The sequence below is a fragment of the Saccopteryx leptura genome, chromosome 2 (genome assembly GCF_036850995.1).
Source record: "Saccopteryx leptura isolate mSacLep1 chromosome 2, mSacLep1_pri_phased_curated, whole genome shotgun sequence".
Taxonomy (NCBI): domain Eukaryota; kingdom Metazoa; phylum Chordata; class Mammalia; order Chiroptera; family Emballonuridae; genus Saccopteryx; species Saccopteryx leptura.
The window spans coordinates 382,368,404-382,496,247 of record NC_089504.1 but is presented as its reverse complement, the minus strand read 5'-3'; the positions used below and the strand labels follow the sequence as shown (position 1 = coordinate 382,496,247).

Below are 127,844 nucleotides of genomic sequence, written 5' to 3'. Positions count from 1 at the left end.
TTCCTCTGAAGCCCAGGCAGTGCTTGTACTTCTTCCTTCCCAAAGTTTCCACTACTTCCACTAGAAAACATTTCAGTTCTGTGAGCATGAGGAGCTGGCCGACTTTATAGGCAATAAAATGTGAGTTTTCTGAGACTGAACCAACTACCCAGGGAGGAGGGGGGCACTAGTGCAAGGCCACAGGAAGGGACCCGTGATGAGCACGTAAAGATGGCACCAAAAAGCCAATCCTGATTTAAAGAAATGATTTTTTTTAATTGCCTTTGAAAGTCATTGCTGCACACACACATCCCACATAGCAGTGGTTTTCAAGTTTTCAAATATTTTTATCTTAGGTGCCCTTTTTTTTTCATGAAATAAGTAAAAGTTCACCTGCTCTGAGTAAGCAAGCGTGGGGCAGTGAGCAGCCCCGCCTGTCTCCTTCCACAGAATACCATAATGCTTCTGCCTTAGAAGAACCAAAAGATGATCGTAGAAACCATAAAAGAGCAATTGAAGGAACACCAGCTGCAGGTGACTGTTAACTCCTCCATGGTGGACCTAAGGAGGGGGTGTCAGCAGCAGTATGGAGGTCACCAACAAGAGGGCCTTGAGATGGATTAAGTAAAGTTATCCTTCTGGGGTTTTTTGTTGTTTGGGGTTTTTTTTTTTTTTTAATTGATCTCAGAGAGGAAGGAAGAGAGAGAGAGACATAGAGACAGGAACATCAATCTGTTCCCATATGTGCCCTGATCGGGGATCGAACCCACAACCTCGGCATGTCGAGACGATGCTCCAACCAACTGAGCAACCCAGCCAGGCTTTCTGGGGGTTTTGTTTGTTTTTTCTGTTTTTGTTTTTTTATATTAGAGAGAAAGAGAGAGAGAAAAACATTGATTTGTTCTACCTATTCATTCATTAGTTGATTCCTGTATGTGTCCTGACCATCAAACCTGCAACTTTGGTGTATCAGGATGATGTTCTATCCAACTGAGCTAGCTACCTGGTCAGGGCTCAATCATTCTTTTTTAATTGATTGATCTTAGAGAGAGGAGAGAAAGGCAGAGGGTAGGAGGAGTTGGAAGCATCAACTTTTCATAAGCACCTTGACCAGTCAAGTCCAGGGTTTTAAATCAGCAATGTCAACATTACAGGTCGACTCCTTTATCCACTGCGCCACCACAGGTCAGGCAATAAAATTTTTTTAATTTCTTTTTAAAAATAAGGTAAAGCAGCCTGACCTGTGGTGGTGCAGTGGATAAATGATCGACCTGGAACGCTGAGGTTGCCGGTTCAAAACCCTGGGCTTGCCTGGTCAAGGCACATGTGAGTGAGAGTTGATGCTTCCTGTCCCCCCCCCCTTCTCTCTCTCTCTCTCTTCTCTAAAATGAATAAATAAATAAAAATAATTAAAAAATAAAATAAGATAAAGCAGCCTCCATGCCCAGCATTAGGGAATGGAATGTTCTAGCAAACTTGTAAGTCAGCACAGCAATGACAGTTTTAAGTGTCTTAGTGTTACCTCCTCCAGGCTTCAATCCTTCAACACGCAAATCCCAGCCCAGTCTTCTAAATCAGGCAGCTTTCTGTCCACTCCTCTGAAGTGACGTTGCCCCTTCTCTTGTCCCCCTGCCAGAAAATTCCTAGAAAGTACACTGTGTGGCTTGCTCATTTTTGTATTCCCGCCACCTACCTTGGGCTCCAGTACAAGGAAAGGCTCTATTAAAGCCTGATGCACAATATGTGGGCCATGGACGCCCTGTGTCACCATCACCCTGTGCCCATTAACAATGCGTCATCTGTCGTGTAAGACGGTAAATTTTATGAAATGTATATTTTGTCACAATAATTAAAATACAGCCTGGCCTTTGGTGGTGCAGTGAATAGAGTGTCAACCTGGATTGCTGATGTTGCCATTTCGAAATCCTGGGCCTGCCTGGTCTAGGCACATAGGATAATCAATCAATGAACAACTAAAATGAAACATCTATGAGTTGATACTTCTCGTTCCCACCCCCTTCTCTGTAAAATCAATACATAATTTTTTTTAAGTGAGAGGAAGGAGGATAGACAGATTCCTATATGTACCCCAACTGGGATCCGTGCAACAACCCCTCTCTAGGGCCAATGCTTGAATCAACCGAGCTATCCTCAGTGCCTGATAGCGACAGTGTCTTAGGCCAATGCTTGGACCAACCAAGCTATCCTCAGTGCCTGTGGCCGATGCTCAAACCAGTCGAGCCACTTGCTGTAGGAGGGGAAGAAAGAAAGAAGGGGGAGAGGAAAGAGGGGAGAAGCAGATGATTGCTTCTCATGTGTGCTCTGACCGAGGATCAAACCTGGGACTTCTGCACATCAAGCCAACTATCTACTGAGCCAACTAGCCAGGGCCAATAAGTAAAATCTTTTAAAAAAAAAAGCAAGCCTGACCAGGCGGTGGCGCAGTGGATAGAGCGTCGGACTGGGATGCGGAGGGCCCAGGTTCGAGACCCCGAGGTCACCAGCTTGAGCCCAAGGTCGCTGCATTAAGCAAGGGGTTACTCGGTCTGCTGAAGTCCCATGGTCAGGGCACATATGAGAAAGCAATCAATGAACAACTAAAGTGCCACACAAAAAAACTGATGATTGATGCTTCTCATCTCTCTCCGTTCCTGTCTGTCTATCCCTATCTACTATCCCTCTCTCTGACTCTCTCTCTGTCTCTGTAAAAAATAAAATAAACACCAAAAAAAAAAAAAGTAAAATCTCAGGCCCCACCTCAGACATACTGCATTTCAATATCAGCATTTTATTTATTTATTTATTTATTTATTTATTTATTTATTTTTAAATTATTTTTATTCATTTTAGAGAAGAGAGAGAGAGAACGGGGAGAGGAGCAGGAAGCATCAACTCCCATATGTGCCTTGACCGGGTAAGCCCAGGGTTTTGAACTGGCGACCTCAGCATTCCAGGTCGACATTTGATCCACTGTGCCACCACAGGTCAGGCGCATTTATTTTATTTTATTTTTTAATTTATTCATTTTTAGAGAGGAGAGAGAGAGAGACAGAGAGAAAGAGAGAGGAGAGACAGAGAGAAGGGGAGAGGAGCTGGAAGCATCAACTCCCATATGTGCCTTGATCAGGCAAGCCCAGGGTTTCGAACCGGCAACCTCAGTATTTCCAGGTAGACGCTTTATCCACTGCGCCACCACAGGTCAGGCACATTTATTTTATTTTTAAAAGATTTTATTTATTGCCTGACCTGTGGTGGCGCAGTGGGATAAAGCGTCGACCTGGAACACTGAGGTTGCCAGTTCGAAACCTTGGGCTTGCCTGGTCAAGGCACATATGGGAGTTGATGCTTCCTGCTCCTCCCCCTTCTCTCTCTCTGTCTCTCTCTCTCACTCCTCTCTCTCTAAAAAATCAATAAATAAATAAATAAATAAAAAGATTTTATTTATTGATTTGGGGAGAGAGATGGGTGGGGGGAGGAGCAGGAAGCACCAACTCATACTTGCTTCTCCTAGGTGCTCAGGGTTTCAAACCAACATCAGTGCTCTAGGTCAAGGCTTTATCCACTGTGCCACCATAGGTCAGACTCAATATCTACATTTTAATAAGATGCCAGATGATTTGTTTAAATTTTGAGCAATCTTGCACATTGATATACAATTACTCTTAAAAATATAAATTCCCGGCCCTGGTCGGTTGGCTCAGCGATAGAGCGTCGGCCTAGCGTGCGGAGGACCCGGGTTCGATTCCCAGCCAGGGCACACAGGAGAAGCACCCATTTGCTTCTCCACCCCTCCGCCGCGCTTTCCTCTCTGTCTCTCTCTTCCCCTCCCGCAGCCAAGGCTCCATTGGAGCAAAGATGGCCCGGGCACTGGGCATGGCTCTGTGGCCTCTGCCTCAGGCGCTAGAGTGGCTCTGGTTGCAACATGGCGACGCCCAGGAAGCGCAGAGCATCGCCCCCTGGTGGGCAGACATCGCCCCATGGTGGGCGTGCCGGGTGGATCCCGCTCGGGCGCATGCGGGAGTCCGTCTGACTGTCTCTCCCTGTTTCCAGCTTCAGAAAAATGAAAAAAAAAAAAAAATATATATATATATATATATATATAAATTCCCATCATTAGTTACCATTTCTAATTAGAACATTTTATTTTTCTCTTTAATTTTTTTTTTCTCTTGGAATTCTTCATTTGTAGGAAGAAGGGAGAACTCCCAGTGCAGCTGCCAAGGACAGCATGATGCCATGGCAACTGCTTCCATCAGTAACTTAATTTTATCTCTGCTTTTACATCTTTCTCTCTTTAATCCTGAACCTGGAAATGTTTTAATTTAGAAAGAACCGAAAATGGCTTGCGGTTGCTATGCCCACAGTAACTGCACACTTCCTAATGGGCTTTACTGTCATAAAGGAAACTATCAGCAAATCAGAATTGTAGTCTTTAGGGGGCAACCAAGTGCCTTCTTCCCCCGACTTGGCCAAGGAGAGCCCCAAGCCCAAGGGTGAGGCTCCCTGTCTGCTGCATGGCAACCTGCCGGCCTGCGCTTAGGTCCCATTTAAGCAGGCTGAATGGCCTGACCAACCTGAGGGTTTTAGGAAGAATATGAGGACAGAAGCAGACTGGCAGACCCTTTAGGGAAATTGCTTTAGGTGACAACTAAAACCCAGTTGTATTAGCTTGCTAGGCTGCCATAACAAAGTACCACAGGCTGAGTAGCTTCACAGACTTTTTTTCTTCACAGTTTTACAGGCTGTATGTCCGAGATCAAGGTATCAGCAGGTTTGATTTTTTTCTGAGGCCCCTCTCCTTGGCTTGCAACAGCCATTTCTCCCTCTGTTCTCACGTGGTCATCTTGCTGTGCATCTTTTCTTATAAGGACATTAGTCAGACTGGATTAGGATGCACCCTAACAGACTCATTGTAATTTAATCATATCTTTAAAGACCCTCACCACCACCCCATCTCAGACCTGGCTGGTAGCTCAGTTAGTTAGAGCATCACCCTGATAACTAAAGTTATAGGTTCAATCCCTGGTCAGGGCAACTACAAGAACCAACCAATGAATGCATGAATGAGTGGAATAACAAATTTACACCTCCCCCTCAAGAAAAAAAGTATCTGGCCTTTGCCCTCTGCCCTGGGAGGCAATCTGTAAACCCTGATAGGAATGTCTATTTGCTGGGGTCCTGGGTCCTTTCGGATAATCTAACAATGTGGTTTAAAGTGGAGACTCCACACCAGATACTATCAGAGTGGGGCTGAGTACAAGAAAGACCAAACAGAAGATGCAGGGTGGACATTTTGAGTCATGCCCACAGGGGAGAGAGTACTGGAGACTAAGATTGCACTCAGTCAGTCTTGCCTGTGTGATGGAGCCCAGGTAAAAACTCTGAACCCCCAGGCTCTGAGCTCCCTGCTTGACTGAGCTCTGGTTGTGTCATCACTCATCAGTGCCAGGAGCGGATTACTGAAAGCTCCACATTTGGCACTTTCCTAGACCTTTGATTGTGTGCTTTCCCCATGGCTGATTTTAGTCTATCCTTTCTTTTTGTGAACTATAACCGTGAGTATAACAGCCTTCTGTGCGTCTTTCTATGAAGTCACTGAACCTAGAGTTATAATGAGGAGCCCCAAACCTTCAGTTGGTGTCAGAAGTGAGGGTGGGGCTGTGTGGATGGTTCCCTCTAAACGTCTAACTGCTTGCAGGGACAGAAGGAGGGAATGAGAGATGGAGAAGTGAAGTCATGTGGAACCATTGGAAGTGTTGGCGGCGAAACAGCACCAGAATGTTATCAATGATCAGACCTTGGTTCAGCAACCATTAGTGAGTTTCCCTAATTCAGAGCCAAGAGTCAAATATAAGCAAAAGTTTATTTAGAAAGACACAGAGGGGTCCTAGTTAGGTAGCTCGGTTGGAAAATTCTCCCCATGCACCAAGGTTGTGGGTTCAATCCCTAGTCAGGGCACAGACAGGAAGCAACCAGTGAGTGCACAACTAGGCAAAACAATGGATCGATGTCTCTCTCTTCCTCTCTCTCTCTCTCTCTCTCCAATTAATAAATAAAATTTAAAATTACAAGAAAAAATTCATCCTGACCAGGTGGTGGCACAGTGGATAGAGCATCAGACTGGGAGTCAGGGGACCCAGGTTCAAAACCCCGAGGTCGCCAGCTTGAGCACAGGCTCATCTGGTTTGAGCAAGGCTCACCAGCTTGAACCCAAGGTTGCTGGCTTGATTGAGCAGGGGTCACTCGCTCTTCTGGAGCCCCCCAGTCAAGGCACATATGAGAAAGCAATCAATGAACAACAGGGAATTGGTGCTTCGTATTTCTCTCCCTTCCTATCTGTCCTTATCTGTCCTTCTCTCTGTCTCTGTCACACAAAAAAAGAAAGAAAAAAATTCAGAGAGGTAGAAGTAAGCCATGGAAGAAGAGAATCAGCTGGGCTGTGTGGACTCAGGAAACAAGTCACTGAGGGAAAAGAAGGGCCTATGGAGTTTAAGAGAAAGAAAGAAGTCTCCTTAGGGAAGGACAGGGGGAAAGGCTCAGGTGCATCAAGAGAGAGAAAGAGGATGCACTGAGGCCCTTGTTTTGAGGGTTTTTATCTGGTGGTATCAGGGGAGGATCTTAGCTTTCCACGTGTGACCTTTCAGGGGCAGGGATCATTAGTCTTCACAGCTGGGCCTGATGTCAGTCATGGCATTGCCCCACCTGGCCTTGCTGCTTTTCTGGGCCAGAGCTGAACACAGCTGAGGCCTAGATGTTATCTCGAGGGCTTAATACTTAAAGGAGTGGTCACGCAAAGGCTTGTATAGGAGTCATAGGGGTCTAAACAGCGTGGCTAACAACGTACTAGAAAGTGAAAGGTCAAGGGAGGGTCTGAACTGCATGACCAGCAATATGAAGGGTAAGGGGTCAAAACTGCATGACCAGCAATATGCCCAGGGAGGAAAGGTCACCCTGGGGACAAGGTCTTCGTTTTCCCAGTTTGCCCATTGCTAGGTGCCCCAGGCTTTCTGCCTTGGGTTATTCCATACCTGGCCTGTCATTCCTACTCCTACCTAACTGCCTACTACAGAGAGACTCTGGTTTTTAGTCTGAGTGAACTAAAAAGCTCCTAGAGCAGGGGTCGGGAACCTATGGCTTGCGAGCCAGATGTGGCTCTTTTGATGGCTGCATCTGGCTCGCAGACAAATCTTTAATAAAAAAAAAATAATGTTTAAAATATAAAACATTCTCATGTATTACAATCCATTCATTTCCTACTACTCATGTTCATGGTTGCGGGAGGCTGGAGCCAATCACAGCTGTCCTCCGGGACAACAACAAATTTTTATTGGATAATGCATAACGTACACGAGTCATTGTGAGGTCAGGAAGTAAACTTCCCTCTTTTTAACCAAGTAGTCAGCTAGCTAATTGCAGAAACCCTTTTGATGAAGAAGATGGCTAAAAGAAAAAAAGATGAGGAGTATCGTACTTTTCAGCAGGAATGGACAGAGGAATTTGCCTTTGTGGAGAGAGCAGGTTCTGCAGTGTGTTTAATATGCAATGATAAAGGCCCTGGCCGGTTGGCTCAGTGGTAGAGCATCAGCCTGGCATGCAGAGGTCCTGGGTTCGATTCCCGGCCAGGGCACACAGGAGAAGCACCCATCTGCTTCTCCACCCCTCGCCCTCTCCTTCCTCTCTGTCTCTCTCTTCCCCTCCCGCAGCCAAGGCTCCATTGGAGCAAAGATGGCCCGGGTGCTGGGGATGGCTCTGTGGCCTCTGCCTCAGGCGCTAGAGTGGCTCTGGTCGCAGCATAGCTACGCCCAGGATGGGCAGAGCATTGCCCCCTGGTGGGCAGAGCATCGCCCCCTGGTGGGCGTGCCGGGTGGATCCCGGTTGGGCGCATGCGGGAGTCTGTCTGACTGTCTCTCCCCGTTTCCAGCTTCAGAAAGAAAGAAAAAAAAATATGCAATGATAAAATTGCATCGATGAAACGGTCAAATATAAAGCGGCACTTTGACACATGCCATACTACATTTGCATTGAAATATCCAGCGGCGACAGCAGGAAGAAAGTATATCAAGAGCTACTGTGCAGAGTGCAAGCTAGTCAGCAGCAACTCCGTGTTTGGACCCAACAAGGTGACTGGAATTCAGCTAAGCTTTGCTGGTGCTTTAGCAATTGTGAGAAACGGAAAGCCATTCACAGATGGGGAGTATGCCAAAACATTCATGCTTGATGTTGCCAATGAACTTTTTGATGACTTTTTAGATAAAGACAAGATAATCAAACGAATAAAAGACATGCCTCTGTTGGCAAGAACTGTTCAAAATCGTACCGTCATGATGGCAAATTGAATTGAGGCAACACAAGTGAAGGACATAAATGCGGCACCATTTTTTTCTCTCCCTTTGGATGAGTCAACAGACGTAAGCCATTTATCCCAGTTCAGTGTGATTGCAAGGTACGCTGTCAGTGACACACTATGTGAGTAAAGTCTTGCTGTTTTGCCTATGAAAGAGACAACAAGAGGGGAGTATTTATTCAAGTATTTCGCTGAGTTCGCTAAAAAAAAAAAATCTACCAGTGGATAAACTTATTTCGGTGTGTACTGATGGTGCTCCGTGCATGGTGGGGAAAAAACAGGATTCATAGTGCTTCTTCATGAACATGAAGAGACCCATCCTAAGTTTTCACTGCATCCTACATCAGGAGGCGCTTTGTGCTCAGATGTGTGGCGAGCAGCTTGGTGAAGTGATGTCGCTGGTCATTCGGGTGGTCAACTTTATTGTTGCCCGAGCTTTAAATGATCACCAGTTTAAAACACTTGCTGGATGAAGTTGGGAATAATTATCCTGGTCTGCTTCTGCAAGCATTGTGCATTGGTTGTCAAGAGGGAAGGTACTCAGCCGTTTTGCGGCTTGTCTGAGCGAAATCCAGACTTTTCTTGAAATGAAAAACGTCGAGCATCCTGAGTTAACTAACACTGAGTGGCTCCTGAAGTTCTATCTCGTGGACATGACTGAACATATGAACCAGTTCAATGTGAAAATGCAAGGCGTTGGAAATACAGTCTTATCCTTTCAACAAGCAGTGTTTGCATTTGAAAACAAGCTGGAACTCTTCATCGCAGACATTGAAATAGGTCATTTACTACACTATGAAAAACTGGGAGAGTTTAAAGATGCATGCACAGTAAGTGACCCTGCTCAACATCTTGATCTCCAGCAGCTAGCGGGCTTCACATCTAGTCTCCTGCAGTCATTCAAAGCGCGCTTTAGAGAATTTCGTGAGGGCACTCATCTTTTTAAGTTCATCACCCATCCACACGAGTGTGCAGTGAGCAGCACCGACCTGAGTTACTTCCCCGGTGTCTTCGTCAGAGATTTTGAGCTACAAGCTGCTGACCTGAAGGCCTCAGACATGTGGGTGAATAAGTTCAAGTCACTGAATGAAGATTTGGAAAGACTCGCACGACAGCAAGCAGAGTTGGCGAGCAAACACAAGTGGGGAGAAATGAAAAAACTTCAACCTGCGGACCAGCTGATTGTCAAAACTTGGAATGCGCTTCCCGTCACATACCACACACTGCAGCATGTGAGTATTGCTGTACTGACGATGTTTGGCTCTATGTATGCATGTGAGCAGTTGTTCTCACATCTAAAGAACATTAAGACCAACCTACGATCACGTTTAATAGATGGAAGTCTCAACGCCTGCATGAAGTTTAACCTCACCACATATCAAACAGATTACAAAGCCATCAGCAAAACCATGCAGCACCAGAAGTCGCATTAATGGTAAGAAGTACTTTATTCATCATTGGTTAGCCACAGCATAACAACGTTATTAAAAAGAATTCAGAGACTTATTGTACTTTAAAAGTGTTGGTCTTACATAAAATGCACACATTTACTTGTATTTAGTGTTAAATGTATTGTATGGCTCTCACGGAATTACATTTTAAAATATGTGGCGTTCATGGCTCACTCAGCTAAAAAGGTTCCCGATCCCTGTCCTAGAGGCTTTGAGGAGCGACAGATCTGGCTTTTGTGCTAAAAGAATCAATTAGTGAAGAAACAGAGTTATGGAAAAGTTTGCCATTCAGAGAACTTCAGCTATGACGATAATCTAGGGGAGAGATGAGTGGAGCTGGCCACAAGAGTGAGACTGAAGGACTCGCAGGGGGCTCAGCCGTGGGGAGTGACGGAGAGACAGGTGCTGAGGGGGCTCTGAGTCTTCAGCCTGTGCTGGAAGGAGGTAGCACTTTTGCCAAGGTAGCAAAGACTGTAGCTAGATTTAGGGCAATGTAGAGTTGGAGGTGTGTCGGAGACTTCCAGGGGAGGTTCTGAGTGGGCAGTTGGGAGGTGTCAGACTGACTACCGGTGGTAGTCAAAGTCAGGAGCTTGGTGGAAACCACTTATCACAAGAGTGTAGGGGAGAGAAAAAGCCCAAGGAATGAGCCCTCAGGCCTCCAATCTCAGGAGGGTGGAGAGAGATGGTGAAGGAGTGGACAGGGAGAAAGAGTAGAACCAAAAGCAAAGTGAAGACTGTTTCAAGAAAGTGCCCAGCTGTTTGAAATGCTGCTTGGAGCAGCCAGTAAGAGCTGGCTGAGCCCAGACATGGGGTTTGGCACTGTGCAGGTCTAGTGGTGGGGAGGGAAACTGGAGAATGGGGGAGACTGGCTCTATTGCTCCTGAGCAATCTTGCTCTGAACAGTTGCAGGAAGTATGATGACAGCGAAAGGGGGACATGGAGATGACAGCGTGCCTCATTCTCATGGAACCCATTAAAGAAGGGATTGAGGATGCAGGAGAAAGAGGACATTGTGACTGAAGTGACCCTTCAGCATGGACAGGGCTGAACCACATGGCCTAGAGATGCGCAGGGTCTTCTAGAGCAGTGGTCCCTAACCCCCGGGCCGCGGACCGGTACTGGTCCATGGGCCATTTGGTACTGATCTGCAGAGAAAGAATAAATAACTTATGTTATTTCCGTTTTATTTATATTTAAGTATGAACAATGTTTTGTTTTTAAAAAATGACCAGATTCCCTCTGTTACATCCATCTAAGACTCAACTCTTGACGCTTGTCTTGGTCACGTGATACATTTATCCGTCCCACCCTAAAGGCCGGTCTGGGCCTGACCTGTGGTGGCGCAGTGGATAAAGCGTCAACCTGGAAACACTGAGGTTGCTGGTTCAAAACCCTAGCTTGCCTGGTCAAGGCACATATGGGAGTTGATGCTTCCTGCTCCTCCCCCTTCTCTCTCTCTCTCTCCCCCCCTCCTCTCTAAAATGAATAAATAAAACAACAACAAAAAAGCCAGCCTGTGAAAATATTTTCTGAACCGGTCCGTGGCCCAAAAAAGGTTGGGGACCACTGTTCTAGAGGACAGAAGCAACATACATGGGGCGGGACCGGAAGGTTAGTGGTGGAGCAGGAGGCATGCTCTCCCATTGATGTGGATGTTTTCTGTGAAGTAGGACACAGAGCTAGCGGGGGGGGGGGGGGGGGGGGGGGGGGGGGAGGAGGAGGCGTAGGGGGGGGGGAGGAGGCGTAGGATCGTCTTCCAGGAAAGTGGGAACCTGAATGGACATGAGAGGTAGAGCAGGTGTAGGGTTGCCAGGAGAATGGCACTGCCCTAGAAACGGGTCTCCGCAAGAAAAGCCTTTCTCCAGCAACACAGAGTCTCATTTACCCAGAACCGGGGTCTGCTGGGCAAGTATGTGGTATGACGTATTAAAGGAGGAGATGAGTGTATGAGGGAGGACGACCAGCAGGTAGGTGGAGGGGACAGTGAATCGTGTCTCCTAGTGTGGGTAAAGGTGGATGCAATCAGGTCACTAACAGGAGGGAGCCAGAGAGCACAGCAATGTCCTAGAGTGGGCTGCCCAAAACTGAGGTTGTAGAGGGTGGTGATGACAGGGAATGGGTGGCAGACTGAAGGCTGTGGCTGATGGGTGCTTTGTGAAATCAGAGAGTCATTAATAAAAAGAAAATATATAGAAAATGTTAGGGTACTGTACAAAATGAGTATATATTAAATCTTGAAACTTTTCTTATATGTGTAGAGTGAATCATAATGAAGAATATAGTTTTAAACTATTTTTTATTATGATAAAACACAATAATATAGCCTGACCAGGCAGTGGCTCAGTGGATAGAGCATCAGACTGGGATGCAGAGGACCCAGGTATGAAACCTCGAGGGTGCCAGCTTGAACACAGGCTCACCAGCTTGAGCGAGGGGTTGCTGGCTTGAGCGTGGGATCATAGACATGACCCCATGGTTGCTGGCTTGAGCCCAAGGTCACTGGCTTGAGCAAGAGGTCACTCAGTCCGCTGTAGCCCCTTGGTCAAGGCACATATGAGAAAACAATCAATGAACAACTAAGGAGCCGCAACGAAGAATTGATGCTTCTCATCTCTCTTCCTTCCTGTCTGTCTATTCCTATCTGTCCCTCTCTTTGACTCTCTTTGTCTCTGTTAAAACAAAACACAGTAACAGGCCCTGGCCGGTTGGCTCAGTGGTAGAGCATCGGCCTGGCGTGCAGGAGTCCTGGGTTCGATCCTGGCCAGGGCACACAGGAGAAGCGCCCATCTGCTTCTCCACCTCTCCCCCTCTCCTTCCTCTCTGTCTCTCTCTTCCCCTCCTGCAGCCAAGGCTCCACTGGAACAAAGTTTGCCTGGGCGCTGAGGATGGCTCTGTGGCCTCTGCCTCAGGCGCTAGAATGGCTCTCTGATTGTGGCAGAGCGACGCCCCAAGATGGGCAGAGCATTGCCCCCTGGTAGGCATGCCGGGTGGATCCCGGTCGGGCACATGCGGGAGTCTGTCTGACTGCCTCCCCGTTTCCAGCTTCGGAAAAATACAAAAAAAAACACACACAAAACAAAACAAAACAAAACACAGTAACATAAAATTTGCCATTTTAACTTTTTCCTTTTTTTTTTTTTTTAGTGAGACAGAGAGAGGGACAGACAGGAAGGGAGAGAAATGAGAAACATCATTTCTTCATTGTGGCACCTTAGTTATTCATTGTTTTATCACATGTGCTTTGACCAGCCGATGGCGGCTACAGTCAAGCCAATGACCCCTTGCTCAAGCTAGCGACCTTTGGGCTTAAGCCAGTGACTATGGGGTCATGTCTATGATACCACGCTCAAGCCAGTGACCCCACACTCAAGCTGGTGAACCCGCATTCAAGCTAGGAACCTTGGGGCTACAAACCTAGATCCTCAGCATCTCAGGTCAATGCTCTATCCACTGTGCCACCACCTGGTCAGGCCAGTTTAACCATTTTTAAATGTATAATTCAGTAGTGTTAAGTACATGCACATTGTTGTGCAACCATCACCACTATCTATTCCCAAAATTGTCGTTATAACACACAAAAACTTCATACCTGTAAAATGTATCTTTTACTGTGGTCATAGTTAAAAATACTTGAAAGGCACTGTTCAGTTCTCAGCAAGAGGGTTTCTATCTGGGGCTTTTGCAGAGGGCAAGATCCTTGCAGGATAGGGGACTGTGAGCTGACAGGCAGGTTTCTGGAAAGATCATCTACAATTCACATACATACTGCAATCACTTGGATTCTAACAGAAAGCTGTGTCTCCAAGAATGAGGCCAGGAACCATAATGCAAAGAACAATAGTGCGTCCGGTGCTAAAAATTTTTTTTTACTGATTGAGTTTAGACTCACAGCGGTTCTCAACCTGTGGGTCGCAACCGCGGCGGGGGTCGAATGACCAAAACACAGGGGTCGCCTAAAGCCATCGGAAAATACATATTTATTATACAATACATTTTTAAATAAAATATGTATTTCCGATGGCTTTAGGCAACCCCTGTGTTTTGGTCGTTCGACCCCCACAGGTTGAGAACCGCTGGTTTAGAGAGACAAAGAGACAGAAGCATTCATTTGTTTTTCCACTTAGTTGTGCAGTTAGTCATTGGTCACTTCACCTATGTGTTTTGACAGGGATCGAACCTGCAACCTTGGTGTTTTGGGATAGTGGTCTAACCAACAGAGCTAACCAGCCAGGGCCTCGTGTTAAAATTTTCAAAGCATGAAGAGGTCTGCAGAAATGGAGCATAAATAATGTAAGTGTCCAATCACCACACATAGGTATGTACGTAGGTATATGTTAAGTTTAATATTGTGAAGCCACTAAAATATTTTTTAAAAACTGCAATAACAGAAAAATGACCCTTTGTAAAGCAGAATACAAAATTATATAAACTTTAGCTCATATGAGAATTACAGGCCCTGGCCGGTTGGCTCAGCGGTAGAGCGTCAGCCTGGCATGCGGGGGACCCAGGTTCAATTCCCGGCCAGGGCACATAGAAGAAGCGCCCATTTGCTTCTCCACCCCCCCCCTCCTTCCTCTCTGTCTCTCTCTTCCCCTCCCGCAGCCAAGGCTCCATTGGAGCAAAGATGGCCCGGGCGCTGGGGATGGCTCCTTGGCCTCTGCCCCGGGCGCTGGAGTGGCTCTGGTCGCAGCAGTGCGACCCCCCGGAGGGGCAGAGCATCTCCCCCTGGTGGGCAGAGCGTTGTCCCTGGTGGGCGTGCTGGGTGGATCCCGGCCGGGCGCATGCGGGAGTCTGTCTGACTGTCTCTCCCCGTTTCCAGCTTCAGAAAAATACAAAAAAAAAAAAAAAAAAAAAGAGAATTACAAATTATTTTCAACAAAGGACTGGCTGAGAAAAGATATTTGCAATAGCAAAAACAACAAAAAGGCCTGACCAGGCGGTGGTGCAGTGGATAGAGCGTCGGACTGGGATCAGCAAGGACCCAGGTTCGAGACCCCGAGGTCGCCAGCTTGAGCGCGGGTTCATCTGGTGTGAGCAAAAAGCTCACCAGCTTGGACCCAAGGTCGCTGACCCGAGCAAGGGGTTACTCGGTCTGCTGAAGGCCCATGGTCAAGGCACATATGAGAAAGTAATCAATGCAAAACAAAGGTGTTGCAACAAAAAACTGATGATTGATGCTTCTCATCTCTCTTCGTTCCTGTCTGTCCCTGTCTATCCCTCTCTCTGACTCTCGCTCTCTGAAATTAAAAAAAAATAAAAAATAAAATGCCTGACCAGGCGGAGGCGCAGTGGATAGAGCGTCGGACTGGGATGCAGAGGACCCAGGTTCGAGACCCCGAGGTCGCCAGCTTGAGTGCGGGCTCATCTGGTTTGAGGAAAAGCCCACCAGCTTGAACCCAAGATTGCTGGCTCCAGCAAAGGGGTTACTCGGTCTGCTGAAGGCCCGCGTTCAAGGCACATATTAGAAAGCAATCAATGAACAACTAAGGTGTTGCAACACGCAATGAAAAACTAATGATTGATGCTTCTCATCTCCGTTCCTGTCTGTCTGTCCCTGTCTATCGCTCTCTCTGACTCACTCTCTGTCTCTGTAAAAAATAAAAATTTTAAAAAAAGTTAATATTCGAGACAAAGTAATCTTGACAATTCCCAAGAAAAAGGAAACCTATTTAGAAATTGAAAGACACCTGAAGGGATTAACAGTTAAAGAAGAGATGTTAATACATCTGTAAGGTGCATCTTAAAATGATCATGGGGCCCTGGCCTGGTGGGTCAGTGGATAAAGTGTTGTCTTGGCACACAAGAGGTCACTGATTCCATTCTAGGCAGGGCATATATGAGAAGCAACTAGTAAGTTCAACTAAATGGTACAACAAGTTGATGCTTCTCTCTCTCTGCCTCTCTAAGCAATAGAAAAATTGAAAAAAACGATTATGAGTTCCCACTTTGCAGCCAGGTTTGTGGAAGCAGAAAGCTGGAGACATCACTAGGAGAATGGCCAAATTCTGACAAATGTGTAGGAGGCAATATCCAGCTGCTTTCTAAGTAATAAATCAGGTGACACCCAAGGACAGATCATTGCAGTGCATTGCACAAAAGAAACAAGATCTAAGTGATGCTAACATGTATAAAAATGTTATATACATTGTGACTTCAACAGTCTGCTTTCTAAATTACATAATTCTTACAAACCCAATCTGTAGAGACAGGCTATAGGACAAACACAATAATGACATGAGAGGAGTAGAGGAACAAAGTGTGGATTACGAGAGGGGGCGGGCTGCCTGGCGGGCCGAGAGCGCTGTCGGTCGGATTTGGGGGTTCCAGAGCAGAGCTAGATGCCAGGTGCAGATCCAGAGGTCCTAGGGTACAATGTCTTGGAGAGTTCAGAGAGGGTGGTTGGAGTAGAGGAACGCAAGTCAAGGAGGGTCTGGCCAGGAAAACCTCAGCGCCGCGGACGGTCAACCCGCAAGCCCCACCTCGGCCCCGGGAGCTGTGAGCCATCATGTCCACGGCCGACCCACACGGTGCGGAGAGAGTAGGTGACCCACGGGCTCCCGGGAGCGCACGATACCCACAGCGAAAGAAACCTGCGCGGGGAAGAACATAGCCTAGGCCAGCCCGCGCCTGCGCGTGGCACTTCTTGTTAAGCACGCCCCCGACCCCCGCCCTGTACGGCCCCGCCCCTGCGCTCCTCGGCCCTCACAGGCTGGCTCTCAGGCGCGTTCGAGGACGGCCAATGGAAGCGCGGCGCGCCCCCTGGCACGTGCGCCCTGCCCGGCCTGGGCGAGTGCGAGCCAGCCGGGCTCCGGGACACGGAGCGCGCAGGGCGGGGGCGCGCGGGTGGGGCGGGGCGCGGGAGGTGCTGCGCCCTTATTGGCCAGCACCGCGTTCCGAGGCCGTTAACGGCGGCGCGGCGGGGCCGCGGCTCCAAAACAAAGGGCTGGCGGCCCGTGGGGCGGCGGCGGTAGGATGCCTCGCGCCCTGCGGAGGCGCCAACGGCCGCAGCGCATCTCGCCCCGCGCCGGGGCCGCCTGAGAACCGAGCCCGCGCTGACCGAGGCCCGGGCCGGATGGGCTCTGTGGGCTGGGACGCGGACCGCCGAGCGGCCGTGAGTACGGGCAGGCCTGGACACTGTTGCGCGGGCGGCTACTTTGTGGCTACTAAAGGAGCCTGCGGCTGCGGGCGGGGTCGGGAGGCACCTGTTGGGCATCAGGGCGGGTGGGCGGGGCGCGAGCAAGCCGCACCTGTCTATGTTTTCCTTCTGATTTCTTTGATTTGTTGGTATTTCGTTCACTCCGTTTTGGAGCATATTAAAAAGCCTAATCTTTGATTCCCCCCAACCCTCTGCTTTCTTTCCTCCTCCACCACCCCCTGGCTATGAATAAAACAATGTTCAGAAGACATAAACTACATAATAATAAGTGGCCGTTAGGGAGGAAAATGAAGACAAATTTTCCTGCTAGGAATAATTCTGCAAAGGGGGAAACGTTTTCAAGTTGCCCACAGAAAGATCGTGACGAAAATGAATCGTCCTCCGTGTTAGTTCACCACTTGTGGCATTGGGCTCTATTAAAGCAGAGCTTGCAAAAAAGCCTTCGCTTTGGAAACGTGCTAGTCAGGGTCCCCTTCCCCCAGCTCTGCCTGTGATTGACATCTTTGATGTCCAGATTACGTGCTGAGTTTTAGGATGGGAGACTGAATTCAGTTTTCGAAAGATAGTGGCCTTGGAAGACTTCAATTTCCCCACCCCCAAGCCTTTTCTGTTGGGTTGCATTACTTCTTTCTCTTTGTATCCAAAACATACACACCTTAACCTGTGGATTCCTTTGCCAAGATTGTTATTTTTTTTGCACCAACCAGTCCCTCTCCTAAACTATACAAGCCTCAAGACAAGGCTTGCCACCTCGAGGGAACCCTTTCAGGTGCTTCACCTGAGCAAGCTGCTCTTCTCCCATCACCTGTGCGCCCTAGAGCCTCTGCTCTGTTGTAGTGCATGTGACAAATGTTTGTTGAGCCTCTGCATTGTGCCAGGGACTTTGCTTGATCCTAGTGTTGTTGATTTTCATAATCCTGCACTGGTTTCCCCTACCCCTAGCAGTGGGCCCTTGGGTGACAGCAGTGGCACATCTGAAGAATGCTAATACTGAGGCTCCCGTAGACCTTCCTGCTACCACCCCTTCATCTCACAGTGTAAGAGTGTCTTCTATTTGTGGGAACCCCTCAGAGCTAGGACCAGGGCAGACTCCTGTCTTAAAATGCCATGTAGCACAGGGTCTGTCCTTTTTGGACACTTTAAAAAATAAGTGAATGATCTTAATTACTAATCTGAGCAATAGTCTTTCTGATTTTTTAAAAATTGATTTTAGAGAGAAGAAGGGAGAGAGAGAGAAATATAGATTTGTTCCATTTATTTATGCATTCATTGGTTGATTCTTGTATGTGCCCTGACTGGGGATCAAACCCACAACCTTGGTCTATCAGGACGATGCTCTAACCAAAATAGAGCTACTCGACCAGGGCCAGTCTTTCTGCCTTTCAAATGAACTTATTTGGGAATAATCTTAGATTTACATAAAAGTTGCAAAAATAATACAGACAATCCCAGTATGCCCCACACCCAGTGTTACCATCCTACATTGCTATGGTACATTTGCCAAAATTAGCAACTCACATGGGTACATTCCTTTAAGTAAATCCCAGACATTAAGTCTTTCTGTTTCTGAAGCACTAAAATCTGTAAAGCTCTTTATGTTGAAAGCTGTGTTCCTATAATATCTGTCTTCGATTCTGCCAGTCTTCACTAAGTTCCATGAGGACCTTGTGTCAAGGGGCAGGGATGGGAGTGCAGAGGGCAAGGGGCTGTCATGTCAATTTAACTGTTTTTCTTCTTGGAAGACTGATAAAAGAAATATAGTTTAGACTTTAGAGTATGAAGCAGCAGTATAAGTCTGCCTGCTTTAAAACCATTCTCTGATGCTTTTCATTTTAGATTTTGAATTTTTAAAAAGGTAGTTAGATTAGTTCATCAGCAAAACCTCCAGGGAGTGGGAATTTTTATTTTGTGGGGTGGGGTGGTGTGGGGTGGAGGGAGGAACAGGAAGCATCAACTCGGTAGTAGTTGCTTCTTGTATGTGCCTTGACCAGGCAAGCCCAGGGTTTCAAACCAGGAACCTCAGTGTTCCAGGTTGACCCTTCATCCACTGCACCACCACAGGTCAGGCAGGAGTGGGAATTTTGACAAAAGATATCAATGATGGTTGGAGAAAGTTCTTAGTAGCCAAGTCACTGGAGGCCCAAGAGTTCTGAGGAGGGTAATGTGAGCTAGTTTCTGGAAAGAAGTCAAGAGGATGAAATGGACTCAGCGTGCAGGGTAACATTGTGACGAAGACAGGGGCACTGCAGAGAATCTGTCTACTGCTGAGAGTAAAGTAGAAATCCTGGAGCCAACCAACCCACTGCCCCAGAAAGAGACCCCTAGCTTGGCACCTGCTGAGGGAGAACCTGGACCAGGATTCCCTGTGGAGTTTGTGAGGTGTTGAGCCAAGCTTGCTAACTCTGCCATGCTACAACAATACATGGCTTCTTATATGATTCTCTGGACTACCTTGTGAATTGCCTATAACCACCATTTTACAGATGAGTTGGCAGCTTGGCCACCAGATTCCTGGCACCATTTAAATGGAGCCTTCTTTCAGCCTTGTACCCATCCCCCACCATCAGCAGCTTGTCTGTTGCCAAACTTCACCTGCTGGCTCCCTTTTGATGCTGCCTGTCTTCCCAGAGTCAGCACACTCTCCCCTAAGAACTGGCCCCCTTTCCCATTGCTCTTTGCATTTCGGGCTTTTCTCTTCCCTTGTACAACCCAGGGCTTTGAATGTTTGTTTTATTTAGAGTGTGACTAAGTTTCAGATTACCAGCCTTTTTCCTTTTGCTCAGTCCAGTCTTCCAGGTCTAGACCTACCCTCTCAACTGGAAAGAAGGGCACTATTGAGTGTGCATTGTAGTTCCTGCACCTTTCCCCTTCTGGTTAGCTAGGAAGCCAGCAGGCTTTGCTAGAATGTCCCAAGGCCATAATGGGAAACTTTGTTACCAGTGGGACAATTAAAGAAGAATGTATTGAAGGTTCTTCAAAAACAATGGCTCAGTGCAAACTCATTCATCAGTAGTCTGGTGGGAGATGTGGACATAGGACCTGACCATGGGCTGGAGGAGAGCTGAGGATGAGAGCCTGGAGGGCAGAGGCATCCTGGTTGCTGGGCAATGCAGGAACCCAGATCCCTCGGGTTCCCCAGGAAGACGGGGGGTGGTGGAGTGCACAGAGGGCTGTATCTGAGGACAGCCGCATTGGTGGTAGGACTGAAGAAAGGAGTCTTTTCTCCCCTCCTAGTGGATCCAGTGGTCCCCCAAGGCTGAAATGTGGAGAAAAAAGCTTTTCATCCTATAACTCAAGTAGGGAGGAAGTCCGTGTGTCGGAGGGGAAACTGTTACTGCCAAAGGTAAATCGTACCCATGCTGTCCCCTTTATTGTAAATCCTTCCAGGCATTTCCATGGCTGTGTGTACATGTGCTGTGTGTGACTTTGACTTGCTATCAAAGTCAAGTCAGGTCCCTCTGACACACTTGCTATCAAAGTTAAGTTACAAAACAGTGAAAAGGAAAAGGAAGTCACCTTTCTGTCCTTCCTACACCAGCCTGAAGTCCCACTTTGGAACTATTTCTAATTCATGTTTATCAGCATGTTTAGCTAGTCTCTGGGTTAGACTTGAGGTAGCTCCTAATCTTTTTTTTTTTTGTATTTTTCTGAAGCTGGAAACGGGGAGAGACAGTCAGACAGACTCCCGCAGGCGCCCGACCGGGATCCACCCGGCATGCCCACCACGGGCGATGCTCTGCCCACCAGGGGGCGATGCTCTGCCCCTCTGGGGCGTAGCTCTGCCGCCTGAGGCAGAGGCCAAGGAGCCATCCCCAGCGCCCGGGCCATCTTTGCTCCAGTGGAGCCTTGGCTGCGGGAGGGGAAGAGAGAGACAGAGAGGAAGGGGGGGGGGGTGGAGAAGCAAATGGGCGCGTCTCCTATGTGCCCTGGCCGGTAATCGAACCTGGGTCCCCCGCACGCCAGGCCAACGCTCTACCGCTGAGCCAACCGACCAGGGCCATCTTTTTGTTTTTAGAGGCAACATTGTAACAACTGTTACCCAGTTACAGTATATTATACAGGGGCAAGTCAGTCCAGAGGTAGATGCCTGGGATTGACCCTCCCAGGGGTGTGTACTGGGAGCACTGATGGGTGTTACCAAAGGGCTACATCACAACCTGCTCTCAGCATTGGTGTTATCAACTTTCTAAATATCTTTACCAACCTGTAGATATCAGTGAGCCTTTAATTTGCATCGATGAGTAAAGTTCATACCTGTCTTCCTGTTCGCAGGCACTATGGTCCAGGGTATAGACTCTCTGGCTTTGAATCCAGCCCCTCAGCTTACTTTCTCTGCAGCGTTGGCAGATTGCTTAACCTCTCTGGGTCTCAGTTTCCCTGTCTGCAGAGTGGGACTAATAAGAACGCTCTTCTCTCAGGGCTGCTTATTAATTGATTTGATTTCATATTCTTTTAAATAAAATTTTCTCTTTTCAAATTTTGTTTATTTATTTAGACATTAACATTTTATTTTTCTTTTTGATTTGAGAGGGAGGGAGAAGAGTGAAAAGCATCAACTTGTTTCACTTGGTTGTGCACTCAATACATGCCCTGACTGGGGATCGAATCAGCAGCCTTTGTACTTCTGGATGATCCTTTAACCAACTGAGCTATCTGGCCAGGGCTAGAGTCAACTGGTTAGAATGGTGCTGGCCTCAGCTATAAGTCTCTTTGGGGATTCTGCATTTCCTCTTCTCTGATGGACATGAGCTCCTGAGCACGCCACCTGCCTGGAGTTCTGCTTTCTCCATAAACTCTGGCTGGATACTGCAGGCTGTGTGAGCACACTCTGTCGTCTTGAGCTGTGTTTTCTTTTGTCTGTCTACCAGCCCACCGGTGACAGGGAGACCCCAGGTCCCTCTGACACTTGACAGGCTTGTTTTCTTTTTCTTATTCATTTTAGAGAGGGAGGGGGAGGAGTAGGAAGCTCCAACTCCCGTGTGCCTTGACTAGGCAAGCCCAGGGTTTCGAACTGGTGACCTCAGTGTTCCAGGTCAATGCTTTATCCACTGGGCCATCACAGGGCAGGCAGACAGGCACACCCCACCTGCCTTTGAAAAACTGACCATGAGCCCTGATGGGGGCTGTCCAGTGGACGCCTCAGTAAACTGACAGGCATACATGGCATTGAGAAATTCAAAATAAAGAGAAAACCCTTGGCAAGTTGCTACTTTAAAGGTGTTTTTGTCCCATTTAAAGGTTAAAAAATGAGGGGTGTTCACCATTCTAATTATCAATATGACTGATAGTCACTTGTTTAAAAGCCACAAGTACAGTGCAGGCACATTCCTTAGTTCTGCATTTGAGTCACTGGAAGCAGTGTTTTTGCCACTAAAGGGGTCCTAGAACTTGAAAGACCTGAATAACTAGTTGTTGAATAATCCAAGATTCCTGCCTATTGGTCCCTTCATATATGATGCTTTAGAACAGGGGTCCCCAAACTACTGCCAGCGGGCTGCATGCGGCCCCCTGAGGCCATTTATCCGGCCCCCGCCGCACTTCCTGAAGGGGCACCTCTTTCATTGGTGGTCAGTGAGAGAAGAATAGTTTCCATTGAAATACTGGTCAGTTTGTTGATTTAAATTTACTTGTTCTTTATTTTAAATATTGTATTTGTTCCCGTTTTTTTTTACTTTAAAATAAGGTATGTGCAGTGTGCATAGGGATTTGTTCATAGTTTTTTTTTATAGTCTGGCCCTCCAACAGTCTGAGGGACAGTGAACTGGCCCCCTGTGTAAAAAGTTCAGGGACCCCTGCTTTAGAAGGAAGTTCGAGGAAAGGAGAGAAAAGGGTTAAAACAGAAGTTTGTTAATTTAAGACTCCTTTCAATAAAAAGAAAAGCTCAGCTGGAGATACTAAAGCAGACTCAACATGAGTTCAATAAGAAGTGAAGCTAGAACAAGTTCACTCCTTCCTTACTGGTCATTACTAAGTGTGTGTGGGTTTTGAGTGTCTGCATGGTCAGTGTGGAACACGTGGGTGGAGCGTAGAGATGGAGCTGGGGGCAGGGAGGGGGGGCTTCTCCAGCTGGGCTGGTGCAGGTGCTGTCTAGGTTGATTTGTACCTTTGTTACCACCCTGGGGCATGTCAGTATGCTTATCAAAGATGGGAGGATGCCAGGGTTAAAATTCGTGAAGGGTCCTGTAAGCTGGAGCAACAGAGAAAATCGGATAAAATGTAGTGGGGCCTGACCTGTGGTGGCACAGTGGATAAAGCATCGACCTGGAATGCTGAGGTTGCCGGTTCAAAACCCTGGGCCTGCCCGGTCAAGGCATATATGAAAGTTGATGCTTCCTGCTCCTCCCCCCTTTCTTTCTCTCTCTCTCTTCTCTAAAATGAATAAATAAAAATTTAAAAAAAAAAAAAAAGGGAAATGTAGTGGGGCCAGCCCTGGCTGGATGGTTCGGTTGGTTGAGCATTGTTCCAAAGCACAGAGGTTGCGGGTTCAATCCCCCATCAGGGCACATGCAGGAACAGCTCCATGTTCCTTTCTCTTTCTCCATCTCCATTCCTCTCTCCCTAAAATCAATCAGTAAATAAAAGAATTTAAATGTATTGGGGTTAATTAGATAGGGCAGGGTCTCAAAGTCTGGGAAGTTTTAAATGTTATTGCTAAATACTGTTCTTGCTAAATGTTAAAATGTAGCACAGTATTTTGCAGACTAGCTGTAAATAGGACAGCTTGACAGGAATCCATCTTAAATATAGCCAACTACAAAGAAGAAATCAATGTGTAATTGACCAAATAGTATATACAAGTAATGGCTAAGCCTCCTTTCCTTGAGACAGAATTTTGGCTATGAATCCTGTCTCATATACTTGCTGGAGGCAAACTACTACTTTGTGACAACCAAGTCTCTAAACTACCTTGTGACAACCAAGTCTTTTTTTTTTTTGAGAGACAGACATAGGCAGCAAAGGAGAGTGATGAGAAGCATCAATTTGTAGTTGCGTCACTTTAGTTCATTGATCACCTCTAATACATGACCAGAGGGCTCCAGCCAAGCCAATGACCCTTTGCTAGAGCCAGTGACCTTGGGCTCGTGTTGATGATCCCACGCTCAAGTCAGCAACCTTAGGGTTTTGAACCTGGGACCTCAGCATTCCAGGTCGACGCTCTATCCACTGCACCACCACCAGTCAGGCAGGTCTTCTTAAAGATGGGTGGGTGTTTAGCTCCTTAATTTCACCTCTTATTTTTTAAAATACATTCTGTAAGATTTTATATTTCCTTTTGAGTAGTGATAAGTAATTATTTTATTATTGTTCAAAATAATTTCTAATATTCATTAGTCTCAGAACCATGGGTATATAAAAGTACATTTCTTAATATCTAAACATATGAGGATTTTTCTAGTTATATTTTATTGATTTCTACCTTAATTATATTGTTGTCAGAGAATACAATATGACTTCAGTTCTTGGGAATTTGTTGAGACTTGTTGTATGGTTGACTTTTGTAAATGTTTGTGTGCTTTATGTCTTGACTGAATAGCTCAGTTGCTTAGAACATTGTCCGGATACACCAAGCTTGTGGTTTCAGTCCCCAGTCAGGGCAGACCAGAGAATCACGCAGTGAATGCACAGATGAGTGGAACAACAAATTGATGTTTCTCTCTTCCTCCCTCCCTCCCCTCCTCCTTCCTCTCTCTAAAATCAATGAGTTAAAAAATGTGGGTTTTTCATTTTTTTTAGAGAGGGAGGGAGGGAGAGAGAGAGAGAGAGAGAGAGAGAGAGAGAGAGAGAGGAGGGAGGAGCAGGAAGCATCAACTCCCATATATGCCTTGACCAGACAAGTGCAGGGTTTTGAACCGGTGACCTCAGTGTTCCCAGGTCGACGCTTTATCCACTGCGCCACCAGAGGTCAGGCAAAAAAAATATGTTTTTGATAAAAATTAATGTGTGTGTTCTTTTTTTTTTTTTTTGGTATTTTTCCGAAGCTGGAAACGGGGAGGCAGTCAGACTCCCGCATGCACCTGACCGGGATCCATTCGGCATGCCCACCAGGGGGCGATGCTCTGCCCATCTTGGGGTGTCGCTCTGCCGAAATCAGAGCCATTCTAGCGCCTGAGGCAGAGGCCACAGAGCCATCCTCAGCGCCCAGGCAAACTTTGCTCCAGTGGAGCCTTGGCTGCAGGAGAGGAAGAGAGAGACAGAGAGGAAGGAGAGGGGGAGGGGTGGAGAAGCAGATGGGCGCTTCTCCTGTGTGCCCTTGCCGGGAATTGAACCCAGGACTCCACGCCAGGCTGACACTCTACCACTGAGCCAACCGGCCAGGGCCAATGTGTGTGTTCTTTAAACAAGTGTGGATTCTGCAGTTCTTAGATACAGTTTTCCTAATGTCTTTTTGGTACAGTTTCATAACCACATTGTGCAGAGCCTCTATACTCGTTTGTGTTTGTCTGCTCAATCAGTTGCTGAAAAGACATAATAAAATATAAGTGTAAATATATTTATATGACATAGTATGTAAAAATGTACTGTGCATAGATATATGCTATATGTTTACATATATTGAATATTTATATATGAGCAAATATACACTATATAAATATATGAAATATACTTTATAGTATTATAATCAGTAATTTGGTTCTGATTATAGATTTATCTACTTTTCCATGTAGTTCTGCCCATTTTTATTTTATTTTTAGCAGTTTGATCTTAATAATTTATTTTGGAGACAAAGCAGTACAAGGAGCTGGTAGTCCATTGGTTTCTGAATTATATATTTTGGGGCTATGTTATTAGGTAGTAAGATTTACACTTGTATTTATTCCTGTTTTATTATTATGAAGTAACTCATTTATCTGTCTACTAAAGTTTTTCCCTTAAATAACATTTAAGGGAAATAATATATGAATATAGTTTTATTATTTGCATATTACAGGGTGGGTCAAAAATAGGTTTGCAGTTGTTTGTATGGCAAATAATGCAATAATTAATAAATAATCAAGAATAAACTGGCCCTGGCCAGTTGGCTCAGTGGTAGAGCTTTGGCCTGGCACATGGATGTCCAGGGTTCGATTCCTGGTCAGGGCACACAGGAGAAGTGCCCATCTGCTTCTCCACTCTTCCCCCTCTCACTTTTCTCTCTCTCTTCTCCTCTCCTGCAGCCATGGCTCGATTTGAGCTGAGGCTGGATCCATGGCTTCTGCCTTAGGCACTAAAATATGGCTCCAGTTGCAACGGAGCAAGGAACCCAGATGGACAAAGCATCGCCCCCTCGTGGGCTTGCCGGGTGGATCCCAGTCGGGGCACATGTGGGAGTCTATCTCTGCCTCCCCATCCTCTCACTAAAAATAAAAAAAAAAAAGAATATAAACTCTTATTTTATATACTCACAACTGTAAACCTACTTTTGCCCCACACTGTGTATCTTTTTCTCTGCTTTTACTCCTTCAACTTCTTTATTGTGAATCACATAGATACAAGAAATATATGAAACAGATACACTGTTAGCAAATAGTTACAAACCATGCATTTATGTTGCCACCACCCACATTCTAGCCTTGTCTTGTCAACCTTTCTGTTTCTCATGCTTAAGAGGTGTCTCTTGCAAATAGCATCTAGATGAATTTTGTTTTCTGTCCAGTCTGAAACCTTAAACTCTAACATTTGGTCCATTTATATTTCATGTAAGCATCGATATATTTGTGTTAAAATCTTTCTCTTTTCTCTGTGCTTCCTATTCTTCCTATTGTGTTTCTTTTCCTTTCTTGCCTCCCTTTAGATTGACATTTTATCATTCCCTGATATTTCTCTTCATAGGTTTGGAAGTTAAACACTTTTGTTCTTACAGAAGTTTCATCGGAAGTTGTTTCTCTTTAATTTACTAGAATCTAAATTGTGTTTTGGACAAGACAAGGACTGCAGGCCATTTTCATTTGAGTTTTCGCCCTTATTGTCATGAATTATAATTGTATCTTTTTTTTTTTTTTGTATCTTTCCGAAGCTGGAAACGGGGAGAGACAGTCAGACAGACTCCGGCATGCGCCCGGGGATCCACCCAGCATGCCCACCAGGGGGTGACGCTCTGCCCACCAGGGGGCGACGCTCTGCCCACCAGGGGGCGTCGCTCTGTTGCGACCAGAGCCACTCTAGCGCCTGGGGCAGAGGCCAAGGAGCCATCCCCAGCGCCCGGGGCCATCTTTGCTCCAATGGAGCCTCGCTGCGGGAGGGGAAGAGAGAGACAGAGAGGAAGGAGAGGGGGAGGGGTAGAGAAGCAGATGGGTGCTTCTCCTGTGTGCCCTGGCCAGGAATCAAACCCGGGACTTCTGCACGCCAGGCCGACGCTCTACCACTGAGCCAACCGGCCAGGGCCTATAATTGTATCTTTTTAAAACTCTGCAAGGTGTTTTTGTTTGCCTCCATGTGTTTACCATTTTCTGTATTCACACTCCTTTTTTTTAGAATCTAATGTTTAGACTTCATCTAGTGTTGTTTTGTCTCTGCCCAAAGTACATCCTTGAACTTCTTCAGTAATATTTTGTTGGGGTAAAACTTTTTTTTTTTTAAGAGCAAAACCGAGGTCAAATGAAGGGAGGAAAAAACTTTTTTAGTTGTATGAAAATATGATTTCCCAAATCCTTGAAAGAGATTCCCACTGGATATGGAACTCTGGGACAGCAGTTACATTTCAGAACCTTGAAGGTACCTTTCCCTGCTGCCTCTGGGTTTTATTGCTTTCCTGGGAAGTTGTGTTGAAAGGTCATCCCTCCCTTCCAGATACTTAGAAGGCTTTTTTTCTTTTTCTTTGGTTTTCTTTAGTTTTATTATTATGTGGCTTAGTGTGACTTTATTTATTCTATTTGGAATTATTGGACTTTTTAAAAAATTTTTATTTATTTATTTTTTACAGAGACAGGGAGTGAGTCAGAGAGAGGGATAGACAGGGACAGACAGACAGGAACAGAGAGAGATGAGAGGCATCGATCATTAGTTTTCCATTACGCATTGCAACACCTTAATTGTTCATTGATTGCTTTCTCATACGTGCCTTGACCGTGGGCCTTCAGCAGACCCAGTAACCCCTTGCTCGAGCCAGCGACCTTGGGTTCAAGCTGGTGAGCTTTTGCTCAAACCAGATGAACCCGCGCTCAAGCTGGCGACCTCGGGGTCTCAAACTTGGGTCCTCTGCTTCCCAGTCTGACTCTCTATCCACTGCGCCACCGCCAGGTCAGGCTATTGGACTTTTTAAAAGATTTTATTTATTGATTTTTATAGAGAGAGGGGAAGGAAGAAGTATCATGTCATAGTTGCTTCATTTTAGTTGTTCATTGCTTGCTTGTTGTATGTGCCTTCACCGGGCAAGCCCAGGGTTTCGAAACGGCGACCTCAGTGTTCCATGTTGACATGCTGTCCAGTGCGCCAGCACCGGGCAGGATGGACTTAAGTCTGTGGATTGGTGTCTTTCAAATCTGGAAAATCCTTAATCTTTATCTCTTCATATAATGCCTCTGCCCCATTTTCTTCTCACTTTGCTTTATATAAATTTACATGCTTGTCTATGTTTTTGGTGTCAACCAAAAAGTGACTGCCAAGTCCAATGTCATAAAAGTTTTTGCTGTATTTTATTCTGAGAGTTTTACAGTTTTAGTTCTTACATTTAGGTGCTTAATTTTGAGTTGATTTTTATATCTGGTGTAAGACATGTTTTAACTTCATTCTTTTTTTTCCTTTTTTTTTTTTGACAGAGAGAGGGACAAACAGGAAGGGAGAGAGATGAGAAGCATCAGTTCTTCGTGGCAGCTCTTTAGTTGTTCAGTGACTGCTTTCTCATATGTGCCTTGACCGGGGGCTACAGCAGAGTAAGTGACCCTTTGCTCAAGCCAGATGAACCCATGCTCAAGCCAGTGACCTTGGGATTTCAAACTTGGGTCCTCTGCATCCTAATCTGATGCTTTATCCACTGCGCCACTTGCCTGGTCAGGTTAACTTCATTTTTTACACGTGGATGTCCAGTTTTCCCCACACCAATGTTGAAAAGACTGCCCTTCCCCTGTTGAATGATTTTGGCACCCCTGTTGAAAATCATTTAACTATATACAAGGGTTTGTTTCTTGACTGATATGAAATTTGTTCAAGATTAAATAATAGTGGCCCTGGCTCTATAGCTCAGTTGGTTATAGCATCATCCCAAAGCGCAGAGGTTGCTGGTTCAATCCCTGGTCAGGGCACATAAAGGAACACATTGATGTTCCTGTCTCTCTCTCTTCCTTCCTCTCTCATGAAAATCAATTGTATTCATAAAAGTCATAGTGCTTTGACATTTGGTTCAAGATGTATCTAGTGGTACTGTTGGCCTCACTTAGACAGGAACCCTGTTGGCTGCTTTGTTCTTTCCTGTTTCCTGAAGCCACACATAGTATACGATGTATTTGATCAAATGTTTTTCTCAAATTATTTCTATGTAAAAGTAGTTCACCTGCCATTTTCAACTAAATTTAGAATGATTAAACATGATTGGATATTATATTAGTATTCTTTGTATATACAGTTGCTCTGAAAGGACTAGATCTTTAACTTCTAGTCTTGCCCATCAACCATTCTTCAAAATACCTTCATCCTAAACATGCCATATTGATGTGCTCATTCTCTCCTGTTTGTCTGATTTATTGACAGGTTGTGACATTATTCTCTCGTCCCAGCTGTGTGGACAGTGCCACACGCCCTCTGAACGACGACGGCTCTTGCGTGCATATTCCAGTGCTGCTTCTGTCAGAGAGCCCCGCAGAACCGCCGTGCTTCCGGTGCCAGCCCTGAGCTGCGCGAGGGGTGCCCTGCAGAGATGGTGAAGATGACAAAATCCAAAACTTTCCAAGCTTATCTGCCAAACTGTCACCGAACGTACAGCTGTGTCCACTGCAGAGCCCACCTGGCCAATCACGATGAGCTGATCTCCAAGGCAAGTGGCTTGTGCCTAGAAATTGATGAAGTGTTCTTGACAATGATCATCATTCCTAATTAGATGAATCTTGAACCATCACGTGGCTTCCTGGGTTTGCAGTGTCCTAAAAGTCTAGAACCTTCTGGGCAGCACTGATGCAAGTTTTCTGCATGATTAAGTGTGGCTGCCCCACATGGTCATGATCTTGCGTAGCAAGTTGGTTTGGCAGGCTGGGCAGCTAGGGCTCCCTCAGACCAGGAAGAGCAAGATGAGTCAGTTATTTGGCAGAACAGTAAAATTAGAGTGAAACCAGACACATGGAAGGACCAAACTAGGAAATCGATAGAAATAGTTTAATTATTAGGGAATCAAGAATTTTTAAAAACCACTTAGAATGGTCAGGAAGACCAGCATCTATCGTGTGGGCCATGGGATCTTTCAGGAAAAGGCCATTACATGCTGTTGATAAAGAGGTCAACCTAATGACAAAGAATGGGGCTGTTCTTTTCATACCTAGCAGGCTGCTGCAGGTCCTACATAGAGTGCCATCACTTGGGACCATTTAAAACAGTCCAAACATAGTGGATGAGTGAATGTTCCCTGAGGAAGCCGTGACAGGTCCTCTCACACCCACCCTCACAGACCTGCCTTCCTGGGTGACATGAACCTCACGCTCTTTCAAAGACAAAGTCCCATGGGACATTGTGCTCTTTGGGAATCTCCACTTAGGCTTTTTGTTTCACTCAATTAGAAGAACATTTATCTACTTGTGTTTTAAATGGTAATATGAGAGGTTGTGTCATTTCTGTTCATCTAATTTAAAAACTGTTAAACAGGCAGTTTCTGTTCTCTCGTTGCTTCCGTGGCTTCTTTGTCCATTCAGAAGTTTCAGATCAGAAGGTACCTCAGGCACTTGGTCTCTTAGCTATTTGAGCTCAGGACACTGAAGCCCGAGTCAGTGGGAGGCACCACTGGGTCTTGTTCTATAGCGCCTGGGCGGCTCTAGGATGAGGTGGGCCAGAAGGAATGTGAGCCACTTCTTCCAAAGAACCCTAAAGCCCTTAAGCTGTTTTTTTTGTTTTTGTTTTTTTTTTCCCTGTATTTTTCTGAAGCCAGAAACGGGGAGAGACAGTCAGACAGACTCCCGCATGCGCCCGACCGAGATCCACCCGGCACGCCCACCAGGGGGCGATGCTCTGCCCCTCCAGGGCGTCGCTCTGTTGCGACCAGAGCCACTCTAGCGCCTGGGGCAGAGGCCGAGGAGCCATCCCCAGCGCCCGGGCCATCTTTGCTCCAGTGGAGCCTCGGAGCCCGGGCCATCTTTGCTCCAGTGGAGCCTCGGCTGCGGGAGGGGAAGAGAGACACAGAGAGGAAGGAGAGGGGGAAGGGTGGAGAAGCAGATGGGCGCTTCTCCTGTGTGCCCTGGCTGGGAATCAAACCCGGGACTTCTGCACGCCAGGCCGACGCTCTACTACTGAGCCAACCGGCCAGGGCCCTTAAGCTGTTTTTAAATTACGTCAACAGCAGAGGCTTGCCAGGTGGAAACACCATGACATGAAATGATCATTGTAAGATGAAAGGTGCTGAGAACCTAAATTCTTCAAGCATGAAGGCTGCCACAAGGTGTCAGCCTGTGTTTGAGCTGGTGACAAAGTAAACTGCTGCTTCTCCCATCCAGCAGCGATTTCTAGCCTTTTTTTAGCTCATGGAACACATGAGACGATAACAAATTCTGTGGCACACCAAAAAAATCTTTTTTTTCCTATTTGACAAAAAAATAGGTATAATTTTGATTCATTCACACTGGACAGCTGTTGTTGTGTTGGCTGTTGTCATTTCTTTATTTGACCATCTAAGGGAAAAAAGTCAGTGCTGCTGACTAAATAGTCAGGTGTTGCGTGTTTTAGAAATTCCTGTGGCAAGCCATAACGCTGTCCTATGTTGCTATTCCATAACACTTACCACATAGAGCAGAACCCAGTTCACACAAGGTGCTGTCCTTAGGGCTCACCAGCCTCTGGGGCCATCTCTGCACTGACAAGCATCCCCTGGCCCAGGAAAGCCTTGGTGCAGTCAGGTTTAGTTGCTTAGACGGCTCTGTCTAGTTGAACCATACAGTATCTGCAGGCCACATCTGGCAGACCACCTGTTTTTGTAAAATTTTTGTATCATCTATGGCTATTTTGGTGTCACAGCAGAGTAGTCGCAACAGAGGGTATACGGCCCCCAAAGCCTAAATAATGATCTGGCTCAAATTTAGAGCAGTTTTCAGAGGCCCACTACAGTCAAGACTATGGCCTGAGTCTGAACCACAGATCTGATCACATTTTTTTACCCAAACCCTATGTAAAAAATTAGCATTTGCAGAATAGGTGAGAATTAGGAAAATCGGTCTAGAAAATTGAAGGCTAATAAGGATGTGTGAAAAGTCTGTAAGATGATTCTTTGTTAAATTGGACATAAAATAATATTCCTAATTCTAGGAAGCCACTTAAGGGATGACCCCCTTAAATCTGAAAGGTATATATTTAAATCAAAATACTGCTTTTCTCAGGCTTGGTTTTGCTGCAGTAACAAAGACCCCCCCAAATCTCAGGGGCTTAAAAATGAAGGTGTATTTCTTGCCTAGGTGAGATGTTCATCATGTGTTGGCTGGGGCTCTGCTTTCTTTAATTATAAAAGAAACTTGTTTATAATTGTGCACTTAAGGGGGGATATATATGTATAAGATAAAAATGAGAATTACTTTTTTCTCCTTCCTTATCCCAACTCCATTCCTTAGAGTTATCACTTAGTAGTTTGGTATGTAGATTGTCTGGTTGGTTGGTTGGTTTTGTTTGTGTGTGTGTCCATGGGGATACATTTTCACTTTAAATAAAGGTTTCACAACATGTCATTTTACAGCTAGCCTTATTCACTAATAGTATTTTATGGCCGTCTTTCCATGCCCACGCACACCTAGCTGTGCCTGTCTCCCTTTTAATGTCTGCACAAATCCCGGATGTGAAATGAATGTACTTGTCTGCTAACTCGCTAGTGGATATCTGTATCCCACGTCTTTTGTGATTACAGACACTGGAGTGGTGACCATTATTGTCACATTGCCTTATGCACTCAAGCTGATGTGCTCTTTATAGTCAGTTCTTAGAAGTGGGATTGCTGGGCCATTCAGTATGTGACTGTCTCATTTTTGATATTGTCAACCTGTGCCCCTGTCAGCATTCCTCGCAGTTTTTCTAATTTGCACTAGGTGACAGGCACAGAAACCAAGACAATGTTCTTGCTTCGGTTTGTGTTTCACTGATGATTTTCGCAGTCCATCTGTTGTATGTATTTGGTCATTTGAGCCTGGCATCAGGGCAGATGAGCCCCCAGCCAGCATTCCTTCTTGTTCCCAGGAGAGGACGGGTTGTGGGAATTGAGTCTGGGACTGGCCTGATTATGTCAGGGCAGCACTAATACCCATTCTGCCTCCTAAATCATCTTAGATAGAAGGCATAAATATGTGACGAACTATTTTTTAGCTTGTAACACTTTCCTGGGGTGAGCTATCCTCCCCCCTCCCAATAATAGGCCATCTTGGGCTGTGACTTTTTTTTTTATTTCAATGGAAAAGTATAAAAAGGTCCCCTTGTCCCTATATCTGACAGACGTGGCACTTCCTGTGCTAGCAGAGTGAGAACACCTGGGCAGCCCCGCTGGGGCTCTAGGAGGGCCATGATCCCTGGGAAGATGCTAGTCCTTCTCGAGCCCCTGAGTGCAGCCCTTCATACTCTGCACAGTCAGCCTTTCACCTCATGCAGGGTCTGCGACCTAAAGCACAGCTTTTCTACTTTCATTCCAAAATGCAGAACTTAGCATCACTTTTTAAAATTTTTTTCCATTGATTTGAAGGAGAGAAAGGGAGAGATGGGGGGGAGGCATCAACTCGTTCCACTTAGTTCTATTTAGTTGTGCACTCACTGGTTGCTTCTCATACGTGCCCTGACGGGATCACACTGCCACCTCAGTGTGCCAGGATGGCGATCTATCCACCAAACCACCGTCAGGGCCTCACTTCTTTTTATCACAACAAACCTTTTAAAACTTTTTTCTTCTTTGCAGTCTTTTCAGGGAAGTCAGGGACGCGCCTACCTCTTCAATTCTGTGTGAGTATCACTGCCGGGAGCCTGTGGACGTGCCATGCTCTGTGTATCAGTGTCATTGCTCAAAGCTGGAACGTGTAGTGTTCACCGGTGGTCTGGAACTCACCAGTGTCTCCTACGTGAGCTTAAAGGATTCTCTCTAGTCTTGAGAGTTTTGGAAAGCATACGGCTCCTGAGGAATTAGCCTTGCACACGTGCTCTGGTTTTTTTCCATTTTTGATGGGTTTTGAGTTTTGCTACAGCAGAACTGTGGTCACCTGTCCATAGCCTATCCTGTCCTGTACTGGAATTCTCTGGAATTCTTGTGGAGAAATAAAAAGTTGCTCCTTCTCCTAAGAGATGGTGGTGGCAGGGCTGTGGGAGGCCGGGAGATAAGACACGCGGCTGCATCCCTGACAACCAGGCGGCTCAGGCAGCAGCCCCCACCCCGGGGTGGGGGCCAGGGCGGCCTCTCCAGACTGGGGTGGGTGGGGTGCTACTGTCTCTGGCACCTGCTGCCTCCCTCCCTGCAGGGTGAACGTAGGCTGTGGCCCCGCAGAGGAGAGAGTCCTTCTCACTGGCCTGCACGCTGTCGCAGACATCTACTGTGAGAACTGCAAAACCACGCTCGGGTGGAAATATGTGAGTAACCACACTTTCTGACATTTCACAGAACACAGATTTCTCTTAATAAAACATTTACAAATGGAAACAAAATTGCAGTGATGTAAGACCTTCCCCTGGAAGTGTGATCCTATCAAAGAAATTATGTTTTAAAAGAATTTCTTTTGAGCTGATTAAAGATGTGTGGGCACACCTGTACTCGCAGGGCAAAGGTGAGCAGCCGCAGTGACCGGGGTGCATGTGCCCTCGATGGTCCCATGAGACATGTTTTCACTCATCTGGGGAATATTCTCTGGCTGGCCAGGTCCGGGGGCGGGGGGTCACGTGACTTGGCAGTAGTGACCACAGCATACCCTCTGCAGCACTTGGCACCCTGTATGCCTGAACCTCCTCTGCCCACAGGTGCTTCTTACCAGCCCCTCTCCTGGCCCCTGGCAAACATGCCGTCCGCCCCCTCTTCAGCCTTCACCTGTCAGCTTCTCCCCCCTCTTGCCTCAAACTTCCTGCAGGCACAGGTGCCACTGTCCCCACCACGGCTTGGCCTGTCTTTGTTCACTGAGTGTGTGTGGCCATGGGATGTCTCTCCACCATCTTCTGCTTCTCTCTGCTCCCCAGCTTTCTGGCTGATCTCCCTCTGATCTCAACTTGTTTTGACCTTTTGTTAACTCCCAGACTTGGCCCTCTGCCCCAGCTTCTGTCCCAGGCACCCAGTGCCCCCCGCGCCCCCGGCCATCTCGTGCACACCTACCTCCCGACTCCGTGTGTGAGAGCCCATTTGGCATGGCGCCTGCCTTTCTGGGAGTTGTCTGCAGCCATTCTGGTTTTTGTTAGGGTCTCCTGCTCTCCCTCCTGGAATTCTTGATCATTGCTGGTGTCCCATTTCCCCATCAGATCTGAGGGGACAGAGTCCACAGCACGGAGGCAGGCTTGGTGAGGCCTGCACACTGCCCTGGCCCTTCCACCTGCTTGGCCCATTCCATTCCGTCCCTGAACTCCCCCAACAAAGGGCCTTCTCTCCCTCCAGTAGCTTTGCACTGTGCTCAGGGCTCCCAGTGCCATCACCTCCCTTCTCCTTTTTACTTGGGAGTCCCTAGAAGGACATCTTGTTCTTCCTACCTCCAAACTGTCCTGCACATGGTAGGTGCTCAGTAACAAATTTGACTTCATATTTCCCTACAAGTTTAACCGTAACTTGATGGCAGTGTTGAGTAGGCTTGCACTGCCCTCAGTGGACTTGTCACCCGGGACAGACCACTCCCAGCCGTGAGCCTGGTGCAGGGAACATGCGAGGAAACGTGTTGCTATAGACTTATTTCCTCGGCTCAGAGTGTAATGAAGTTGAAAAACAGAACAGTCTATCCTGAATCCTTGTCTGTTTCCACTTTTTTTCAAGGAACATGCCTTTGAGAGCAGTCAGAAATACAAGGAAGGAAAATTTATTATTGAGCTTGCCCACATGATCAAAGACAATGGTTGGGAGTAAAGTGAAGACTTCCTGTTCTCTTTTGAATACTGTTTTATGAAAACGACTGTAATGTAATGGAAACATAGGAGCCTCTGGATGACACTATTTCTTGAACTTGAACCTTGCAAGCCAGCCTCTCTTGGCTGTTCCCGTGGGTAAGGCTCCATCCGGTCTATGTTCTCTTCATGTACGTGGGTTGTTTCTGAAATTTTTCAGTAACCTTTTTCTAATGTCTCAAATTTTAGAGAAAGAATTAACCAACTGGTGATTTACTCGTCTAGTTCATAACTTCTTTAATCTATGCCTTTAAGATAAGTTTGGCTGTACTCTTTCATGCTTGATAGAAACCAAATCGAGTCTCTACAGGCCAGAGGGACAGGGTCTCTTTAGAGAGCAGGTTCACCCCTGTGGTGTAGAATGAAGTTATATAGCCCACTTACTTCCTAATTCACAAAATTACTAATTGGTTCTTTTTCTTGCAAATGAGTTGTAAAGTCATAGTGTTCATTTTGGAATCTTCCAGAAGCAGTCAACAAATCTATACACCAAAGCTGTTTTTTAGCCTTGTTCAAAAACAGGACACCATTGATAACATTTTAGATGAACTATAAATAGAGAAATGAGAAATGTGTCTAATGGAACATCTTGTTTATTTAAGCCAATAGCTTTCTTATCTCGAGGGCAGGTGAACTAGTCATTAGCAAAGACTGTTCCAGGGCCTCAGGCACAGCTCTGCGAAACAGCCTGGCCTGGGAGGCAGGCTCAGAGGTGGGCTTTACATTTGAGTCAGGCAGAGTGGCTGGTCCATGGAGTAACAGTTGCACACACTGGACTGAGTAAATTGGATTTCCTTTTCCACTCTGATGTACTTGAAGAAAAATAATTATTTTTGCATTTTAAAGAGGCCAGAGCTAACAGAATAAACATTCAAACTTGAGATTTGGTAGATTTAGTGTTTCCAGAAAAGGTTAAAGTTGCAAGATGGGTTTAAACTTTGTAAATGAGATGTTTGGTTTGCTAGCAGGTCACCTGCGTTGCCAGCTTCTGTCCCGTGGGTTAACACAGAAGGGACCTGGGCAGTCTCCCTAAGTCTCAATCTGCTTATGCTTCTGCAGGGAGATGACACTACATAGGGGTTTTGGCCAATTTTATAGAGAACGAAGGCCAAAAATTCCCAAGTAAGTTTTGTTTTCCACTGTTCTAACCTGACTCCAGCCAATGGGCCCAGCGTGCCATTCCAGCTGCGTGAGGAGGCCTTCTTTGTGGTCACCATGGCCTGGTCCCCAGCACCTAGGGGCAGGAAGAGCGCCCAGGCAGGCAGTGAGAAGGGAGAAGTGTGTCTGGATGTTTCTCAGCCTGTAAAACGGCTCTGAAGCTGCCTTTAGATGAGGTTAGTCCAATGGCAGCACGCGTGAGCTATGTCCTGACTCCAGCTCCCCTTAGCCCAGAGCCTACGGCCCATGCAGGCCCTGGGCTCCCCTGCCTGGTTGATTCAACTGCATACCTGGAGCACATTGCAGCCCTGGGCACAAGGACATGAGGGCGAGGTAGCACATGGAGGAGCCTCTGATGCATACCTGAACTGTGAAGAGAGGATCCTTGTACAGCTGTGGAAGCCTCTGCACTGGCAGGAGCTCCAGCTGGCTGCTGCTTCCCTGAACTGGTGTCCCCAAAGATCTAGGCTGTCCCAGCACACCCGTGTATCCAAGTTAGCGTTCAGCTGTGCAGCCTTCAGCGGTCACTCCCATAGCACGCGCTGCCATGGTCCAGAACCTGAAGATGCCTCACTTGCACTGGTACATGAGACGGCAGACTGTGGCTCCGCTTCGGTGAACACGTGGAAGCAGCTGAAGGACGTCCTCGAGGAGTGAGTACTGATTATTGAAAATGGCCTAAACTGACGTTCTCCTTCTCGTTTTAGTTCCTATACAACAAGCCTCAGTGCTGCATCTGGAGGCTCCGAGGACCAGGGACATGGGGCGGGGGACCGTGTGACCCCCACTGCGGGGGCCAAGGGCAGTGGCCCCTGCGCACTTCTCCATAAAGTCTTCACTTAAACTGAAGAATCGAAAATTCTTCTGACCAATGTTTGTATATACTAAACTTATATTTAATATGTTCTGGGCAAACTGCTCCTACAATTTGAGCACTTTGGTTTTTGTATCGTCTTTTGTGATGGCGTTGAAACCTTTTTCCTAGTGGTATTATGATTTGTGCCCCCTCCTTTTCTTAATTGATACAAATAATCTTACCACTTTTTGTTGGTCTTCTTCAAAATCTAAGCTCCTTGTGAAACCAAATGAACTGAGCACGAGCTTGGCTTCGGGGAAGAACACCCACAAGACCACACTAGATGTGCTGGAGTATCACACCCTGACTTTTATTTAAGTTATTTAAAATATTTTTTTCCTTGAGAGGGATGGGAGGTGATGCCAGGATTATAAATACATTTAACTTAAAGCTATGCCACAGCCTTTGGCACAGTACATTTGCTTTAGAAATGTGGTTTAGTTTTGTTGCCATTTTATATATACATATATATAGTATTTTTATACCTTAACACTTATTCTTGATGGCATCTGTCAGATATTAGCAAGGATCAGAAATGAGAATTTTTCAAAAGTCCTTTAATTTACCTGATGACCTCACCAGGTACTTAAAAAATCTAAGAGGTTTTAATTTCTGAAAAACTACAATTTAAGCTCCAGAACAACCTACAGAAATGTAAGCCCTCATTTGTCACAGGCTCTGGGCCAGCCTGCTCTCCCATGGTGGAGGCTCTCTGGGGTGGCTCCACAGGACTGCAGCCCAGGCTGGCCAGAAGGGTCACCCCTCAGAGCAGGACCACCACCAAACTGGAGCACACAGCCTCCCTCGGCCTCCCCGTGTCCAGCCCTTGGCCTCATGTCTGTGTGAGGTTTAAAAATAAAGCTTCCATGTTCAGTGTCTCTTTTTCAGTAGCACGTGTCTCAAGTGCTCTGCTTTGATGCCGAGGCGCCCTGGTGCCATTCAGCTCCCACTAGGAGCAGAGGAGTCTGGGCTCTCCTTTCCACAGGCAGTTCTTCTGGTCCTGCACTGCTGTACATGTGTGGCTATGAACGTGGCCCGAGAAAAGCCTGCCCGGGCAGTTACAGGCCTGTGGCTAAGCTGCAATCTCCACCCGCTTCTGAACTACCGAAGGGCCAGGCCTCCTCCCCTGGAAGCCCTTGTGTGCTGTACTCACCACCCAGTTGTCACCCCCACCCTGCCCGCCCTCTCCTGCCATGTGAGACAGTCTCTTGGAGAGAGTGCTGGTGCCAACAGCCTTCCATAGGTGAGTTCTCAGACATCTGTACCTTGGAGGGGTAGCGTTGAGGGGTTGTGAAAATAGGGACCACTGTCTGGCTAAAGGTGCAGAGGTAATAGACAGTCACTCTGCAGGGCACAGGTGCCCTGTTGACAGGGACAGGTTTTCGGTGGGGTGCAGTTCTGGCCCAAAGCAAGACAACAGGCCAGCAGGCTGTGGGCAGCTGACTGGGCATCCGTGTGGTGTGCACAGAGCAGGTGAGAGGCGGGGCTTGGGCCTGCTGGCAGCATCAGAGCTGGAAGAGAGGATCCTAGGTGCCTGCTGGGAGTAAGAGCTGTTGAGACTTCCTGATGGCAGGGCGGTTTCGGGTGAGGCAGGAAAGAAGAAAAGCCAGGGAGTTGTCAGAATTTCAGCCTGATGAGCAGGAGAGGAGTGGTGGCCCGTGCCGACCGGGGACCCTGTACAGGCATTGTGAGGTGAACAGTGACCCTTTTGGGGCCCCAGGGCTAGAGAGGAGAAGGGTCCTGGGAGGAGGCAGCTGTCCCCACACTCCTGCACAGGCACTTCGGGAAAGCTGAGGTAGCAGTGTCAGGGTCAGAAGGGAGGCTGCAGAATGAACAAGACGGGCAAGTAAGGGTAAGGTTTTGAAGACAATCATAAAAAAACAGGATCAGGGAAGGGATCTTTTAAGAAATGCTAGTACAGCTGCTCAAAAGCCCTAAGAGCTGGGGCTGAGGGTAGAGGGGAGGCAGGGACAGGACATGCTGGCTGGCAGGGGCCTCTGCACACTGATCAGGAGCCAGCCGTCTTCCACCACATGTGGTCGGCATCACTATCCTGAGGCGGAGGTGGCCAGTCTTCGGGCACAGAGGCGAGCAGAGGCCCTGGCTGTGACCACCCATGGTCTTGCTGGGCTGGACTCAGCAAACCCAAGCAAGGGGCAACAGAACAGTTTTTTGGAAATATCAAGGTTCTAGTCCAGGGTCCTCACAGGCATCAGGAGCTCCCAAGGTTTGTCAAATACAGACCTCAGCGCCCCAGTCTTTGGGTCAGAAGATCTGGGGACCACAGGGAGTAAACAGTCCTTGAGAAGATAAAGTGGGTGGCGGTGGGAAGAAGGCTGGCATCCGGAGACAACAGCCCTTCTTCCCAGACTCAGACCCAGGGCCTGGAAACAGGGCCAGGACATCTGCGCTGGGTGAGGGACAAGGCCCACGGGCTACCACGGCAGGAAAAGGATCCAGGCACTAGCCAAGAGCTTTATTGAGTCACAGCCCAAAGGGCAGGCTTATGAGGGCAAAAGCCTCAGGGACGTGGACACAAGCCCAGCACTATGTCCCTACCAGAGTCCAGAGCAGTAGGCCTGCTGCTACCATGAGCTGAAGTCCCTGAAACCTTGGCTGGCCTTTTTCTTGGCCACAGGAACAGCTGCACTGGTTGATGGTTCCTCGTCTGCTACACGTTTCCTGGAAAGATAAGAGCCAGACTCCAGCTGCTATGGGGGCCAGGGGTCTGAGATGGGAACCACGTGTCCCCACATCACCCCCAACCCGAGTCTGGTCTTCACTTCAGCCTGCAGTCAGGGCCCCTGCACTGGCTCACTGCTCAATCCCAAGCAGGCTCAGACCTGTGCAATCAGTAAGCAGAGCGCACCATGGAAACACCACTCCCACCCCACTCACGTGGCTGCCGGGTTGATGTACTTGCCCACCCCCTGGCGGTACGTCAGGGGGCCCTGGTTCCCTGGCTTGGGCTGGCTCTTCTTCACTGTGCTCTCTGGGGCTGCTTCTTCCAGCTGGGTCTTCTTCCGCTCCTCAGCAATCTGTGGAGTAGGGCAGTGGCTGGCCCAGAGTCCCTTGGGCTGTCTAGAGCTCCCCCAAGCCCCTCCCTGTGTTGTGGCTGCTCCCTCCTCACCTGAACATCAGCCTCCTCATAGGGGTCCACGAACACTGTGGTGGAGTCAATGCGGATCTCCTCCTACACAGAGGGGAGGACAGTGGGCAGGACTAAAGGCTCCAGAGCAGGGGCCCCCAAACTATGGCCCCCGCCGCACTCCCGGAAGGGGCACCTCTTTCACTGGTGGTCAGTGAGAGGAGCACAGTATGTGGCGGCCCTTCAACGGTCTGAGAGACAGTGAACTGGCCCCCTGTGTAAAAAGTATGGGGACCCCTGCCCCAGAACCTGCCTAGCTGAGACTGAGGAGTGGCCCCTCTGTTTTCCCAGGGCACATACCTTAGGGCGGTCAGTTTTGGGGTCACTCTCCACATTCTCCATTGCTGTCAGTGTGTCAAAGCCCCCAACAACCCTGCAGCAGAGGGACAGGGGGCCTCAACAGGCCTGGTTCAGACATCCCCAAAGGCCAAGTCCCCGTGGCATGCTAGGAAGAGGGGCTGAGGGCAGACCCATGCTGCTGGCCCATGAAGGCCTCACACAGGTGAGGGTACAGCAGACTGCCTGCAGAAAGACCTGCAGGGCCTGGACAGGGCCGTGGGCCAGGAGATGAGGGCCTGAGAGGCCAGTCCAGCAGGCCAACCACCAGTCAGGTCTTATTAGAACAGCACCCGTTGCTTCTACACTGGACCTACTTTTGCGCTGCAATCACAAAGCTAACAGTGTGACAGAGACCGTGAGGCCACAAAGCTGGAGATACCACCTTGGCCTTCACAGGAAAGTCTCCTAACCCCTGGACCAGAGGATGGAGAGAAAAGCAGGAGGTGGCCCAGGCGTGTGGTTCTGGGTCGTCTAAAGGAGAACCTGAGAGTTTGGGCAGGACAGCCACCAGGCAGGGCTGGAGCTGGCCTCCTCTCCTTAGCCAAGGTCCCCTGTCCAACACAGAAGCCCAAAGTCCCTGCTTGTGCACAGCCATGACCTCAGCAAGGACCGTCAAGAGGGCAAAGGTAGGACTGCGCCTAGGGAAAGGCAGTGAGAGGCCCCAGCTGGGGAAGCCCACCCTCGCAGCACCCTCACGCAGCAGCTTCTCTTACCGCCCGAAGATGGTGTGCTTCTTGTCGAGGTAAGCGCAGGAGCGGAAGGTGATGAAGCTGGGGAGGACAGGAGGGTCAGGGAGCACCTGGAACTTCCCCGCCTGGCCCGTCTCAGCCCCACAGCACAGGGCACAAACCAGGACACACACACGTCCTAAGCCTGTTCCAGGAAGCTGCTCAGGTGTGTGCACAGCCCCCATACCCAGCCTGTCCTGGGCAGCCTGTCAACCACAGGGTCACCCAGGGCACTGGGTCCTCTGGCCCCCCAGGAGAAAGCCCAGTGCACAGCCACCAGGAGGGGAAAACTATAAAGTCAAATTAGAAAATAAACACATGCATAGTGAAAAGCCAAATTCTAAGATGGAAAATGTCATATACACATCATCCTTACAAAATATAGATACCACGTCATTCTAATTAGACTCCCAGTAGAATTTTCAAAGCTCTAGATAAAATGATCTTAACAGTTTACATCAAAGACTAAAAACAAAGTAGAGCCAAAAAATAAAGTGAAAATTGTGAGCGTGGGCCTGCCTCCAAAACTTCCTACAGAGAATGTAATCAAATATGTATAACATAGGTGCAGGAATAACATGCAATAGACAGAATAGAGTCCAGAATCTGATCCCAATTTAGACAGAGACATAATGTACGACTGCACAGGAGAGAGGAAAGGAGCCAGGAGCCTCCCCACTTGGCCTCGCAGACACCCCTCCACTGCTACCTGTGCCAGGCTGACCCAGCCGCCCTCTCCCCACACTTGCCCCTGGAGGCCCCTCACCTCCCCCTTTATGTGTCTGGACATGGGGACATTCAGGCCTATACTTCTAGCCCATTCTTTCAGTACCTAAAGTCAGACCCACCAGGAACAAGGTGGGTGTCCCAGGCAGCTGACACAAATGTTCAAAGCAGAATGCTCGGAGCCTTACCAAGTACCCACTTCTATAGATGCACCAGTCAATGACTGCTCAAGCCCGACCTGGATTCCAGCCCCTCCTGCGCCACGCCCCCTCCCTGCCACACCCACATCTTCCTTTGGTGCCCTCTCCAGGAAGCCTTCCTGCATCTTCCAGGAGCTCCTGACACTCCTTCACAGGCACACGCCTCAAGGCCCAGTGCTGCCTGCTGACTTGTTCTACACATAGGTGCATGCACCTGCGTTCAGGCAGGGCTAGTCTGGGCTGTGTCGAGTGTGAGTTCACCTCCCCAAGGGGCGCTGCACACCTTGACTGGATTCAAGTCAAGCACAGCCTTCAGGGCAAGGCTGAAGGGAGCCCCAGACCACCTCTGCAGACCCATCCCGTAGACACCCAGCAACTCACAACTGAGACTTGTTGGTGTTGGGCCCCGAGTTGGCCATGCTGAGGATACCCCGGCCCGTGTGCGAAAGGTTGGGCCGGAACTCATCTTTGAATGGTTTTCCCCAGTACGACTCCCCACCTGGAAGAGAAAGGAGCATGGCTGGCAGCAAGAATGACTAGGTCCTCACTGAGTATGGCCAGCAGGTTGCAGCCCAGCTCCAGAAAGCTATGCTGAGTATCAAGGGGCACAAGGTACTGCTGGGGCTGTGTCTGGGGCAGGGGCACCTTGGAGGGCAGCCCTGGCCCTGAGGGCCCCTTGAAGCCCCTGCGTGTGGCCTGGCCTAAGAACAGAGAGTTAAGAGCCAAGGCCACACGTTGCTTTTGCTTACCCTCTTGGGTGAGGGACAAGGACTAGACCCAGGCCCAAGCAGCTGACAAGCTGAGGGGGCGCTTTGAGAGGCAGTGGAAGGGCAGCCAGACATCTGGGGCAGGGCGCAACCTTCCTCTGGTGTGGGCTCCCCGAAACACCCCTTGGTCCACTGACAAAGATGGAGGCCCTGGAGGCCTGTGGAGGAAGCGACAGGTGGAGGGCTAAGGTGCCCATGAGCACACTCCCACTTCCATCTATCACATCTATAACCATCTCAAAGTGAGAAAACAGGTGGGCCCAAGGCCACACAGCATCCTTGCAGCTGGTCCGATTTCACACCTGGAACTCAGCACAGCCCCACTCACCTACCCCCTCATGGCCCACGGGCAGCCAAAGCTGCCCAGGGACCCCAGCACCAGTACCTACCTGTGCCTGTGCCAGTGGGGTCACCACCTTGGATCTGCAAGAAAAACAAAAGTCAGTGAGCCAGCCATGCCCATGACCCTGAGGCCCTGCTGCAGGTGGCCACTGCCACCTGATGGAAGCAACTCCCCACCTACCAGATGGGCTCAAAGAGAGCTCAGCTCTGCACAAGCGCGGTGTGGCCAAGCTGGGCACTCAGGGCTCCCAAGTACAACAGAAGTCACCTCCGGGATTCCTCTGGCCCCGTGAGGCCAACACTGAACCACATCACTCACCACAAAGTTCCTAATGGATCTGTGGAAAATGGTGCCATCATAATACTGCTTCTTACAGAGCTTGATGAAGTTTTCACAGGTCTTTGGCGTCTGCAAAATAGCCCAGATACTTCTGTGAGGCATAAAGCGCCCAAAGGAGAGTCACAAATGTCACCCAAGTCCTGACCTTGCAGCAGAAGAGGGTCAGCTGCCCTGCCTGATACTGCAGCCGCAGAGCCCGGGAGCGAGGGCTGCAGGGAGACAGCAGCACCTGTGCACGCCCGGCTTGGGCTGACCCGCGGCCCATGGCTGACAGTCCCTTCTGGGGAGGGAATGGGGCGCCCACCCCTTCTGGAGGACAGACTCTTCTACTACAAGCACATCCTAAGTGCAGCTCCCCGTGTAAGACCCTGGAAATGACCGTGGGCAGGGGAGGGGACGGCCAACACCCACCATGTCGCAGTGCAGCTCCAGGTTGAGGTCACCCCTGTTGGTGTGCAGCCGCACGTAGCCCTTCTTCTTCACAAACCGGTAGCGCAGCACGTCCTCATCAATGGCAGCTGCAAGCAGAGGTTCAAACTCGATGCCTTCCCTCAACCCAAACAGAGCCACACCCCACACCAGGCACAAAGGCCTGGACCACTCTGGAGAGAGCCCAAGGGTGGGAGTGAGTGAGGAGGGGTGGGCTGGGGACCTGACAGGCCAAAAACACAAGAGGAAGACGGCTTGGGGACAATGATAATGGTGGCTTTTTTTTTTTTTTTTTTTGTATTTTTCTGAAGCTGGAAACTGGGAGAGACAGTCAGACAGACTCCCGCATGCGCCTGACCGGGATCCACCCGGCACGCCCACCAGGGGGCGACGCTCTGCCCCTCCGGGGCGTCACGCTGTCAAGACCAGAGCCACTCTAGCGCCTGGGGCAGAGGCCAAGGAGCCATTCCCAGTGCCCGGGCCATCTTTGCTCCAGTGGAGCCTCGGCTGCAGGAGGGGAAGAGAGAGACAGAGAGGAAGGAGAGGGGGAGGAGTGGAGAAGCAGATGGGCGCTTCTCCTGCGTGCCCTGGCCGGGAATCAAACCCGGGACTTCTGCACGCCAGGCCGACGCTCTACCACTGAGCCAACCGGCCAGGGCTAATGGTGGCTTTGGTGGAGGGCTAAGGTGCCCATGAGCAGCCTGGGAAGAGGCCAAGGTGGGGACCGCAGCAGGCAGGACAGAGCAGGGAGGGCCTCCTTCCCCTAGCTTAGCACTCACTACAGCCACCCCACCGCAGACACAAACACACCTTCCAAGTGTCTGTCTCTCCACGTTCCCTGAGCTGCTAAGAACCCACAAAGCCCAGAAGTTGAGGACAGGGAAGCAGGGAACCTGCCTCAGCCACTACTGGCAGCACTACTGGGGAGGAAGAAGCGAAGGCAGTTACCTGCTTCATGTGTGGTCTCTGGAACCATGGCTGTGGAGGTGAAGGAGGCGCTAACCTTCCCGGTGGAATAGTGGGCCTGCCGAGAAACCACACAGGCACATCAGCAGCACCCTGGGAGGCTGGTGGACTGGGGACATGGAAGCCAGCTGTCCCCAGTTCTGAGGCCCCTGCTTGGCACCTCTCCTCCAGGTAGGTGTCCCTGGCCACCACCCAAAGACACCACCAGGAACCTCCTGGAGAACAGGATGGCCTAGCTCAAACTGATCTTTCCCCAAGGCCCTAAGGAACGAAGGGCTTCTAGTTTCTTTTCAAAAGTTTTCAGTTTCTAGACCTGGCCAGATAGCTTAACTGGTTAGAGCATCATCCCATACACAGAAGTTGCCAGTTTGATCCCTGGTCAGGGCACATAAAGAAACAGATCATTGTTTCTCTCTCTCTCTCTTCCTCTAAAATAAATAATTATTATTATTTTGCGTTTTCTGAAGTGAGAAGTGGGGAGGCGGAGAGACAGACTCCCGCATGCGCCTGACCAGGATCCACCCGGTTTGCCTACTAGGGGGCGATGCTCTGTTGCAAACTGTGCCATTTGAGCACCTGGGGCGAAGGCCATGGAGCCATCCTCCATGCCTGGCCAACTTACTTCAATGGAGCCTTGGCTGCAGGAGGGGAAGAGAGAGAGAGAAAGGAGAGGGGGAAGGGTGGAGAAGCAGAGGACTTCCACAGGCCGGGCTCTACCACTGAGCCAACCAGCCAGGGCCAATAATTTTTTTTTTAAGTTTTTAGTTTCACCTGACTGGTGGTGGCAAAGTGGATAGAAAGAACATCAACCTAGGACGCTGAGGTCCCACGTTTGAAACCCCGAGGTCACTGGCTTGAGTGCAAGCTCACCAGCTTAAGCAGGGGGTCACTGGCTTGAGCATGGGATCATAGACATGATCCCATAGTCGCTGGCTTGGCTGGAGCCCCCTGGTCAAGGCATGTATAAGAAGCAATCAATGAACAACTAAAGTGATACAACTACGAGTTGATGCTTCTCATCTCTCCCCCTGCCTGTCTGTCTCTCTCTCTAAAAAAGTTTTTAGTTTCTACAATAAACACATTATATATTTAATCAGGAAAACATAAGCCCCAATAAATATTGTTTTCATCTTAGGCAGAAGGAAAAAATAAGAGAAATTTCTCTCCATCAGAAGGAAGTTCTCCAAAATGCTAACAGCTACTGTGTTAAAGTGGTGGAATTATGAACAAACTTTTTTTTCCTTTGTAAATTTTGCTGAACACTCCAAGGAGGGAGCCTCAGAGCCCCACCTCCCCACACCCAGCTTCAGCTCACCGGGCTGAAGGGGCAGCTTTGGGGCCTGAAAGACCAGGGCACAATCTTGCTGCCATCACTGCCACTGGCAACACTTCTTTCCTCCCCTTAGCACCACAGTAGCCCTGAAATGCCCCCACCACCTCTCCCTGGGCACCAAATGACCAGCTCTGCAGGGCAGTGTCCCCATGGGATAGCCCTTCCCACAGACCTGCACGCCCAAGGTCACTGCATCACATGGCACCTCCACAGCCGGCCGGCAGCAGTCCACCCCGTGTGTCTGCTCCAGGCTCCCCAGACTGAGCCAGACCATGATGTAGACCACTCATGTGGTCCTCAGCATACCCAGCTGTCACCCCAACTGCAGCTGTCCTCTGGGCCCCCAAGCACCTTGGCTCTGGGGTCCTAGCTGCTTTCCGTCCAACTGTATCCCAGAACCACTACAAGGCACCATAATGAGGGGGGTGGCCTGAGCTGGCAGCTGCGTGGCCCTCCACCTACTCACAGCATTCAGCTTGTCCACCTTCTTCTTCTCTGGGGCTTTCATGGTGGCCGCCAGGACCTCGTCCCCTTTGAACTCCTTGTAGAGCTCTTGCAGTGTCTCTCGGGTCTCAGTGTTTGTATTTTTCAAATAATATGATGGGTCCTGTTTCGCCTTTTCTTCATCTACAAAACAGCATGGTGGCTCTGAGCAGCTGAGCCCCCAAGAATGTCCCCAGATGTGCAAGATGGAGACAAGAGGCCAGAGCTGGCTGCACCAGCAGAAGTCCTGGACCAAGACATAGGTCAACCCTCCATCAGAGTAACACCTTCGCAGTTGCTGCAAACCCAGGGAGGTGTGTTTAGGGAGTGAGGGAACATCCCAGAAGGGGAGCAGTCTACCCACCAAGGCTTCTGCTGGAGTCAACTTTTGTCTCTGTCCCCAGCCCAGCTGTGGTCCCAAGAGCGTTCAGAAAGAGCTCTGCTCACAGGACCTTGGTAATGACCAGCTGGCTAAACGGTGCCATACCACCCCTCATGGAACCCACCTGCCTGTCTAACCACCCATCCCTGCTATGAGAACAGAGACAATTTCTAAATAGCAAAGACAGGGCCCCATCCTAAGGGCCTAGATAGGAAAGCAGCCTCAAGGGCCTCTGCAACTGAGTCTTGAGTGGGAATGACGAGGTGTCCAGGCCTCTCCTGCATGAGGCTGTGAACACTAAGGCATGAGGGCCTGCTGGCACCCACCACATCAGGCCCCCTATGGGCAGGTCTGCGCCATATAGTCCTGCCAATCAGCACAGAAGCTGTACGTCAGCTCAGGAAATTCCAGACCTGTCTCAGCTTGATTGAGACTCTGGCCTCAGGAAGGTGGAGGCTTTGCCCAGGGAGCACGGACTTATTTCCCCCATCTCCTGGTACCCAGACCACCCTTGGCTCTCCATACCTGGATCTATTATTTTTATGTTATTCTTAACATGAAAGAAGTTGGAGACGTTGAATTTGTCCAAATTGGTGGGGTCCTGCAACAAAAAGAGCACATATAGTGAAGTGAGCTCGGCAGCACAGCCGGGCTCTAGGCTGCAGGCCACACAGTCGCCCCGGGCAGCAAAGGAGAGCTGGGCGGCACGAGGGTTCTGGGCCAGGAAGGGAGAGGTCTGTGGCTGCACAGAGGCCCGGGGGCGCTAGCAGGGGACAGGTGCCAGGGGTGGTGAGAAGGCTCTGCCCCAGGCAGGGCCACGAGCAGGCGTAGGGAGGAGACTGGAACAGTAGCCAGCTGCTCACCAAATCACTAAACTGCATCTGCTTTTCTCTGGCACACAGCAGGCAAGCGTCCCCTGCTGTTAAGCAGCCATAGAACGGACGGTTTTCTCAAGGGAACATGGGCAGATATGGCGTGCCCACCTTCAGCCCTCCCACAGGCCGTCCCGTACTCCCTTCAGCCTGGCTGCCAGACACGGACCGCACAGTGCTTGGGCCCTGGGCACAGAGAGCCCACCCCATTGGAAGGAAAGCATACTAACCTCTCATTAGAATGGGACAAGCCACAGAAGGGACAGTTCTCATCTAAGTCAACCCCGGATTTTCTAAGTCCATTTTTTTTGTTTTTTGTTTGGGGTTTTTTTGGTTTTTGTTTTTTTCTGAAGTTGGAAACGGGGAGGCAGTCAGACAGACTCCGGCATGCACCCGACCGGGATGCGCCCGGCATGCCCATCTGGGGCACCGCTCTGCTGCAACCAGAGCCATTCCAGCGCCTGAGGCAGAGGCCACGAAGCCTCTGCTGCGGGAGGGGAAGAGAGAGACAGAGAGGAAGGAGAGGGGGAGGGGTGGAGAAGCAGATGGGCGCTTCTCCTGTGTGCCGTGGCCGGGAATCGAACCTGGGACTCCTGCATGCCAGGCCGACACTCTACCACTGAGCCAACCGGCCAGGGCCTAAGTCCATGTTTTTAAATAAACTCAGCCAGGGTTCTCTGACAGGGGTACCCAGTGCCCAGTGCTGGGGTACAGAGCACACACACACACCCCATTCTCAATAGGGTGGGGAGAGAGCCAGGCCTGCAAAGAAGCCACTCGGATGCTGACATGGCTCTGGGGCCAGAGATGAGCAGCCCTGACACGGCAAGGACAGGCACCAAAGGCAAGACGTGAGCGCCAGACTGAGGACATGGTATGTGCGAAGGCCCATGTGGCTGAGTGGAAGGAGGCAGGAGGCGGGACACTGCCAGTAGCAGCTGGGAACTGCAACCAGACAGTGGGAAGGAGGAAGCCGCTGCATCTGGTTGGAGAGGGAGGGCTGGCAGAGAGGAGCCATGCCAAGGTTCTCGGGGTGGTCCCTCCTGAAAACAATAGCAGGAAGGGACACCCACCTGAAGGGTGATAATGTCCTGGCGGGAGAAAGGCTCATCAGTCAGGAGGTCTCGGAAGTTCTTGGCCTTGATATTTAGCTGCTCCACTGCCTGCAGCCAGGAGGAAGCCAGCGGTTACAGTGCTGTCCCTGACCCAGACTGGGAGCTCACCTAGACAGCGCCACCATTCCAGCAGTGAGGAAAGGACAGGACTACTGTGTAGCCACCACGGGCTCACAGCAACAGTCCTGCCTCTGAGGGTGAAGTTTGTTGAGCCCCAGAAAGTTGAATTTAGCCCTCTGAGCAAAGGACACTCTCATCTTACAGATCAGCAAACAGGTTCAAGAAGGCCACCCATCTGTACAAGCCCCCCCACATCCATGCACACACAGGCAAGGTGTCACCCCAGGACCCCTAGGGAAGTGCTGGCCACCTGGACCCTGCCGACAGCCAGGGACAGGCATGAAAACAGTTCAGAGAGGACCTCCTGCAACACAGGCCCTGGGCCCTGCACTCTACCCGCTGCTGGCACGCCTAGAGAACTGGTGTGGAAACCAGGGCTCTTCTCCCACACACCTGCCCACCAGCCTGCATCTGCTCCTCCTGGAGACCCTGCCAGGAACTGGGGTGCTCAGGACTCCCCTCAAAGCCCTGGAGCCTGCCTTCAGAGCATAGGTTTCCTTCCAGGGCCAAGAGTCTTCTCTGAAGATGACTGCGGGGAGGACCCACAGGTACAAAGGAACTACCCAGGTTTCAGGTCCAGAGTCACAGCGGTCACAGGAAGGCCCTGCCTGTTCTAGACTGTGCCAATGTCTCAGAATGTTGACCCCAAGGGACAGCTGCACCCAGTGCAATCCCAGAGCCCAGACCAGGGTTCCCAGGAGCACACACCTTAAGAGCCTTATGTGACACAGTTCCCGAGAACCTACCTCGTAGGCATAGACATTGCCAGTGGTCCTGATGGCTACAATATGGGTGTTGTTGGTGAACACGGTAAACAGCACTGGGCAGTGGTACTTCCCTAGGGAGAAGGCATGCACAGAGAGACCAGTCAGAGACAGGGAGGAGACAGAACCCTACATCAGAATGCCCAAAGCGGGGCCAAAGGGACCCCAGCTGCTCAGTCCCCCTCCTCCAAAACCACTAGGAAACTCCTGCTCATCCTGCAAGTCCCAGCCCCTCATGGCCCTACTCAGAGGTGTCTGCTCCATCAGCCCCAGCCCCAACTAACAACAATGCCCTGGCCTCCTCTTCCACATCAGACCTTGCCACATCCCTCACCCTGCCACCTGGGATATTGCAATAACTCCTGCTGCTCCCTGCTCCTACTCCCCCAACTCCTACAGGTAGAGCCTGTTCAAATAAGTCCCGACAAATAAACTGCAAAAGTGGGGAAGGCAGGACACTCAAGAGATTAAGAGACTTGGAGATACTGACCACATGTATTTGTGGTCTTTTTAAAAATCCTAATTTGAGGCCCTGGCCAGTTGGCTCAGCGGTAGAGCGTCGGTCTGGCGTCCGGGAGACCCGGGTTCGATTCCCGGCCAGGGCACATAGGAGAAGTGCCCATTTGCTTCTCCACTCCCCCCCTTCCTCTCTGTCTCTCTCTTCCCCTCCTGCAGCCGAGGCTCCATTGGAGCAAAGATGGCCCGGGCGCTGGGGATGGCTCCTTGGCCTCTGCCCCAGGCGCTAGAGGGGCTCTGGTCTCGGCAGAGCGACGCCCCCTGGTGGGCAGAGCATCGCCCCTGGTGGGTGTGCCGGGTGGATCCCGGTCGGGCGCATGCGGGAGTCTCTCTGACTGTCTCTCCCCGTTTCCAGCTTCAGAAAAATACAAAAAAATAAATAAATAAAAATAAATAAATAAAAATCCTAATTTGAGGCCCTGGCTGGTTGGCTCAGCGGTAGAGCGTCGGCCTGGCGTGCGGGGGACCCGGGTTCGATTCCCAGCCAGGGCACACAGGAGAGGCGCCCATTTGCTTCTGCACCCCCCCCTCCTTCCTCTCTGTCTCTCTCTTCCCCTCCCACAGCCAAGGCTCCATTGGAGCAAAGATGGCCCGGGCGCTGGGGATGGCTCCTTGGCCTCTGTCCCAGGCGCTGGAGTGGCTCTGGTCGCGGCAGAGCGACGCCCCAAAGGGGCAGAGCATCGCCCCCTGGTGAGCAGAGCGTTGCTCCTGGTGGGCGTGCCGGGTGGATCCCGGTCGGGCGCATGCGGGAGTCTGTCTGACTGTTTCTGTCTTTCCAGCTTCAGAAAAATACAAAAAAAAAAAATCCTAATTTGAAAACTATAAAAAAATAATATGACAGCATTCTGGAAATTTCACCACTGGCTAGATAGTTGATGATATTATGGAATTTTCCTGTTAATATTTTAGGTGTTTGTGATTGTTTTTTAAGTCCTTATCTTTTAATGATACACACTGAAATATTTAAATACGAAATGATACACTGTCTGGAATTTGCTTGAAAATCACTGAAGCAGGTGGAGTGGGAGCACAGATAACATCACACAGGCTGTGAATTGATAAGATGGATATGGCTGGTGATGGATATGGGCCAGGAGTCATTGTAGTAATTCTCTCTACTCTCATGTGTCTAAAAATTTCAATTAAAAGTAAAAGCATGCCTGACCAGGCGGTGGTGCAGTGGATAGAGTGTCGGACTGGGATGCCGAGGACCCAGGTTCAAGACCCCGACGTCGCCAACTTGAGTGTGGGCTCATCTGGTTTGAGCAAAAGCTCACCAGCTTGGACCCAAGGTCGCTGGCTCCAGCAAGGAGTTACTCGGTCTGCTGAAGGCCCGTGGTCAAGGCACATATGAGAAAGCAATCAATGAACAACTAAGGTGTCACAATGTGCAACGAAAAACTAATGATTGATGCTTCTCATCTCTCCGTTCCTGTCTGTCTGTCCCTGTCTATCCCTCTCTCTGATTCTCTGTCTCTGTAAAAAAAATAAATAAATAAATAAATAAATAAAAATTAAAAAATTAAAAGTAAAAGCATGCCTGACAAGGCGGTGGCACAGTGGATAGAACGTCAGACTGGGATGTGGAGGACCCAGGTTTGAGACCACAAGATCGCCAGCTTGAGCGTGGGCTCATCTGGCTTGAGCAAAAAGCTCGCCAGCTTGGACCCAAGGTCGCTGGCTCGTGCAAGGGGTTACTCGGTCTGCTGAAGGCCCATGGTCAAGGCACATATGAGAAAGCAATCAATGAACAACTAAGGTGTCACAACGAAAAACTGATGATTGATGCTTCTCATCTCTCTCTGTTCCTGTCTGTCTGTCCCTATCTATCCCTCTCTCTGACTCTCTCTCTGTCCCTGTTTAAAAAAAAAAAAAAAAAAAATCAATTGCTAGGTCAAAGTTGTTAACAGGCAAAAATTAGGACAGATATCATTTCTCCCTTCTGGCTCCCATCTGAGTCCTCCTGTGACCACCCAAGCCCTATAGGACTGCTCTGCACCCTGTCCCCACCTCCCCTCCCAAACCCTCTGACTATAGCCTCTGCTTCCACCCCTTACTCACACTGTTCTAGCAAGAATGAACTCCTAGGTGTGCCCGGACTCACCTCAGGGCCTCTGCACTGACTGTGCCCTCTACCTGGAATGCTCTTCCCACGTCCCCACACAGCTCCCTCCCTCCTTCCCATTAGATTTCCACTCAAACCCTGTCTATGAGCTTCCTACGACCTCGGTCTCCTCACCCTGCTTTATTTTTGTCCCTGACACACTATGGTGATCTGTTTTCCAGGTGATAAAGATCTCCTGTAGGCCCTGGCCGGTTGGCTCAGCGGTAGAGCGTCGGCCTGGCGTGCAGGAGTCCCGGGTTCGATTCCCAGCCAGGGCACACAGGAGAGGCGTCCATTTGCTTCTCCACCCCTTCTCCTCTCCTTCTTCTCTGTCTCTCTTCCCCTCCCACAGGGAGGCTCCATTGGAGCAAAGATGGCCCAGGCGCTGGGGATGGCTCTGTGGCCTCTGCCTCAGGCGCTAGAATGGCTCTGGATTCAACAGAGCGACGCCCCAGAGGGGCAGAGCATCGCCCCCTGGTGGGCATGCCCGGTGGATCCCGGTCGGGCGCATGCGGGAGTCTGTCTGACTGCCTCCCCGTTTCCAGCTTCGGAAAAATGAAAAAAAAAAAGATCTCCTGTATTATAATGTAAGCTCCTTCCATTCCAGGAGAGATCTGCCTGTTCTGCTCTCTGCACATGGCAGGCACTCAGTAATATCTGAATGAACACACTGTGGGCTTCCCCAAATCCACAGATCTCTGAGCAGGGAAACCCACAGCAGTCAGCCTCCAGGGCAGAGCTCCCTGACCCCCAGGGACTGTCCCTGAAGCACTGTGCTTCTGTTTCACCGAGGCCTGTTCATTCATCACTATAAACAAGCATCTACTATGGGCCAGGCTCTGGGGTCAGAGATGAGTGTCAGGCCTCAAGGTGCTTCCGCATCTTCCCCAGTATGCACACACCCAGTGAGCATAGACACCAGCCTTGACCATGGCATCTGCACAGGCCGAGAATCATGCCAGGCCCGCAAAGAACCAAGAGCAAGGTCAGTGCGCTTGGGGGTTGCCTGAGCTAGGGCATCTGGCCAATGAGAGGATGAGAGGGACATACAGGTATATACAGCAGAAGGACCCCCACTGGGAAGTCTTCCTCCCAACTGCTGACCCATGGTGAGGAGAAGCCCAGCCCAAGAGCCACCAGGCACATCTATCAGACCCGTAAATGCACTACCTGACTGCCGGCCCCAGGCCTCTCAGCCTGCACAGCTTCTGCCTCCAGGCACAAGCAGACCAGAGACACAGGGCTCACTTGTGCCCACAAAGGCTACCAGCGGCTCATACAGCCCAACTGCCTTTGTGGGAAGAAATACCCAAACCCAAGGTTTCACCCCTCCACCCTCAGCTTTAAAAAGTACCTGGTCCTTTAAGAAAAAATTATGTTACAGCTCTGAGCAACTAAAAGCAAGTATCCATCCTGATCAGAAAGGAACAACTAGTTCTGCAGAGAATGTGGTAAGAGACTGCGGCCAGGTTCTGCGGGCCAGTCTTTGAATTGGCTGCAAAAGAGATCCCTTACCTTCATTATTCTTTGCAAAGTTCAGCTTGATCAGGGCCCGTCCATCCAGTTTCTGGAAGATGTAAAATTCATAATTAGCGGCTAATATGAAGATGTGCTGCCCTCTAGCCGAATAACAGTGGGTTAGAGCATCATGCAGATACACAAAGGTTACCGGTTTGATGCCTGGCCAGGGCACAAACAGGAACAGGTCAATGTTTCTGTCTACCTCCCTTTCTCTAAAATCAATAAACAAAACCAAAAAATAAGCACTGAGGCTGAGTGACACAGACTGACTGGAAAAGCATTCACAGGAGGAAAGAGCACAGGTGCCGATCTGAGGAATCTGAGGAAACCTAGATAAGTGGACTATAAACAGAATCCCAGCCTGAGCTAGCAAATCAACCCCAAGCACAGGGGTTGACATACAGGCTAGAGGCTAAAAATCTTAGACCAAGGCAGAGGGGGAGGTTTGTTTATATCATTAATTTAAGAGAGGTGAGAGAGAGAGAGAGAAGGAGGGGAGGAACAGGAAGCATCAACTCCCATATGTGCCTTGACCAGGTGAGCCCAGGGTTTTGAACCAGCAACCTCAGCGTTTCTAGGTCGACACTTTATCCACTGCGTCACCACAGGTCAGGCGGTTTGTTTAGACTCTGTGATGTTTAGACAATTTCATGGCAAGCACTGATTATTTCTGAAATAAAAAAACAATGTACTGCCTGACCAGGCAGTGGCACAGTGGATAGAGCATCGGTCTGGGATGCTGAAGACCCAGGTTTGGAATCCCAAGGTCATTGGCTTGAGCACTGGGTTGCTGGCTTGAGGATGGAATCATAGATATGACACCATGGTCGCTGGCTTGAGCCCAAAGGTTGCTGGGTCAAAGCCCAAGGTTGCTTGGCTCTGCTGGAGCCCCGGTCAAGGCACATATGAGAAAGCAATCAATGAACAACAAAGGTGCTGCAATAAAGAACTGATGCTTCTCATCTCTCTTCCTTCCTGTCTGTCCCTCACTTTCTGTCTCTATCACTAAAACAAACAAACAAAAAAATAACGTATTTCTGGCCCTGGCCAGTTGGCTCAGTGGGTAGAATGTTGGCCCAGCATTTGGACGTACTGTGTTCAATCCCCCATCAGGGCACACATGAAAAGAGACCAACGACTTTTCTTCCCCTCCCTCTCTCCCTTCTCTCTCTTTTCCTTTCCAGCAGCCAGTGGCTCCACTGGTTGGAGCATCAACTCTGGACACTAAGGATAGCTTGGTAGATCCAAGTGCATCAGCCTCAGGTGCTAAAAATAGCTCAGTTAATTCAAGCATTGGTCCCAGATGGGGGTTGCCAGGAGGATCCTGGTTAGGGCACATGTGGAAGTCAATCTCCCCTCCTCTACTTTAAGAAAATATATATTTCAAGGAAGACAAGATGGCAACGGAGTAGGTGGACATACCAACATCCACCTCCCAGAACCAAAGTGGATTACAAACTAATTTTAAGAATTATCATCTGGAAAAACCAACTTTGGACTAAACTAAGAGGACTCTTCAACCAAGGAACACTGAAGAAGCCACACCAAGACTGCTTAGTGTATCCCAAGGTTCTCTTTACCATGCCACAGTCGCAGAGCTCTAGGGAAAAGCAACCTGGTCTCATCTCTCCAGGCAGAGAACAGAAGCTCCATCTCCACACATGCTGCAGATGGCTTTTCCAGTCTACCTGAATCATTTACCAGCTAGAAGCAGCGGTCATTGGGACTTGGACATGAGCTGCAAAGTATAGAATTGTGACAAAAATTCCAGTGCCATGTGGACTTTTCCTGGATGTGGACTTTTCCTGGACTCCTGCTCCTTGTGACAGCTCCTAACAGACTGAACTGGGGTTGGGTTGCATTTGCAGGGATTTGGAATGGTGTTGGGGTCAACTTGGACTTGGTGAACATGTTAAAGACACTACTCTTTTATGGATTCTTGCTGTATTGGCCAAGAGTTTGCTTACAGGCTTTAATCACTGTTAAAAAAAAAAATAGAAGACTGGATAAAGAAGATGTGGCACATATACACTGTGGTATACTATTCAGCCATAAGAAATGATGACATCGGATCACTTACAACAAAATGGTGGGATCTTGATAACATTATACAGAGTGAAATAATCAGAAAAAAACAAGAACTGCATGATTCCATACATTGGTGGGACATAAAAACGAGACTAAGAGACATGGACAAGAGTGTGGTGGTTGGGGGGGGGGGGGGAGGGACACAAAGAAAACTAGATAGAAGGTGACGGAGGACAATCTGACTTTGGGTGATGGGTATACAACATAATTGAATGACAAGATAACCTGGACATGTTTTCTTTGAATATATGTACCCTGATTTATTGATGTCACCCCATTAAAATTAATAAAAATTTATTTATAAAAAAAAAATAGCCTGACCAGGCAGTGGCGCAGTGGATAGAGCATCAGACTGGGATGCGGAAGACCTAGGTTTGAGACCCCGAGGTTGCCAGCTTGAGCGTAGGCTCATCTGGTTTGAGCAAAAATTCACCAGCTTGGACCCAAGGTTGCTGGCTCAAGCAAGTGGTTACTCGGTCTGCTGAAGGCCCATGGTCAAGGAACATATGAGAAAGCAATCAGTGAACAACTAAGGTGTCGCAATGCGCAACGAAAAACTAATGATTGATGCTTCTCATCTCTCCGTTCCTGTCTGTCTGTCCCTATCCCTCACTCTGACTCTGTCTCTTAAAAAAAAAAAAAAAATTGGCCCTGGCCGGTTGGCTCAATGGTAGAGCGTCGGCCTGGCGTGCAGGGGTCCCGGGTTCGATCCCCGGCCAGGGCACACAGGAGAGGCGCCCATCTGCTTCTCCACCCCTCCCCCTCTCCTTCCTCTCTATCTCTCTCTTCCCCTCCCGCAGCCGAGGCTCCATTGGAGCAAAGATGGCCCGGGCGCTGGGGATGGCTCCTTGGCCTCTGCCCCAGGCGCTGGAGTGGCTCTGGTCGCGACAGAGTGACGCCCCGGAGGGGCACAGCATCGCCCCCTGGTGGGCAGAGCGTCGCCCCCTGGTGGGCATGCTGGGTGGATCCCGGTCGGGCGCATGCGGGAGTCTGTCTGACTGTCTCTCCCCGTTTCTAGCTTCAGAAAAATATTTTTAAAAAAAATTAAAAATATATATATATATATATTTCTTCAGCTGGGTGAAGTTCACATTCTTCGGTTGTATAACTATTTAAGAAAGATAAAATACTAAAAAGTGGAAGAAAAAAATATATACCCAAACGCTAAGAGCAGTTGTGATGGGTGGCTCTGTTTTAACATTTCTGGGTGTCTGTAGTTTGCCTCTTCTACAGGAAATTTCGTAATAAAACAAACTCCAGACAGTGAGAGAAAAGCAGCAGCCCCGGTGGGAGGCCTTGGCTGGAGGAAGTAGAGGGGACTGTGGAGAGACCCTGGAACCGGAAGGTAACACTGCCCCCTGGGAGCACCTGACTCAGGGCCCCGGTCCCTGTACCGACTGCCACCCAATCGGATGAACCTGGCCCTGCCTCAGCAGGGCCCAAAGGATAAACTTGGTGGGTATCCCAGGGCTGGGTCCCTGAGTCAATCTGCAGCCCTGAGTCTTCTCTCTCCTGCAGTGGCCCCTCCCCTCCACCAGTCCCATACCTGGCTTCTTTCCTTGTTCTTTCACTAAACTACCCCCACACAGCTGGGTAGTGGAGCATTAGACTCCAGGACAGAGGATGGGGTCCTTGCTCTAAGGCTGCTCCCACCAGAGAGCCTGTCTCCTTCAGGTCAGACACCCTGGGTCCACGACAACACAGAGACACCCCCCCACAAACACACACAATATGCTCCTCCTCGGGCCCTGAGAAGTAACATGGGACCAAGCCAACCATGTGTTAGCTGCCATTGGTCACTTTGGACCTGGCAGGTGACCAAGCCAAGAGCAACCCTACATGGCTTGGAGCCACATCGAGCATCTGTGGAGCAAACCCAAGTAACAAAAAGTGGTTCACATGCAACCAAATGACAATGTTCACTGGGGGAAGAGACAGAGGACATGAGGACAGGTGTGGACAAGAAAATACGAGGGAGCTTGAGGACAGAGTGGAGCCTGGAAACCACCATTGACGGAGCAAGTGCAGACCTCCCCAGCAGAGGCGTCCCAGACTCGACACTGGCTGCTCCTCAGAGGCAGACAGGGCCTCGACGCCAGGGAAGGCTACGTACCCTGCAAACAAGCCAATCACACGGGCATGGGCAGCAATAGGAATGCTGTCAGAAGCCCCAGCGGCTCCCAGCAACAGATCTCACAGAAAAACACTGATGGCCACACTTTCAGTGACAAAAGAAGAGAAAGAACACAACAGACATCTGAAAGAAAGGGCTCTCCGTAGGAATGAGCACCCCACCCCGACCATCTGAAATAGAACCAAAGGATGGGTGAGAGGACAGCGTTCACTGGCGTCACTTAACTCCTGCACCTCCTCCCCTACCTCGCCATTGCTGGGGTTGGTCCCATACTTCTTAAGCCAAGGGAGGATGTTCCTGAAGGGAAGAGAACAGAGAGCATCAGTGTGACAGGCAGGCGCAGCACAGTCCAGAAGGCTGCTTCCATGGCACCTGTAAAGGGGCTTTTCTCCGCTCTACCTCTGCTAGCAGGACAGGAGCGCCTTGCCTCAAAGGAAGCGGCGGATGTTTCTGGAAATGTGGTTTCAAAGCACGTTCAGGATTTTTATTGCAGTTATGTATAAACAACACAAACTAGCAAAAATAGATGCACACAAATGTTGACAGATCCATAAAATGAAATACTGGACCACCTCAAAACTCAAACTTGCAGAGAATTCTGAATGATATGGGTGAAAAAGCTCTCATCATGACTAAGAATGGATCTACAATGGATAGAGCATTGGCCCCATGAGTGAGTCCTGGGTTCGATCCTAAGTCAGGGCACACATGAGAAGTGACCATCTGCTTCTCTTCCCCTCCCACTCCCCCTTCTCACTTCCTCTCTCGCAGCCAGTGGCTCCACTGGTTTCAGCATCAGCCCCAGGCACAGAGGGTAGCTCAGCTGGTCTGAGTGTCAGCCCCAGACAGGGGTTGCCGTGTGGATCCCTGTCAGGGCACATGCGAGAGTCTACCTCTACTCCTCTCACTTAAAAAAAGAAAAAGAAAAAAATGAATCTAGAACTATCTTCGTGGTATTATCACAACCATGTTACCACAAGTAAAGTCACAGAAAAAGATGAATATAAATATTGACAGTGATTATCTAAGATAGTGACGATAGTAATTTTTTCCTTTGAAATATTTCCCAGTTTTTCTAAAATAGGTCTGAAACATAAATATATTATATAAGCTGGTTTATGCTGGAACATAAAACTGACCATAATGCTTCAAAGTACAGCACTGGAAGGCCTTGGCCGATTGGCTCAACAGTAGAGCATCAGCCTGGAGTGTGGAAGTCCTGGGTTCAATTCCCAGTCAGGGCACACAGGAGAAGTGCCCATCTGCTTCTCCACCCTTCCCCCTCTCCTTTCTCTCTGTTTCTCTCTTCCCCTCCCGCTGCCGAGGCTCCATTGGAGCAAAGATGGCCCGGGCGCTGGGGATGGCTCCTTGGCCTCTGCCCCAGGTGCTAGAGTGGCTCTGGTCCCGACAGAGCGAAGCCCCGGAGGGGCAGAGCATTGCCCCCTGGTGGGCAGAGCGTCGCCCCCTGGTGGGCGTGCCGGGTGAATCCCGGTCGGGCGCATGCGGGAGTCTGTCTGTCTCTCCCCGTTTCCAGCTTCAGAAAAATACAAAAAAAAAAAAAAAAATCTCATATATTCAGAATCGGAAGCATCTTTGATTATTGGAAATCGAGATCTTTAAGAAGATAGTGATATACAGAAAAGAATTCTGCATGTGACTAATCTAGGGTTAACTTCTAATAATTGGTCAAATGGATTAGTGATACATCTTTATTTTTAAAAAATTCCATTATAGGCCCTGGCTGGTTGGCTCAGTGGTAGAGCGTCGGCTTGGCGTGCAGGAGTCCCAGGTTCAATTCCCGACCAGGGCACACAGGAGAAGCGCCCATCTGCTTCTCCACCCCTCCTCCTCTCCTTCCTCTCTGTCTCTCTCTTCCCCTCCCGCAGCGAAGGCTCCATTGGAGCAAAGTTAGGCCCGGGCGCTGAGGATGGCTCTGTGGCCTCTGCCTCAGGCGCTAGAATGGCTCTGGTTGCAACAGAGCAACGCCTCAGAGGGGCGGAGCATCGCCCCCTGGTGGGCATGCCGGGTGGATCCCGGTTGGGCGCATGTGGGAGTCTGTCATCTGTCTGACTGCCTTCCCGTTTCCAGTTTCGGAAAAATGCAAAAAAATAAAAATAAATAAAAAAATCCATTATAAAGATTTACAACTTTTGTACTCATCTGTACTCGATATGAACTGTTTGACATTTGGTGGCAATGTGAAATCCACATTCTTTTAGGCAGAGTTTGCCAGTGCACACCCAAGGTCAAACAATTCATTATTTTTGTGGTCAAGTATGCTGAATCAAATGGCACTGTAGCATAGTAAACAATAGCTGCAGTTTATAACTGAAAACGTGTCTAGGCTGTTTGTAAAACGAAATAATTGTTTTATTTGCGAAATAACCCCTTCAAGCACATTCTATTAATTAAATAGTTTCGATTGATTGTGATACAGTTTGGATATTTATATGGTATATAATTATATTTTTATTAAAATAATATTGTATATTAAAATTTTTTTGGCCCTGGCCGGTTGGCTCAGCGGTAGAGCGTCGGCCTGGCGTGCGGGGGACCCGGGTTCGATTCCCGACCAGGGCACATAGGGGAAGCGCCCATTTGCTTCTTCACCTCCACCCCCTCCTTCCTCTCTGTCTTTCTCTTCCCCTCCCACAGCCAAGGCTCCATTGGAGCAAGGATGGCCCGGGCGCTGGGGATGGCTCCTTGGCCTCTGCCCCAGGCGCTAGAGTGGCTCTGGTCGCGACAGAGCGACGCCCCCTGGTGGGCAGAGCATCGCCCCCTGGTGGGCAGAGCGTCGCCCCTGGTGGGCGTGCCGGGTAGATCCCGGTCAGGATCTGACTGTCTCTCCCCGTTTCCAGCTTCAGAAAAATACAAAAAAAAAAAAAAAATTCCTTTTTGTATTTTTCTGAAGCTGGAAACGGGGAGGCAGTCAGACAGACTCCCACATGCGCCCGACCGGGATCCACCCGGCACGCCCACCAGGGGGCGATGCTCTGCCCCTCTGGGGTGTTGCTCTGTTGCGACCAGAGCCACTCTAGCGCCTGAGGCAGAGGCCACAGAGCCATCCTCAGTGCCAACTTTGCTCCAATGGAGCCTTGGCTGCGGGAGGGGAAGAGAGAGACAGAGAGGAGGGAGAGGGGGAGGGGTGGAGAAGCAGATGGGCGCTTCTCCTGTGTGCCCTGGCCGGGAATCAAACCTGGGACTCCTGCACGCCAGGCCGATGCTCTACCACTGAGCCAACCGGCCAGGGCCTGTATATTAAAATTTTTTAACTCACATTTATTCATAAACAAATTATATAATAAAATTTTATTTACTTAAAACGATTCATTTTGAAAAAAAAAAAAAAAAACAATTCATTTTGTATTTAACATTTTTAAATTTTAATATTTTATCCGGCCCGTGAAAAAAGTTTTCTTTCTAATCTGGCCCGGGGGCAAAACTGTTGGCTACACCTGACCTAAAACCATAAATCCTCCAGCTGGCCCCACATCCCCTTCCTAAATGTATTACCAATCTTACCCTGTTCGTTAACTCAAAAGTCAAGGGAGAACTCACAGCAAATCAAAGACGACGCCTTCAGGTGTGCAGACCGGGTAGCTGAAGGGCTGCAGAGAGAGACTAAGAAAGGATATGGTCACCTTTGGTCATGCAATGGACTGGCCAGGCCACTCCCTCATGGCTCCTATGACTTCTCCTTTTGCCGTCCTTCCCTCAATCATTCCTTCAACAATTCTGGTGCTTCTCTGCACAGCCTGGGATAGGTGCCAGCACAAAAGTGACGCCCCGATTCCTGCCCCTCAGAAGCTGCCAGCACAAACCAGTAAGTATAAGGCAAGGGTTCCAGAGGTAGTAAGGGGGTTTAGGGACAACTGCAGCCTGGTCTTCTCCACACCCTATGTATACATGTGATCATGTTGAAGCCCAAAAGAGGTCCTGGAGGTGGCCAGGGTGAGGCAGGACCAAAATTCACTCTCTAAAACCTCACATAGCACAGATAGGCAGGCCACACTTTCTTTCTGAAAACTGCCCTTTCCCATCCCAAGAGACCCTGCTTGGGCTCTCAAGGTACGGAATGCCCTGCCTGTGCTTGACCACAGAGTATGCACACAAATCTCCCCACATTTGCTAGGAGACATGTGACAGAAGCAAGACCTGAGGCCCCAGTAGCCCAAGGTAAGTTCTAATACATGTATGTGAGGATAGAGAGGCCTGCAGAGGCCCAGACTGCCACAGGCCCTTTGCCACCTCATGAAGGGTCTCTTTAAGAAATGCAGGCCCTCTAATATCCAAAATATACAAAGAACTCATAAAACTCAACAACAAACAAACAAACAATTCAATAAAAAAATGGGAAGAGGATATGAATAGACACTTCTCCCAGGAAGAAATACAAATGGCCAACAGATATATGAAAAGATGCTCATCTTCTTTAGCTATTAGAGAAATGCAAATCAAAACGGCAATGAGATACCACCTCACACCTGTTCGATTAGCTGTTATTTGCAAGACAGGTAATAGCAAATGTTGGAGAGGCTGTGGAGAAAAAGGAACCCTCATACACTGTTGGTGGGAATGTAAAGTAGTACAACCATTATGGAAGAAAGTATGGTGGTTCCTCAAAAAACTGAAAATAGAACTACCTTATGACCCAGCAATCCCTCTACTGGGTATATATCCCAAAAACTCAGAAACATTGATACGTAAAGACACATGCAGCCCCATGTTTATTGCAGCATTGTTCACAGTGGCCAGGACATGGAAACAACCAAAAAGCCCATCAATAGATGACTGGATAAAGAAGATGTGGCACATATACACTATGGAATACTACTCAGCCATAAGAAATGATGACATCGGAACATTTACAGCAAAATGGTGGGATCTTGATAACATGATACGAAGCGAAATAAGTAAATCAGAAAAAACCAGGAACTGTATTATTCCATACGTAGGTGGGACATAATAGTGAAACTAAGAGACATTGATAAGAGTGTGGTGGTTACGGGGGGGAGGGGGGAATGGGAGAGGGAAAGGGGGAGGGGGAGGGGCACAAAGAAAACAAGATAGAAGGTGACAGAGGACAATCTGACTTTGGGTGGTGGGTATGCAACATAATTGAACGACAAGATAACCTGGACTTGTTATCTTTGAATATATGTATCCTGATTTATTGATGTCACCCCATTAAAAAAATAAAATTATTAAAAAAAAAAAAAAAAAAAAAAAGATAATGACTTGAGGAAGGGTGCAGATATATGTAACATATCCATTAGACTAGTGTCTCTGTGTGCGCATGTTTGTATGTATGCATATGGGGAGAAAAATCTTTGGACTGTTTAGATTTGAATTTGAATTAAATTCTGATTTTAAGAACTTAAAAAAAAAAAAAAAAGAAATGCAGGCCCTGACCTGACCAGTGGTGGCACAGTGAATAGAGCATCAATCTGGGATACTGAGGTCCCAGGTTTGAAATCCCGAGGTCGCTGGCTTGAGCGCAGGCTCATGTGGCTTGGATGCAGGCTCACCAACTTGAGCGTGGGATCATCAACATGATCCCCCGGTGACAGGCTGGAACCCAAATGTTGCTAGCTTGAAGCCCAAGGTTGCTGGCTTGAGCAAAGGGTTACTGGCTCAGCTGCAGCCCCCTGCCCTGGGTCAAGGCACATATGAGAAAGCAATCAATGAACAACTAAGGTGTCGCAACGAAAAACTAATGATTGATACTTCTCATCTCTCTCCGTTCCTGTCTGTCCCTCTGTCTCTCTCTCACACACAAAAAAAGACAATGCACTTGTAAACACAGACACAGAATAAACAGAAATAATCATTAGTTCTTATCATTGTTGAGTCACCTTCTCCCAGTTTAGGGCAGATCTGGTAGGGAAACAGACAGAATCTACATCTGTATCTCCACGGATCAGATTCACTGTCAAATAACAGTATCAGAGAGGGGAAAGATTAAACTCTCAAAACAGCCTGACCTGTGTTGGTGCAGTGGATAAGCATCAACCTGGAACGCTGAGGCTGCCAGTTCAAAACCCCACATATGAGAAGGCACATAAGAGACACCAACTACTATGAGTTGATGCTTCCCACTCCTCCTTCCCATTTCTCTCTCCCTGTCTTCTCTCTCTAAAATCAAGAAATAAAATCTTTAAACTATCAAAACACTTACCTGCAGTGGTCAAACGGCAAACGACGAAAATTTGTTTGTGGGATATCTGTTCAAAATAAAAATGAGACAAAAGTTTATTCTGTAGGCCCTGGCCAGTTGGCTCAATGGTAGAGCATCGGCCTGGCATGCAGAAGTCCCGGGTTCAATTCCCGGCCAGGGCACACAGGAGAGGCACCCATCTGCTTCTCCACCCCTCCCCCTCTCCTTCCTCTCTGTCTCTCGCTTCCCCTCCCACAGCCGAGGCTCCATTGGAGCAAAAGATGGCCCGGGCGCTGGGGATAGTTCCTTGGCCTCTGCCCCAGGCGCTAGAGTGGCTCTGGTCGTGACAGAGCGACGCCCGGATGGGCAGAGCATCGCCCCCTGGTGGGTGTGCCGGGTAGATCCCGGTCGGGCGCATGCGGGAGTCTGTCTGACTGCCTCCCCGTTTCCAGATTCAGAAAAAATACAAAAAAAAAAAAAAAATTATTCTGTAAAAAATGTCATGTACCATATATACCCATGTATAAGACATACATTTTTTTGAAAAATTTGGGGTCTAAAACCTAGTTGTGTCTTATATAGTGGTTGCATATTTTTTACTTGCATTTCCTGCTTTTTTGTGCTTGTTTTTGTGCTCATTGTTGTAAACAGTGATTCGTCATCAGACACAGATGAGGACAAGCTAATGGATGGGAGTTTTGACAGTGATGAGGAGTTGTATAAATTCTATGATGAATAAAACTTGAGTTCAATAACTTTATGTAATACATTTATTTTTCAAGTTCCATGTCCCAAAATAAGGTGTGTCTTATACATGGGGAAATACGGTGTATATTACTATCAACAATTCAATTACATTTAAAAAAAATTTCACATAAAAAAATTAAATAAAAAGTTTATGTTAATTACCTAGTGCAGCAACTGCTTTGGACTAAAAACTTGCAATAAACATTTGATGTACCAAAACAAATGAGGTACATCAGGAAAGAATTTAAGAGAAAAAAGCACATACAGGCAGATACTGTGAGTTCAGTTCCAGAACACCACCTTAAAGCAAATATTGTAATAGAGTAATTGAAACACATTTTTGGGGTCCTGGCCAGGTTGTTCAGTTAGAGCATCATTCCAATATGCCATGGTTGCAAATTCAATCCCCAATCAGAGAACATAAAAGAATCAACCAAGGAAGGCCCTGGCCAGTTGGCTCAGTAGAGCGCTGGCCTGGAGTATGGATGTCCCGGGTTAATTCCCAGTCAGGGCACACAGGAGAAGCAATCATCTGCTTCCCCACGCCTCCCCTTCCTGCCTCTCTCTATCTATCTATTTTTGTGCTCGTTTTTGTGTTCATTGTTGACGACAGTGATTCGTTATCAGACACAGATGAGGACAACCTAATGGATGGGAAGTTTGACAGTGATAAGGAGTTGTATAAATTTTATTCTCTCTTGCCTGACCTGTGGTGGCGCAGTGGATAAAGCATCAATCTGGAAACGCTGAGGTTGCCGATTCAAAACCCTGGGCTTGCCTGGTCAAGGCACATATGGGAGTTGATGCTTCCAGCTCCTCCCTCCCTTCTCTCTCTCTCTCTCTCTCTCTCTCCCCCCTCTCTATAATGAATAAATAAAATCTTTGAAAAAAAAATTTTTTTTTTCTCTCTACACCTCCCCCTCTTGCAGCTCAGGTGGAGCAAGTTGGCCCCAGGGCACTGAGGATGGCTCCATGGCCTCCACCTCAGGTGCTAAGAGCTCGGATGCTGCAACCAAGCAACACCATGTATCCAGATGGGCAGAGCACTGCCCCCTAGTGGGCTTGACTGATGGATTTTGGTCAGGGCGCATGCAGGAGTCTGTCTCACTGCCTCCCCTACTCTCACTGAATAAAAAAAATAAAATAAATAATCAACCAATGAATGCATAAGTGGAACAACAAATCAATGTTTCTGTTTCTTGCTTTCTAAAATTAATAAATTTTAAAAAAATTTTGTGCCCAGTACTTGTAAAAGTTATATTTATACTACACTGTAATCTATTAATAAAAACATGTCTAAAAAATATACTGTACATACCTTAATTAAAAAATACTTTATTGCTAAAATTGCTAACCATCACCTAAGCCTTCAGCAAATCATGATCTTTTTTTTGGTGGAGGGTCCTGCCTTGATGCTGATGGATGCTGACAGATCAGGGTCATGGTAGCTGAAGGCTGGGAAGGCAGTAACAATTTCTTAAAATAAAACAACAATCAAGTGTACCACATCAATTGACTCTTCCTTTCACGAGTAATCTCTCTGTAGCCTGCAATGCTGTTTGACAGCATTTACCCACAGAACTTCTCTCAAAAGTGGAGTCAATTCGCCTGACCAGGCGGTGGCGCAGTGGATAGAGCATTGGACTGGGATGCGGAGGACTCAGATTCAAGACCCGAGGTCACCACTTTGAGCGCGGGCTCATCTGGTTTGAGCAAAAAGCTCACCAGCTTGGACCCAAGGTCGCTGGCTCAAGCAAGGGGTTACTCGGTCTGCTGCAGCCCCATGGTCAAGGCACATATGAGAAAGCAATCAATGAACAACTAAGGTGTTGCAACGAAAAACTGATGATTGATGCTTCTCATCTCTCTCTGTTCCTGTCTGTCCCTGTCTATCCCTCTCTCTGACTCTCTCTGTCCCTGTAAAAAAAAAAAAAAGTGGAGTCAATCCTCTCAAACCCTGCCACTGCTTTATCAGCTAAGTTTATGTAACCTTCTAAATCCTTTGTCATTTCAAAACCACTTTCTTTGTTCATTCATAAGACGCAATTCAGTTACATTTTCAGGCTCTACTTCTAATTCTAGCTCTTTTGCTATCTCCACTACATTTACAGTTACTTCTTCCACTGGTCATGACCCCATTAAAGCCATCCTTGAGGGTTGGAATCAACTTCTTTCAAACACCTGTTAACGCTGACATTTTGACCTCCTCCTATGAATCATGAATGTTTTGGTATCTAGAATGGTGAATCCTTTCCAGAAGGTTTTCTTCAAATTTATTTACTTATTGATAGAGAGGGAGAGAAAGAAACATGATTTGTTGTTCCACCCATCCATGTATTCATTGGTTGCCTGGATTGAACCTGCAACCTTGTGTATTAGGATAATGCTGTAACCAACTGAGCTAACCAGTCTGGGCCTAGAAGGTTTTCAATTTTTAAAAAATTTTTTTTTTATTTATTCATTTTAGAGAGGAGAGAGAGGGAGAGAGAGAGACAGAGAGGAGGGGGGAGGAGCTGGAAGCATCAACTCCCACACGCGCCCTGACCAGGCAAGCCCAGGGTTTCGAACCGGCGACCTCAGCATTTCCAGGTCGACGTCTTATCCACTGTGCCACCACAGGTCAGGCTAGAAGGTTTTCAATTTAATCTGCCCAGGTCCATCAGAGGAAACATTATTTACTGTAACTATACTCCTTATAAAATGTGTTTTTTTTAATTTTTCAATTCATTTGGGACAGAAAGAGAGAGAGTGTGTGGAAGGCAGGGAGAGAGGAAGAGAGAAAGGAGAGAGAGGAAGAGAGAAGGAGAGAGGAAAAGAGAGGGAGGGAGAGAGGGAGAAAGAGAGGAGAGAGGGAAAAAGAAGAGAGAGGGAGAGAGGAGAGAGAGGAAAGACAGGGAGAGAATGAGAGAAAGAGAAAGAAGGAGAGAAGAGAAAGGAGAGGAAAGGAGAGAGAGAAGGAGAGAAGGAGAGAGAGAGAAAAAGAGAGGAAGGGGGAGAGAGAGGAAGGGGGAGAGAGGAAGGGGAGAGAGAGGAAGGGGAGAGAGAGGAAGAGGAGAGAGAGGAAGGGGGAGAGAGAGGAAGGGGGAGAGAGAGGAAGGGGAGAGAGAGAGAAGGGGGAGAGAGAGGAAGGGGAGAGAGAGGAAGGGGAGAGAGAGGAAGGGGGAGAGAGAGGAAGGGGAGAAAGAGAGAAGAAGGGGGAGAGAGAGGAAGGGGAAGAGAGAAAGAGGAAGGGGGAGAGAAAGAGAGAGGAAGGGGGAGAGAGAGGAAGGGGAAGAGGAAGGGGAAGAGGAAGAGGAAGGGGGAGAGAGAGAGAGGAAGGGGGAGAGAGAGGAAGGGGAAGAGGAAGGGGGAGAGAGAAAGAGGAAGGGGAGAGAGAGAGAGAAGAAGGGGGAGAGAGAGAGAGAGGAAGGGGGAGAGAGAGAGAGAAGAAGGGGGAGAGAGAAAGAGGAAGGGGAGAGAGAGAGAGAAGAAGGGGGAGAGAGAGAGAAGAAGGGGGAGAGAGAGAGAAGAAGGGGGAGGGAGAGGAAGGGGGGAGAGGAAGGGGAAGAGAGGAAAGAAGGCGAGGGAGAGAAGAAAGGTGGAGGGAGAGAAAGAAGCATCTACTTGTTCCACTTAGTTGTTCCATTTAATTGTGCACTCATTGGTTGCTTCTCACATGCACCCTGACTAGGAATCAAACCTGCAACCTCAGCAAGTCGGGACAACACTTTATTCACTGAGCCACCTGGCCAGGGCTGAAATGTATTTCTTAAATGAAAAGACTTGAAAATCAGAATTACTCCCTTGATCCATGGGCTACAGAATATTCTGTTAATATGCATTAAAACAATATTAACCCCATTATGCATCTCCACCAGACTTCTTGGGTAACCAGGTGCACTGTGAATGAGTAGTATTTTGAAAGGGGTATTTTTTTTTCCTGAGCAGTAGGTGTCAACAGTGGGCTTTAAACAGCCAGTACTGACCAGGCAGTGGCGCAGTGGATAGAGCGTCGGATTGGGATGCGGAAGACCCAGGTTCAAGACCCGAGGTCGCCGCCAGCTTGAGCGCGGGCTCATCTGGTTTGAGCAAAAGCTCACGAGCTTGGACCCAAGGTCATGGGCTCGAGCAAGGTATTACTCAGTCTGCTGAAGGCCCGCGGTCAAGGCACATATGAGAAAGCAATCAATGAACAACTAAGGTGTCGCAATGCATAACGAAAACTAATGATTGATGCTTCTCATCTCTCCGTTCCTGTCTGTCTGTCCCTATCTATTCCTCTCTCTGACTCTCTCTCTCTGTCTCTGTAAAAAACAAAAAACAAACAAACAAACAAAAAACAGCCAGTACACGCCCTGGCCAGACAGTTTAGTTGGTTAGACCATCATCCCAAAGCACAGGGGTTGCTGGTTTGGTCCCCAGTCAGGGCACATACAGGAACAGATCAATGTTCCTGTTTCTCTCTCTCTCAAATCAATTAAAAATTTTTTTTTAATTTTTTAAAATAAATAGTACACTGTGTTGTAAACAGATATTCCATCATCCATGCTTTGCTGTCCCATTTACAGAACATTAGCAGAGTAGATTTAGCGTAATTCTTAAGGACCTTAGGATTTTGGGACTGGTAAATGAGCCCTGGCTTCAACTTCAAGTCACCAGCTGCATTAGTTCCTAACAACCAAGTCAGCATGTCCTTTGAAGCTTTGAAGCCAGGCACTGTCTTCTCTCCAGCTATGAAAGTCCAGGACAGCATCTTTTTCCAATATAAGGCTCTTTCATCTACATTGAAAATCTTCTGTTTATTGTTGTCACCTTCACTGCTAGATAACTTGCTGCTTCACCTTGTACTTTTATATTACAGAGACAGCGTCTTTCCTTAAACCTCATGAACCAACCTCTGCTGCCTTCAGTTGTTTTTTTTTCTGTAGTGTCCTTATTTCTTTCAGCATTCCAAGTACTGAATAGAGTTAGCCTGTTCTGGACTAGGCTCTGGCTTAAGGGAACGCTGTTGCTGGTTTGATCTTCTAGCTAGACCCCTGAAACTCTCTGTATCAGCAATAAGGTGGTTTTGCTTTCATATCATTTCTGTGTTTACTGGAGTAGCACTTTTAATTTCCTTCAAGAACTTTTTGTTGCATTCACAACTTGGCTAACTGGTTCAAGAGGCCTAGCTTTCAGCCTATCTTGGCTTTCCACGTGCCTTTATCAGTTACTATTTCTAGCTTTTGACTTAAAGTGAGACTCAGACCTGACCTGTGGGGTGCAGTGGATAGAGTGACAACCTGGAATGCTGAGGTCCCTGGTTCAAAACCCCTAGGTCACCAGCTAGACTCAGAGTGTGGGCTCCTCAGCTTGAGTGCAGGCTCTTTGGCTAGAGTGCTAACTCGTCAGCTAAAGCAGTGGTCCCCAACCTTTTTTGGGCCACGGACCAGTTTAACGTCAGAAAATATTTTCACGGACCAGCCTTTAGGGTGGGACGGATAAATGTATCACGTGACTGAGACAAGCGTCAAGAGTGAGTCTTAGACGGATGTAACAGAGGGAATCTGGTCATTTTTTAAAAATAAAACATCGGGCCCTGGCTGGTTGGCTCAGCGGTAGAGCGTCGGCCTGGCATGAGGGGGACCTGGGTTCGATTCCTGGCCAGGGCACATAGGAGAAGCGCCCATTTGCTTCTCCAACCCCCCCCCCTTCCTCTCTGTCTCTCTCTTCCCCTCCCGCAGCTGAGGCTCCATTGGAGCAAAGATGGCCCGGGCGCTGGGGATGGCTCCTTGGCCTCTGCCCCGGGCGCTAGAGTGGCTCTGGTCGCAGCAGAGTGACGCCCTGGAGGGACAGAGCATCGCCCCCTGGTGGGCATGCCGGGTGGATCCCGGTCGGGCGCATGCGGGAGTCTGACTGTCTCTCCCCATTTCCAGCTTCAGAAAAATACAAAAAAAAAACACACACACAAAAAAAAATAAATAAATAAAACATCGTTCAGACTTAAATATAAATAAAACGGAAATAATGTAAGTTATTTATTCATTCTCTGCGGACCAGTACCAAATGGCCCACGGACCAGTACCAAATGGCCCACGGACCAGTACCGGTCCACGGCCCGGGGGTTGGGGACCACTGAACTAAAGCACTGGCTAATCAGCTTGAGCACAGAATCATGGATATGATCCCATGGTCGCTGGCTTGAGCAACGCGTCACTGGCTCAGCTTGAGAACTCTCCTCCAAGCCCCCCAACCTCCATCCTGTCAAGGCACATATGAGAAGCAATCAACGAACAACTAATGTGAAGCAACTATAAGTCGATACTTATCTCTCTCCTCCCTCTCCATCTCTCTCTCAAATCAATTTTTTTAAAAAAGTGAGAGACAGACAGCTCTTCCTTTCACTTGAACACGTAGAGGTAACTGTAGGTTTATTATCTGGCCTAATTTCAATATTCTTGTAGCTCAGAGAATAGGGATAGCCGAGAAGAGGAAGAGACAGGGAAGGGCCAATCAGTGAAGCAGTCAGGACACACACATTTCCTTTTTTTTACAGAGACAGAGAGAGTTAGTGTTAGGGATAGGAACAGACAGACAGGAACGGAGAAAGATGAGAAGCATCAACCATCAGCTTTTCGCTGCGACACCTTAGTCGCTCACTGATTGCTCCCCCATATGTGCCTTGACCATGGGCCCCCAGCAGACCGAGCAACCCCCTGCTCAAGCCAGCGACCCTGGGCCCACGCTGGTGAGCCTTGCTCAAACCAATGAGCCTGCGCTCAAACTGGCGACCTTAGGGTCTCCAACCTGGGTCTTCCACATCCCAGTCCGATGCTCCATCCACTGTGTCACTGCCTGGTCAGGCACACATTTCTTAATTAAGTTTACTGTCTTATAAGGGCATGGTTCATGATGCCCCAAAACAATTACAATAGTAACATCAAAGATCACAAATCACCATAACAAATATAATAAAAAAGTCTGAAATAGTATAAGAATTACTGAAATGTAACACAAAGACACAGAGTTAGCAAGGCAATTGGAAAAAATCACACCCAGACTTGCTCAAAAAACACAATATCTGAGGAAGGAAATTTGACTTGGGATGAACACCCAATACAATATATAGATGATGTATCATAGAACTGTACACCTGAAATCTATTTTCCGTAAATCTACTAATGAATGTCACCCCCAAAAATTCAATTTAAAAAACCTAATATCTGCAAAGCGCAATAAAGCTAAGTGCAATAAAACCAGGTATGTCAGCCTGTATTAACTTGATAAAGAATGTCATTTTAACCTACATTAAAAAACCCCCACAAGATTAAACATTTTCTTGTATTTTTAGTGTACTTCCCCTTTTCTGAATTGTCTGTATCCTCAGCCCATTTATCTACTATAATTTACATGTTCTAGTTAATTGTTCATTTTTACAGGCTCATTGCATAGTGAAGGCATCATGCCTTAATTACACCCCATATATACTGAGAGGAACAAGAATTTCATGCCTTACCTGGTTTCTTGCCACCATAGAAGTGAGTGTATTCCGCACAGGTAATGTACCTGAAGGAGAGAGAGAGAATCTTACTTCTACCCCCTTTGTAAAGGACAGAGTCTCTGGAAGCAATGGATAACTGAATCATTTCAGTCATTCAGCAAATGCTCATTAAACACCTACTATATGATAGGCACATAACAATAAACACAACAGACATGGGGATACACAAACAATTCCGTTTTGCTCTAAGAAAATGAACTGAATTTAACAGGTTTGATGATGAGAAGGAGCTAGCCATGTGAAGAGCTGGGGGAAGAGCTTTCTAGGCAGAAGGGCCAAGCAGGCATATCACATATAAAAGCCATGAGGCAGGAGTAGCTGTGTTCCCAAAGAAGGGTGAAGTCACTGACAAACAGTGTGCACGGGGGCATTCAGCAGCAGATAAAGAAGATAAAGACAGTGGGTCAGATCACGAGGGGTACTGCTGGCCATGTAAGGACTCTGGATTTGCTGTGAGATGGAAAGCTGTTGGGAAAACAGCTGTGTTAGGCTTGCTCGCTTGTACTCTGCCTGATTAGTGTGTGAGCACGTGTCAGTGCCACATGCGTACAGTCTATGTAAGGCTACGTACGGTGCTTGCTCTCAGGGTGGCTGGCAAATTGAGGATTGCGTGCCCACCACCGTGAGGGGCCATTTTTGCTGTTCATTTGCCCTGAGAAGTGGTTTTCCCCTGCCTGTTTGCTCATCTACCATTTGAGACTCTATTAAATGAAAATGGCCCAACACTTTCTAGCTCCACAGTTTCTCTACTGTCTGCTGAAACCAATGTGGACCTGCCTGGTCTCAGCTGCCAGCGTTACAAAAACTGTTGGAGGGTTTGGAGTAAGGCCCAGACATGGTCTAATACAAGTCCTCAAAGCATCACTTTAGCTGCTGCACGTAAAGAAGAAGCAAGAAAGGCAGCAGAAATTCAATCTGGAGATGACTACAAAGGTCCGAGAAGGCGTTGACATAAACTCAGCCTATGTGCGGATTGGTGGCGAGAGAGTGGTCAGTTTCTGGAAAAGCCAGCAGGACTTACTGAAGGACTGGAGGAAAGAATTGCTGAGGGAAAGAGACAACAGGTCTTACTCCCAGACTTCTGACCTCAGCAAAATGAGATAGGACAAATGGGGAAGAAGCAGGCTCAGGCACTGAGAAACAAGGGTCTCGTTTGGGGCATATTAAATTTGAGATGTCTACTGGACCTACAAGTGGCCATGTCAAGCAAGCAGCTACTGCAAGATTAGACCACCTACGGAGAATATAAAGAGAGAAGAAATCTGGGGGATGAGGTCTGGGAGAGGGGGAGAAAGATCCAGCAAGAGACTGAGAAAAGAGAGACCTCTGAAGTAGACTGAAAATAAACAGCATGTAGTGTCCCAACCACCAATGAGGGGGTTCAGAAGGAGAAAGGCGGTCAATTGTGTCATATGCTGTTGAGAAACCCAACAAAATGAGGACTGGGAATTGCCCACTAACTGGGATCCTGACAAGAGTAGTGCTGGGGTAGAAAGCCTTACTGAAGTGGTTTCAAGGGACAACTGAAATCAGCAAGTAGCCACAGCTCTTTCACGTAAGAAACACGGTGGCAGCTGGAGGGGAACAGGGGCAGGGTTGGTTTGTCTAAAATTGGAAGGTTCTAGAGCAAGTGTGTAGGCTCCTGGGCGTGAACCAGCACAATGCGAGAGGCAGGAGGTCCAGAAGAGAGGGGGGCTAATTCAGGAGCAGAGCTCGCGAGCGGGCAGGAGGGCGGTCCAGGGCAAAAGCGAAGTCGAAGGGGCTGCGTCCGAGGAGCGCGCAGGCCGGCGCTAGGCCGCGCCCAGGTGAGGGAACTTAAGGTCTAGTAGAGCAGACGCCTCCAAAGCCGGAATCCCGGGAGATCTCGACGGCTGGGGTAGGGTGACATTACCCAGCCTGGGGAAGGGGAGAAGCGACAATGGAGAAGGGTTCTGGGGATCAGCTCTGAAAGAGCGAAGGAGGGCAAAAAAGAGGGAAGGGGGACAGCGCAAAGTGCGGGACAGGGGGAGACTGAGCCAGAGCGGGGCTCCGTTCCTGGCTGCGGCTCAACTTACATCTTGTCTTTCTGATGCTGTCGCTTCCCCATAGCGGCAGCGGCGAGGGCGACAGGGCTGGTGAGCACGGAAAAACGTCCAACATATAACTAAGACCGCGGCGTCTCGGCAGAACTCCTTAACTACTTCCGGGTCCCGCCCCGGAGGTAGGCGCTGGGCATGCAGGGAACTGTGGTCCCTAGACGCAAGCCAGCGAGTCGATGGGCGAAGCTAGTCCTTGGGCGGAGTTCCCAGTTGGGCTCGTGTTCTTTTGGAGCTGAGCTTCTGCACCTCAGCTCCGAAAGGCCCATATTCTTTGTGGGCCTTCTCCGGAGTGCATCGCCTATCCGCTCAGCCCGACTCAGTGCCATCCCCACACAAACCCTGTTTTGCCCTGAACTCTCAGGTCTTTGAAAAAGTCCGTCTGGAGCCTACAGTCCCACCGGCCTCTTCGCCCCAACTCTGCTTCCCGCAATGACAGATGCCTCCAAAGCGACGTCCACATCCCCTGTGTGCCTGTTCATCTCCCATTCTCTCTACCCATTTGGTCCCCACCGCCTCCAGGACTCTCTCCTGGATGGCCCAAGCCTGAAGGTCCAAAACCCTCACTGATCCCTTCGGTCTCTTCTGACCGACCCTTCACTCGACCAGATCACGTTTGAGTGTCCCAGCCTAAGCTCTAGACCTCCGCCTACACTCAAGCACTAGGCGACCTTGCCCAGGTTCGTGCCTTTAAGTACCACTTGTGCCTGACCAGACTGTGTCGCAGTGGATAGAGCATCGGACTGGGATGCGGATGACCCAGGTTCGAGACCCCAAGGTCGCCAGCTTGAGCACCAGCTCATCTGGCTTGAGCCAAAAAAAAGCTCACCAGCTTGGACCCAGGTCGCTGGCTCAAGCAAGGGGTTACTTGATCTGCTGAAGGCCCGTGGTCAAGGCACATATTAGAAAGTAATCAATGAACAACTAAGGTGTCGCGATGCTTCTCATCTCTCTCTGTCCCTGTCTGTCCCCCCCCCTCTCTCTCTCTCTGTCCTGGTAAAAAAAAAAAAAAGTACCACTTGTAACACTTGATTCCCAACACTAAATTTCCAGTGTTCCGGACTCCTGACCTCTACTTGGATACCCAACGATCTCAAATTTAACATGTTTTCTCAAAGCAGAATTCTCCATCCCTTAGCCCCTATCCCTAATCTCCACTCTCCTCCACTATCCCAGTATCCACCTGGTCACCCAAAGCCAGTTGTCCTTGTCTTTCTCATCTCATCTCATGACTGGGTCCTTCTCATTTCTAGGTTTCGATATAAATGTCACCTCCTCAGAGAGACCTTCCCTACTCACCCACCTACCCCACATATCTCCATATCATCTCCCATAGGGCTTATAATCCTATATTAATCTGATCTATATACTGGTTTACCTACACACACACACACACACACACACACACACACACACACACACGAGGACGGGATATGAGCTCCTTGAGGGAAGGGGACCCAATTGCTTGGTTTATTATGTCCAGTCCCAAGCAAGTTGTATCTGCTAATGTCCAACAGTCCTCAAGCATTTTGTGAGGACTCACATCTCACATGCACGTTTGTCAGTGTGTGAGGTGACAACTAGAGTCACTACCTTTGAAATTCCTTAGGGAGGTGCCAAGGTGGAAACTGATACACCAGCTCATTTCCTGGGGGGGGGGGGAAATCAGTAGATCAGTGTTTCTAATCTTGCACCCAGATAAAGTTTGTGTTTAGAGGTCAGGTGTAGGGGGAAAAGGCTTGTGTTTAGGGGCCAGGTATATGAAAAAAAGGTAGACTTGCAACTCCATGGCGTCAAGTGAGGGACCACAGAGTCACTGCCGGGAAGGACAGCACACTCTCCTCACTCATTTCTCTTTCCACATACACATGGCTGAATTCCCATGTTAGAGTGAAAGCTAGGGGACTTCATAGTAGCACAGACATGACCACCTGTATACAAGCAAGCTTAGGCCTCAGAGCCTTAGGATGGCACTAACAACCTCTTCAGGCTGGAGGAAGCCCATGGGATTGAATAGCCCCTAAGGAGTCTGGCATGAGAAAGGCACTTCCATGAGAATTTTATTCATTCCTCCATCATGGTCTGTAGGGAGGAGGTTAGGGGCTCCTCTTTTGGGGCACAGACTCTGCGTTGCCAGGGTTGTTCTCTGGGTCATCTTTAGGTCTAGGCACAGGCTGGAACTTGAGCAGGACAGGTGGAGTGAAGATGGAGGGCTTCACGAAAGGGAGTGGACGTGTCTCCTCGGTGTTGGGGGAGTCACTACAGGCTGAGGTCCTGTGCAAAAGAGAGCCAAGACATGTCCATGAGGTGGGACACCAGCAGACAGGGCCGTCAGAGGTGCACATGACAAACTCCCCCAGGCTGTAGGATGGCTCTAAGTACATTTATACTTCCAGAAATCTCCTCAAAGGATGTCTGTTCAAGGCTGCTCATTGCAACAGTGTTTTGATTGTGAAAACCTGGAAATATTATAGGTCCATCAGGAACCAAGGCAGCTATGCAGTGGTCTATTCTAGAGCAGTTTAAGGAATAAAGTAGGTCTGTATATCCCAACAAGTAAAAATACCCCAATGGTACAATAATGGAAAAAAAAGCAAATTGCTTAGAAGTACATCATACAATATGATCCTGCTTTGGTTAAAAATTAACCTGTGGCCTGAACGGGCGGTGGCACAGAGGATAGAGCATTGGACTGGGATGTGGAAGAACCCAGGTTCAAGAACCTGAGGTTGCCAGCTTGAGTGTGGACTCATCTGGCTTGAGCAAAAAGCTCACCAGCTTGGACCCAAGGTCGCTAGCTCGAGCAAGGGGTTACTTGGTCTGCTGAAGGCCCGTGGTCAAGGCACATATGAGAAAGCAATCAATGAACAACTAAGGTGTCGCAACAAAAAACTGATGATTGATGCTTCTCATCTCTCTCAGTTCCTGTCTGTCTGTCCATCCCTATCTATCCCTCTCTCTGACTCTCTCTCTGTCCCTATAAAAAATAAAATTAAATTAAAAAATAACCAATTTTGGGAGATGACATCATGAGAGCAAAGCTCACTCAGAAATCAATATTTAGCCCTGGCCATTGGCTCAGTGGTAGAGCGTCGGCCTGGCGTGCAGAAGTCCCGGGTTCGATTCCCGGCCAGGGCACACAGGAGAAGCGCCCATCTGCTTCTCCACCCCTCCCCCTCTCCTTCCTCTCTGTCTCTCTCTTCCCCTCCCACAGCGAGGCTCCATTGGAGCAAAGATGGCCCGGGCGCTGGGGATGGCTCCTTGGCCTCTGCCCCAGGCGCTGGAGTGGCTCTGGTCGCGACGGAGCGATGCCCCGGAGGGGCAGAGCGTCGCCCCCTGGTGGACGTGCCGGGTGGATCCCGGTCGGGCGCATGCGGGAGTCTGTCTGACTGTCTCTCCCCGTTTCCAGCCTCAGAAAAATACAAAAAAAAAAAAAATCAATATTTAACAAGAGCCTAAAATTTGTTCCTATTAGTGAAATATTTCAACAAGCAAGAATGATTGATTAAATGATGTTCCATCCATACAATGGAGTACTTTGCATTTATTATTACTGGTGAATTTAAAGGTCTTTTTAATGACATGGAAAGAAATACCTACGAGCCCTGGCCAATTGGCTCAGCAGTAGAGCGTTGGCCTGGCGTGTTGAAGGCCTGGGTTCGATTCCAGGTCAGGGCACACAGGAGAAGCGGCCATCTGCTTCTCCACCCTTCCCCCTCTCCTTCTCTGTCTCTCTCTTCCCCTCCTGCAGCCGAGGCTCCATTGGAGTAAAGTTGGCCCCGGCACTGAGGACAGCTCCATGGCCTCCACCTCAGGCACTAGAATGGCTCTGGCAGCAACAGAGCAGCGCCCCAGATGGGCAGAGCACTGCCCCCTGGTGGGCATGCCAGGTGCATTCCAGTCAGGTGCATGCAGGAGTCTGTCTGACTGCCTCCCCACTTCTAACTTTGGAAAAATACAAAACAAAACAAAACAAAACAAAAAACTACGAAAGCTGGCTACAAAACTGTCTAGCAGAATCCTGGCTGGTTAGCTCAGTCAGCCAAGACAATTGTCCTGAAAGGACAAGGTTGTGGGTTAGATCCCTGGTCAGGTCACACATGGGAAGCGACTAATGAGTGTACAACTGAGTGGAACAGCAAATGAATGCTTCCCTTTCCCCTCCCCCTTCTCTCCCTTCCTCTTTCTAAGAATCAATCAATAACTAAAAAAATTAACCCTGGCCAGATAGCTTGGTTGGTTGGAGCATTTTCCTGGTGCAAGAAGGTTGCCAGTTCGATTCCTCAGTCAGGACATATACAAGAGCAGTTCAATGTTCCCATCTTTCTCTCTCTGTCTCTCTCAAAACAAAACAAAAACAAAACAACAATAACAACGACACAAAAAAACAACTCTGACTAACAGGATGCTCCTAATATCTCAAAACAAAACAAAAACAAAACAACAATAACAACGACACAAAAAAACAACTCTGACTAACAGGATGCTCCTAATTATGTAACAAGCTACTTTACATATACATACATGTGTATCCACAGGAAAAAGCCTACACCAAAGACAAATATATGGTATCAGCAATTATTTCCAATGGTGGAAATCGGTGATTGGTGGGTTTTATGGGTAGCATTAAATTGTCTATAGTGAATGGAATAGAAAACAGGTAGTCCTGGCCCTGGTCAGTTGGCTCAGTGGTACAGCGTCGGCCTGGTGTGCAGGAGTCCCGGGTTCGATTCCCAGCCAGGGCACACAGGAGAGGCGCCCATCTGCTTCTCCACGCCTCCCCCTCTCCCTCTTCTCTGTCTCTCTCTTCCCCGCCCGCAGCTGAGGCTCCATTGGAGCAAAGTTGGTCCGAGCGCTGAGGATGGCTCTATGGCCTCTGCCTCAGGTTCTAGAATGGCCCTGGTTGCAACAGAGCAACGCCCCAGATGGGCAGAGCATCGCACCCTGGTGGGCATGCCGGGTTGATCCCGGTCGGGCGCATGTGGGAGTCTGTCTGACTGCCTCCCCATTTCCAACTTCAGAAAAATACAAAAAAATACAAAAAATACAAAAAAAGAAAAAGAAAACAGGCAGTCCTTTTGAAAATTGTTTATATCCTTTCCTTTACAATTCTACTTCAGAAAATTAAGCTGAAATTCAGGAATGGCTTAGCATATAAAGAGTTAATCCTGCATGGTGGAGGGAAAGATGTATTCGGGGATACACTAGAATCTATGTAAACACAATAAAATAAAATAAATTTCATGTTAAAAGAAAAAAGTTAATCCCAGCACTAACTATCCTAGGGAAAAACTGGAAGCACCTTGTATATCTCCCAATGGAGATAAGTGTTGGCCCTACACACACTGGATGTTTATTACACAACCAATGAATCTTTCCTTTTTTTTTTTCTTTCTTTCATTTTTCTGAAGCTGGAAACAGGGAGAGACAGTCAGACAGACTCCCGCATGCGCCCGACCGGGATCCACCCGGCACGCCCACCAGGGGCGACGCTCTGCCCATCCTGGGCGTCGCCATGTTGCGACCAGAGCCACTCTAGCGCCTGAGGCAGAGGCCACAGAGCCATCCCCAGCGCCCGGGCCATCTTTGCTCCAATGGAGCCTTGGCTGCGGGAGGGGAAGAGAGAGACAGAGAGGAAAGCGCGGCAGAGGGGTAGAGAAGCAAATGGGCGCTTCTTCTATGTGCCCTGCCCGGGAATCGAACCCGGGTCCTCCGCACGCTAGGCCGACGCTCTACCGCTGAGCCAACCGGCCAGGGCTGAATCTTGTGTTCAAAAGACAGTCAAGAAGTATACAACACACCAGAGCCTTAATATTAAGAGATAAAGGAAAGACCAAAAAAAAAAAAAAAAGACATTGTATAATTGAATCACAACTTTTTAAGAGTATGCCTAGAAAAAGCAAGAAGATATCTTGACAGAAATGCCCTGAGGATGACCCAGTCCTGCTATGTGGCTCCACTATTCTCTGAGAGCCTGATGGTGCTCAATAATGCTTTACTTTTAATTTTTGCTTTGAAACAACATGGCAAAAGTATTTGCTAGAGCCTGACCTGTGGTGGCGCAGTGGATAAAGCGTCGACCTGGAAATGCTGAGGTCGCCGGTTCAAAACCCTGGGCTTGCCTGGTCAAGGCACAGATGGGAGTTGATGCTTCCAGCTCCTCCCCCCTTCTCTCTCTCTCTCTCTCTGTCTCTCCCTCTCCTCTCTAAAATGAATAAATAAAAAATAAAAAAATATATTAAAAAAAAAAAAAAGTATTTGCTAACGGCCCTTCTCTGTAGCCCAGCAATTAGTTACCTTCTTACCTCTCAATCCCATCTCGTTCTGATTGACCATTATGCTCCCACTTAGATATAATTCATGAATCTACATAATCATGTTTATCATTTTCAATACACATGTAAGGTGTTTCCAGTTTTTCCCTTTTCAATTGATGCTGCCATAAACATTTTTATACACAATCACTTTTTTTCTCCCTTAATCATCTTTTTGAGGCCAGTTTTCAGGATTAGAAATACTAGATCAGAGAATTTGAGCACTTCTGTGGCTCCTGATATGTTTTGACCGATTGCTTTTCAAAAGGACTAAGCCTCAAACTTGTGTAATTCAAAGGACACCATCAAGAAAATAAAAAACAACCTGACCGGGCGGTGGCGCTGTGGATGGAGCATCAGACTGGGATGCGGAAGACCCAAGTTCGAGACCCCTGAAGTCACCAGCTTGAAAGCGTAGGCTCATCTGGTTTGAGCAAAGCTCACCAGCTTGGACCCAAGGTCGCTTGCTCGAGCAAGGGGTTACTCGGCCTGCTGTAGTCCCACGGTCAAGGCACATATGAGAAGGCAATTAATGAACAACTAAGGTGTCCAAACGAAAAACTGATGATTGAGGCTTCTTATCTCTCACCGTTCCTGTCTGTCTGTCCCTACCTGTCCATCTCTCTGACTCTCTCTCTGTCTCTGTAAAAAACAAACAACAAAAAAACAAAAAAAAAAAGAAAAGAGCCTGGCCTGTGGTGGCGCAGTAGATAAAGTGTCGGCCTAGAACACTTGAGGTCGTGGGTTCGAAACCCTAGGCTTGCCTGGTCAAGGCACATATGGGAGTTGATGCTTCCTGCCCCTTCTCTCTCTCTCTCTCTCTCTCTCCTCTAAAATGAATAAATAAATAAAAAATAAAAAAAGAAAAGAAAAGAAAAAACAGCCTAACCAGGTGGCGGTGCAGTGGATAGAGCATTGGACTGGGACGCAAAAGACCCAGGCTCAAAACCCTGAGGTCGCTGGCTTGAGTGTGGGATCACCAGCTTGAGAATGGGGTTGCTGGCTTGAGCATGGGGTCACAGACATGACCCCATGGTCACTGGCTTGAGTCAAAAGTTGCTGGCTTGAGCCCAAGGTTGCTGTCTTGAGCCCAAGGACACTGGCTTAAGCAAGGGGTCACTTAGTCTGCCGTAGCCTCCCCAGTCAAGGCACATATGAGAAAGCAATCAATGACCAATTGATGCCGCAATGAAGAATTGATGCTTCTCACCTGACCAGGCGGTGGCGCAGTAGATAGAGCGTCGGACTGGGATGCAGAAGGACCCAGGTTCGAGACCCCGAGGTTGCCAGCTTGAGCGTGGGCTCATCTGGTTTGAGCAAAAAAAGCTCACCAGCTTGAACCCAAGGTTGCTCCCTGGAGCAAGGGGTTACTCTGTTTGTTGAAGGCTCGTGGTCAAGGCACATATGAGAAAGCAATCAATGAACAACTAGGTGTCACAATGAAAAACTAATGATTGATGCTTCTCATCTCTCCCCATTCCTGTCTGTCCCTCTCTCTCTCTCTCCCTCTCTGTCCCTGTAAAAAAAAAAAAAAATTGATGCTTCTCATGTCTCTCCCTTCCGACCTGTCTGTCCCTATCTGTCCCTCTCCCTGTCTCTCTGTCATAAAAAAAAAAGGGGGGGAGAGGCACAAAGAAAACTAGATAGAAGGTGACGGAGGACAATCTGACTTTGGGTGATGGGTATGCAACATAATTGAATGACAAGATAACCTGGACATGTTTTCTTTGAATATATGTACCCTGATTTATTGATGTCACCCCATTAAAATTAATAAAAATTTATTTATTAAAAAAAAAAGGAAAAAAAGAAAGAAAACAAAAGATAGCCTGACCAGGCAATGGCGCAGTGGATAGAGTGTCAGACTCTGGGGATATGGAGGACCCATGTTCAAAACCCCGAGGTTACGGTCATTACCAAGGTTTTTAGAATGCAGTTTCTTATTTGCCATGGACATGACCATAAAACATTTTACCACTGGGTTTTCTTTCTGCTATATTGCTAGCACTCAGCCTATTGGGAACATTTATTTTTATTTTATTTATTCATTTTTAGAGAGGAATGAGAGAGACAGAGAGAGAGGGAGAGAGAGGAGAGAGAGACAGAGAGGGAGGAGCTGGAAGCATCAACTCCCATATGTGCCTTGACCAGGCAAGCCCAGGGTTTCGAACCGGCAGCCTCAGCATTCCAGGTCGACGCTTTATCCACTGCGCCACCACAGGTCAGGCCTATTGGGAACATTTAAAAAAAAACAAACCCAAGGTTGCCTGCTTGAGCTCAGGCTCATCTGGTTTGAGCAAGGCTCACCAGCTTGAGCCCAAGGCCACTGGCTTGAGCAACAGGTCATTCGGTCTGCTGAAGGCCCATGGTCAAGTCACATATGAGAAAGCAATCAATGAACAACTAAGGTACCACAACTATGAGTTGATACTTCTCATCTCTCTCCCTTCCTGTCTGTCTGTCCCTATCTGTCTGTCTCTCTGTCTCTGTCACAAAAAAAGAGAAAGAAAAATTAAAAAAACCCACAGAATGGGAGAAAATATTTGCATATCATATGTCTGATAAAAGTCTTATGTCTACAATATATGTCTTATAACTCAATAATAAAAAGACAACCCAATTGGCCTGACCTGTGGTGGCGCAGTGGGATAAAGTGTCGACCTGGAACACTGAGGTCGCCAGTTCAAAACCCTGGGCTTGCCTGGTCAAGGCACATATGGGAGTTGATGCTTCCTGCTCCTCCCCCTTCTCTCTCTCTCTGTCTCTCTCTCTCTCTCACTCCTCTCTCTCTAAAAAATCAATAAATTAAAAAAAAAAAAAAAAAAAAAAAGACAACCCAATTAAAGTGGTCAAGGGTATGAATAGACATTTCTCCAAAGAAGACACACAAATGACCTAGAAGCACAGGAAAAGATGCTCAACATCATTAGCCATCAGGGAAATGCAAATCAAGACCACAATGAGATAGCTCTTCATACCCACTTGGATGGCTAAAATAAAAAAGGCAAGTGTTGATGAGGATATGGAGCAATTGAATCTCATATACTACTGGTAGAAATGTAAAATTATGCAACTTCTTTGAAAAACAGTTTGGCAGTTCCTTAAAATATTAAACATCAAGTTATCATATGACCCAACAATTCCACCCTTACGAGTATACTCAAGAAAACTGAAAGGTCCTGGCCAGTTGGCTCAGTGGTAAGAGCATTGGCCCGGCATGTGAAAGCCCCAGGTTTGATTACCAGTCAGGGCACACAGGAGAAGTGACCATCTGCTTCTCCACCCTTCCTCCTCTCTTTTCTCTATATCTCTCTGTTCCCCTCCCACAGCCAACACTCCATTGGAGCAAAGTTGGCCTGGACGCTGAGGATGGCTCCATAGCCTCCTCCTCAAGCGGTAGAATGGCTCCATTTGCAATGGAGCAACAACCCAGATGGGCAGAGTATTGCCCTCTCTCTCTTCACAGAGCTTGCCGAGTGAATTGTGGTCGGGAGCATGCAAGAGTCTGTCTCTCTGCTTTCCTGCTTCTCATTTCAGAAAAATACAAAAAAATAAAATAAAATAAAATAAAATAAATATATATATATATATATATATATATGAAAGAAAACTGAAAATGATGACCTCACAAAAACTTATACACAAATGTTCATAACAGCATTGTTCATAATAGCCAAAAAAAAAAAAAAGAAATAACCCTATTGGATAAATAAAATGTAGTATATCCATACAACAAAATATTATTCAACCATAAAAAGAAATTCAACCCACAGAATGTGCAACACCAAGAGTGAACCCTAATGTAAACTATGGACTTTGGATGATTATGAAGTATCAATATAAGTTCATAGTTTGTAACAAATGTGCCACACTGGTGGGGTATGTTACTAGTAGAGGGTACTGTGAGAGGGTTGAGGACAATGTTGGCATTTGGGAACTCTCAGTACTTTTCAGCTCAATTTTACTGTGAACCCTAAATTACTCTAAAAAATAAAATGTATTTTAAAAAACTGTTAAGTAGACCCTGGCCGGTTGGCTCAGCGGTAGAGCGTCGGCCTGGCGTGCGGGGAACCCGGGTTCGATTCCCGGCCAGGGCACATAGGAGAAGCGCCCATTTGCTTCTCCACCCCCTCCCCCTCCTTCCTCTCTGTCTCTCTCTTCCCCTCCCGCAGCCAAGGCTCCATTGGAGCAAAGATGGCCCGGGCGCTAGGGATGGCTCCTTGGCCTCTGCCCCAGGCGCTAGAGGGGCTCTGGTCTCGACAGAGCGATGCCCCAGAGGGGCAGAGCATCGCCCCCTGGTGGGCAGAGCATCGCCCCTGGTGGGCGTGCCGGGTGGATCCCGGTCGGGCGCATGCGGGAGTCTGTCTGACTGTCTCTCCCCGTTTCCAACTTCAGAAAAATACAAAAAACTGTTAAGTAGGCCCCGACCTGTTTGCTAAGTGGTTAGAGCATTGGCCCATGGTATGGATGTTAGGGTTTGATTCCTGGTCAGGGCACATAGGAGAAGGGACCATATGCTTCTCTCATCCTCCTTTTCCTGCTTCTCTTTCTCTTTCCCTACCCGCAGCCCATGGCTTGATTGATTTGAGCATCAGCCTGGGCACTGAGGAAGAGATCATTGGTCAGAGCATCACCCTAGGCACTAAAAATAGCTCAGTTGATTCAAGCATGGGCCCCAGACAGGAGTTGCCAGGTCAATCCCAGTCAGGGTGCATGTGGGAGTCCGTCTCACTATCTCCCTTCCTTTCATTTAAAAAACAAACTAGGCCCTGGCCGGTTGGCTCAGTGGTAGAACGTCGGCCTGGCGTGCAGAAGTCCCGGGTTCGATTCCCGGCCAGGGCACACAGGAGAAGCGCCCATCTGCTTCTCCACCCCTCCCCCTCTCCTTCCTCTCTGTCTCTCTCTCCCCCTCCCGCAGCGAGGCTCCATTGGAGCAAAGATGGCCCAGGCGCTGGGGATGGCTCCTTGGCCTCTACCCCAGCCGCTGGAGTGGCTCTGGTCGCGACAGAGCGACGCCCCAGAGGGGCAGAGCATCGCCCCCTGGTGGGCGTGCTGGGTGGATCCCGGTCGGGCGCATGCGGGAGTCTGTCTGACTGTCTCTCCCCGTTTCCAGCTTCAGAAAAATACAAAAAAAAATTAAAAAATTTAAAAAAACAAAAAAAAAAACAAAAAAAACTAGCCTGACCAGGCGGTAGTGCAGTGGATAGAATGACGGACTGGGATGCAGAGGACCCAAGTTCGGGACCCTGAGGTCACCAGCTTGAGCACGGGCTCATCTGGTTTGAGCAAAGCTCACCAGCTTGGGCCCAAGGTTGCTGGCTTGAGCAAGGGGTTACTCAGTGTGCTGTAGCCCCATAGTCAAGGCACATATGAGAAAGCAATCAATGAACAACTAAAAGTGCCACAACGAAAAACTGATGATTGATGCTTCTCATCTCTCTGCGTTCCTGTCTGTCTGTCCCTATCTATCCCTCTCTCTGACTCTCACTGTCTCTGTAAAAAAACAAAAAACAAAAAACAAAAAACAAAAAAAAAACTAGCCTGACCTCTGGTGGTGCAATGGGATAAAGCATCAACCTGGAATGCTTTTCAGGTTGCTGGTTCGAAACCCTGGGGCTTGCCTGGTCAAGGCACATATGGGAGTTGATGCTTCCTGCTCCTCCCCCTTTCTCTCTCTCTCCCCCCCACCTGTCTCTCCCTTTCCTCTCTAAAAATAGAATAAATAAAGTCTTTTAAAAAAACAACACCTCTTGGCCCTAGCCGGTTGGCTCAGTGGTAGAGCGTCAACCTGGCGTGCAGGAGTCCTGGGTTCGATTCCCGGTCAGGGCACACAGGAGAAGAGCCCATCTGCTTCTCCACCCCTCCCCCTCTCTTTCTTCTCTGTCTCTCTCCCTTCCCCTCCCGCAACCAAGGCTCCATTGGAGCAAAGTTGGCCTGGGTGCTCAGGATGGCTCTGTGGTCTCTGCTTCAGGTGCTAGAATGGCTCTGGTTGCAACAGAGCAACGCTCCAGATGAGCAGAGTATCGCCCCCTGGTGGACGTGCCAGGTGGATCCCAGTTGGGTACATGTGGGAGTCTGTCTGACTGCCTCCCCATTTCCAACTTCAGAAAAATACAAAAAAAAACACAAACCACCTCTTAAAAAAACAACAACTGGTAAGTAATGACTCATGCTCCAACATGAATCAACCTTAAATCATTATGCCAAGTAAAAGAGGCCAGATACTAAAGGCCACATATCTTATGATTCCATTTATTTGAAGTATCCAAAATAAGCAAATCTATATAGACAGAGTATGATAATTAGTGGTTGCCAGGGAATGGAGGAGTGATGGCTAAGGGATTCCTTTCTGGGATGATGAAAATGTGCTGAAATTGATTGTGGTGATGGTTTTATAATTCTGAATATACTAAACACACTGCCTTGTATACTTTAAATTGGTGAATTATATGATACATGAATAATATCTCACTAACGCTATTAAAAAAAAAAAAGACCTTTGGGTCCTGGCAGGTTGGCTCAGTGGTAGAGCTTCAGTCTGGCATGTGGATGTCCAGGATCAATTCCTGGTCAGGGCACACAGGAGAAGTGCCCATCTGCTTCTCCACCCCTCCCCCTCTCACTTCTCTCTCTCTCTCTCTCTCTCTCTCTCTCTCTCTCTCTCTCTCTCTCTCTCCCCTCCTGCAACCATAGTTCAATTAGAGTAAGTTGGCCCCAGGCGCTGAGGATGGCTCCATAGCCTCCGCCTCAGGCACTAAAAAATGGCTCCAGTCGCCTGACCAGGTGGTGGCGCAGTGGACAGAGCGTTGGACTGGGATGCGGAGGACCCAGGTTCGAGACCCTGAGGTTGCCAGCTTGAGTGCGGGCTCATCTGGTTTGAGCAAGGCTCACCAGCTTGAGCCCAAGGTCGCTGGCTCGAGCAAGGGATCACTCGGTCTGCTGTAGCCCCCCAGTCAAGGCACATATGAGAAATCAATCAATGAACAACTAAAGAACTGCAACAAAGAATTGATGTTTCTCATCTCTCTCCCTTCCTGTCTGTCTGTCCCTATCTGTCCCTCTCTCTGACTCCCTCTGTCTCTACCACCAAAAATTAAAAAAAAAGGCTCCGGTTGCAATGGAGTAAGAGCCCCAGATGGGCGGCAGAGCATCACCTCCTAGTGGGCTTTCCGGATGGACCCCAGTCGGGGCACATGAGAGAGTCTGTCCCTGCCTCACTAAAAAAAAAAAAAAAAGGTCATCTGATGCAATGAAACAGCCAGTCTAAATCATATTTTTGGAATAATGCTCAGTGACATAGGAAACAATATCTGTAAGTAAAAACACAGGTGATTTTTAAAAACTTCCTATTTAGTAAATCCATGCTTTGCAAAACACACATGTATGTACAGCATAGGGCTGCCCGCAGTTGATGGAACCATTGCCTTTCTGTTGGCCTCTGGGATGTCTCTGATTTTTCACCATTACAAACACTAGAAGGCGACTTTCCAGCACTTCTGATTACATAAGGGCCCTTCCTGTCAGTGGAAGGCACCATGATAAAGAACATTTGTGCAGCCCTTGGCCACCCCATCACAATCCTCCTGGTCATAGGTGAAGCAGGGGCTGGGCTAGGACAGTATCTGGCCCCCAGGAGGCTCAGAAGTACACTTACCAGGGGAAGCCAGGGCAATGGAGCTTTTGAGCACTGCTTCCAGGCAGGTATGAGAAATGGAAGCCTCCGGGATTGAGGACTAAGGGGGTCAGATCAACCATGTGTCTGCAAGACAGTGCAGAGGGGGATCTTCAGTTCTGGGATTCCCCCTAGGCAGGGCCTCCCAGTCTAGGTGGGCACCACTCTGACAAGGGGACAGGAACCACTGAGCCCAGATTCCTCCCTGGGACAATGAGAATAACCACTCAAGACTGTGGTGACGCCTGACCAGGCGGTGGCGCAGTAGGTAGAGCGTCTGACTGGGATGAGGAAGACCCAGGTTCAAGACCCCGAGGTCGCCAGCTTGAGCGCAGGCTCATCTGGTTTGAGCGAAGCTCATCAGTTTGAGCCCAAGGTCACTGGCTTGAACAAGGGGTTACTTGGTCTGCTGAAGGCCAGTGGTCAAGGCACATATGAGAAAGCAATCAATGAACAACTAAGGTGTCACAATGAAAAACTGGTGATTGATGCCTCTCATCTCTCTCCATTCCTGTCTGTCCCTATCTATCCCTCTCTCTGTCTCTGTAAAAGGAAAAAAAAAAAAAAAAGACTAGTGAGGATTAACTAAGAGATGGAGAGGAAATAACAGTTGAGGCTGGCACAAAGCATGGTCCCCAAAATTCTCCCTTTTCATTTGCCTCAAGCCCAGAACAAATTCCTTTTACCTCTTTGGGTTCGATGACAGGCCAGTCCAATTTAATTTCACTTCAGAATTTGATATTTCCAATTTCTCCATCTGCAGAAAAACAAAGGTAATCTCAGAGCAAGTGTGGGTGCCTCACCATGAAAAAAAAATCACTTATACAAGAACTATGAGAACTTTGTGATTTTCAATCAGTAAATACATCAGGCTCATCCTCTGTGCCCACCTTGAGCTTGGTGCTAGCGGGACAGGGGACAGGATGGGGGCTAGAAGCCAACTGAGGAAGTCCTAACAGAGCCTGGAGGATGAGAGGCTGACTCGAGTGTGCATGTAGGGTAAGTGGTAGTCAGGACAGGCGGGAGGTTAGGAAGGGCACTACAGGAGAATGACATTCCCAGGAAGAGACATGGCTTGGGGGCCTGTGGTTCTCCTCCTGTCCTTTGACAGCCCCAGGATTCTGCCTAGTGCACATGGGGCTGCCTTGCTCAGCTGAGGCCAAGCAGGTAGAGCTCTGTGCCTTCAGCCTCCACCCCAACTCTTCATTCAGAGCAGCCCGCATTTATTGTTTTTCCCATTGCAATTCCATCCAAGACTTTGCCTGCAGTCTTAAAAAGGGCTCTGCTCCTTATAAATAAAGTTCTGAGTCACTGCTATGGTCCTGAAAGAGCTATGGGGGTGGTTCTGAGCAGAGGGGCAGAGGCAGCCCCTCCCACAGCTGTATGGAGGGGGTGATGCACCCACTGACCGACTTGCTAAGCAGCGGAGGAAAGGGGCCAAAGACTCTGGGCATAGTGTAGACAGGTGGTGACGGAGCCATCAAAGAGGCCATGGTGGTGGCAGGTGGTGGCAGCAGGAGTGTTGGTGGCAGGCAAAGGGAAGTTGACTGGTCCCGCAAGAGGATGGATTCTGATTTTTTTACTTTTGGCTTCCTTTTCTTCTTCTTGGCATCTGTGACAATAGGTACCGTGAGTGCCTACCCCTCAGTCAGAACAGGGTAGAGTGGGGGCCAAACACAATGGTGTGGGGTATTCAGTCTCTCCAACAAAGAGGGGAGGCAGGATCCCCCAAAGGGCACCACATAGCAATGCCTAGAACCACCGCTGACCGGTACCAATACCTCATCAACCACATGGAAAGGGTAGTTTTGTCTCTGTCTCCAAGTGGAAGCAAAACTCTAACTCTACACGGCACAAACAGGATCCATGACAAGCATTCTGACTTCAAGGGCAGAATTTCATGGGAAGTGATGAGTGTCACTGCCAAAGAGGGCTAGGCTTGGCCTGAGCAGGTCGGTCTGCTGCCACCACCCCAAACATAATGGAAAGCTCTTGAATCTGCCAGCACTCTTGGGTATCCAAGCCCTGGACAGTGAGCCCACTGACTATACTCAGCCCCAGGTCTGTCCTGGGGGTATGCAGAGGGCTCTTCTATGAGAAAACCCACATGGAGGTGGTCTTGCAGAGTGGGATTCAGGGAGGGAACCCTTGAGGGTAAAATCCATGGGGTCTGCCCCTGTCCTTTCTCCATGTTAGGTCTTCCTCCTGTATTCAATAAGTCCAGCTATTTTTATTGTTCAAAGTTGAAGACCACTAGCAAAAAGGCTGTTAACAAACTCCTCATACAGCCCATCAGAACAGCTCATCTAGAATGACAATAACCAGTGCCAGGGAGTAATGATGTGGAGGCTTAAAAGCCTATACCCCAGAACAACCCAGACCTCAGTTCAAGTCCAGGTTCAATGACTTACTACATGTCCTAGCTTCCCTGGTCCTGTTTCCTCTTCCATAAAATAATGATAAATAACATCCACACTACCTCAGAAGTCTGTAATAGGTACACATCTTGCCATCAGATAAAATGGTGACATGGAGCACTCCCATTCAGCATAATGAAAAAAGAAGACAGCCGATGAGCTGGGTCTTCCAGTGTAATGCAGAAGAAAGTAACCCCACCACCAGCATAGTTTATGACTGAACACAAACACAGCAAAAGAACTGAAACCACCCTGGCTGGCTGGCTCATTGGTAGAGTGTTGGCCCACCATGTGGAAGTCCTGGGTTTAACTTTCAGTCAGGGCATACAGGAGAAGCGACCATCTGCTTCTCCACCTCTCCCCCTCCCCCTCTCTCTCTCATCTCCTCTGGCAGCTATGGCTCAAACAGTTCAAGCAAGTTGGCCCTGGGCACCAAGGATGGCTCCATGGCCTCGCCTCAGGTGCTAAAATAGCTTGGCTGCTGAGCAACGGAGCAGTGGCCACAGGTAGGCAGAGCATCAGCCTGTAGGGGGCTTGCCAGGTGGATCCTGGTTGGGGCACATGCGGGAGTCTATCACTCTGCCTCCCTGCCTCCCGCCTCTCAATAAAAAAATAAAAAAGAACCAAAACCAAATCTAGCCAAGATGGTAGAGCGACTGTCCAAGAAATATAGGCAGGAGACAAACACCACCACTGATAAAGACAACAGATATAAATCCATAAATTGGTTACCACGAAGTGGAGGAACAGAAAGAACCTCCCACCTCAAAGGGGACTTTAGCAGCAGTGGCAACAGATCCTTATTTGCCACCCCTGTGTGGTCACTAATATGACCCCCCCCTTTTTTTTCTGAAGTGAGAAGCAGGGAGGCAGAGAGACAGACTCCAGTATGCACCCCACCAGGATCCACCTGGCATGCCCACCAGGGGGCGATGCTCTGCCCATCTGGGGTGTTGCCCGCTCAACCAGAGCCGTTCTAGTGCCTGAGGTGGAAGCCACGGAGCCATCCTCAGTGCTCGGGCCACCTTGCTCCAATGGAGCTTTGGCTGCAAGAGGGGAAGAGAGAGAAGAGAGAGAAAGGAGAGGGGGAAGGATGGAGAAGTAGATGGGCGCTTCTCCTGTGTGCCCTGAACTGGGAATAGAAGCTGGGACATCCACATGCTGGGCCAATGATCTACCACTGAACCAACTGGCCAGGGCCAACTAATATGGCCCCTTTTCATCTCACTCTCACGAGTGCCCCAATGCGAACACAGATTATATGGTTACTCTAGAGCAGCGTCGGCAAACCGCGGCTCGCAAGCCACATGCCGCTCAATCAGATTGAGGATGTTTTTAGCAAAGGACAGTTTAGGAGTACTCTAATTAAGTTAATAACAATATACCTTATATAGTTTAAGTTTTAAAAATTTGGCTCTCAAAATCAATTTCAATCATTGTACTGTTGGTATTTGGCTCTGTTGACTAATGAGTTTGCTGACCACTGCTCTAGAGAAAAGGAACCTAAGAAACCTAACACTCAAACCAATTAATGTGTGGAGGCCTTCTTGGATCGTGATATGACAGAGCAAGTGTAGAAAAACTTTTGTGGACCTCTAGAAGAGCAGCGATTAGGGAACTATTGTCAATTGTCAGGTCTGACACTGTGATTATGTCAAAACTTTTTTTTAAATTAAGAAGCATTCTAAAGCATTCAGGAATACAATGATATCTAAGATTTCTCTTAAATGTTCCAGAAAAGAATAAGGGGAATAGGGAGTGAAACAAGCATGGCAGAATGGGGGTAGTTACTGAAGTTGGGTGACGGGTGCTTAAGTGTTCACTGTAGTCTTGTTTTGTGTATGTTCATTTTCATAATGAACACTTAAGGGATATAGGATCCTGGGTCAGGTTTGCTGGGTTACTTGGGCCATACAGAGACTGAACCTCACTCTGGGAGTAGAGGTGCACACGTTGGATGCTCCTCTTCAGATGCTCCAGGCGCCGGTGCATCTCCAGAGCGCCCATGCTGTTGCAACAGTTCAGCTCCCCCTGGACTGCACAGAAGAACTTCGCCTGTGACAACAGCCAGAAAGGTAAGGCAGGAGGAAGCTGGACCGGTGAGACTGCCCTCAGCACTCCCCAAACTGGGATGCTTCAGGCTCCCGGAAGACCCAACCCTGCAAATCCAGCTAGGCTCAACAGCACCCCATCCCCAGGGCTCTGCCCTAGAGGGCAAGTGGGGATGGTGACAGCCCTGGACTTGTGATCCCCACCCCAGCCCCCCAGCTCCGCCAGTGGCCCGCACCCAGAGGAAGGAGAGGAGCCCGCGCTGCTCGCACTCGGCCTGCTTGCCCTTGCGCAGCACCCTCTCCGCCAGCAACGGATTGCGGTCAAGGCAGCGGAAGAGCCGGCGCAGCGCGCGGTCCGTGTAAGTCGCCGCTTGCCTCTCGAAGTCCTCCGCTGAGATGCGCTGGCAGAAGGTCACACTCTGGGGGTACTCACTGTCGAACTCGTCCAGAACCTCCATCCAGATGGGGATGCGGGTTGCTTAGGTTGCCTGGGGGCAGAGTGGCCGTCTGGGTGGGGCCACCAAGGGTCCGGGCAAAATGACCCCACCCGCTGTAGGCCAGGGGGAGAGGGGCTGCTCCCGAAGGCTCAGGGTCGGGTCACTGTGGGCGACGGGGGCCCATTGGGTACCCACCCACTCTATTCCCCACAGCCACCGCACAGCCGCCTTGAGCGTTCCACCTATTATCTCATGGGCCGGGTCAATCCCGCGAGATGACTGCACGTGACAATGCTGCAGTTCTGGGCATGCGCTCTGCACCTTCGAACAGACGAAGGTTACTTTGCGGGGCTAGGCCGTAGTCCCACTGGGGTGCTGCAGCTTGATCAGGACTTGGCCCAGCTGTTGCCTAATTAAAAATTTCCTTATAATATTTCATGTGTGTATCTGCCACTTCTTTATCCATTCACCACAGGTGTAAGAGCCACACCCAAGATCATGATCGGCACCAGAACTTAACTTCTTTAAGGCCCTTGGCTGGCCTCCAGCCTGTCCCTGTCCCAGCTGCTCCCACTCCTCATGGTCTGTAGCTTCCACCTCCTTCAGGTAGAGCCCTGCTTCTCCCCCAGACAACTGCCAGAGGACTTGACTCTGCCTCAAGTCCTCTAGCCTCGGACTTCTCACCGTCTTCCTCTCCTTACTCTCCAGCATCAAACCCACCCTGTCCCTGGATGTAGGAGGCAGTTAAACAGATATGAACAGAATAAGAAGACAGGCCAAATACAGACTGTCACCAGGGCAGAAAGTCCCAGGTTCCTAGCAATGGACAATTGTAGAATGGGACCTTGCCCCAGGGTGGCCTTTCCTCTCCTATCATGACTCTGATCATGTGGTTTAGACCACTTGACCTTTCATACTGCTGGTCATGTGGTTCACCCTCCCCTGGCATGTGGCTAGTCAAATGGTAAACTCCCATCAGAGGAGGAACAAGAAGGCCAGAGAATAGCCTGGTAGGACTCCCATACAAGACTTTTGCATGACCACTCCCTTAAGCATTAAGCCCTCAGAACAATGAGGTTCTGACCCACATCAAATAATCTTAGGAGCAAAAATAAAATAACAATATTAGGAACAAAGCTCTGAGTCCGTTGACCACCGAGGCAGAGTTTTGGTCAAACTAGAGAGATAATATCTAGGCCTCAGTTGTGTTTCAGCTTCAGGCCCAAAAAAGCTGCAAAACCAGAAACCATGGCTGACATCAGGACCAGCTGCGATGACTAATGATCCCTGGCACTGGCCAGTAAAGTTGCCAACCACAAGCCTGAGGAGACACACCTGGAAATGATGAATATTCTATTGAGAGTCTTCAGAGACCTCCAGATAAAAGCCCTTAAGATGAATGACCCAGTACACTTGCTTTAGAGAGTAGAACATGCAGGCACCTTTCATCTCTCCTTCTAATAGGTGCATTTTCTTTGCCTTTCTTTCTCCTAAGCTCCAAGAGCACTTCTTTTGCCTCTATAACTTGTTTCCTGAGTTCACGCAGCCCAGCTGGCTCACTTCTTTTACCCCTGTGACTTGAAAGAAGTACCAACACTATTTATTCCACTTAGTTGTTCCATTTAGTTGTTCACTTATTGGTTGCTTCTTGTATGTGCCCTTACTGGGGAGCAAACCTGCAACCTTGGCATGCCAAGAGGATGCTCTATACACTGAGCAATCCGGCCAAGGCCTACCCTTGTGACTTTTTTTTTTTTTTACAGAGACAGAGAGAGTCAGAGAGAGGGATAGACAGGGACAGACAGACAGGAATGGAGAGATGAGAAGCATCAATCATTAGTTTTTTGTTGCACATTGCAACACCTTAATTGTTCATTGATTGCTTTCTCATATGTGCCTTGACTGCGGGCCTTCAGCAGACCGAGTAACCCCTTACTTGAGCCAGCAAGCTTGGGCTCACGCTCAAACCAGATGAGCCCTCGCTCAAGCTGGCAACCTCGGGGTCTCGAACCTGGGTTTTCCGCATCCCAGTCTGATGCTCTATCCACTGTGCCACCACCCGGTCAGGCACGTTTTTTTTTTTTTGGTATTTTTCTGAAGTTGGAAACGGGGAGGCAGTCATACAGATTCCTGCATGCGCCTGACCAGGATCCACCCGGCATGCCCACCAGGGGGCGATGCTCTGCCCATCTGGGGCGTTGCTCTGTTGCAACCAGAGCCATTCTAGCGCCTGAAGCAGAGGCCACAGAGCCATCCTCAGCACCTGGGCCAACTTTGCTCCAATGGAGCCTCGGCTGCGAGAGGGGAAGAGAGAGACAGAGAGGAAGGAGAGGGGGAGGGGTGGAGAAGCTGATGGGCGCTTCTCCTGTGTGCCCTGGCTGGGAATTGAACCCGGGACTCCTGCATGCCAGGCCAACACTCTACCACTGAGCCAACCGGCCAGGGCCCCTTGTGACTTTTTAAATAAACTTTTTTTTTTTTTTTTTTTTACAAAGACAGAGAGAGAGTCAGAGAGAGGGATAGACAGACAGGAACGGAGAGAGATGAAAAGCATTAATCATCAGTTTTTCATTGCACGTTGCAACACCTTAGTTTTCATTGATTGCTTTCTCATATGTGCCTTGACCGCAGGCCTTCAACAGACTGAGTAACCCCTTATTGGACCCAGCGACCTTGGGTTCAAGCTGGTAGGCTTTTTGCTCAAAGCAGATGAGCCCGCGCTCAAGCTGGCGACCTCGGGGTCTCGAACCTGGGTCTTCTGCATCCCAGTCTGACACTCTATCCACTGCGCCACCGCCTGGTCAGGCTAAATAAACTTTTGTTTGTACAATATTTGAGTCTTGGCTCTAAATTCTATCTTAGCCAAATTCAAGGACCAAGGTCTAACATCTGGTGCCAGTTTGCATTTAACACCCTTTCAAACCATTTTGCTGTATCCTCACTGTTGCCTCTTCTCCGGCATCTCTAGCTGCAACTGATAAATTTCAGAAGGTCCTCCTGACTCTATCATACCATCTTGAATGATCTTACCCACTTCTTGGTCCCAGTTCAGAACTGACTTAACAACCCTAACCTATGTCTCAGACTCAGAGTTCCCTTGGGCTCCAGACCCACATCCAGTGTCTGCTGGGAATGCTTCTTGGGCATCTCATACTGAAAACATTCAGATTGGCACACAGTTTTTCTTCCTCTTTCCTACTTGGTCAGTGGCTGACACCACCATCCACCCCAGCCACTAACAAGGAGTGTGCACTCTGGACTGTTTTCTCCCTATCTTCACACCTTCCCCTAACACCCCACCTCAAAATCTGTCTTGAAATCCATGGAGTACACCTGAGAAATCTAATGAGATTTTTCACCTCCTACCACCAAACCACTGGCCCTCTAAGCTTTAGCACTTCCATCATAGAAGGTGGCACTCACTTCCTTCTGCTTTGGAGACAACAAAGGAGGAAGATCTGGCCTGTGTATTTGGCTAGGGGTGCAGGCAGATACACTTAGTTTCAAATATCTATTTTGCTTCCTGTCCCCTCTGGCTTACAAAATGAGACTTTAAAATGGCCCTGGCCGGTTGGCTTAGTGGTAGAGCGTCGGCCTGGCGTGCAGAAGTCCCGGGTTTGATTCCCGGCCAGGGCACACAGGAGAAGCACCCATCTGCTTCTCCACCCCTCCCCCTCTCCTTCCTCTCTGTCTCTCTCTTCCCATCTGGCAGCCGAGGCTCCATTGGAGCAAAGATGGCCTGGGCACTGGGGATGGCTCCTTCGCCTCTGCCCCAGGCGCTAGAGTGGCTCTGGTCGCAAGGAGCCACGCCCGGGAGGGGCAGAGCGTCGCCCCCTAGTGGGCGTGCCGGGTGGATCCCGGTCAGGCGCATGCGGGAGTCTGACTGTCTCTCCCCGTTTCCAGCTTCAGAAAAATACAAAAAAAAAAAAAATGTATTGCCCTGGCCAGATAACTTGGTTGGTTAGAACAGTGGTCCCCAACCTTTTTTGGGCCACAGACCAGTTTTATGTCAGAAAATATTTTCACAGGCCGGCCTTTAGGGTGGGACGGATAAACATATCATGTGACCGAGACAAGCGTCAAGAGTGAGTCTTAGACCGATGTAACAGAGGGAATCTGGTCTTTTTTTTTTTTTTAATTTTTTTATTTTATTTATTCATTTTTAGAGAAGACAGAGAGAGGGAGAGAGAGAGAGAAGGGGGAAGGAGCTGGAAGCATCAACTCTCATATGTGCCTTGACCAGGTAAGCCCAGGGTTTCAAACCGGTGACCTCAGCATTTCCAGGTCGACACTTTATCCACTGCGCCACCACAGGTCAGGCGGGAATCTGGTCTTTTTTGTGTGTGTGTATTTTTCTGAAGTTGGAAACGGGGAGGCAGTCATACAGACTCCTGCATGCACCCGACTGGGATCCACCTGGCATGCCCAACAGGGGGCGATGCTCTGCCCATCTGGGGCATCGCTCTGTTGCAACCAGAGCCATTCTAGCACCTGAGGCAGAGGCCACAGAGCCATCCTCAGTGCCTGAGCCAACTTTGCTCCAATGGAGCCTCGGCTGCGGGAGGGGAAGAGAGAAAGAGAGGAAGGAGAGGGGGAGGGGTGGAGAAGCAGATGGGCGCTTTTCCTGTGTGCCTTGGCCAGGAATCAAACCCGGGACTCCTGCACGCCAGGCTGATGCTCTACCACTGAGCAAACCAGCCAGGGCAATCTGGTCATTTTTTAAAAATAAAACATCGTTCAGACTTAAATATAAATAAAATAGAAATAATGTAAGTTATTTATTCTTTCCCTGCGGACAGGGTACCAAATGGCCCATGAGCCAGTACCAGTCTGCAGCCCGGGGGTTGGGGACCACTGAGTTAGAGCATCGTCCCAAAGCACAGAGGCTGCCAGTTCGATCCCGTCAGGGCACATAGGAACAGATCAAAGTTCCTGTCTCTCTCTCTCTTTAAAAATCCATTAAAAAAATAAATAAATAAATAAATAATATATATATATATATATATATATATATATATATATATATATATATATATATAATGTGCCTTTTTATAAACAGGACAAACATTCTCTGAGGAGTCAAACAGACCCCTGATTAATACTCTGAGCATGTTATACTAATATTACTTCACACTTTATATGTTTATTTGTATTTTTTAAAAAGTGTAATGGGCCCCTCTCTGTACCAGACACTCTCAAGAGATTAAAAAAGACATGGACCTGACCAGGTGATGGCGCAGTGGATAGAGTGTTGGACTGGGATGCAGAGGACCCAGGTTCGAGACCCCGAGGTCGCTAGCTTGAGTGCGGGCTCATCTGGTTTGAGCAAAAGCTCACCAGCTTGGACCCAAGGTCGCTGGCTCGAGAAGGGGTTACTCTGTCTGCTGAGGGCCCGCGGTCAAGGCACATATGAGAAAGCAATCAATGAACAACTAAGGTCTCACAACGAAAAACTGATGATCGATGCTTCTCATCTCTCTCTGTTCCTGTCTGTCTGTACCTGTCTATCCCTCTCTCTGACTCTCTCTCTGTCCCTGTAAAAAAAAAAAAAAAAAAAAGACATGGTTGGCCTGACTGGTGGGGGCACAGTGGATAGAGCATTGGCCTGGTACACTGAAGTCCCAGATTTGAAACCCTGAGATTGCTAGTTTGAGTGCAGGGTCCTGGGCTTGAGTGCTGGCTTGCTAGCTTGAGCATGGGGTCAATGGCTTGAAGCCCAAGGTCACTGGCTTGACTTGTGGCTCCTAGTCAAGGCACATATGAAAAGAAATCAAGGAACAACTAAAGTGATGCAACAAGTTGATGCTTCTCCTCTCTATCCTTGTCTGTCTGTCTCTCTCTTGCAATAAAAAAGAATAATAAAGACATGGTTTCCCTGGCTGAATAGCTTGGTTGGTGAGAGTGTCACCTCGATACACAAAAGTTGCAGGTTCAATCCCCAGTTAGGGCACATACAGGAATGGATCGATGTGTCTGTCTCTTTCTCACTCTCTCTCTAAAATCAATAAATAAATTGGAAAAATAAAAAAGGACGTGGTCCCTGCCTACCCTCAAAGGTTCCCAATCTAATGAGGATAAAGCCACAGGAGAAAATTTCAATCTAAAAGGCTCTGCTGGAGGGACATTGGATGCTGTTAAACCCAGATAAGTCTTTCCCTAGAAGGGAACATTTAAGCAGACCTCTGAGTCCACAAGCCTCAGCCAGCAAGGGCTCCAGCTAGTGGGTACAGAATCTGCACAGGAGTAAGAGTGGCCACCTCCAGCCAAGGTACCTGGAGCTGAGGGGTAGGGTGGATGGGTTTGGGTCTTGGGATGGAGGAACTGCCAAGAGATGAGGCCTAGGAAGCAAGGGAGCATGTGTCATTGACCCTCATCTTCTCCATGGATGCCAGGGCTTCTACCCCCAAGGTGGGGGTGAAACTAGTATCCTGATGTGCTCAGCAAGGATTGAGTGATACTCCCAAACACCCATCTAGAACCTGGGCTTCCTCTTAAGGAGACAGGCTTGAATGACTGTCACTGGGCACATGAAAATTTTGTGCATTGTGTCAGATCCTGATAATGGAGGTGGCCCTGCCAGAATGCCCATGGCCAGGGTCCTTGGCAGTTTAGCTCCAATTCCCCAATTCCTGCTGTGAGTGTGGGCATGCCAGGTACTTCACAGTCTCGCCTGCAGGCTCAGGGCAGCATATCTCCCTGAAAGAAAATAAGATGGTGTAGTTGGTGGGCATCACCTGCAGGCCACCCACCGACCCCAAACAGTGCTCCTCCTGCTGAGAACCCAGGAGAACATTCTCTCCAGAGTCTAGTCCTCCTCAAGTCTTCAAGGAGAACTTGGTCCAGTTCACCTCCACGTGGTCAAGGATGAGCTGGGTCTGAACCAGGCCCAGCTAGACCCTCCATGCAAAGCAGTGGGCCTCTATTTCTCCACAAGACCTTGACCAAACCTGGAGTTCCCAGTCTTACCCATGGTGCTGATATGAAAGATCCTCTTCAAACCAGAGCTTTTCTGAATCCAGGACCTCTGACCCTGAGCCTGTCCAGGCATGACCCACATGGAGAGTTTATGGAACAACCCCCCAGCTCTGCACTCACCTAACCCTCTGACGGAGGATCCAGCCCAGCTCCACACCTGTACCTAACTGCTGGGATGTGGAGTAAGGCAGCAAAATTCTCTTCCCCCAGGAGCTGCTCGTGGTTAGCTGGACCTGACTGATGCCCTTTCATCATTGCACTGCTTCCCAGTGGCCCACAGTAGTGCAACAGGGAAAGAGTGTCAGGCAGGCCTGCCAGCGCCCCGCCTCTCCTGGTGGTGGTCGGTAGGTCGGTTGGTGGGGATCTCAAACCAGGAATGCAGGCTCACTGGGGCGGGGCCTCTGCCTGGGGGAAGGGTGCCCTCTGACCCCAGAGGCCCAGGCCCCGCCAGGATCTCAAGTTTCCATGGAGAACAGAGCCAGCAGGGCAGGGGGGAGGGGAGAACCTACAGGCCCAAGGGGCCCTGCTTGGGGAATAGGTGAAGGTGTGGGGGAAGGGGGGGTCCTCAAGTTTGGTCCCAGATGCTTTGACAATATCATTGCACTGCTTCTCAGAGCACAGTAGTGCAACCTCGTCAGAGCACCTGCGGCCAGCAGGGGGGACCTCCCCCAATACACGAGGGTAGGAAGCTCAATCGTGGGTGGGCAAGTAGGGATGGAAGTCCTGTGCTGAACATCAGAGCCGGGAGGAAGATATCAACGGGGTTGCAGTACGTGGGGTCTTCAGCACCCCAGGGTACCCGGACCTTCCTCAGCACGCTCCAGATAACGGTAGACGAGAGACCCCGTAAACTGAAGGGTAGCACCAAACCAGGAGAGGACGGGGGAGGGGTGTGCACACAAAGAAGAGGGGCTAGTGCTCCGCCGCAGTCCGAAGCCCACTCACGCCCGAGGCGGGAGTAGATACAGACCGACGACCCTGAGTCTTCACTGGCCCACAACTCTGGGAGAAAGGTGGCCCCACTTCGGGACGACGCGCCCCTGCCAGCTCAAGACCCCTTCCCTGGCTCCTGGTCCCTAGTTTGGACTCCACGTTCTGTCCTAACAGACTCGCTGCCCAGCGGCCCAGGGCGACGCAGAGGAAGGGAGTGTTGGGGGGTTCCTGCTCTCTGGGCTCCCCTGCCCGGAGAGGGCACCGGGGGTCCAGGCTGCGCCCTTTCACACAGTCAGGCGGAATAGGTCCGTCCTGCACGCGCCCCCCACGTGGGACTCTGCTACTCACGTCGTGGGACATCCCTTCCGCCCCTGGTTGGGGGCCTGTCGCAGAAGGATGGCAGGAGAGAGGTCCGAGCAGTCGTCCGCCCGCGTCGTCTCTAACCAGGACGACCCCGCACCTCGTGGCGCCCTCTGGCCCACCCGCTCCATCTTTAACCGGCTGACAGTCGGCGGGGCTGGGTCTTCAGCTTCTTAGCATAGAGCGGTGCTCGTTGGCTGGCGCCGGCGCGGGGGGCTTTGCCTCCCGCACACCTATTGGCTGAAACCTGAGCGATTTCAAAATAGCCTCCGGGCCGGGATTGGCGGTGCTGAGGCAGAGTCTCGGGCTCTGCAGTTTTAACAATGAGTTCCACACTTTCTCCCCATTCATAATTTATCAAAAGGAATTTTGCCCGCCTTTTCTCAGCTCCACCGTCCGCGAGCTTTCTAGCTCGGAGGAGAATACTTGTAAATCCGGTGGGGGTCGCCCACTGCGCGGCTGAGCCCACGGAGGAGGGGACTGCGACCCTTGGAAAATATCCCAATCCGCGCGGTCAAACCTGCTTCGTTTTGCGTGCTAATATTGTTCCCTGTACCTCCCAGACAGGAAATTCGGCTGCAACGGGCTTTCTGGCTGGGGTAGCCCCAACCCCACCTTCCCACTACCCCCTCGCATCGCCAGACCTGACCCGAGTGGAATTTGGTGGATGCCACCCGAGTAGGCCTGAGCTGCCGAGATTGGGTCTTGGAGTCCGGGGATCTGTGGTACCGGGAAGAGGGTGTCAGCTTGGGTCCTTGCGTGATTGCGATTCACTTTGTGGATAAGCATTCATTAAGTGCCCACCCTGGGCTGGTGACCTGGAAAGATGTACACCATCCGGCCCTCACATAGCTGCAGTGTGTGTGTGTGTGTGTGTGGGGGGGGAGTGCTTAGGCTATTGTGCATCTGGGCACCCTCCTGTTTTACTCTGTCAACCCAATGGCAGAGAGCAAATGTTTTTGAGGCAGGCAGAGCTAGGTTTGAATCTTTTGAACCTGCTTTATTCGGTTACTGCCAGGAGCCAATGAAAGGCTGTGTAAATCGTTGGCCCAGCATCTGGCACTTAGTGTTCAATAAATGAGAGCTCTGCTGTTGCTGTTTTTTGTTTGTTTGTTTTTTTACAGAAACAAAGAGTGAGTCAGAGAGAGGGATAGACAGGGACAGACAGACAGGAACGGAGAAAGATGAGAAGCATCAATCATTAGTTTTTCGTTGGGACACCTTAGTTGTTCATTGATTGCTTTCTCATATGTGCCTTGACCACGGGCCTTCAGCAGACCGAGTAACCCCTTGCTGGAGCCAGTGACCTTGGGTTCAAGCTGATGGGCTTTTGCTCAAACCAGATGAGCCTGCACTCAAGCTGGCGACCTCGGGGTCTCAAACCTGGGTCCTCTGCATCCCAATCCGACGCTCTATCCACTGCGCCACCGCCTGGTCAGGCGGCTGCTGCTGCTGGGTTTTTTTGTTTGTTTTTTTTGTTTGTATTTTTCTGAAGCTGGAAACAGGGAGAGACAGTCAGACAGACTCCCGCATGCGCCCACCAGGATCCACCCGGAACGCCCACTAGGGGGCAACGCTCTGCCCACCAGGGGGGATGCTCTGCCCCTCCAGGAGGTCGCTCTGTTGTGACCAGAGCCACTCCAGCGCCTGGGGCAGAGGCCAAGGAGCCATCCCCAGCGTCCCAGCCATCTTTGCTCCAATGGAGCCTCACTGCGGGAGGGGAAGAGTGAGACAGAAAGGAAGGAGAGGGGGAGGGGTGGAGAAGCAGATGGGCGCTTCTCCTGTGTGCCCTGGCCGGGAATCGAACCCCGGATTTCTGCACGCCAGGCCGACGCTCTACCACTGAGCCAACCGGCCAGGGCCTGTTTTTATTTTAGGTCTTGTTCTGTACTGTTGGAAGCCATCTTACCTGCTCCCACCTTGGTTTCCCAAAGATCACTGCATGTTGTGTGCACTGTTTGATTCTGCTTTTTTTTTTTTTTTTTTTAAGATTTTACTTATTGATTTTATGGGAGTGGGTAGTTAGCAGTATCAACTCATAGCTGCTTAACTTCAGTTGTTCTTTGCTTGCTTGTTGCTTGTCATATGTGCCTTGACCAGGCAAGTCCAGGATTTTTTTTTTTAATGCTGGTACTTTATTTATTTTTTTAAAGACTTTATTCATTTTAGAAAGGAGAGAGACAGAGAGGAGAAAGGAGCAGGAAGCTTCAACTCCCATAGGTGCCTTGACTGGGCAAGCCCAGGATTTTGAAACCACAACCTCAGTGTTCAAGGTCCACACTCTATCCACTGTGCCACCACAGGTCAGGCTTGATTCCACTCTTAACATTTTGCACTTTTGTGTGTGATGGTAGGAAGATAATAAATTGGCAGAGGCAGAAGGGGACTCTTACAGAAAGGAGGTGCCAGGGATGGACCAGAATGCCCCCTTGGATTGGCAGAGGTGATCCTATTGGTTCCCTGCCCACAGCCCCTTGGCAGTCAACACCAGCCAGAGGATGCTCCCTGCCAGCACCTGCAGCACTTCCTGAGGGCTTTATTCTGGCTGTAGAATAAAAGCCCTTAAGTACACTTCCCAATGCCTAGGGCAAGTGGGAAGTGCTGCAGAATAATCCCCATCCCAGTCCACCCAGCAGTCTTCAGCCAATGAAGGCAGATACTTTGGTTCTCCACCACCCCTCCTTGCCTCTTACTTGGAATAACTTTGATGCTTGTTCTACACTGGGTCCTAGAACTTCCCCATGGAATTAAGCCCCAGTTGCATACAGGGGTAACTTTCTCAGCAATGCAACGTTCACTAGCTGCCTTTCCTTCTCCTCTCACAGCCCTACTCCTACGACAGTGCTTTCTGGGATCACCTTCCAACGATCTGCTAGCACTCTAGTCCTATCTCAGATCAGGTGAGTGATGAGAGAGGAATATAGACTTGTAGACAATACTCAAGAGGTCTGGCAGTAGAGAGGCCAGGGAGGGGTCTGTGTTTAAGCAGAGCATGAACTCATGGGAAAGTGTGTGGGGAATAATAGGCCTACATAGGAACCTCCTCTCCTCAGGCCCCACAAGTAGCTAGAGCTTTTCTCCCACCTCTATAATGTCAATTAATTTCTCAAATGTAAGGTGGTCTGCCCACACTCCTCCAAGCCCCCTCCCAACCAGTTGCTACCCTCAGCCACTCCTGGGACTCTTTTACTCTCATTCAGGAGAATGGCACTCTTCTCCCCCAGAGGCAACCTTAATTAAGCCCCTACTCTACACAGCCCTAACTGGGTGGAGTTTAGCAAGTGTAGGAAGCCTGTAATCTCTGCCACAACCTCCAGAGGTCATTCACAAACCAGCAGAGCTCACTGTTACCTTCCTTTATTAGTGCCCTCCTATTTGATTTTCCTGCCTTTAAGCTGTATTTCTTTGCCTGACAAAATTGTCTCTTATTCCAGAAAACCTTCTCAGATCTCTGCAGGTAGCAGTTCTTTGAAGTTACCTTACCTTACGATATCTTTTTAAGTTTTGTTATCTTTTTAGGACCCTCTCCTGAAGACCTTGGAAAGTCGTAGTTGGGGCCTGAGATGCTACATGCCTAAGCAGGCTGGGATGCATGTGGTACCATTCTCACCAAGAGTGAGGGAGCCTGTGATGCTAATTCCCAGCTGATGTCAGAGTCCTGGCCTGGTGCTTGCTCAAAAACAAGTGTCAAGAGCCCTGGCTGGGTAACTCAGTTGGTTAGAGCATTGCCCCGATACACCAACATTGTAAGTTTGATCCCTGGTCAGGGTACAAACAAGAATCATCCAATGAATGCATAAATAAGTAGAACAACAAATCAATGTTTCTCTCTCACACTTGATCTCCCTTCCTCTCTAAAATCAATTTTTTTAAAGTGTCACAACTGCTAGGGGAAAGGTGCTAGGAGAATGGGAGGCCTCATGCCAAGAGATGAGGTGTTCTGGAGAGCTTGTGTGTCACCCTGCCGAAAGGAGTTGGCCTCCCATTCATCCTTCTGAAGCCCTGGCCCCAGCCCCAGCCCTTAACAAGAAGGTTCATGAAGCTCAAGGGTTAGAGAACCAGTATCACTTGCCATTAGACCACCTAAGGGTAACAGAGCAGTGTTGGAATGCATGGAAAAACATCAAAAAGGTTTGGACAGGTTCAATTGTTTGGCTGTGTGGGAGACAGTAGTTTTGCACTGAGAAAGAGATGATGAATTGGGCCAGAGAGAGTTGGCACCTCCTAGTCACCTCCAGGCTCACTCCAAAACAATCACATTGTAATTCTTTAATTAACAAAGGCACTTGAGAACCCCTACAAACCTGAAGTCTCCACCAGTGGCCCTGCAGACACCCCACACTGCTACCCTCTGTCTGCCCATCCAAGACACTCAGAGTTCATCATGACCTGCAGAGGGATCCACACTGGGTTTGATGAAAATGCCTTCCATGGCCTTCCAGGTATTGTGTGTATTGGCACTGGGCATGCCGTGTACCTCATGCTGCCCACGGATGGGGCTCCCATACTGCTCACCGGTGACTGACAGGAACACAGAGGTGCCCATGTGCTGGAAGCGCACAGTGGCTTCCCGCTCCCAGTGCTGCCCTGAGCAGCGTACTGTCCACAGGTCAAGGTCATCACCCTCACCGTCTTCCCCAAAGGCGCTCACCTCCTATGGGTACAGGGGATGGAGGAATAGTAGTTACCACAGAGGGCATACTGAGTCCCCTGTGGTCACCTGCCTGGCAGCAGCACTCCCACTAGGGCACTGGCCCTCAGGTTCCACAGTTACAAAATGGGACAACATAACCCCAGCCTCAGCACCCAGTGGAGCCTCCTCAACACAGGCTCTTCAAACACATGCAAACCCCACTCCACCTGGCTGGGTGGTGACCATTGGCCCCCATAGAGGCAAGGCTTCCTCCTCTATCCTTATCTACCTTCCCAACCCCTCTGACTCTCAATATAAAGTCCAACCCCTCAGACTGACAATGAAGGTCTCTAGCTTACTTTTTTTCTTCTGAAAACCCTCGAAAAGCACCCTCCGTTCCACCCCCCACTCCCTCCCTAACCTCCCTCCCCCCCCCTCCATTTCCTATTCAGTTCCAGTAAACTCCATGCACAAGCTCTTACCCAGGCCTGGAAAGATGCTCTTCTCTCTGTGGCCTAAAAGGACCCTACTCATCCTCCACACTTAGCCTGAGTTCCTCCTCCCTTGCCTGTTTCCCACCCCAAAGGCAATGTGGATGCCCCTCCTGGGTCCAAATCGCCCCCATGAGTGGAGCTAGCTATCTAGCAGGATCAGATCATTCTTCTTTGACCATCTTTCCCCTGTGCTGAGAATGAGACCCTGGCAGAGTGACCTGTGAGTGACCCTCCAGAGGGGGCGCTCAGTAAACATTTCTGAATTGATAATTCCTATTTTACAGAGAGAGCCGACGCTGAGAGCAGGTGAGAAGAAGGGTAGGTTCTACGCCCAGATCCTCACACACACACCAGGGCCTTCTCCTGGAGCTGGGGGAGGGGGCTCACCTGGTTATTTGACAGCGGCGACGGGAAGTGGTGGGTGTGAAGGTTCTTGCCAGTGAGCACGTGCGTCAGCCTCACAGCTTGCCCGCATCGCACTGGAGACCCGCGCGGGCACCCGCCCTCCGAGCCGCTGCGGATCCGCCAGTAGCTATTGGCGTCGTCAGACGCCTCCACGCCAGTCACCGACTGTTGGCCACTGCCTGACGGAGATACCCCACCCCACCCCCGGGGTCGCGGTCAATCCAGGAACTCGAGACCTTCGACCCAAACACCATAAATGTTCCTGGACAACCTGAACCCTGGGACCCCAATGGCACATCTCCAACCACCACCCCTGGTCCCCAACTCCAAGTCCTTTGGCCCTCACCTTCCAGACGACCCTCCTCGCCCCCGATATCCCGACGAACCCCTCCAACCGCAGGTCTTTGTCCCCTTCGGGCCCCCACTAACCTCAGCCAGATAACCCCAGAACCCTGGCACGCAGACCCCACAATCACCAAGCATTCAAACTCCCAGCCCCAGGCCCCGCCCCCTAGCGATGCCCTAATCCCGGTCCCCGCGCACCAGATCCGTATTTGATGTCGTGCGAGTGCAACCGCACCCTGTGCTGCGTGTTGAACAGCTTCAGCACCGACCCGCAGGTCACGAGCCCCGCGCCAGTCTTGGCGGCACCGCTGCCTGGCACAAAGAGCGCCAGCAATAGCCCCAGCAGCACCGCTCCCGCAGCTCCACCGCGGACCGCGATCCACATCGCCCCAGCCGGGCTCCGCCAGCTCTGGCCCTTGAGCCTGCCGCTTCCGTCTCCGCCGCTGGCCAATCGGGTTTGACAGAGCCCTACGCGGCAGCCAGTCGCGGGCCTGCACAGCGCTCCTCCTGCCCTGCCATTTGGTTGACATGGAGGAAGCCCTCCCTCAGCTCTAGAGCGGCTGGGAGGGGGCCGGAGACACGAGGAGGGTTTTCATTGGTCCACGCTTCGGAGGCCTCACCAATGAGTACCAAAGGAAGCCGGGTGCTGCTTCAAGCGGCGAGAGAGCCACCCTCCAGCCGCTGTAGGTGAGGGTCCCCCACCCAGCAGCCTCTGAACCCCCTGAATCCTCAATCATGGCCTCTCCCCTCAGACCCTGGGTCCGCAGCTGCAGGGTCTTGAGGTTGCTTGACCACTGGATTTTGTGGTCACAAAGTCGACAGACCTCATATACTGAATCACCTGGTCCTTCAGTTCCCAGAGTCCACGACTAAATAATCCCCCACTCAGGCATTGTCCCCTCTCTGACATTGAGTCACCTCAGTCACTAGACCCTGGGGTTTCTGAATTCCCGTGGACTCTCGACTCCTTTCATGACACTATTACCACTGGGCAGCAGAGGGCAGCAGGGAGCTGTGCTGTTGATAATGCCTTGTTCTTCACAGGAAAGCCCCGAAACTGTCAGGAAAACAGAGAAAGCACTGGTAAACCAAATGACTGTAGGAACCAAGCCTGGGTAACTGTGTGTCCCAGGTTTCTGACATGTCTCACTGCCTTTTCAGAAGCAAGTGAAATATACACCCCTGATTATCCATTAATGGAACATTCTTGGGTTGATTTCACTCCAGGCCGGGTGCTGGAGCCACTGGGGAACTGGCTGGCTCTGGGCTACGTTAAAGAATAGGCTGACTACCCATGTACTTGAGGCACCAGCAAAACAGAAAGGAAGTTCATTTTTAATTAACTCATCCAAAATGTTGCGTTCAGAAAATTCAGAATAGCCTGACCAGGCGGTGGCGCAGTGCATAGAGAGTGGGACTGGGATGCGGGGGACCCAGGTTCGAGACCCCGAGGTCGCCAGCTTGAGCGCGTGCTCATCTGGTTTGAGCAAAGCTCACCAGCTTGGACCAAAGGTCGCTGGCTTGAGCAAGGGGTTACTCAGTCTGCTGTAGCCCCACGGTCAAGGCACATATGAGAAAGTAATCAATAAACAACTAAGGTGTCCCAACGAAAAACTAATGATTGATGCTTCTCATCTCTCTTCGTTCCTGTTTGTCCCTATCTATCCTTCTCTCTGACTCTGTCTCTGTAAAAAAAGGAAAACAAAGAAAAAAAAAGAAAGAAAATTCAGGGTAGAGCTATGTATTTTAATTATAATAATAAATTAACATTTTCTATCTTTCTTTCTTTCTCCCTAAGATTAATCAATAAACAAATTTTTTTAAATATACAAATAAAAAACAGCATTATGACAAATGGTTTGGAACCACTTAAGTCTTGGAGTAGTTTCTTACAAACCAACAGATATTGAAATTGAAGCTAAGATTGGGTGTCTCTAGTACCATGTGCCAGTGGTTCCCAAAGGGTATGCTCCAGCCTGACCTGCGGTGGTGCAGTGGATAAAGCATCGACCTGGAATGCTGAAGTCGCCGGTTCGAAACCCTGGGCTTGCCTGGTCAAGGCACATATGGGAGTTGATGCTTCCAGCTCCTCCCCCCTTCTCCCTCTCTGTCTCTCTCTCCTCTCTCTCCCTCTCTCTCTCTCTCCTCTCTAAAAATGAATAAATAAAAAAAAATAAAAAAAATTAAAAAAAAGGGTATGCTCCTGCTCCAGGGACAGTCCCTGGACATGTGCCTCTGAAGCTGGGGTGGTACAATTATCCCTTGAGGACAGTAGGACCTGGGAAGTTGGTGGGTATCACCAGCAGCTGCTCTCTTTCAGAATCTTGGGGCTCCTCTTCTTGGGTCCCTCCTGCCATCAGGATTTCTTTTTTCTGAAGCTGGAAACGGGGAGAGACAGTCAGACAGACTCCCGCATGCGCCCGACCGGGATCCACCCGGCACGCCCACCAGGGGCGACGCTCTGCCCACCAGGGGGCCATGCTCTGCCCCTCTGGGGCGTCGCTCTGCCCCGACCAGAGCCACTCCAGCGCCTGGGGCAGAGGCCAAGGAGCCATCCCCAGCGCCCGGGCCATCCTTGCTCCAATGGAGCCCCGGCTGCGGGAGGGGAAGAGAGAGACAGAGAGGAAGGAGGGGGGGCGGTGGAGAAGCAAATGGGCGCTTCTCCTATGTGCCCTGGCCGGGAATCGAACCCGGGTCCCCCGCACACCAGGCCGACTCTCTACCGCTGAGCCGACCAGCCAGGGCCCCATCAGGATTTCTTGCCTCCCTGCGGTGGAAGATGGCTGTTCCTCACCAGCCACACTTGTCTTCAGCCATCAGTGCAAACTGAACCAGAATCAAGCAGTGCACCCCAACTGCAGACTCCTAGGAAAGAACCTGACTGGACTAGCTTGGACTAGGAATACACCAATAGGGCCAAGCAACTATGGCCAAGTGGTATGGCAATAAGGTACAAAATGGCTGTCGTGGCCCTACACTGTGCTGGTGGTGGCAGTGGGTGGCCTCAAGGAATCAATCTTATGAACTGAGCATGTTCCCTAAAAGATTCTTACCAAAAGAGCTCTGTGGAAAAATGGGTCCCTGCCCTGCCCCCAGCCCCACCTTAGGATTGGTCCTTCTCTGGCTGGCAGTGGACAAGTTCTCCTTCCTGAATTGCAGGGTGTGGGATTGTGTGGAAGGTCTTCCTTGCCTGGCTCCAGAAGAAGCTCTACAGTTGCTGTGTCATTACCTGAGGGCCACTGAGCATGGTCAGGCTGAGTTGAGGAGCCTGGCCTCTCTGCCCCAGTTGGGCTCAGGTAGAGGTGTGAGACACACACCTCCTGCATGTTGAGGCAGCATGGAGCACCTTCACGTGTTCTCTCAGCCATGGAAAAAGGGTGGTGAGGGGAGAGGATGAGCTGGTCCCTGAGCAAAGATGCCTGAACAGGAGAGCAAAGAGACTGCCCGAGGAAGGCAGAGGGGAGGAGGGTGCTGAGCTGGTGGCAAAGGAAGGCTAGAAGCCCCAGGAGAACCTTGGAAATGAGACCCGCCATGCCCACAGACACTTCTAAAGTGAGTGACCACTATAAAAAGGGTAGTCATGTAACCAACTTGAGGCAGAGTCAACCCACAGCTTGACCATCCAGCAGCCCTCATGTAGGTTGGCATGAAATTGCCATATTCAGGACATGAAGGTGGGAAATACAAATTGGGAAGACAGGTGGCCTGGGAGCAGCAGGAAAGGGTGGTTCCTCAGTCAGAATGTGAGGGTGTGGCATGTCAAAGGGAGGAGGGAACCACCCTGGCAGAGGAGGAGTACCCTGCAAACAGAAGCCATGATGCAGAGGGGCTGTGATAGAGGGGGACAATGAACACTGAGAGGCTTGAAGAGCCAGGAAGATGCAGACTGGAGTAGAGAAAGGCCATGAACAGGGATTTGTGTTTAACTGAGCATGTAAGGTCACGGGGTCAAGCACTGCCAGCTGTCATGAAAGCCAGATGCAGCCAGGCCTGGCCCGCTGAAGGTGCTATGCAAGGGCATGTGAGAAGGTGCATGGAAGGGAGGCTGAAATCTCCAGACAAGAAAACAGTGCTCCATCAACAAAAGATTTATTTTTCATGTTGGCTCTTTTGAGAGGCTGGGCAAAGCTTCTTGTGGGCATTTAGCCTATTCTGACCTCTGCTCAGGGCAGGGGCTGGTTGGGTGGGCAGCATTTTCCTGGAAGAAGTAGAGGAACAGGGAATCCAGAACTTGGTTCGGCTTAGGGGACCACATGGGAAATCCCCAGGGCCGTCTATGGAGTGGCTGATCTCTGCCTCCATTTGAGGGAACTCTGGGTCTCACTCTCATTCTCAAAAAATAAATAGTCCTTGTCTTCATCCTCCTCCTCCTCTTCTTCCTCCTTCTCCTCCTCTTCCTCCTCACTGCTCTGGCTCTTCCCTCTGTCCACAGCTTGCTCAAACCGGTTGAAGCCCATGCCAGTGCTGCAAGACCCAGGCTGCAAGAGGTTCATGGGCTCCTCCAGCTTCTCCTGAGAGGTGGGCAGCTGAGGACCCGGCAACTCAGTGTGGAGGCAGGGCTCCTTGGCCCCCTCCTGATCCATGACAATGGCTGGCTCAGGCAACGTGGAGTGGGACTTCTTGCTGTGCTGATTGGTGTGGGAGGCAGTGTGATCACAGGTGTTGTGCTGGGAGGTGTCATGCTGGGAGGTCTGCAGGGACACTGGCTGAGCCCATGAGGCCTCCTCCAACTTGTGCAGCAGGCAGCTCCAGTTGACCTGCGAGGACAGGTTGATGCGGGAGCCTTTTACCTTCTTGAAGCCCAGCAAGAGATCCATGAGTGCCTCAGTGACAGGGAAGGAGATGAAGCCCAGCTTCTTGGTGAGGTTCCTCTCAAACTTGTACTTGCAAATGAGTAAGGAGACGGCCCGCTCTATCAAGTAGTTGACAAGCTCCTCATAACAGGGGTTGGAGAAGTGGGGCCTGGACTTGAATGAGATGGAGGGCAGCGTTGTCTTCCTCATATACTTGTAATTGGGGCTCTGTGTAGCAGCCAGGGAGGGAAAGGGAGACATGTCATGCCACTCTTGCTGCCCTGGGATGTCCCTCACGCCCAGAGCACTCCCCATGTTGCCCACGTGGATACCATGACTATCATACTAAGGGTACGGTCTCGACACATCTGCTCTGCTGTCCTGCTCAACAGCTGAGCACAGGGTCCTGCGTGTTGGCTAACCCTCACACCTACCACACTATCATCACACCGGCCACACCAGTCAGGCTCGGCACAAGGCTGGTGACCATCGTCACCATGTCAGCCAGTATGGATAATCCAGGTTCCAGCAGGTTCTAGTCCAAGCAAGGGTACAGAGGAGGGAAATGTTCCTGGGCTTTTTGTTTGTTTGTTTGTTTTTTTGTATTTTTCTGAAACTGGAAACTGGGAGGCAGTCAGACTCCTGCATGCGCCCGACCAGGATCCACCCGGCATGCCCAACAGGGGCGTTGCTCTGTTGCAACCAGAGCCATTCTAGCACCTGAGGCAGAGGCCATAGAGCCATCCTCAGCGCCCAGGCCAACTTTGCTCCAATGGATCCTTGGTTGTGGGAGGGGAAGAGACAGAGAGGAAGGAGAGGGGGAGGGGTGGAGAAGCAGATGGGTGCTTCTCCTGTGTGCCCTGGCTGGGAATCGAACCCGGACTCCTGCATGCCAGGCCGATGCTCTACCACTGAGCCAATCAGCCAGGGCTGTTCCTGGGCTTTGATGGGTGAGAGTAGGGTCAGGGGCTGGGCCAGAGATTTACCAGGGTGAAGCTACCTACATCTTCTCCATATGCTTCCTGGTCAACTCCCTGTCATCAGGTAGATAGATACACTGGAGCCCTATTCAAAGCAGCAGGATTAGAGGGTACTGGACCTAGGATTCAGGATCCCACTCTGGGTTCATGCTACCGTCCACAAGGGATGGACCATCCCCATATGGGAGGGTCTCCAAGATTCACATGTAAATGTTAAAAAAAATCAGAATTAAAAATAGCATTTATTTATCTTTGACAACACCTGGCGGTAACTAGGTCAGGATTCCTGGTCTCCTTCAGCTTGTTCCCTGCTCAGGTGGTTTCCACAGTGCAGGAAAGAGACTTGCCAGCGACAGTGATCACTAGGAATGGTGGCTGAAGGGCCCCCTCCTCTGCAAACTTGCCCCTAAACACCTCAGTCCCAACCTTGAGGAGGTCGTCCCCAGATACAGTGAAGTGAATGATGGGGAGAAGCTTCTTACCAAGGAAGCAAGTGGTGAGAACACATGAAGGGGGTGGGAGGAGAGAGGACAGGAGGAGGCAAGTGGAGCTGTGACATGGGTGAGGTGGGTCTGGCTGGGCACATCCACCTTGATACCAGGGGCAGGCAGGGTGAGATGTAGTCTCCGCCTGGGCTGGGTTCTTTGGCTGGAGCTCAGAGGCTCAGAAGAGAACATGGGTGGTCTCTGTTCTTTGGGGTTCTTGTCAGGTGTTTCCTTCATGGGGTGGGGTAAGGGGACCTTGGGATCTTCTGTGGGTATCACCTGGAGCCCGAATCTGGTGGTCCCTTGGGCACTAAACATGGGGGAACCACTTTCCTTTGCCTTGCCTTGTCCTCTGAACTTGGTGACCCTTCTTGGAACTGTCTTGAAGCTGGAGGTTGTAGTGGGGAGAGAATATTCATAGGACTCCTCCCCTTCGGTGGCTGTTGCCCGCTTGGAGATTGGTGTGACTTCCGAATTGGGCTCCATACTGGGTTCCCATTCGGATGGGAAGAGAGGGCAGCCATTGTGGCGGCGGGCGCCACTGAGCTTGTCCACAGCCTGGCTGACCACATTCTGCAGGGCAGGGAAGAGGTGGTGCTTGGCCAGGAAGTCTAGGGTCCGATGGGGCTCACGGAGCGAAGAGTAGCCAGGCAGGTCGAAGGACCCTGGCTGGCTCAGCAAGGACTTGATCTCCTTGTTGAACTCCCTCTTGAGGAAGATCAGCTCTCTCTCTTCAGGCCCCAGCTCTGATGCTTCAGGTGTGCCCAAGCTTGAGCTCAACGAATCCCACGGGAGGTAGCCGCTCTGGGAGCAGGACTGCCCCAGGCTTTTCTGAGGAGAGAGGGGGATTCTCAGAGGTGTCCAAAAACAGCCAAGCCAGGCTTGACCTTGGGCTCTGGGCTGAGTTCCATCCTACCAACTCCAGGCCATGGCCCCACATCTCACCCCTCTGTTCTCCAGCCGCAGCAGACGTTTGAGGCTCTTCTCCTGCAGGAGTTTGTCCCTCGGGAGTGGCAGTGGGCCCAAGCCATGGTAGCCCAGGTCACTGTCCTGGCTGTGGGAGCCCAGGCGGCCGGCTGAGATACTGCTATGTGAGTCAGACATGGAGCTGGAGCAGGATGGGTAGTTGTTGGGGTGCCCAACGCAGAGGCTGGGTTGGACACGGTGCCGGTGCATGGTACTGAGGCTAGGCCGGGCACGTACCCGCCGCCCACCCCTCGGCACCTCCACTGGGTCCTCCACCTCCACCAGTGGCAACCCCGTCTCTGTCTTCATGGTGGCCATGCGCTCAACTGCTTCCTCCACCACCCTTTGCAGGCTGTCCAGCACCTGGCCCTCAACAAGGAAATCCAGGAAGCTACCAAACGGCTGAGAGTCCCTCAAGTTTCGACAGTGGCTGTGAAGCCCTGAGCTGCCCGAAGGGTCAAACATTGAAGATGGATGTGGCATGTGGCCCAGCTTGGAGGCCTGCCCCATTTTGGGGAATGCTGGCTTCTTAGGCGGCTGCACCTAAGCAAACAGGCATGTCACAGTGGGCAGGAATTCCTCAGAGGAGGGATCCCTGGGTCCTCCTAAAGCACTAGGAGCTGGGTGGGGAGTAGGCAGTGGAAAGAACTATGTTTTGGAGTCAGGAAGCCCTACATTTGGACCCTGGTTCTACCATCCTCAGGCTGTGTGACTGTGAGCACAACGGCCCATCTTGTGGTCGAGTTTCCTCTTCTGCAAAGTGGGGCTCTATTTAGGGTTGCTCTGAAGCTTCCCTGACAGGTACATTTCATGTATACAAGCCCTGGCTGGGGGGTCTGAAAGCCAATTTTGCCCTCACATAGGATGTGAGTGGGTAATCACAAAACCCCTGAGTCCCACTGGCTTCTCATCTGTCTACAGAGCAGGCCAACACTGCTTTACTGCCGGGCTGCACAGACCACCTATGGTCCTGAGCCCTGTACACTGCATGGCTGCTTTTACAACTTGAGACTGAAGCCCTTGAATAGATTCCAAGATCCCGCTTCGGTGCCCAGTCCATTACGCTCCTCTCAGGCCACTAGAAGTCAGGGGGACAGGGGATGAAATTAAGGGTGACTGGGGCTCAGCAGGGGGTCAGAGCAGTGGTCAAAGAGATAAGAACGTCATTAAGAGCCCCAGAAAGTAAGACAATAGCAAATGTGATTGGGGGCACTGGAGCTGGTGAGGAACATGATGGGGTCCCGCCTCAGAGTCAGACCTGGCTAGGCACACTTACCCGGGCCAGGTACATGCTGTGGCCGGCCTCATCGTCTGCCAAGTATCCTGAGTGGTGGCGGCTGCTGGTCATGATGTGGGTACCCTAGTCCGCTGCCAGCCTCCTCTTTCTTCGGTTCTGTAGTGCAGCCCCGTATTCCTCTGCGCCAGGCAGGGAAATGGCGTGAGAATCCCCCTAAGCTTTTATGGGTTCGAGTCTCTATCTATCTGTTGGACAGAGTCAGTGGCCCAAGGGTCCACAGGTCCCCTCTTCTCCCACCCCATGTCCCTCATACGTCTAGCCCTTTCTCTGCTAGGAGTCTTCTGGCCATCTGCGTACACATCCGTGTCTAGAGTCGTCAGGGGTGAGGTCCCGGAGAACATCCGTATCCTGTCTCTGACCGCCTCTGACCCTCTACCTTCCCAGACCCCTGGTGCCCTGGCGTCTTTCTCTGGCCAAGAGCCCACCTACTCACCAGAGTCGGCTCCTCGCTTAGCTCCAGTAAATGCAATCTACGCCTGCTAGGGGGCAGCGATGCTGTGTTCTGGAGTCTCCCCACTTCTTCCCCGCTTGTTATTTGCATACGGCATCCTGATTGGCTCTCCGCGAGAGCTCGTTCTCTAGCTCCCTCGGCACAAAGGTTATGGGCGGGGCCCACACTGGCTCCTCCCTCATTTCGTATGGCTCTATTACGCCCACCTTTGGAGCCCGGAAGGAGAGCTTGCTCTGATCCTCTCTCCTCATCTGCCCTGAGGGGGGGCCTAAGAGACAAAGCCACAGTCTTCTCTAGAGACACAAGCACCTTCTTCAGCTCCTCTCTAGTCCCTGTGTTGTCCTGGGCCTCCTGTGTGGACAACCCCAGGGTCTGTCTTGCATCCTCTCCCTTCTGCAGTCTTCCTGAGCCCAGTGGAAGAGTCCCGGCTCTAAGTCACAGATCTAGCTTCAGTTCCTAGCTCTGTTGTTTCCTGCCTGTGTGACTCAATTTCTCTGATCTCTGTTCCTCCTCTATAAATTAAGTGACCTTCCTCTTGGGAGTATGGAGATTAGATTTTCATACAACACACTGGGTATCCCATAAAATCCCTGTACATCTTTGCCTCCTCTCCCTGGTAAACTCCTCTTCACGCAGTCCCCCCTTAGATGTAATCTCTTCAGAGAAGCTTTCCCCAAAGGCTCAATCACCCCTTCCCAAACAGAATGATCGCAAATCCCATTCTACATTCTGCCACACCTTGTCTACCAGATGGCGCTCCTTGGGGGTAGGAACTGAGGTACTCACCCCTAATCTCTAATACTTCTAGTACCACTAGTAGTATTAGAATCGATGTGCAATAAGTGTCAATTTCCTCCTTCCACTCTTCAAACACTCAGGATCTTTGGCCTTTCCAGGCTCAGCTTCCTGGTGGAGAATAATAGTTGATTGAGGTCTGACGATTTAATAATCACATTTGAACACAACAGTCCACATGCCAAAATCTTGGTGAAGTCTTTGAGGCCTCCAATTCTTACATTGACCTCACAGAAGTGGGTATCATTTGGTATTCTCTCTTCTTTTCTTTTTTTCTTTTTTTAAATTTTTTTATTTTTCTGAAGCTGGAAACGGGGAGAGACAGTCAGACAGACTCTCGCATGCGCCCGACCGGGATCCACCCGGCACGCCCACCAGGGGCGACGCTCTGCAGACCAAGGGGCGATGCTCTGCCCCTCCGGGGCTTTGCTCTGCCACGACCAGAGCCACTCTAGCGCCTGGGGCAGAGGCCAAGGAGCCATCCCCAGCACCCGGGCCATCTTTGCTCCAATGGAGCCTTGGCTGCGGGAGGGGAAGAGAGAGACAGAGAGGAAGGGGGGGGTGGAGAAGCAAATGGGCGCTTCTCCTATGTGCCCTGGCCGGGGAATCGAACCTGGGTCCCCCAAACGCCAGGCAGACGCTCTACCGCTGAGCCAACCAGCCAGGGTCTTTCTTTTCTTTTTTAAAACATTCATTTTAGAGGGGAGAGAGAGAGAAAGAGAGACAAAGTGTGTGGGGGGGATTAACTCATAGTTGACTCTGACTCTGGTATGTGCCTCGACCAGGCAAGCCTGGGCTTTCAATCTATCAACCTCAGCATTCCAGGTCAACGGTTTATCCACTGTACCACCATAGGTCAGGCTTATTCTCTCTTTAAATTTTTTTTTAATCTATTGATTGATTTGAGAGAAAGAGAAAGAGAGAAAAAATTTGTTTCTGTATGTGGGGATTGAACCCACAGCCTTTGTGTGTCAGGCTGATGCTCCAACCAACAAAGCTATCCGACCAGGGCTCATTTGTTATCTTCAAGCTTGACTCTGTCCTAGGGGCAGCCAGGGACTAAAGGCCCAGAGTAGACCCAGATGCAGACTCACAGCTTCAGAGGTAGTCCCAGTTCCACTAGTCTTGGCAGGGTCACTTTGGGCAAGGAAATTCCCTTCTCTGAGCCTCAGTTTCTTCATCTGTAAAACATATTAGTAAACAGAAATGACATTACCAATGTTGTAGGCTGAACACGAATACTGCACTTCCATTGGGAAAATCAAGACACCTACATCATAATGAAAACCCTGGTTATCAACCATGTGACTATTTGTATCTTTATGGGTAAGAAAAACTTCTCTGGGCCACAGAAAAAAGAAAATGAGGCTATGAGTGTAAAAATCAGCCTGGCACAGAGCTCAAGAGATGGAAGCAGGGGCTTTCTCAAATGAAGCCATCGGTATTACATGTTTTCTTTATTATTATTATTATTATTATTATTGTTTAGAGCTTTTACAAATCACAGAAAAGGGTCTCAGAAAAATCAGTAAAAGACAAATCAGCCTGGCACAGAGCTCAAGAGATGGAAGCAGGGGCTTTCTCAAATGAAGCCATCGGTATTACATGTTTTCTTTATTATTATTATTATTATTATTATTATTGTTTAGAGCTTTTACAAATCACAGAAAAGGGTCTCAGAAAAATCAGTAAAAGACAAATGGCAATTTGAAAAAAAGAAAATATAAAGAGCTAATAAAAACATGAAAAAGTTCATAGTCACTGTAGAAAAAAAGAAACATTACAAGAATAAAATAGCATTGATTTAATCATTATTTGTGAAAACTTTGGGGTGGCAGAGAAGGAGAATTGGGTATGTCTATTTGCTTAGCGAAAATACTGGAAGGACACTTATACCCATAAAGTTAAACAGTGGTAATCTCTGGGAAGGGTAAGAGATTTCTTTCTTCAGGCTTTCTTTTCTGTATTTTTCATATTAAATATCACTTTTGCAGTCATTGAAAGCATTGCGTTGCTTTCAATAAATCTAGCCGTGGTCTGGTTAAGTTGGAGCACACTGGGTGGAGGTGGAAGGTTGTTGCAGGGACACGGTGGGAACGCTAGGTGGCAAGAACAAAGGCAAAGTGCAGGCGCGTCGGGGAGTGAGCGTCGCGCGGGGCCTCCGGTGCGTTTAGGGGCGGGTCTTGGACTGCCCAGTCCACTCACTTCAGGTACGATGCAGCAGCGGGCTGAGGCAGAGATGGCCTGGCCGCGTGTGCGGCTGGTAGTCACCGCCGACGACTTTGGTTACTGCCCGCGGCGGGATGAGGGCATCGTAGAGGCCTTCCTGGCTGGGGCTGTAACCAGCGTGTCCCTGCTGGTCAACGGCGCGGCGACGGAGAGCGCTGCGGAACTGGCCCGCAGGTGAGGAGTGAACCCCTGCAAAGTCAGGGCGGGTTTGGGGCCCCGCCACTCCGTGGCCGTTAGTGCTCCCACTCGCGTTCACCCTCAGGCACCAAATCCCCACGGGACTCCACGCCAACCTGTCCGAGGGCCGCCCTGTGGGCCCGGCCCGCCACGGAGCCTCGTCTCTGCTCAGCCCCCAAGGCTTCTTTCTCGGCAAGATGGGATTCCGGCAGGCGGTGGCAGCGGAAGATGTGGCCTTGTCCCAGGTGCGGAAGTGCGGCTGCAGGAGGAGGACCTCCCTCAAGGCTCCGCCCTTAGGGGGTCGGGAGCGGGCGCTGGATGCTTCCCCGGTTCCAACTTTGGAGGAGTCACACGGAGGGGTTCTCTTCGGTAGCTGCTCCCGGATGTTTAAGGTGCCTATTGCCCTCCCCATCCAGGTGCGGGAAGAGCTGGAGGCACAGCTGAGCCGCTTCCAGGAATTACTGGGCAGGAACCCCACTCATGTGGATGGGCACCAGCACGTTCACGTGCTCCCAGGTTGGTGGTTGCAGGCACGGAGCATTGTGCCTAGGTGGGGTGGAAGGTGTTCCCGGGTGGGAAGAAGTACCCCCTGACTGCTCCCAGCCCGCAGGTGTGTGCCAGGTGTTCGCAGAGGCGCTGCAGGCTCACGGGGTGTGCTTCACCCGGCTGCCACTGGAGCGTGGATTAGGCCGCTGCACCTGGCTCGAGGCCCCAGCGCGTGCCTTTGCGTGTGCGGTGGAGCGTGACGCCCAGGCTGCCATAGGCCCCTTCTCCCGCAGCGGCCTAAGGTGAGGTCCCCCAACCACTATTCTCTGTTCTCTGCCTGGCCCAGGTAGGTCCCAGTGGGTCCAGCTGGCTGTTCAATTGGCCAGCTGAGTCCGTTTCTCAACATCGAAGGGAGTCAGGCTTGGACAGTTATGCCTCCACCCCTGATACATCTGTTCTTGGCCTAGCCCTGACCATTGCTGTCCTGCTGATCCCTGCTGATGCCTGGGTATCCACAGGTGGACTGATGCCTTCGTGGGCCTGAGCACCTGTGGCCGGCACATGTCTGCTCATCACTTGTCAGGGGCATTGGCTCGGGCCCTGGAAGGTATACCCACAGGCCACTCCCTGACAGCCGAGCTGATGGCCCATCCTGGCTACCCCAGTGTACCTCCAGCTGGAGGCTGCGGTGAGGGCCCTGATGCCTTTTCCTGTTCTTGGGAGCGGCTGCATGAGCTGCGTGTTCTCACTGAGCCCACGCTGCGGGCCCGGCTTGCCCAGGATGGTGTACAGCTCTGTGCCTTCCATGACCTAGACTACAAGAAACCTGGGGAAGGGGTCCCTGGTGAAGCCACTTTGGAAACCTTCCTGGAGTCCTCCCAATCATGACCCTGACAGCCAAGAACTAATGCCATGGTGCTCAGGAAGGGAGCAAGGGTTGAGCTTTGCTCAGAACCAAGCCCTAGAGTGGGTTCTGTGACTTCCCTGGACAGAATGATGCACCTCTGTGCCCAGGTCTGCCTGAGGTGACAGCTAGAGCTTCAGCAAACCCTCTTGGCTGCAGGCAGATCAGCCTATGACATCTTGGCCTGGGGCCTGCCAAATATTTTGTGCTCTTCACATTTCCATGCATCTTTTTTGTTTAGGTGTAGTGGGAAGAGATCACTGTATTAATAAAATAAGGTGTCTTGTAAACTTGAGTGTTTTATAAATTGCCCAGAAAACCTTCACAGACACATGAATAAACAAAAGCAACTCCTTTGGGACTCAAACCAGGTCACTATTCCAGAAAAAAATGTACAAAACAAGCTCCACAATCTCATTTTGTTCATGCTTAAGTTTTATTCTTTCTTGAGGGGTGTGGGGGAAGAAGAATGTGTCACCTGGACGCTTCTTGGGAGGTATATTACAATTTCGATTTTTAAAAATGTATTGATTTTAGAGAAAGGAAGAGGGAAATAGAGAAACATTGGTTGTTGTTCCACTTCTCCATGTATTCATTGGTTGATTCTTGTATGTGCCCTGACTGGAGATCAAACCTGCAACCTTGGCATATTAGATAACACTAACCTGGCCAGGGCTAACTCATTTATTTCAATTATTATTATTATTATTATTATATTATTATTTTAGTGAGAGAGAGAGAGGGACATACAGACAGGGAGAGAGAAGCATCAATTCTTTGTTGCAGCACTATAGTTGTTCATTGATTACTTTCCCATGTGTGCCTTGACCAGGGGGCTCCAGCCCAGCCAGTGACCCCTTGCTCAAGCCAGCAACTTTGGGCTCAAGCTAGCGACCTTTGGGCTCAAGTCAGCAACCATGGGGTCATGTCTATGATCCCACACTCAAGCTGGCGACCTCAGGGTTTTGAACCTCGAAGTCACCATACCAGGCCAATTCTCTATCTACTGCATCACTGCCTAGTCAGACATAATCTCAATTTTTATTTAAAGTCACCTGTTCTAAGTAAGCAGCCTTTTGCTGTCCTAGGGGACAACTTTGAAGAGGTCCTATAAGCTCAAACGAGTATATTTAAATTTTTCCAAGAGGGGCCCTGGCCAATTTGCTCAGTGGATAGAGTATCAACCTGGCATGCAGATGTCCCGGGTTCAATCCCTGGTTAGGCAAACATGAGAGGCAACCATCTGCTTCTCTCCCCCTTCTCTCTTCCCTCTCACAGCAGGTCACTCTATTGGTTCTGGTATTGGCTCCAGGTGCCAAGGATAGCTCGGTGGGTCTGAGCATTAACCTCAGGTGCTGAGAATACTTGGTTGATTCAAGCATTGGCTCCAGACAAGGTTTGCTGGGTGGATCCTGGTTGGGGTGCATGCAGAATTGTCTTTTTATCTTCCCTCCTCTGACTTAAAAAAGAGAAAGTTTTCACCCTGGCTGGTTGGCTCAGTGGTAGAGCATCAGCCCAGTGTGTGGAAGTCCCAGGTTTGATTCCCAGCCAGGGCACACAGAAGTGCCCATCTGCTTCTCCACCCTCCCCCCTCTCCTTTCTATTTCTCTCTTCCCCTCCATGCCCTCCACCTCAGGCACTAGAATGGCTCCAGTTGTAACAAAGCAACACCTCAGATTTGCCAAGCATCGCCCCCTGGTGGGCTTGCTGGGTGGATCCCAGTTGGGCGCATGTGGGAGTCTCTCCGCCTCCCTGCTTCTCACTTCAGAAAAATACAACAAAAAATTCCAAGAGGGACAGTTATCCATGGAAATGGGATCTCAGATTCCCAATTGGACCTGATGATGTGTGGATACCCTGTGACTGGAGCCTATGTGGGTTGAAGCAGAAGGTGAGGGAGCAGATGGGGAAGTAGAGAGTTCCTGGGAGCAAAGGGAGTCCGGACCTGCTCCAGTCCAGAGGATGGAAAGGCAGATAGGACCCCACATAGTCCTTCTTGTCTCATGTAGTAATGCCTAAGTGCAGGCACTAGTGTCCCCATTTTACAGACCTAGAGGTGGAAATAGCAGAGCAGAGCAGGGCTACTAGTTCATACATTGGCCTGTGTCAGGCAAGGAATTAGGTGACAACAGAGCTCTCTCTTGGCAGAGGCAGCCTTCAGGGACATGCAGCTTTCTGAAAAGGTAAATTGGGGGGAGGTGTCTCATTTCTCCCTGCCTTCACCCACTTACCCATGACCCCACCCTTAACTGTGGCTTTAGCCCCCTTTTCTGGCTCCATCTTCCATCCTAACCTTCCCTTGACCTTGACTCTTCCAGGCACAGCCCCTCTCCTACCTTTCATCCATGGCTATGAACTGGAATCACTGAATTTGGTCCCTCCTGTTGCCTTGCCCTCACCTCTCTGCTTCAACCTACCGGGGTTTGGCCACACTTCTGCAGGCTGCTGGCTGGAACTGGTGGAGGAGCCCTGAAGGTAGCCGGCTGGCACAGGAACATGTTCCTTAAGGGGGGGGGGGTGCTGTTCTGAGAGGAGGCAGTAGCTATGTGGCTTACAGGCTCATGGCAGGTATTGGGGGGACAAGAGACTTGGGGGTCTATACAGATGCTAGATGCTGTGGGAGTGACTACTGTCACCCAGGCAGGGAGAAAAGGATGAGCAGTGATGAGGGCCCAAACCGGCAGTGATGGTTAGCCTAGAAGGACAATCAGGAAACAGAGGTCTACTTCATAAGTGGAGGGAAGGTGATAAGAAAGCAGAGGGCTGGCCCTAACTGGGTAGGCTTGGTTGGTAGAGCATCAGCCCGATATACCAAGGTTGGGGGTTAGATGCTAGTCAAAGCACATACAAGAATCAACCAATAAACAAATAAATGGAACAAATCAATGTTTCTCTCAAATCAATTCATTTTCTTAAAAAGGCAGAAGGCATACCTGACCTGTGGTGGCACAGTGGATAGTGTTGACCTGGAATGTTGAGGTTGCTGTTTTAAAACCCCAGGCTTGCCCAGTCAAGGAATATATGAGAAGTACCTACTAAGTTGATGCTTCCTGCTGCTTCCCCCTTCTCTCTAAACAAGGCTGTTTCTGCCACATCTACTGTGCACTGGGGAGCTTAGGTAATGGGTTACTGTTACCCCCCTATTCATCAGTCACACACAGGTTTGTTTTGTGCCAGGTCATGCTGGGACACAGCCCGGCCTGCAACAAGCTCAGTCTGTTACACAGGGACAGTTGGTATGATCCAGGCTGCAATGGGGAGGAGGGGAGGAGGAACACACAGCAAAGTGTAGGGCCAAAGGGGGGGGGGGGATTCCTAACCCAGTCAGGACAGCTTGGGGAATTCTCTTCAGTGGTAGTGACTTCTCTACCTGAACCTTTGTATGTCCTCTGTAGTATTGGATAGTTATTTTTTCTCTGATCCTCTGAGGCCCACATGGTACACCCAGGAGCCCAGTCTGCAAGCAAAACGACTTCCAATCGCTCAGGATTGGCCGTTACCAAGTACCACCCAGGCCAGGCACTATTAAGTCCCAACTTTAGCTTCGGTCCTCGGGTTGGTGCTATTCATATGAGGGAAGCAAGGAGAGAAGCCAATTCAGATTGTGCAGAAAGATCTCAGACCAGCTCTTTCTGCCTTCTACTGAGTCAGGTGGCTGCCCTGCATGGCGGGACAGGAAGGTGCTGCCACATGAAGAAACTGAAAGAGCTGATACCATCAGTCCATGGACTTGGTCCTGAGGAAGTCCTAAGGCCCTTGCCAGAGGAACCTCAGGGGGCTAGAGGGTGACAGAAACCAAGCTACAGTGAGCACAGGACTTATGAAGTAGGCACATATTTAAAGCTGAACAATTAAAACCAAAGGAAGACAAGAAAATGGTGGCACAGCATTCAGGAAGTTGAGAGGGTCTCTCATGACTCTGGTTGTGTCTGGGCTCAAAGGGACCAGTGGTGGAATGCAACAGGAGCTGGACTGTATAAAAACAGGCTATGTGCCACTGGCTGTCACTGAGGTTATTTTCTCCTTTGTAAAAAAGGAATAAGGGCCTGTGGGGTTGTCACAGAGGATCAAGTGCTGGGATGTGGCAGAGTACCCCAGCTGATAATCAAAAGGCCTGCTACTTGCTTCCTGGTAAAATGTTCCCTCCCCATCTACAGACCAGATGGGGCAGGTCTAGTCTCAGCTGCTATCATTACAGGCAAGGAACTTGGCTGACTAAAAGATAAACTGTCGCCCTGGCTGGTTGGTTGGCTCAGTGGTAGAGCGTCGGCCTGGCGTGCAGGAGTCCCGGGTTTGATTCCTGGCCAGGGCACACAGGAGAAGCACCCATCTGCTTCTCTACCCCTACCCCTCTCCTTCCTCTCTGTCTCTCTCTTCCCCTCCCGCAGTCAAGGCTCCATTGGAGCAGTTGGCCCGGGCACTGGGGATGGCTCTATGGCCTCTGCCTCAGGTGCTAAAATGGCTCTGGTTGCAACAGAGCATCACCCCCTGGTGGGCATGCCGGGTGGATCCCAGTCGGGCACATGCGGGAGTCTGACTGCCTCCCCGTTTCCAACTTCAGAAAAATAAAAATAAAAAAATAAAAAAACGATAAACTGTCAGGGGTCCTGACTGAGCCCTGGGCTGAGTCAATGTCTTAGCAGTCCACTGTCCTAGGGACTCAGAGGGAGTTTCTGGGTGGAAGCCTTCAAGGAAAAATGGTCTAGTATCACCCTCAGGTACACCCTCATTAGTTCCATGACCTGATCAAGACAACCAATTTGCTGTCTGACTGGTGGTGGTGCGGTGGATAGTGTTGACCTGGGACTCTGAGGACCCAGATTCAACCTAAGGTTGCCTGCCACCTTGAGCACAGGCTCACCAGCTCGAGTAGGGGGTCACTCATTGACATGATCTCATGGTTGCTGGCTTCAAGCCTAAGGTAACTGAAGCTAAGGGGTCAGGGGCTCAGCATGAGTCCCCTGGTCAAGGCACGTATGAGAAACAATCAATGAACAACTGAAGTGCCAAAACTACAAGATGACTCTCATCTCTCTCCCTTCCTGTCTCTCTTGCTAAGAAAAAACAAACAAAAAACAGCCAGTTTGTTCCTCTGCCAAATGTGGATAATACCACTCTCTTAGAGCTGACAGGACTGAAGTGATACATATACACAGGGGTGCTGTCCCCACCCCAGATACCTATGGGAT

The 127,844-nt window shown here is 49.5% G+C and overlaps 5 protein-coding genes and 1 non-coding gene across 12 annotated transcripts; 3 read left to right on the top strand and 3 right to left on the bottom strand.

Moving 5' to 3' along the window:
- Positions 1-14,043: 14,043 nt before the first annotated feature.
- Positions 14,044-38,200, top strand: YPEL1 (yippee like 1). 3 transcript variants are annotated; one of them, XM_066365455.1, is made up of 6 exons: positions 14,044-14,064; positions 28,666-28,779; positions 29,594-29,876; positions 33,963-34,006; positions 34,516-34,624; positions 36,000-38,200. In XM_066365455.1, the coding sequence occupies exons 3-6, from the start codon at positions 29,760-29,762 to the stop codon at positions 36,087-36,089; spliced, it is 360 nt and encodes a 119-aa protein (XP_066221552.1). In that variant the 5' UTR covers positions 14,044-14,064; positions 28,666-28,779; positions 29,594-29,759; the 3' UTR covers positions 36,090-38,200. The 3 variants fall into 3 exon arrangements, with proteins under 3 accessions (XP_066221552.1, XP_066221550.1, XP_066221551.1); XM_066365453.1 differs by lacking the exon at positions 14,044-14,064 and adding an exon at positions 16,675-16,885; XM_066365454.1 differs by lacking the exons at positions 14,044-14,064; positions 28,666-28,779 and adding an exon at positions 16,675-16,885.
- PPIL2 (peptidylprolyl isomerase like 2) lies at positions 22,997-76,167 on the bottom strand. Of its 4 annotated transcripts, none has more exons than XM_066365445.1 (21): positions 76,036-76,167; positions 73,937-73,986; positions 65,737-65,782; positions 63,117-63,179; positions 59,804-59,855; positions 55,331-55,382; positions 51,178-51,269; positions 50,270-50,359; positions 48,850-48,925; positions 47,926-48,086; positions 46,109-46,184; positions 45,143-45,249; positions 44,711-44,800; positions 44,439-44,472; positions 43,664-43,781; positions 42,342-42,398; positions 41,590-41,662; positions 41,272-41,334; positions 41,040-41,179; positions 40,701-40,823; positions 22,997-23,011 (listed from the first exon to the last, which is right to left on the bottom strand). In XM_066365445.1, the coding sequence occupies exons 1-20, from the start codon at positions 76,065-76,067 to the stop codon at positions 40,727-40,729; spliced, it is 1,569 nt and encodes a 522-aa protein (XP_066221542.1). In that variant the 5' UTR covers positions 76,068-76,167; the 3' UTR covers positions 22,997-23,011; positions 40,701-40,726. The 4 variants fall into 4 exon arrangements, with proteins under 4 accessions (XP_066221542.1, XP_066221541.1, XP_066221540.1 ...); XM_066365444.1 differs by lacking the exon at positions 22,997-23,011 and adding an exon at positions 38,428-39,963; XM_066365443.1 differs by lacking the exon at positions 22,997-23,011 and having other exon boundaries at positions 40,603-40,823.
- An 8,110-nt stretch (positions 76,168-84,277) lies between these two features.
- LOC136396113 (small nucleolar RNA SNORA32) lies at positions 84,278-84,398 on the top strand. Its single transcript, XR_010749532.1, has one exon. It is a non-coding gene; the product is annotated as a small nucleolar RNA SNORA32 (small nucleolar RNA).
- A 20,785-nt stretch (positions 84,399-105,183) lies between these two features.
- On the bottom strand, positions 105,184-109,551 carry SDF2L1 (stromal cell derived factor 2 like 1). Its single transcript, XM_066365439.1, has 3 exons — positions 109,291-109,551; positions 108,730-108,926; positions 105,184-107,869 (listed from the first exon to the last, which is right to left on the bottom strand). The coding sequence occupies exons 1-3, from the start codon at positions 109,475-109,477 to the stop codon at positions 107,588-107,590; spliced, it is 666 nt and encodes a 221-aa protein (XP_066221536.1). The 5' UTR covers positions 109,478-109,551; the 3' UTR covers positions 105,184-107,587.
- Positions 109,552-115,194: 5,643 nt separating this feature from the next.
- CCDC116 (coiled-coil domain containing 116) lies at positions 115,195-120,034 on the bottom strand. The gene is made up of 5 exons (XM_066366497.1): positions 119,954-120,034; positions 118,851-118,970; positions 117,593-117,732; positions 116,296-116,859; positions 115,195-116,181 (listed from the first exon to the last, which is right to left on the bottom strand). Exons 3-5 carry the CDS (start codon positions 117,662-117,664, stop codon positions 115,228-115,230), a joined length of 1,590 nt encoding a protein of 529 aa, XP_066222594.1. The 5' UTR covers positions 117,665-117,732; positions 118,851-118,970; positions 119,954-120,034; the 3' UTR covers positions 115,195-115,227.
- A 557-nt stretch (positions 120,035-120,591) lies between these two features.
- YDJC (YdjC chitooligosaccharide deacetylase homolog) lies at positions 120,592-122,945 on the top strand. Of its 2 annotated transcripts, none has more exons than XM_066366495.1 (5): positions 120,592-121,262; positions 121,351-121,510; positions 121,682-121,781; positions 121,876-122,053; positions 122,270-122,945. In XM_066366495.1, exons 1-5 carry the CDS (start codon positions 121,075-121,077, stop codon positions 122,637-122,639), a joined length of 996 nt encoding a protein of 331 aa, XP_066222592.1. In that variant the 5' UTR covers positions 120,592-121,074; the 3' UTR covers positions 122,640-122,945. The 2 variants fall into 2 exon arrangements, with proteins under 2 accessions (XP_066222592.1, XP_066222593.1); XM_066366496.1 differs by having other exon boundaries at positions 120,603-121,262; positions 121,869-122,053; positions 122,270-122,408.
- Positions 122,946-127,844: the final 4,899 nt, after the last annotated feature.

Bases quoted from the DNA above. Each gene is read 5' to 3' on its own strand.
- YPEL1 (XM_066365455.1), top strand. From the start codon at position 29,760: ATGGTGAAGATGACAAAATCCAAAACTTTCCAAGCTTATCTGCCAAAC. The intron at 34,007-34,515 runs GTGAGTATCACT...CCCTCCCTGCAG, and splicing joins GCCTACCTCTTCAATTCTGT to GGTGAACGTAGGCTGTGGCC. The intron at 34,625-35,999 runs GTGAGTAACCAC...CTTTTTTTCAAG, and splicing joins CCACGCTCGGGTGGAAATAT to GAACATGCCTTTGAGAGCAG.
- PPIL2 (XM_066365445.1), bottom strand. From the start codon at position 76,067: ATGGGGAAGCGACAGCATCAGAAAGACAAGAT. The intron at 48,926-50,269 runs GTGGGTGTCCCT...TTTTTGTTGCAG, and splicing joins AGGACATTATCACCCTTCAG to GACCCCACCAATTTGGACAA. The intron at 46,185-47,925 runs GTGAGTAGGTGG...GTTTCTCGGCAG, and splicing joins AGGTGGACAAGCTGAATGCT to GCCCACTATTCCACCGGGAA.
- SDF2L1 (XM_066365439.1), bottom strand. From the start codon at position 109,477: ATGTGGATCGCGGTCCGCGGTGGAGCTGCGGGAGCGGTGCTGCTGGGG. The intron at 108,927-109,290 runs GTGCGCGGGGAC...TATCTCCGTCAG, and splicing joins CGACATCAAATACGGATCTG to GCAGTGGCCAACAGTCGGTG. The intron at 107,870-108,729 runs GTGAGCCCCCTC...CTGTACCCATAG, and splicing joins CGCCGCTGTCAAATAACCAG to GAGGTGAGCGCCTTTGGGGA.
- CCDC116 (XM_066366497.1), bottom strand. From the start codon at position 117,664: ATGACCAGCAGCCGCCACCACTCAGGATACTTGGCAGACGATGAGGCC. The intron at 116,860-117,592 runs GTAAGTGTGCCT...CTGTTTGCTTAG, and splicing joins ACAGCATGTACCTGGCCCGG to GTGCAGCCGCCTAAGAAGCC. The intron at 116,182-116,295 runs GTGAGATGTGGG...CTCTCTCCTCAG, and splicing joins TGCGGCTGGAGAACAGAGGG to AAAAGCCTGGGGCAGTCCTG.
- YDJC (XM_066366495.1), top strand. From the start codon at position 121,075: ATGCAGCAGCGGGCTGAGGCAGAGATGGCCTGGCCGCGTGTGCGGCTG. The intron at 121,511-121,681 runs GTGCGGAAGTGC...CTCCCCATCCAG, and splicing joins AAGATGTGGCCTTGTCCCAG to GTGCGGGAAGAGCTGGAGGC. The intron at 122,054-122,269 runs GTGAGGTCCCCC...GGGTATCCACAG, and splicing joins TTCTCCCGCAGCGGCCTAAG to GTGGACTGATGCCTTCGTGG.